The 144179-nt window shown below is 39.3% G+C and overlaps 3 protein-coding genes across 16 annotated transcripts; 2 read left to right on the forward strand and 1 right to left on the reverse strand.

Annotated features, from left to right (window-relative positions):
* The first annotated feature begins 2105 nt into the window (after window positions 1–2105).
* Window positions 2106–19575, forward strand: LOC112572784 (ubiquitin-like modifier-activating enzyme 1). 2 transcript variants are annotated; one of them, XM_025252668.1, is made up of 26 exons: window positions 2106–2263; window positions 3324–3422; window positions 4459–4517; window positions 4629–4797; window positions 5117–5251; window positions 6671–6777; window positions 7108–7198; window positions 8210–8342; window positions 8476–8573; window positions 9092–9238; window positions 9363–9533; window positions 9699–9803; window positions 10903–11139; window positions 11262–11427; window positions 11729–11811; window positions 12138–12251; window positions 12621–12734; window positions 13520–13666; window positions 14025–14099; window positions 14220–14412; window positions 14734–14915; window positions 15143–15229; window positions 15965–16069; window positions 16514–16597; window positions 16889–16989; window positions 17309–17447. In XM_025252668.1, exons 2-26 carry the CDS (start codon window positions 3324–3326, stop codon window positions 17445–17447), a joined length of 3141 nt encoding a protein of 1046 aa, XP_025108453.1. In that variant the 5' UTR covers window positions 2106–2263. The 2 variants fall into 2 exon arrangements, with proteins under 2 accessions (XP_025108453.1, XP_025108454.1); XM_025252669.1 differs by lacking the exon at window positions 2106–2263 and adding an exon at window positions 2539–2657 and having other exon boundaries at window positions 17309–19575.
* Window positions 19576–21262: 1687 nt separating this feature from the next.
* Window positions 21263–25931, forward strand: LOC112572791 (toll-like receptor 13). The gene has a single exon (XM_025252680.1). The coding sequence runs from the start codon at window positions 21988–21990 to the stop codon at window positions 24145–24147; it is 2160 nt and encodes a 719-aa protein (XP_025108465.1). The 5' UTR covers window positions 21263–21987; the 3' UTR covers window positions 24148–25931.
* Window positions 25932–29832: 3901 nt separating this feature from the next.
* Window positions 29833–117283, reverse strand: LOC112572782 (plasma membrane calcium-transporting ATPase 2-like). Of its 13 annotated transcripts, none has more exons than XM_025252659.1 (26): window positions 116977–117283; window positions 109020–109097; window positions 107060–107246; window positions 104128–104172; window positions 79726–79921; window positions 79131–79322; window positions 78148–78417; window positions 76253–76378; window positions 75272–75430; window positions 72918–72953; window positions 68765–68794; window positions 66696–66911; window positions 65340–65554; window positions 63196–63331; window positions 61417–61523; window positions 60562–60803; window positions 59884–60026; window positions 59009–59130; window positions 58273–58452; window positions 56006–56200; window positions 54632–54823; window positions 54138–54351; window positions 53162–53379; window positions 51964–52071; window positions 51299–51472; window positions 34043–34258 (listed from the first exon to the last, which is right to left on the reverse strand). In XM_025252659.1, exons 5-26 carry the CDS (start codon window positions 79892–79894, stop codon window positions 34043–34045), a joined length of 3660 nt encoding a protein of 1219 aa, XP_025108444.1. In that variant the 5' UTR covers window positions 79895–79921; window positions 104128–104172; window positions 107060–107246; window positions 109020–109097; window positions 116977–117283. The 13 variants fall into 13 exon arrangements, with proteins under 13 accessions (XP_025108440.1, XP_025108452.1, XP_025108444.1 ...); XM_025252658.1 differs by lacking the exon at window positions 116977–117283 and adding an exon at window positions 110004–110236; XM_025252656.1 differs by lacking the exon at window positions 116977–117283 and adding an exon at window positions 109989–110236.
* Between the last annotated feature and the right edge of the window lie 26896 nt (window positions 117284–144179).

A 144179-nucleotide genomic window follows, 5' to 3' on the forward strand; every position in this document is an offset into this window, starting at 1 on the left:
GACTCCAGACTTCTTGTACATGTCTTTTTTTATGCCCAATAATGAGGACTGGGTGTGTCGCCCCACTTGCCACCCCCAAAGTCCAGCTCCGAGAGAATGTATGAACATGAAGGAACAGTTTAAAATACCTAGCCTCGTTTACAAAAGGTATATCACCTTATTCAACAATAGGTCATCATCACTGTCACAGCAGGCCTTTGTCTTCGATCTAGACTACAAATTATTGATATCTCTTGATGGCCGTCAAGCCCTTATAATGACAAGATGGATTGAGTAGTATCACTATGTTTGCGTTTAAGATAAAATTTAGATCCTAAATCAGACAAATATGTGTTGTTATTTTATTTTATAGATCATAAACCACTTTGGGTGATCGATAAAAGAATTTTTTTTTTAAAGCCAGCTATACTGGGTAGAGCGATTTCTCTACACACCCTCAAATTCTCTATTTTTCTAAGTTATTTACAGGGGAGCCCTGCGTAGTGATTAAGACATTAACTTGAGAGGCCCTGGATTCAGATCTCGTCTTGGGACATTCTCTGCATGTAACACTTACTTGCAGGGTTGTACATGGGAGATTTTCTCAGGTATTCCGGCTTGCTCCCCCTTCCCTCTCCCCTCAACGTGCGAAATTATGTCGAGGTTAAAGCACTTTCCTGCCAAAGCAACCTACTAAATTTAGGTGCCCCGCGAGTTCAATGTTAACACGAACTAATAATACTAGTAATAATAGCAACAACAACTACTACTATCTTCTTAACACGAGTGGATGTTGATGTAATTTTTCCAATTCAGACTGTTAGAGGGGCAAATAGTCACTAAACAATATCGTGACAAACAAGACAAACAATATCGTGCCGAATATATGGTTAAGTGTGTAAAATGAATGCACTAGAAAAGTGGTCATGCCAAAGTCTACATCAAGTGAAAGAAAGAGAGAGAAGTGTAAGCACTATACAACACGGCTCATATTTGCTATTCCGGGTGAGGGAGGGGTCAGCTATAAGGGCGCATTTAGTCTACACCGCGGTAGCACCACAGCTTGCAAGAGTTCTTGGACCCCGTAAGGGCCCCTACGGACTGAGAAGTGGGTCTCTTAAGTTGTTTACCCACACCTCTACTTCATCCACCTGGGTTTAGACACCTTCAACCCTAACATAACCCTTTGAAACCCTCATCCAACACGTCAAAGCCCCACTTGCAACCTTTAGCGAGCTTCTACTCTTTTACCACCACTTGTACAAGTTGAAACTGTTGGGCTACGAGTGTGGTGATGCTTGTATTATGTAATATTTTTGTCCAATGGAGTGTTGTTTTTTTTTTATTATTATTGCGGTCAGCTTGAGATTTTTTTCCGGATAATACAAAGTCGTCGGAGGTAAAGTGCATAGAATCCGTTACAGTGGAGAAAATGAAATTCATTGCAAAGAGTATTTTTCTAGTTCCTTCGTGAATGCTTCTTCATTGAGACCAGATGAACATGTGATTCCAAATCAAATCAAATCAAAATCAAATCAGACTTTATTTGTATATTAACATCACACTGCAGAAAAGTTTAAATATAAAAATTGTAGATGCTTAAACAAAGGAATTGGATGCGGCCCTACTGAGCAGAAGGGAGTAAAGCTGAGCAGAGCAGACTAAACACAGAGGAGAGGGGAAAAAGAATCGTGTTCCGTTAATGAACTGAATTGTTATTAACCGAGGGACAGCTGGGGCTATTTTAAGGGTAGTCATCAGTTAAAATTAGGTCCGGATCTTTTAAATTCGCGTCGTGACTAAATTTGATGTTCCGCCCAGTTTTGGCGGAACACATTAGTTGAAAACGGATATTAGTTTGTGGTTGAACAAAGCGTCGACGGCTCCCTCGATCTTCATCCCCAGCACCCGAAATGAAATTTGTTCCCACAATAATTTACACACACGAGCGCGCACACACTTGCATTGGACATCACAGGCCTAAGTGGAGATCTCGTTAAATAATTTGTTATCGCAATCTTCAAGCCTTCCTGTGCAGATCCATGCTGTTGACATCCATGTAAAAGTTCTCATATCGTGGGCTCACAATATACAAGCACCTGTATAAACGTGACTTTATCGTTGTATCTATAGCGTGGAGTGACGGCAGAGCCCAAAATATGTTCCAGGAAAGACAAGCCCGTTAGTTTCGTAAAGTTAGCTTAGAAACACTAGAAAGCAAGAGGTCAGCTACTCATCCAGTTGACCTGTAAACATACTTACTGAACAGCTATCGGATCTTTGGGTGAGATATTTTAATAAGAATTCCTATCATTTATATTGTGTGTCAGGCAATATTTCTACATTAAGATTGTATTGATGATCGGAAAATGTCTCCTGTGATTGACTTGATCATTCTTGATGACTGTCATACGAGTGCTCCAGAGCAAAAATAAATTTCAATACTGTTACGGTGGTATTGAAAGTAAAACTTTCTTGAAAATAAATTCATTCTCAACATGAAAAAGCCTTAGGGGGAATATTATTTTTCCAAAATATAATTCTTCATTTTCTCGACCAATAGTATCCCGTCATTCGCATGCGTCGGAGCATTTCGTCCGCCATTTGCATGTATTAGATGCCGGCTTAGTGACAGTTTGGTATTGAAGAGAGTTTGCTTGGTTTACAAGAACTTGCAGGTATATTAGAGTATGAAATGGCGACACTTATATTGTGGAGATTATTCTTCTGACTTCATACAATATGTTATACTGTTTGAAGATTGTCGAAAATCTAATGGATGTGCCTTTGTTTGCAGCCATAAAACTTGATGTTCTCTCCTTAGAATTACGATGGATGAAGATTGTTTTTTATATAAATATTAAAAAGAAAACTAGAAACTAGCTGTGTGGACAGTACGTGGTTTTGAATGTTTAAAACACATATTTGACGTGTCAATACACACCTGATTTGTTAACCTATGCGTCGTAAAATTTAATCTGTGAAAAGACGGCCTTAAACACTAAACTGAGTGATGCTGCAGAAGGCATCTTATGCGATACAGATTTGAACAGTCATAAATTTCAGATCCTAAAGGAAAACAAAAAAAACCCTGCTGTCGTCAAACTCTGGTCTTTTCGTAAAATTTTGGATCTTCCAAGTAAGATAATGCAAGATAACTAGCTACAACTGTGCTTGATTAAAAGAAGTATTCTTGAGGATACGTTTATAAGCCAGTGTTCCAGTCCATTATAGAAAAAAAACTACTTGTAACAATATTTAACAAGTTAAATAGGTCAGAAGCTGTCTCATTGTCAGGTGAAGATGCTTAGTACTGTTCAATGACTTACTGCAATATTTTACAGATGTCCAGTGATAATATTTCCCCACCAGCTAAACGAGCTCGTATTGAACCTAACGACGCTGCCAACTGTGTCAATTCCGGTAGTGCATCTTGCAGTGGCGTAAGCATGAATTCCTAAATTTCTGTTCCTGAAGTGATGTGTCATGTCTATTTTTTTATTCATTTGTAGATTTAATGCATTTTTTTAAGTTTGTACATTATATTGATATGCATTAAAAAACAGAATATTGGAGCAATTGTATAACTCAAGGGCATGTATACATACATGGATATTAACTGTCTTGCGTAGTATTGAGCTGAGTACCGTCTTCTTCACCGAGTGGGAAAAAGGCATTTAAAGATGGAACTTCTTGTGGGTGGTTTTTAAAATGGTTTCACCCAGGCAAGGGAAGGTAGGATTACCCATGTGGTAGTGATTGCAGACGACTGACCGCAAGTTGTCAGCACCATGTGTGCTCCTACCTTCCCTCGCATGGGTGAAATCATTCTCTTCCTACTGTCCGAAGAAGTTTTGCCTTTAAGGAAGGCCCAAGCCACTGTCAATTTCTATTCCTCTCCTCCCCACCCTTTTCAGTCCAGCTTCTAGTGTCAGCTTGGCAGTGCATGTCTTTGAGTTATACACTTAAACCTAATTAACTTAAAATTCTATCTACAGCCATGTTACAATGAAAGGTAATATTTGGGGATGAGGGAAGGTTGAGGGTGTAAACCAGAACTGTCTAAAGGTACTGTGATCAGGTGTGTGCCTGCTCCCATCTCTTAATTTTTTGTTTGTATATGTTTATGTATTTTTTGCTGCATGTTGGTATTTTCATGGATCTTAATACTGCAGTGTCCAGATTTCTGTGAAGTGTAAAGTGAGGCAAAGCCAATAGTTTTTTTATTTTTATGTTAAGAGTTATTGTATATTCTAATGTTTTCATATACTATCTGCTGCAAAAGGAAGCTTTCTCATTTGTTCTTACGAACAGTGAAGTACAATCGTTATTATTTCTCTTAAGTATTTTTAAAAAACTACACAAATCTTCTCATTTAGAAAAATAGATAAAGTCTCATGTGGTCAAAGCTTTAAAACATTTGCAACATTCTGCAAAGATTTTGGTATAGAGTTAAAATCATAGTTAATCTGACTGCAGGGAGACATGGATAGGAATGGAGCTGTTGAAATTGATGAAAGTCTCTACTCACGCCAACTGTAAGTGCACACAATATATTTCACTGTATTTTTTTGTAATTGCACTATAAATTTTATTTCACACAACTTGACGAAATTTTTTAGTATTCACAACAACAAATTTTTCTGCAGGTATGTCCTCGGGCACGAGGCCATGCGGAAGATGGCTCATTCAAATGTGCTTGTTTCTGGTATGCGTGGTTTGGGCATTGAGATTGCAAAAAATGTGGTGCTGGGTGGAGTAAAGTCTGTGACAATCCATGACTCAGGCAAAGTGGAGTGGATTGATCTTTCCTCTCAGGTAATGTGGATGTAGTTCATGGGGAAGAGAAACATTTAAAAAAAAAATAGGTGACAGAATTGACTCTTTAAGCTTTTCTGTAATTTGTTAGACATACATGTTCCACACCAGTATGTATGTTCTTCATCAGAAAATGTTTACTGGAAATTTATGTTAACATTTTTCAATATTTGTGTCATTCAAATTCAAGTTTAAATTACTTTCTATAAATTGTCTTAAAAGATTCATTAGGTTGAGTTAAGATGTTCACTATGCATTCTTGTAGATTAGTTTGTTGTCATAGCTTTATGAGATAACTTTATGAGTTACTTTTGTGCAGTTTTTTTTGCGGGAGGAAGATCGGGGTAAGAACAGGGCAGAAGTATCACAGCCTCGCCTTGCTGAGCTCAACAGTTATGTCCCTGTCAGCAGTAACTCTGGCAACTTGGATGAAGCATTTTTGTCCCAGTTCCAAGTGAGTCATGATGTTGCATTTATGCAGAGTTCTGACTTACATCATTAGAATGTGTCTTTGCTTTCCACCTTCATCGAAGTTTTCTTGAATTATGCAGCTGAAGATCATCTTTAAAGCAAACCCTGTCAATATAAGAAGTATTTATCACTAAATAAGTTACAAATAAGATTAACATAGTTTAACTTGTAGAAGTCACCTTTTTTTCAGGCAAGATGTTTCCTCAGACAGTTGCAAAATAAGATGTCACCAAAATGTAACTTTATATATATATATTTTGCAAATGTTTTTTTTTTCCCTGGGTTATTCAGTCGACAATAAAACTGCTAAATATGATCAAATACCTTCAGAGTTTTGACTGAATAAGCATAGGCCATCCCTCTTTAATTTAAACTATGTGGCTGCAGAATTGTGATGCTATATGATAATATTTAATAGTTTTATCTTAAATTGAAAAACAGGAAATTGCCATTTTGCAAGGTTTATACTTACCTTAAGATGAGAGGGCCACTGGAAAGTGAAAATCTATGCATTACGTATTTTTAACCCTTTTAGCAACTAATGAGTTTGTGCTGCCTTACCGTTTCCATCGTTTTCAAGACTTTTTACTACAAAACTATGTCAACAAAAAGGGATGGAGTCCAGCCATTTAGTTTGTATGAATCCATTTGAAAAGAGTTACATCCCTTAACATAGGAACAGGAAGACATTAATTTAAAGATTTTTTTTTTTTTTGGTTTTCTTCTGAAATTTACTGTCAGTGAAACAGCATATCACCTATGAGTTTTAGTTGTGCTACCTTGAGCTTCAAAGGATTAGTTCCATTAGACTGCTTCTCACTAAGGAACACAAAAAAATTCCGTACTCGCCTATAAGTTATCTTGGTTAGACTACTGAAACACACTATGTCCTGTTCCCACTCTTTCTTCTCTTCAGAATGTTCATTATTCTGCTACCTTATTTTTAGAAGTACTGTTGCACTCCTTTTAGGATGAGGCTGCATTGGCTGCTATTTGAGTGCATCAGATACTGTTTCTTGTATCTGCTACACTGTTAGCTGTTGTAGCTCCTAGCTACCTTTCTACTCCAGTCTCTCCTCTCCGCCTCATTCTTTCCAGTCTTCTACTGACATTCATCTTCTCTGTCTAGGCTGCTTTAAGTGTCATGTTTATGAATTCCTCAGCCTTAATTTCTCACTTGAAAAAATGTTTGCTCAAAAGTACTTTTTGCAGTGTGTCTTAATTCAGTTTCGCTTGAGACTCAGCATACTTTAGTATAACTTTTCATGTCTGAATGGGATGTTATCGTTGTAATATTTTATTTCCAATGTAGAATTTCTGTCTTGTGTTTTTATGTGTGCCTGAAGCACATGATAAGCTTGTGTTGATGTTACGTTAAAACATGCACTTTAATGGTCTGCAGGTGGTTGTGCTAGCAAACTCCTGTTTGGATGAACAGATACGAGTTGGAGAGTTTTGCCATTCTCGAAACATCAAATTCATCGTAGCAGATACACGAGGTCTTTTTGGGTAAATGCAGTTCTTGCCTCTTGTAGATTTTGCTGTGCTGTAATAATAGCATGTTTGCGTTTATTGAGCCTATAGAATCTGCCATATGGGTTGATGATTTCTCCATTTCTTGGTATAAGTAACATTTTTTATCCTGAAGTTGATTTAATCGTTGACTATACATGGCTACCTGTTATGAAATAAAAAGCATATGTAAAAGTGACGTTGAGAAATATTACATTGTGTGCAGCTTTGCTTATAAGGGAAAATTTTTGTGTAGTATTTATATTGAAAGGGGGCAAGCATCATTTATATTTGCTGAATACAAATGTCAATCTGGTTTTTTTACAGGAAAATATTTTGTGACTTTGGCAGCAACTTTGTAGTAATAGACCCTGATGGCGAACAGCCAGTTTCCTGCATGGTGGCAGACATTGAAAAGGTTAGGAGGCCATGGGAAAGGGAATGCTTTTAATAAGGATTTTTGAAAGCTCAGTTATTCTTTATCATCTATGCCTATAATCTATAGGTGTTTAATATAACATATTTTCCTGCATGTAACATTAACATAACTAATAAAATTATTTATTTCACTATCAGAAAACTAAACATGGATGATGTGTGTTTAAATGCTGCTTAAGCTGCAAAAAGATACACATTAATAAAAAATGTTTTTTGCAAACATTGAACAACTCGGTTGTAGGTTCAGTTAGCTATCTAGATGTTCAGTGTCCACCGCAACATGGTTATTGTTATCTCTGGTCTCTTCATGTCTAATATTTAGCAGACTTCAGAGTCAAACATTTTTACATACATAAATATTATAAACACGTAAAGAGTGAATCTACAGGTGAAAATTTCCATCACCCTGAGCATGCTTTAATTGAAAGATTTTTTTTTTTTTTTCTTTTCTTCTGGTGTGTGATGTGACCCAGTTTTCCAGAAGACTTGCTTTGTCTTAAAGCATTCTCTATTTTCACTAATTCTGTACTCAACAAGAACAAATATGAAACCAGTCACTGTCTTTATGACACAGTATATATATATTTCTATGTGGTTTATATAGAGGTCATATTGAACATTTGTAATATGCCATAATCTCAAAATGACTAAAAAGATTTTAGGGCTATGTATTGTGTTAACCTTTAGAGGTACTTTGTATAAACTCCATTCTCCATCTTGTTGTGATTTTAAGCATTCAGTATAGCCTTGAATAAACTACTGCAAAGTGCTAACCATGTAAGTAGTTGATTATTGCAACCAAAAAAAAAAAATCTTACCTATACTGGCCTGCAAGCCACATGTCATTTCCCATGTCCTAGACCTTTAGTTTTTTTTAAGGTAATTTTTCCTGTTGTGAGGAAATTTTCTTAGTTCTTGACTCAAAGCAGGCCTTGTTTTCTTCCTTTCTCTGGAACTGGCCAAACTCACAAGTGCGGTATATAATTTGCAGAGTCTTGAAGGTGTTGTGGCAACTGTTGATGAGACAAAACATGGCTTGGAAGATGGCGATTATGTCACTTTCTCAGAAGTGCAAGGAATGGTTGAGCTGAATGGCTGCAAGCCTATCAAGATCAAAGTCTTAGGTATGTGTTCGATACACTTTGCTTGATACTGTCTTTGCAGATGCCTGATGCTTAAGTATTGGGGAATTCAAGTTTGCTTTTCCATAATTATACAGAAAATTGCTTGTCACATTTTTCTTTCCTTCATGCACAGGACCATACACTTTCAGCATTGGTGATACAAGAGGCTATTCAAACTACATTCGAGGGGGAAATGTGGTCCAAGTGAAAATGCCGAGAACTTTGAACTTTGTAAGTGTCTCCATAATTTTCTCTAATGTGACAGGGTTAGGGTTATTTGAACCTAAATCTGAATGTACACTAAATGGTTAAGTACCCATTTGATGTAGCAAGCTTATTCCATTTGACCCATTGGAGTTGGGGCATGACTCCAGAAGGCTGGGGAAGGTGAGGCAGTCAGTGAGAAAAGATGAGTACCACCCCGAGCCTGTGTGTCAAACAGCTCCCTCTCTTATGGAAAAGGTTATCTCTACCTTTGTTACCAGTTGATAGATTTTAATGCTGATCCTTGCTATGTGTACACCAGCAAGTGACATCTGTTTAGGTCTTTTCTAGCATTGGGCAGTATAACTAGAGATTGTGCAGCTGATATTGCCTACGCATGATCTTTAGCAGTGTCGGTCATGGGAGTCAGAATAATCTTATCAGATTTAAATTTAAAAGTGGCAGTCTCATTGAAACATAATAGTGTTAGGGGCAGCCCTGTTTTTCTCTTCCTTGATAATAAACTGTCATGCTATACTGCGTAGAAATCTATCCAAGAAGCTGAAAAGGCCCCTGACTTCCTGCCATCAGACTTTGCCAAGTTTGAGAGACCAGCACAGCTGCATGTGGCATTCCAAGCACTCAATGAATATGTTAAAAGGAATGGGGAGCTGCCTAAACCACGCTGTGAGGTACAGTTCCATCACATTGTTTTAACTTTAAACCATTTTCTATATCCATTTGTTCTGTTGTGTATAAGATGAGCTATAGGATAGAGTGTGCATGTTGACCATTTTCTGGTTTATGTGTTGTCAGGCAGATGCAGAGGAATTCCTCAAGGTGGTGGCTGACGTAAATGCTAAAGCTGAAGCCAAGGTGGAAGAGGTGGATGCTGACTTGATGAGGGAGTTTGCATACAGTTCCAGTGGGGACATCTGCCCAATGCAAGCATTCATTGGAGGTATCACAGCACAGGAGGTCATGAAGGTATGTATGCACAACTGCACCATCTTATCACAAATCACACTTATTGAAAGAAGAATGTTCCTAAATCTTTTTTTTTTTTTTTTTTTTTGTAAGACATTTAATATTGTGTAATCTTGTCTTAAGAGGTAAGAGATGTACATCACAAACTTGGGATTTTGTGGCTAGGCATGTAGCGGCAAGTTCACACCACTGCAGCAGTACCTGTACTTCGATGCGCTTGAATGTCTGCCTGAGGATAAGTCTGTCCTTACAGAGGAAGCTTGCAAACCGGTAAGTTTCACACAGACCAATTGTGTGCTTATGAAGAGGATGGTAGTTACAAATGATGGTATGGTGAGGAAACTTTGAACTAGTGAAGAAATATGGCTTTGATTATTGTGAAACCTTGGTGTAATTTACAAGAGATGAATACAGGGTTCCCAGGTCCTTGCAAGGTCCTTTTAAGTCCTTTTATATTGAATTTTCGCCGAAAGGCCTTTTAAGTCCTTTTATTTGCCATGCGGTCCTTTCAAATTCTCACACAGGTCCTTACATTTTCTCTGTGACCCTTTTAAGTCCTTTTATCGATAAAATATTACCACAAATTTATTTCCGGAGTCGACTTTGGCGCAAAATACCGACGATTTTTCGCCGCATGTTTGGTCTACACATCTGTACAACACTAGTTCCCTTCCGTATTCGCAAAAAACACTCTTTTTTTAAAAGGTCTTTAGAAACTTACTCTTTCTTGAACTTTGATCTTCTAGTACTACTGTGCATAGCTCTATTTCTCTCTCTCTTCCCGTTAGAGTGTGTGCGCGAGAGAGAGACACGTGAACTGACTTTTGTATTACACCAAAGAATGGCTTTCAGGTTTTGCAGTTATTATTACTTAGATTTCTTGGAACATTAACGGTGTATGTTATCAGCGTGCTAAGGACACTTTTTAAGTTATCTAATCTAAATATGGCAGACAGGCATCAAAATTAACTCTTTGATTATTTATTACTAGAAATACATGTATTTGAGAACATAGAGAAGACCACAGATTCATAAATAATACATCTTTCCGACCACACAAGAGAAAAACTTAAGCATTGATGACTGTCACTTAGGTCCTTACGAATGCATGAAAGGTCCTTTTAAGGTCCTTTTTTGGCACCATCCCTGATCCCTGGGAACCCTGTGAATAGTGTAATGTGGTATTGTGAAGAAACTTTGAACTAGTGAAACAATGGGGCATTGATTATTGTGAAAGCTCGACATCATTTATGAATAGTGTAATGATGTAAAGCCTGGGTAGGATGAAATATAAAATGTAAAAAAATAAAAATTTAGGTATCCTTTGTGTTAACAGTAATAATATTTTTCCTTTTATTTATTGCAACAGCGTAACTCTCGATATGATGGACAAATAGCTGTCTTTGGAGAAGACTTTCAGCAGAAGCTGGGTGACTTGAATTATTTTCTGGTTGGAGCTGGTGCCATTGGGTGTGAGATGCTTAAAAACTGGGCTATGATGGGAGTGGCCTGTGGAGGAAATGGCCTTGTTCATGTCACAGACATGGACCGGATTGAGAAGTCCAACCTCAACCGTCAGTTCCTGTTCCGGTCCTGGGATGTGCAGGTGGGTAGGATTCCTAGAAGATGGTGTGGTCTGATGTCATTGCTGCAGATGTACCCAGTCTATAATATTCTTTGAATAAGGTGTATCAGCATAATTGATTTTTTCCCAACATCTCTTTGCAGAAGTCAAAGTCTGCCACAGCAGCAGCTGCAGTAAAGGCTATGAACCCTTCTATTAAGGTCAAGGCCAAGGAGGACAGAGTAGGCCCTGAAACAGAAAGCATCTTTACAGATGAGTTTTTCGAGAGTTTGGATGGTGTGGCCAATGCTTTGGACAACGTAGATGCTCGTGAGCTATCAGTTTTTGTTATCTACTGAATTTAACATGACTGCATGCTACTTAGTTTTGGAATAAGGGTTGTTTTGTTTGTTTGTTTGTTTTTGTTTTTTTGTTGTTTTTTTTTTGGGGGGGGGGGTGTTGAATGGGAAACAGTTCTTTGAATTTCATTCATTAAGTACTTTTTTCACACTCTGTCTAAATGTTGATTGTTAATCCAGATTTTTGTTGTTAACATGACTTCACGTGGAGTACACAATAGCATTGTGATTTGACCAAAGAGCAGATACGATTCTGTAATGTTTTTTTTTAGGCATGTACATGGACAGACGATGTGTGTACTACTGTAAGCCCTTGCTTGAATCAGGTACCCTAGGCACTAAAGGAAACGTGCAGGTAAATGTGAATAATTTTATAATTTGATGTTTATATTTTTAAATAATGTAAAATTTAGTGGTTGTAATTTAGTTTGCCATGCCCTTGAGTTTTTTTTATGGCAATTATTACTATTTACAAACGATTTCAACATTTGGTGTTTGTATTGACTGATGTAATTTTCACCTAAAATTGGGATCATGAATATTACAAATTATATGTGGTGAAAATAGAGCATGGTAAATGTCCATAGGACCTGGTTCAGGATTTAAATTTAGTTTTGTAACTGTAGTATAAAAGCCCTGGGTTAGATGTTTATCTGTAGAACAAAAGGTCTTATCTTTCAGGTCGTCATCCCATATGTAACAGAGTCATATTCATCTTCACAAGATCCACCTGAAAAGTCGATACCTATATGCACCCTGAAGAACTTTCCAAATGCAATTGAGCATACTTTACAGGTTAGTTTCTCAAATCTGCTGTTTTGCATATATAGCCTGATGGATGAAGAAAGAAGACTATAGATGGTTGAGAATTTTAGTGAATTTTTTATAATTAATTTCTCTCACCACTTCATAAGTGGGCATTCCTGTTGAGACATTAAATGTTGTTTGACAAAATAATTATACATGACAAGATGTATGTCGCAAGTGCTGTAATGAACAGTGTCTTTCCAACAGATTTTAAAAAAATTATTGTGCTATGGAGATGGTAGACAAGGATGATGTACATTGCATTTAATTTTGCTCTTGCTAGTGTTCCATATTTAGATATCACTATAATGCTTAACATCTGTGTGTGTATGTAAATATATACATATAATGTTACAGTGGGCAAGAGAGGAATTTGAAGAGAAATTTGTTCAGCCCTCAGCAAATGCTGTACAGTACCTAAATGACCCCAAGTTTATTGAAAGGACTTTAAAACAGCAAGGATCGCAACCTGTGGGTTTCTGGGCTTTATTTTTTTTCTGTTATTTACCTCCTCTTTTCACTACACTTTCACTTTTACTTTGAGTGTTACGTAATTTCTTTTTCAGATTTTAGTATGTCACTGTGTGCATGTAAGTCATTTGCATTTGAGTGCTTAGTTTAATTCCTACTGTATGGTGGGGCTTAGGGTGCTCGGCTACTTTTTGGGTTGTGTTACAATTGCTGATCAAAAGTAAACTTGTTTTATATCAAACTAAAGGAAAATGAATTAACATTTTTGATACTGTAAAGAAGATGCTGAAATTTAAAAAAAAACAAACTTTGAATTCATAATAAAAGTTTTCAACATGATCTGCTAAATGATAAAAATCATTAAAAATATTATGCCAATGCATTTTTAGCATGAAATGCATTAAATTGTCTTTAGAATACCAAATTTTCCTGAATTTCATTCATATTTACTATATATGCTGTTGTTTAAAGATACTCTGTTGATTATCTTCACCACTTATATTTGGGCTGTAACACAATAGATTTCTTTGCAAATGAAAAGTATGTAATAAAACTATATAAATATAATATGGAGGATTTGAGTTTAAAGTTTTAAACTAAGGGGCATTTTATGGTGGGCTAGGTTCGTAATTGTTTTCAAAATCAAGCTATATAATAAAACATTATTTTTATAGCGCACACTCACACTCATAAGAAGCATGCTCTTAGTGCTTGTAACAAGAGTAGGGAGTGTTAAGCAGAATAGATCATGTGGTAAGCTACATTAAAAACCTCTCTTGCGATAGGTGGAAGTTCTGGATTCTGTAAGGAAAGCCTTGGTGGATGAGTACTACACATCTTTTGAGCAGTGTGTGGAGTGGGCCAGGAACTTGTTTGAAGCAAACTATAGCAACCAGATCCGCCAGCTTCTCTTTAACTTCCCACCCGACCAGGTTGGCAGTTGCATTATGCTATCTTTTTTCAGGGGATAGTACATTTTGATGCTTACCTGCTGAATTTCTTCTTAGTTTCTTCAGCTACTGCAAGAATCTAGAAAATGATTAAGCCACACAGTATATTCCTTCATTTTTCAGAGATCACTGTTTCCTTTATTGTTAATAAAATTCTTAGTTTACTTAACTAATTTTATATTGCTTTGTTTTTGTTTGTAACTATATTTAAATGATGATAGAGTTACCCTTAGTTGTCAAGTCTTTATGCAAGATCAAGACAGTAAATCAGTGACGCTTTTGCATATACAAGGTGCTGTTTGCATGTCATCCTGACAAGTTACATTTGTTTTTGTTACAGATGACCAGCTCAGGAGCCCCTTTCTGGAGTGGTCCGAAGCGATGTCCACACCCACTTGTATTTGATGTCAACTCTGTGAGTCTATGTAGTTTTGTAGATCATCATGTACCTCAACCTGGAAAGATTTTAATGCAAAATTGGCATGTGAAATTTCCAGATATACAAGACTAACCCCTGTGATTGATATTGTTGCAGGAACTTCATATAGATTACATCGAAGCAGCTGCAAACCTCAAGGCATACATGTGTGGGCTACCTGCCTGCCGAGACCGTGATGCTATTGTCAAAATGGTGTCTAACATAGTTATACAACCATTCATACCAAGGTCAGGGGTCAAGATTGATGTCAGTGATGCTGAGGCACAGGCCCGGCAGTCAGACAATGTGGGTGAGTGTATTTCTGTTCAACAGTTTGTGGCAGCAGTGGCTTGAGCACTTTGAGAAACATCTCGTGTGGAAATGTGGTAGACATCATCACACTTATGTGTTCTCTTGATCACAAACAGTACATAGTAACACTTTAATGCACATGCTGTGTGCACCATGGATAGGTGCATGCTTACCAGTCTCTCTCTGGGTACTTTTTTTTTTAAACCATCCTTGGTAATTTCATGCTTGCAGACAGCAGAATGAATGTTCACAAGGCGTGCCATGTCAATGTTTTCCAACCTGTGATGGTATTTAAAATCCAGACATCAATGTCTTGCAGATCGAGATGCACTGGAGAGGGTCAGGGGCATGCTGCCACCTCTGGAGTCACTGAGGGACAGAAAGATTAATGCTATTGAGTTTGAGAAGGATGACGATACTAACTTCCACATGGACTTCATAACAGCAGCCTCCAACTTGCGGGCTGAAAATTACAGCATTCCTCCTGCTGACAGGCTCAAGGTAACCACAGCTGTATCAAGATTGTTTTTTCACGATTCATATTTGGTGACCTAGTGCTGTTTTTCTCTTTTGTCATTAAACATCAGAAACAGACAATGGCGGTGGTACTGCATCTTTACAGTTTTTGTTTCCAATTTATAGATTAATCTGTAGTCTTCATCAGTGTTGAAGCCATGACAAACAACTGTCAGAAACTAAGTTGTGTTTCTGTTATCTATGTGTTGCAGAGCAAACTGATTGCAGGACGCATCATCCCAGCTATTGCAACAACTACTGCGATGGTTGTTGGACTTGTGGGGCTTGAAATGATAAAGGTTGGATTATAGTAGTTTGGTTTCCTAGTAATGAAATGACCATGGTCAGTAAAATCATTACCACTTTGTCTTAAGTCCCAGGTTGTAGGCATCTTAAATCTTTAGATTTGAATTTCTATAGCTGCTGTTCTTGATTGCTGGTACTTAAACCTGAGAACAGCTACAGCATTAAAATTGTGCAGTTTAAATATGGATAAACTTAAGAATGAAATAAGGATACTTGGTATAAACATTAGTTTGAACTTGACATTTTGCCAAAAAAATACTCTCAATTTGCAGAGGGTGCAAGGAATGCCATGTTTGATTTGCGTGTATGTCTTAGACCTCATGAGATATGAAAATAGTTTTTGTCATACTTTAGATTATTATTTCTAGTTTATATAAACCCAGAGATTTAGTATATGACTAATATTGTGTAACTTTGTTTTTAAAATACTTGTGTTTAATTTCCATCAAAATTTTCATTTTAGGCACTCGCAGACTTTTTGTGAGCTATATAATCATAGGTATTTAACCACTAATTTAAAAAAAAATACTTGTAAAGATATTCTTAACATAGATTTTAATATTTGGAGTATCCTCCTGACATAAGTATACTGTCAAATGTTTCAGCTAGTTTGATCTTGTTTGAGAAGTTGACATTTTGTCCATGTAAGTTTGTTGGCCTTAGAAGTTGTTCATTATTGTTTTCTCCCTGACATTGCTACATTTTGGGTTTGTTTTTGTTTTTTCAAGCTGATTCAGGGACACACAAATGTAGAGCGGTTCAAGAATGGTTTTGCCAACTTGGCTTTACCCTTCTTTGCTTTTTCTGAGCCAATCAAGGCTCCAAAGTCAAAGGTGAGTTGATTTGCCAGATTCTTACTCTTCTTATTCTTCATATAGAAGTATTGTACCTTGGTCAAGATGTCTCTAATGCAAGGGGAGATGACCATGCACCAGATATTCTGTCTGAGAAGTTGTTTGGTCATAACTGTTGATATTTTCAAATGCATAATTTGATTTCCTGGATTCATTTAATATCTTTCATAATACTCCGATCTTTGCAACTAATTATGAATGTAAATTGGTATTTCTCTAACTAAAATTTTGCATAAAGGTAAATGCTGTCCTCTATGCTTAATATAGTCATGGTTGACAAGTACTTGACGAATGTGACAGTTACTTCAGTGAGAAACTATTAGTACTGCATGACAATGCACAAATTACAAACCATTTGAAGTCTTGCATATTGTCTTTTTAATGTGTGCAGTTTATTTTTTAATTTTTCTGGTAATGTTGCAGTACTATGACAAGGAATTTACACTTTGGGACAGATTTATTGTTCAAGGAGAAATGACTCTTCAGGAATTTCTTGATTACTTCCAGGTATTTTTATCGGAATAATTTGTCTTCTGTATTCTGTATTGGTCTTTGAAAAAGATGTCTTAGATATAGAATTGTGTATTTTATGTTACCCCCGTAGTAATGATCCATAGATATGTGTAGGTGTCATGACCTTGTGCTGATCTTGTAGGTCTCTTACTGTATCCTCTCCTTATTTTCAAGAATTAGTATTTACATGTAGTCAAAAAATGTAGCTTGTATATTCTCTGTTTTACAGAAGCGTTATGTATTAGGGTATTATCAAATTTAAAAACATAGATCATATGTTTGCAGAATGAATACAAGCTGGAGATCACGATGCTGTCTCAAGGAGTCTGTCTGCTGTACTCAAACTTTATGCAGACAGCAAAACAAGAGGAGCGCAAGAACCTTCCGTGAGTAGCATGGATAATATGTGCACACTTTGTGTCTGTGTTAACATAGGTGATATGTTCTTGTTATCCATCCATTCACACCTGCAAACATCTGTGTAAGGTATATTGTACATCTTATGACTCAGCTCAGCATTTGCAGCAATGTAAGCTCAAAAATCACATTAACATAAGTTGAGATGGGCAAGATAAGTTTATAAAGGCATTTTAATAAATGGAGAAAGGTGAGTTATTGTGCATCTTTGTGCTTATGTGATTTGACAGTAAACTGAAAACTGTATCTATTACATGTGTGACCGTAAGTTACTGTGTGTGTGCGCAGCTTATCGGAGCTGGTGAAGAAGGTGTCAAAGAAAAAGATCCCTTCGTATGTCAATGCTTTGGTACTGGAGATCTGCTGTGATGATGAGAATGGTGAAGATGTAGAGGTGCCTTTCGTCAAGTATGTGTTGCCAAAATAATGATCATACATCTTAGTGATTGTAAGTTGGACAGTACAGGAGTATGGCATGGGTGAGCATTCGCATGTAGAGACCTATCTTGCTAAGACCTTACCATTGCTGGAGTATGACTGCACCAGACAACTACTGACCAGGACCAGCTTTTTCCTGACCTTTGCAATGAAGACCTAACCCAAGAGGTTATTGCAGTGCAGTTATCATCAGCTCATTATGAGAGCTGACAAGGAAGCTTGATGTCTCCCTTTTGTATAGCAACCACATTAAAGATGTCTGAGCAGTTTGTTTTCTCTACTGGTGTGTGTATGAATGTGCAGGTATTGCTTAGGGTCAAGTGAAAGCATATTTATGCGAAGTGAACAGTATCTGATTGCATGAAAATAAGCTGTGCTTGAATCTAGAAAATAAGGTGCAAAAGAGAAGATCTTTGAACTGTCAAAACTTGGTTCATCATTCTTTTTATATAACATTCAGAGGCTTCAGAAGCTTCCTTTATGTCATAATGATGAGCAAGGAAAGCAAACTTTATATATTGTAACCTGATGACAATGAACTCTTAAAAGCTACATAAGGTCTATTTCAGTCTGTTTTTTGGATGTGACATTACCTTGAAACATTTCATGTGCTAACTGATTTGTCACTAGTTGTAGTCATGAACAAAATCCAAGTTTGAATATGGATCTTAATACTTAATGATGTTGCTTGATGTTTTGTTCTTGGTAAATCATTAACAATCCAGATTCATAAATTCTAAGTCAACAGATTGGCATTATCATTGTCACCCATACCTGTTTTTTTTTTTTGGTGGAGGGGATGGGGTTTGTTGATGTTCAAAATGTTCTGAAGTTGTAGGTCATTATTTTAAAGTAAATTTGAAGAAGCTGCATAGTGTGCAATTTTAAGGTTACATTTTTATTTTTGAAAATTTATTAAACAGGGTTTGAGAAAAGATGCTAATGGGTCATGTTTTTGATGTTGCAGACATATATTTCTGTTTTTGTGTGGGGGTTGGGTGAGCACTAAAAAGCCTATTTTGGATTAATCAACATAAATATTATCAGGGCTTCTGCTTACGCAAAAAATTGCATACAATACGCATTAAAAGTTCGGAGGACCCCTTCAATTTTCATCAATGGGGTCCCCTTCAAATTTGGGCGAAGAATAGGGACCCCTTAAAAATCTGAAGAAGGGGTCCCTGGGATCCCAAAGAATTTAGCCTTAGCATAATCCCTGATTATGTACCACTATGCAGCCTGGTTTTGATCATTTCCTAGCATTACTCTAGCAAAGTCTGTCATGAGTCTATGATTCAAATTCTGGGCAATGCCTATGTTCAAAACTTCCTGGTGATGAATTCATTGGTAGACGATTGCAACTGGCAGCATAGCATTTTGTGGAAAATAGATTCTGAGCAAAGCTATGAGTGTGGCTGTTATTGGCCTTAAGTGAGAAATGCCTCTTTGATTGTATGCATACAGAAATTGTTTTAGTTTTTTTTTTTTTCATTCCAAATTTTGAAAGGATGTTATCCAGGTACATTCTGCTAGTAAGAACTGATCAGCCTAACACTAATGTGTCAGCTGTTCTGCATATGCTGAAACTGCCATTGTACCTCTTTTTTTTAATTAAGCTCACACTACTTGTGCATTGTAACAATTGTTTTGAAAATGAGGCAGAGGCAATAACCAAACCAAAAAAAAAATTATTTAACTTTCAAGATTAGAAAGACATGTAAGGAGCTATTTGGATGTAAATCTTGCAGCTGTGAGGTGAAGGTGAGACAGTTCACTTTGTGTTCAGCGGACAGCACCTTCACTGAAAACCAAGACTAATGCATGTCTGAACATTCATGTTGGGTTTATTTTGTACCCGTTAAAGTGGCATTTATTTTGGAAAGAGCATTCCAAGTTATGTAGGCTTATCCCTTGAAAGCAGGGTTAAAAATAATGTTAATCTGATGTTTCATGTCATTTGCAGATAAATGTTGTGATTCATGAGAAAGTCAACTGCAAAATTATTTCAGCTTATGAAAAATATGTGTGGGATATGCATGCTAAAGAATTTGTGTGAGATGTGCTAATAGCCTGTTGTCACTAAATCTGTACAGAAGAAATAAACAGTGCTGTTGGTAGCTTCAGTTTTTTCTGTTTTGAAAGTATTGAAAAGAAAAAAATTCCAAGCCTTGCATATTCTATGCTCATTTTTTAATGATCAAATTAAATCTTGCAATTGCTCAGTTTTCACTATCAACCAACTCTCTTACATGTGCAAACATACTTTGTCAAGAGCTGTCTATGGCCTAGAACAAAGTCTAGATGCATGCCATCACCTGTGTCAACAAGAGCATGTGTTTTGTGACAGTTATTTAAACGTGCCAGATGATTATGAAAGCCAGAAAATGTCGGTAACTGTCACGGCACGGGTGGCTTAACTCAGCCTGACAAATGTGCGTTCTTTCGACACATAACATGACGAGTGCCTGAGGCAGCCCACATCATGTTCATTTCGTTGTCGAGTGGCTCAGTACTTTACAGACTAAAACACAACTACGCATTAATAACAACTCGCCTAAACACAGTGCTTTAAAGGCGACAAACGTCTAACGATAGATGCGATGTTTACATCCGGGGAATCCCCAATCAATCAAGACCACGAACTAATATCCCTGGACTGCTGGCAGACGATTTTTTTTTCCAGTTAACTGCTAATTCGAGGCATTAGACGACATAGCTTCCGGTTTAGTCGCATTCTTTTTTCTTTTTTTTTTTACGGCTCGCCGATACTAACAACGGATCACTTCGCAAGAGGCCAAGAGCGAGTCTCGGCATACAGACATCAGTCCATCAATACACGTCCATGATCATGACAGTCCAATCATACAATCCTATGAAGATTTTACGCTCCTCCCACTCTCTTTTGTTCATCAACAAAGTTACAGTTCTGTTATTTGTCATGACCGCACTAGCAATCGTTGAGTGCGTTACTCACAGTTCCTTGTCGCTCTCCACAATGAACAACTAGAATCCAATAACAAATACACGCGCGTACACACTGGCCGTGTCGGTCAGGCGGTTTCCGGGGTCACAGAAGTGGTATACAGCAGTGACGTCACGGGGCTCATAGACCAAGTGCTTCTGGGTGCTGAACTCGATCAAAAAATGGTCTTATGAGGCTATTCTTCCTTATCCATATAAGGGCTCCAGTTAAAATGGCCCATACGATTAAAACCTGTAACTCGAGGTTACACGTACCATAGCCATACTACAATTTCTAAACAGTGTTCTCCAATTCACACATCTTTCTCTCATATGTTCGTGTTAACAACTTTGAAACCTTCGTGAGTTCTAATAGAATTCCATAAGCAATAACAGAAAAAGATCTCATACCTCGTCTAGGCGAGGTTAATCCAAAAACGGGTGAGTACCGCTATGCAGTATGCAGAGTTAGAAGTGTCGTGTACTTATAAAGAGTTGAATGTAAATGAGTTGAGATATTGGTTATTTTACTTTATCGTATATTAAAAATTATAATTTAGAATTAGACAGGCACCGCAAGTGGCAGATATATTTGTCTTTATTCCGAACGAAAGAGCGAACTATAATGTCAGGACGACTGAGTGTCGTCAAACGAAAATGACACATATGCACAAATTAAAAACTAAAAATTCCTACAGGGGTGAATCGTTTGTTTCAACCTTAACAATTCCTGCAATCGAACAATCCAGTGATATACCATTTATATAACAGCAATGATGCAATGGATTAATGCATTTCTTGATCTACTGATATCTCACTTCAAATTTAATATGAAAATGCCCTTTTTTTATTTTAAGATTTACTACGAAAAAAACTAGAGTATGAAAACGTTCGGCAGTTTTATATGAGGGGAGCTATGAGAGGAGCGGCAGGTAGGAGGAAGCCGGAGTACCCGAAGAAACCCCCCGACACCCAACCCTGCGTGTGATGAGATGAGATCTGAACCAGGACCTCTCGCTGAACTGGTGACAATCGGGCGTTCCTACATCTGTGGTCTCTATCTACCCTGGTTTTATATACATTAAGCCAGCGTTTGCCATCCCCTTTTAACTTGAAAAACTTTTTTTTTTTTTTTTTTTCATAGCAAACTATTCATACAGCAGATCGAGTCCCAGAAACCTTTGAACTTGTGAGTTACTTCCTCCTTAATACGAACCTGAATCCGTCTTAAGAAACGCGCTTGTTTCGGTTTTTTAATATTTACCTTTGCATTACAACCTGTGTTTTGATGAGAAGGAAGACAAAAGCTTATTGTTACGAACTATACAGCGACTTCATTGTTTAGATCTGGTTGAGAAAAAAAAAATTGTTAAAAAATAGAATAAAAAGTTTCCGTATTTGTTCTACAATTACAACTTTTTGGACCCTATGTTTTCGCCATTTTTGAGGTATTGTTTGCATCTGAGCCAATGAGAATAGAATCATGGCGTATTTTCCCTTCTTCCTTTCCCTCCAACAGAAGAGCTAATAGTCACTGTACCACTCACTTGTCAGAGGCGGACAACACCATGGATGTCGTGGTGTGGGGTGCGCTGCTATTGCTGTTAGTGACGAAAGCTAGTGCTGTGAAAAAAGATCATGTCGCCGACTTGGGTCACATTTTGCAAGACCAGGGTACAAACTTCTCTACTCCAAACGTGACTAATGAAGCCTGTGACATAGAGAACAAATGCAAATGCACCGGTGACAAGGCCGACTGTTCACAGAATTACGGGAGCCTAACATTTGTCCCTAAACTCCCGAACTACATTCGATTCTTAAATTTTTCCTATAACAACCTCACAGCCATTGACAGGGCAGACTTCTTTCTCAACGTCACTTACATTGAATGTCTCGACCTCGGAGATAACGGACTGCGATACATTCACTCGGATGCGTTTCGTGTTCTAAAGAGATTATGGAAATTATTCCTCGACTACAATGACCACCTTGACTACCCTGCTCTACAACCTGTGTTGTCTGTCAAGACATTAGAGCGGCTTGACATTAGACACGGAACGCTGGGACCTCTACCCCCCGATCTCTTCTACAGATTCCCCTTACCACAACTTCAGACAATGTACTGGCACGAAAATCGTCTGGGATTCTTGAACTTCACAGACATGAAACCTTTGGCAAGTCTGCGAAATATCGGCCTTGCGACAAACCGCATTTCGGGCATCTACTCCGATTTCATGCCTAGACTTGAATACCTAGTTATTGCTAATAATAAAATAGACATATTTCCAATCACATGCGCCCCTAATGGAACATCCTACTTTCCAAGGTTAACGAATCTGTTTCTCAGAGACAACCTTCTACATGTTTTCACACCAAGTATCTGCTTACCGAAACTGAAAATGCTGCAGCTAAGTGGAAATCGCTTTACCATTTTGTATACGGATATGTTCAATAGCCAAAGGTTTCCCAGTTTAGTGGAAATCTATTTGAAATCCATGAACCAGCATTTCCAGGAAATACAGAGAAATGTTTTCAATAATACTTCACTAGAAAGAATATCTTTGATGTACAATGGTATAAAATTCAGAGACGAAAGTATTCATGCTGACAGTTTTATTGGTTGTCCAAGAATCAGAAATCTTGCACTGGATGATAATGACTTTAGCGATGTGGACGACAAACGATTCCTGCAGCTGTTTGGACACTTGACGAAGCTGGTTGGCTTGTTCATGGGTAATTCTTTTGTCGAGCAAGTGACGCTCAACACGTTTACTAAATTCACAAATTTACAGAGACTACACCTGTATGGAAACGAATTACACACACTTCCGGATGGCGTGTTTGACAAAAACAGTCTGGAGGAGTTAATTCTGCGCGACAACCGTTTGAGTATAATATCGCCGTTGACTTTCGGTGACGGAACTATTAGAAGACTAAAATCTCTCGATCTTAGTGGCAATCTGTTCTCCTGCTCCTGTGAACTAAGGTGGTTCCGTGACTGGATGGTAGCACAACCCTCGTTGTTTGCTAAATCACGAGACAAATACATGTGCGCTGATAGACAAAATGTTTCCATTATGTCATTTTACTTGCCTGAACAGGTTTGTCTGATGAATACTGATTCTTTTAAGTTCATCGTAGCAAGCGTGGGTTTACTTACCTTTACTATGATGATGTTATCCTCGCTGTATCGCTACCGCTGGCACATTCGTCTCGTTCTGTACGAGACATTTCGAGATAGGTCTGGCGAGAGAAGGAGACGTCTGCAGGACCACGTGTACAACTATGACGTCTTTGTGTCGTACGCCGAGGAAGACTTGCGGTGGGTGCAGATGAGACTGATGCCGGAAGTGGAGCAGCGACTGGGATTGCGGCTGTGTGTGCATCAGCGTGACTTTATTCCAGGCAAGAACATCGTCGACAACATCGTGGACAGCGTCAACGACAGCAAGAAGATTCTGATGGTGTTCTCCACTAACTTTGCTCGCAGTCACTGGTGTCAGTTCGAGCTGGCGTTCTGTCTCCGCCATGTTCTGGAGAAGGGCGACGACCTAATCATCGTGTACTTGGAAGAGATTTTGTCACGTGATCTGACAAGCGTGATGATGGCGGTACTGAAGACTAACACATACATTCAGTGGCAGGACCATCCAGACGCTGCAGCCTCGTTCTGGGGACGTCTTGAGATTGCCCTGCAAGAAATCCTTCCGCAAGTTGTTGAATTATAGGCTGTCTGAAACCTTCTTTGGCAGTCAGATTAGCTTTCAAACCCCATTCTTTGAATTGGTAAACTGAAGTCAGTTCTGCTGCTGCTGCTAGAAAAGTTGGTAAAGAGATTTACATATGATTATTTTTGTATATTGTCACTGGCTCACTGCTCTTCTATTTGCGGCCCTATGCTCCACTGGGGGTGAAAAGGAATAATAAGTCACTGCTCTTCTGTTCTCTTCTTGCCATGGTTCATTTTTAAAATGTATTTTTCATGAGAACAAATGTGTACGCTATTAATTTTGATGAACGTTCATCTCCTCTACCCTACTACTTTTGTTTCTCAAACACTTTTAATTAAAGGGCAGCAGGTATTTTACAGATCTGAGTGCGTGCTGTACCACACGGGTATTGAACCGTCTAGTAAGCGCCCGGACAAATCTGCCAGAAGGTTTGGTTAAACTTTGCGAAGTTTTTACATTATAGTAATATTAAAACTATGCAAAGCTTGGCTGAATTTTCTCAAATGTTTCTCCAGTAAAGAAGAGGAGCTTGTTTCCATATCATCACTTACTACTCTTTTGTAAATCTTCAATCCTTGAGTTCATTTCATTTATTTCATGTCCCCCTTTCATTGGTTTCACTATTGTTTAGTAAGATATTGACTTTACTTGACTTACACTGAATTTTTCTGTTATTAATTAATCTATTCAGCTCTAAATGTGTGATGCTGTGGTAACTTAAAATTTTTATTATTAAATACAGTACATACAGTAGCAAGATCAAGCAGACGCTGCAGCGTCGTTCTGGGGATGTCATGAAATCACACTGAGTGGGATCATGCTTAACGAGCACTGTTAATACATTTCTAATGAATTTTGTGTTTTTACTTGCACAATCAGAACTTTTCTGGCACTACAATTTAATCTGGCAATCAAAATTATTTTTTCTTCTTATAAACTAGAAAATTAAGTTTATATATTTTGTTCTCTTATTTTCTTTGGGTTTTTTTTTGTGTTATTATTCTGTTGATGAAAATGAGAATTTTTGATGCTGATGTTTAGGATCTTGTTGGACGCCATTTTTACTGGGAAAATCTCTCCCTACCTCTGTTAATCTCTCTTGCTCTCTCACCCTCTCATTAAATTTGTTTATTTTTGCCCCTTGAGTGTAGGGAGAAATTGATATTATCCACAAATAACAGTTCATTTATGCATTTGTTGTCATACAGAGCTTGTCGAATAAATGTACATATAGAGCCTGAACCAAGTAAATGACTGATGTTCCTTCACCTAACTGGCTATAAAGAGTGACTGTTCTCTCTTACCTTTCGTCTTTGTTGATCTGCGTCAAGTTTTGTGTTTAATATTGATCCATGTATCTGTTATACCATTTTCTCTGTTCCTGCCAATTTTTGTTTCTTCTTCTGGACTATTTTATTTCCCTGACACACCTGCGCCATTTTGTATCACTTACATTTTAGATCTCGGCATCAGCAATTTCTACTTACGATTGATTCCATTTTCTGCAACTGATCAGACAGTTTAGATGTTGAACTGTCACAACAAGTTTATGGTCTGATATATGACTGACACTGTGCGTCTCCAGGAAGGTAATTAAGCTTTGTCACAGGCGGGTGACATGTTATGCAAATGGCGGAATGAGTCAGCATGGCGCGGGCAGGTCGAACCGCACGTTACACGAGTAATCAAATAGTTTGGAAGATTCTCGAAAGGGATAGCGAGATAATATTATTAACCCTCACCGGCCAGCACTTCCCTTCCCAGGTAGACATGACACTGCCTGATCGCTGAGTGTGTGGAGAGTGAAGTAGGGTGGACATGGTTTCTTCTTTAAAGATGCGATAACCACATTTTGTTGTATTTAGAATTTTGTCCAATTTATTAAAATTTAAGATTATTAAATTCACGAACTATCCCATAAATAATAATAATTAAATACACGTTCATGATTAAATTAGTTATTTATTATTTATTAGTTCATTTTATAACAGTGGCGTAGGAACCTGGGTGGGGAACAGCCGAAAAAATTTTAAATGTTGCTTTGTCTACTTTTATAGTCAGAACTTAAGGCCTGCAAGAATGCAAGCTTCTGTGATAAACTTACAGAGACTGTTAGCGTGATGCTCTCAGAAGAATTGTGTTAATCAAACATCTATCTGCAACAGTTAGTTAACAAGTGTAGCTTGTATATTGTTTCCAGGTATGTATTTTGACATATTTTATCAAATGTGTTCTTGTTTCAAACCCTAAATGTTTACAGAATGAATGCAAGCTGGTGATCAAGTTGTCTGCTCCACTCAAATTTAATTTTATGCAGCAAGCAAATTAAAAGGAGTACAAGAACAGCATATAGAAGGTAGTAAAGAAAAAAATTATAAAAAAATTCCTTGTATGTCAGTCCTTTGATCATGAAAATGGCGAAGATGAGGAGGTGCCTTTATGTGTTGCCAAAATAATGATCATATTTTTCGGTGAATGTTTAGTTCAGTAATCGGACAGCACAGGAAGATGGCATGGATGTGCATTCGCGTGTAGAGACTTACTCAAACCTTACCATTGCTGAACTAGAATATGACTGCACCAGAGACTTCCAAGCAAGACCATGTACCAGTATTTTCCTCAGGCTGTTAGGTGGCCTAATGGTTACCACCTGTCACCAATACAGTGAGGGTTGGCCATCCTGGGTTCAGCTCTTGTCTAGGGTAGGCTGTTCTTTCTCTGCATGTTGCATCTGTTTGCTATTTACAGGGCTGGCTGCCTTAGTGTAAAACACCAATTTCACCCACCCCCAGCTTTTTCCTGACCTTTGGGAATGATAACCTACCCCAGGTCATTGCAGTGCAGTTGTGTATGAATGTGCAAGTAAAAGCATATTTATGTGAACAGTATTTGAATTTGATTGCATGAAAATAAGCTGATTATATATCTAGAAAATAAGGTGTAAAAAGAAGATCCTTTGAACTGTCAAAACTTGGGTCATCTTTCATTTTCTATAACATGTCCAGAGGCTTCAGAAGCTTTCAATTTTGTCACGATGAGCAAGGAATGCAGACTTTATATCACTTGTAACCTCTTGATAATGGACTCTCAAAAGCTATTTTTTTAAGTCTGTTTATTGGACATGACACTTTAATATTGAAAGCAAATGTTTTCAGTAGATGAGATAACTGATTTGTCACTATTGTCACAAAAAATATTTATAAATCTTGATGTTACTTGATGTTGTGTCCTCGGCAGCACATCAACAATCCAAATTCATCAATTCTTGGTTAAGATTGGCAATATCAGTGTCTACAGTCCTGGAGTTTTTTCCCCACTGAAGGAGTGGATGGGGGGAGTTTTTCAATGTTCAAAATGTTATGAAAAAATGCAGATTTATATTTTATTCATGGGTGGGTTAAAAAGCCTATTTTGAATTAACATAAAATATTTACCAGTATGCAGCCTATTTTTATGATTTTGATCATTTCCTAGCATTACTCTGTGAATCTGTCACGAGTCTTTATGATTAAAATTCTGGAAAATGTCTTTGCTGAAAACTTCCTGCTGACAAATTCATTAACAGACAATTCCAATCGGCAGCACAGCATCATGTGGAAAATAACTTTTAGTTTTCCTGTTATTGGCCTTTACTGAGGTGCTTCTTCAGTTGTCTGCCGACAGAAAGAACTAATTTAGCATTCGAGATTGGAAGGACATGTATGGAACTATTTGTTGGGTGCAACTCATGCACAGTTGTGAAGGTGAGGAAGTTCATTTGATGTGCTCACCAGACAGCAGCTGCACTGATAACCAAGACAAATACACACATGCATGTGGAACATTCATGTTGGGTTTATTTTGTACCTGTTAAAGTGCCATTTGGAAAGAGCATTCCAGTTATAGCTTATCCCTTTAAACTAGGGTTAAAAATACTCTGTCTAATGATTCATGTTGTTTACTGATTAATGTGATTTACAGGATAGATGCTGATGTAGTTAATTGCAGCTCAGAAAAAATAAGTTGTTCTCCATCATGTGTGGGACTTGCATACAATGTGTGGAGGTGCCAACAGCCTGTTGTTTCGCTCAATCTGTACAGAAGGAATATGTGGTGCTGTTGGCAACTTCTATTTGTTACTTTTTTTCCTGCGCAGTATTGAAAAACAAGGTGGCACCTTCCTTCTGACCCTTTTATCAGCTTTGTCTCTTTGGGATTACATTATTATTTTGAAAACTTTGTTCATCCTCCCAGTAGTTAAAAAAGTAGGAAAATTTGTGCTACAAACCACCTCAAGACCAAATATTTTCTGACAACCTGAAAAGGAGTTCCATTAGGCATTCTTTAGGGTGCTTTTTAGGAAGCTGCAAGTTTTTTAAATGCCTGCCACTCGTGCATTGTTCTTCCTTAGTTATCTACAATTGAGAGTGGTGTCCCTAGCCAAACAGGCTTGATGGGGCCAGTGATCTCCACATTTTTGTTTTCTGCTTGGATTTGTTGTGCTTGTAGTGCCTATTGTACTGAGCTACACTGTGTACTTGCCTGTGGCTCTTTATTTATTCCTCTGCTAATATAAACTCCCTCCTCACTGTTAATCATCTCTGGCTAACACCGGCACAGTTTCATTTTACAAGTTGTCCCTGGGATAGTATTTACATCAATGCCAAATAGCGTTTCAACATTGCTCTACACTTTCTGCTGTGATCACCTGGATATTCTCCTGACAATTGATCTACCTGTTTGACTAATGATCCTGGTCCAGTCCATTGACTGTTAATCTGTCTCACCAACATCTTGGTCTATGAATGTCTTCTGGAAGAAGAATGACCTGGTATTTCCATTAACTTTACAGAGCCACAGGAATTTTGTCCATCTTGTGTTTTGTGTTTGAAATGCGCGGAGAGTCTGGCTTTGGTTGGTATACCGCACCATAACAATTCCCACCTAATAATTGTATATTGTTAGTAAGAGGACTATCTGGAATTACCCTTGTGAATTAATAAAATTGTAGAAATGGTACAGGTTGAGATGCGAGATGAACCACACATTGTCCTTAAATAAAACATGCCCCAGACTCTTGTGCCCATGCGTACAGGTGTTATGTTTTGCTGTATGACAAATACCAAGTTTCCTTAAAACATGCCGCATTGACTGTGTGTGTGCACATACAAGTATTTATGTACTGCTGTGTGACAGATACTAAAAGTTACAGCTGATAGTGCAAGTGCATGTTAAATCTTCTAGGATGGCTTGTCTTAAAGGGCAAGCTGCATGTTTTGTAACAAAACTTACAGAAGGATTTAAAAAGAAAAATATGGACGGCAAGCAGCAAAACAGTTGAAGTCGGATTCAGACAAACACATTCATAAGTACGTGTGTAGGTGTGTGCACACAAGTGGCAGACATTAACATTAAAGGTGTTGGACTGGAGTGCTAAAAAATGGGGGAGACAAATTTTATTAACCTTGACCCTGGCCTTGCAATGCTTGAATCAAAAGTTGATTGCACATCAACCCTCAACCTTAGTGTAATCTCTCCTATGCAGATCCATTCATGTTGCTGATTACCTCGCTATTGAATCACTAGATTCTGGCTAATCACCTTGTGTATGTGCCATACGCCTGCAAGGGTATGGAACTGTGCTAAAGGTAAGCATCCACTTACACATCACCACCACCACCACCACCACAACAAAGCACTATGTACAAAAGAAAGGTATTTTATTATAACAATGATTCTACTACAACACACACACTCTGCATCAGTTGAACCAGAAAGGGTCAGGGACTCCCTAGGGTATAAATTAACAACCTGTATCATCATTCGCAGAAGAAATTAAAAAGAGTACATCTTATCAACAAGGGAGGGGAAGATTTGAACCAGGGAATGAAGGAAAGACAAAGGAAATGACCAACATCACATACACAAGCTGTCTTTATCCCATTACAAGATGTGAATGATCCAGGGATAAACTGGTGCACTGGCTGTGTCAAATGATGATGGGTATATAGTGCTGAGGTTCAAAACCCAGCTGAGGTAAAACTCTCCAATCCACATTAACTTGTGGCAGGCAGAGTGGGTACACCCACATTCAGATTGTGAAAAAAGGACAAACACAACTTTATCAAATCAATTACTTGTTTAAACATGACATGCATTCTAAATTAATCTAGCAGAAGATACAACACTCCTAACTACTACAGTATTGGAAGGAGGTGGTAGGAGAAATTCTTGGGAGAGGGGGGTTAGCATCTGAATCTAATGGTGTACACATGAAGTTTCTTATAATGTGTGTGGGAGGAAAGGGGCAAGGGGCAAGGGGTCAAGGAATTCAGTCCTTTATCTAATGACAGTGCAAAGACATGAAATTTCTTAAAAAGAAAAAAATATATATATCAAAGTCCTGTTATGCATTTTTCAGACCCATGCTGCCAGTGGCCTGACGTATACAGTGCACAACATCTAACACTGGGCAGACAATGGGGTTCGAATGAATATGTATAACTCAACACACAGCAAAACTGTAAAAGAAATGGATAGGGAGGGAGGGGGAGAGGTGCAAATACTAGCTGGCAACATGCAATATGTAAATCATAACACGCTTCACGTTGCTATTGCAGCGTAGGTAACTCCTGTTAAAGAGATCAATTAACGTGATCACCTGTTCTCGCCCACCTCCAAACATTAAACTCAGCCAGATAATCCAAGATATGCTAATTTGCTATACTCCCCTATTTCCTGCCCCTCTTTCTATTAATAAACCCTTTTTTTTCTTTTTTTCTTTTTTTTTTTGTTGGTGCCTGTTCAATTCAAAATGGTCATGCATCATGCTAATCTTTTGTAACGACCTCATGTACCCGGTACTCAAATGCCACCAACAAATCAAAGAACACTGTACCATTGTCTTATTTAACTACTTACAATACAATGACAGGATGTGCTCAGTTCTATTGCTGTTCTCTGCTTTTTTCTTATTTTCTTGCATTACCATTGGCTCTTTAAGTCCTATCTGAGTTCACTGCACCAAAACACAGGGGAGCACAAGCTCTAAGGTATCAGGTAAGAAGCAGATCCCATAATCCAGTCTCCTCAAATAATTATTCATTATTAACATGTAAAACAACATAAAAGTGTGTTGTTAATATGGAAATAGAACAGTTTTTTCCTATTACATCTTGCCAGCACAAATCTTGTTGTCAACCAAGCACTGATTAAAGTTTCAGTCTGTTTTTTTTTGGCAGCATTCTGTGGTCACACTTCTTGTCCTGCTGGTAGCTTGTTGCCTGGGGCTTGGGGAGCAGCAGTGATGGTGACCTTCACACCATGCCCTTCATGACAAGTCCCGCAACCTTGATCTCAGTCGCCATTCTATGCTTCACGCTGTCGTGCCAGGTTGGACTCCATCATGATGATGTCGGTTTCCGGCCAACCGCCCAGCCAAGCTGCAGCCCACTACATGGCAAGCCAGGTAAGTGGCCATATATGGTTGATTTGCCATACCAAGGGAAGGTTTGGGGGGAAAGGGAAATGGGGGTGAGGAAGGGTCATGTTTTGAGAATGGGGCATGACATGGACTCAGGCATTCCAAGCCTTGCATGTTCTATGCTCTTTATTATTATTATTAATATTATGCCAACAATAAAATTAAATCTTTACTTCCAATTGCTTGATTTTCACACTCGCTCAATTCTCTTAATGCACACCCACATACACACATCCACCCACGCACACATCCTTGAAGTCACCTTACAAATATTAACATGTCAAGAACAACTGTCTATGGCCTAGAACAAAGTCTAAATGCATAGCATCACCTGTGTCAACAAGAGTATGTGCTTTGTGACAGTTATTTAAAAGTGCCAGATGATTATGACAGCCAGAAAGGGTCAGTACACAGAAGTTTAGTTAAGAAAAATGCAAAAAATAAAAATAGGACATATATCTAATCCTAGCTAGACACAGTCAGTCAGCTCAGTGATTTCACGAGAAACTAAAATAGCAGCAGGAATATTACCAAAACAACATCTAAACATCAGAGGGAAATTGGAAAAAAATAGTTTAGGGAAATACGGCAGTACGATGATATATAACAGCAAGTTAACGTGGAAACAGTCATCACATCAAACTACAGAAACACTGACATTCAGTGGAATGGCATGTTAAAGGTGAAGATTTTTCTGAGGCATGCTTCAGAGGGATCAAGGTCACATGCAGAACATGTATTTTTTAAACCATCAAGGGAGAGAACAGATTGACACATGTGCTTAGGCAATAGCTTCTGATGGCTATCTGCATGTGTGCAAGGTACTTTAGCAGCAATAATAGTGTCATCAAAGCACAAGAACCAATCTTTACAGAAAGACAGCTAAGCTAGGAGAGACGAAGGCGTGTTAGTTGATGCTTGGCAAATGGAGAAATGCTTGACTTCATTATATTTTTTTTCAGTCGCTGCCTCCCTTTTGACTTTATTCTTAGCTAAGCTCTTATTTCCTACTGTTCCGCACTCTCCGTCATTTCTACAAAAATATCCAAATTGTCATAATTTTTGTACACAGTAAAACCTTAAACAAATGATCCTGAAAAAAGAAAGACCAACATCCAATTTCTTTCTTTTTTAAAAATGGAGTATAGCATACCACTGATTTTCATAGTCCCTCCACTGCCTGCCATGCACCTAGTTATGTTACAACGATGTTTATGAGTTAGCACAATACAGAGCTAGAACCTTTCCTTGTTATCTCTGTATGTTAGTACACCACACTATTTCCTCATGCTTAGATTGCTTAGTTCCATAATCACATACATAGATGCAAAATAATTCTCTTGTTCTTGTTTGATCAACACAAGGGGTGTGTATTTCCATAGTAGCTATGAGACTGATCTTTAAAAGTAAAATATGGAATTATTACTAGCTGAGTCATATTTTATCTAAACACGAAGCTTTTATAAGTCATTGCATGCAAGATGTCCATTGTGCTTTGCGTAAAAAGTCTGACAACATGGCATATTTCTCCCTCAAGCAAGAATTTAAAAAAAAAGCAGATATCTTTACTTTTCTTCCTTTATGCCCGTTGTCAATTCACTCACTGGTTAAAAATCTGCCTTGGTGATTAGTACAAGCAAATCATGTGCCATTTACTTGAAAAGTAACGTCAAAAAAAAAAAAACCAAAAAAAAAAACCCTCAGTTCTTTGTACAAACCTACAAACTGTAGGATAAACAATTTATAGTATCTCTTTGTAGCCAATTAAGTCTCCACTCCCTCTTCAAGCTTGAGCCTGGGGTGTGGTGAATCGGTATTGCCAAGAACCATATATACATATACACATATGTATTAAGAGTTGGCAGAGAAGCTCTCACAACAAAGACTGAAAGACTTGGAAAACACATGCACAAATATTAGTTTTGCGGAAGGACATGATGGTTCTCAAGAACTACTTGCACAAAGCCTAATTTGTCTCTAAAGACAAGAAGAACCAGGCTACTGAAAGGCAGAAAAGGTGGACGCATAGAAATAATAGTGAAAGGGTGTTCTAGGAGCCATTTAGCAGAAGCACTGCTGTCTTGGCGGTCACTTTCTGGGACACCCAGAAATCGCGGTTTGTATACTTCCTTTTACTTTATGAAAGTGCAAGACGAGGAAAAGGGGGAGGCAGTAGACATTCGATCAAGGGGTTGTTTAAAATTGCATCTGAGACCATTATGGTCAAAAATGTCAGTACCAAACCATTTATCCTCAACTTTCCTATCCCTCTTCCATTGTCACGTTTATTTCAAATAATGGCTTGTTTAAATTTAGCCAGTTTTGCGCAGCAAGGACATACTGACTTTAAAGGTGTCATATCTGAAGGCCTGTGGCAGCTTAATTTTTAAGGGTTTAAGTGGGAGGTGGAAGGGGAGTCTGAATTTTTTTTCATTCATCAGCATACGGTATGCTTTCACTTCGGCCAAACCAGGGTGAGGAAGTCGTTTCGTCGGCTTCTGGGGAGCTGGCCAAGATGGGTTTTCTACTGACCCCTCCCCTGGCCGCCTGCAGGGACTGCAAGCTAATGACGGAAGGCCGGCTACGTTTATCGTAGCTGTCCATGTGAGAATCTAAGTCCATTTGGAAAGCATTTACAACACGTATCTGAAAAACAGAAAGAAAAATCAAAAGTTAAGACCAGGGCACCTGGCTGACAAGTGGACATAACTCTGGACTAATGCAAGTGACCACAATATTGACATCCAACAATATATAATGTAAAAATACCACTTGGCAAAATAAAACAAGGCAATTTAAAAGGAAATGATGCAAAACCAAATAATTATAAAAACTTAAAACTTGGATGCACTTACTGGCATAAAAATATGATAAAGAAAAGTAAGATTAAAACTCTAGTATGACTCCAGTTTGCCATCTTGATATCTACACGGGCACATTACATTACTCTGAAACTTTTATGATTGTTGTTTTTGCTACAAATAAAAGTTGTCACTCTACCATAGCATTTTATTTGTCTTGGAATGATAAGTTACAGATATTGCAAACTGGAGCCTCTTTTAAACCAAGAGAATAGCAATAAAGCAAGCCATGCAGCATAGCCAATATCCAAATCCCAAAAGTTATAAAAAAAAAATAAATAAATAAAGGAAAAAAGTATGCTTAAAGCAAGCCCTCCAAAACCAGGAAGCGGAGGTCTGATAAAGCCATCCACCATGGGACACCTCATGCAATATTATTGTTGCTGGGTGTGAAGGGACCTAAGTTGAAGAAGTGTGTTGAGGTGACAAAATAAAAACAGGGTGGGACCTCTCTCTGGGACAGTCTGACTCATCAACATGCAACAGAGAGAGAGAGATACAGAGACCAGAGTGAGTGGTCATCTGCATGCGAACGTGTGCATTTGTGCATGCATGAACATGGACACATACTTGGGTGTTTGTCACGTGACTCCTTGAATATGTGCACCCATATGAAGGCACACAGCCATAGCTGGCCCACGGAAACACTGTTCTGGTATATGACCATACATAGGCCACAATTACCTTGTTAGACAGAGATTAAGAACCTGTCCTTCTAGGCCTGTGATTGTACTGTGTTTTTCCCCCTGGAATGTGGTGACTGCTACAATGTGATGTATGACTTAATGCTGCTGTAATGGTTTACAATAATATGATGAATGTCAAATTTTCTATGACTCACCAACTTGCATGTATCACTACATTTTAACATAACAGTTTAGCAATATATACACAGCTCCAGAACTATATAGGAAACAATGATAGCAAGCTTAGAAGAAAGATAATGATGTCCTTTTCTAAGCATAAGCATAACTGTGAAGTTCCATCAATAATACTAACCTAGCATCACTGTGAAATCAAGAAGTACCAGCCTAGCAGACAGACCCAACCTAAGATGTTAGAATGCTCAAGGGAGAATTGTTGGTGGGAGAGGGGTGACTAAAGGCCAGTTTTGAGGCTGTTCTCAGAAAACATTAACGCTTTGAATGGATCCTGCTTCTGCTTATTTTGCAAAATCATGAATCTGATGTCAAGAAACATGTTGACTTTGCAAAGAAATCTAAAATGCAAAGTTTAAAAAAAATGTGTTGTCCATGGCAAGGCCAAGAAAAGAACGTACCAGAGTATAGTCATACAAAAATGCAATTAAAGCATGCCAATATTTCTCAGAATAATAGATAGCAAACATATTTCTCATTCAAGTTCTGAAAAGGTGACTTGACAGGTGGTTTATAACATAATTTTTTTTTAATTACTCTTTATAATGTAGACAGATTCTCATTGTATGGTAAACTTGAAACTTTCTTCCACAGTGTCACAAAACTATGTAAACATTTATTATTATTATATACTGTGAAAAACTGGTCATCACTTACAACTCTTCCAAGATAAATTTATCAGAGATGTGTAAGGGGAAGACCTAAGTTAAATGTCTGAACTAAACAAGATCACACCTATGTGCAAGCACCTTCTGTAATGGAACAAGTAAGCCCATCATAAAAAATGTAGCAGTATGTTAAACTGTTAACCCCTAATCCATTTTAAACTGAGCACATCCCAAATTATTGCATACCATGACAACTACTATACAGCATGAATGCATGAAAGAAATACAATATTGTTAAAGCTTCCACCACCTCTTTGTTTTCTTACAAGTTATAAAAACTGCCTTAATCAGCAAGACAAAGATACCTTTCATAACCTGGAGGGGTGGGGGGCAAGCCTTAAATTCTGAATTAAATGCATTGGATGTAAGAAAAAGTACAACCATCTATGTGATCATAAAAATGAAAATTTATTTTCAGAACCTGTCCATGCTATTTTGTTGTTACTAATAAAATAGGATAGAAACTTGTTTAGTTGTTACATCAGACCCACTTCCTTCTATGAAAGAGACATGCAAGATGTTTTTTTCCAAACTAGCAAACTATTCTCCAAGGATGATCCTTATGTGTGTACATCATCAAGTGGTATGAAAAACATCAAGTATTAAGATGTTTTTAACAGATGTAACCTTGCAGAAACCTTTAATCTTAAATAATTTTGTTGCATAAGGAGGCACATCAACGTGATATAATCAATATCAAAGCCATGATTTTCAATAGGAAGCAAGGTTGTTTCGCAACAAGCTGCATGAGGAAAGCAGGGAATGAGGAAATTCTGGATTACAAGAAGGCAAAAGTAAGCATCAGCTGTAGAGACTGGTGCAGAGAACAGTATGAGAGCAAGGCTAAGAATAAGGAGGACATAATGATATCAAGCTCTTGGCTATTTATAGAAATACTGTATGCAATAAAACAATACCCACGATGCCATCATGCCCATGTATTTGTCACACAAGCATAATCTTGTGTGGATTACACACATGCACAAGGGTGTCTGCACACAGCCACATGCATTCATGCGCATGCACCCACACATTTATACATATTTTCCTCTCTTGCACACAGCTGAGCATTCTCTCTCTCTAGCACACAAATATCCATAGCAAACACATACCATGGTGCAAGCCTCACCATACTGAAATCTTGTTATCATTGCTATGCACAAATATTTCCCAAATGCTTGAGCAATGCACATCCAATGCCATGCACAGAATATAGGACACCAATATCAATGGTTCTTATGCACATATAGGACTAATTCACCCAATCTGTTGTCTACCCTACATGCTAATATTGCTTCAAAAAAATAACTGATCAACCATCAATCATTTTGCAGATTCACAAACATCTTTGAATGCCATTCTTAGGAACTTTGCATTACTGTTGTGTTAAACACATCTTGAATTATCTTGAGTGCTTGTAGACATTCTCTCTCTCCCCTACCCCTCCTCTGCATAAGCTCCCAAACACAGCACTTCATAACAGTCATTAACATTTTTTCATGTTTATTTCATAAAAACCACAAATTATAGCAATGAACAGTTGGAAGTTGAAGAATAATTATCTTTACAAAATCTACAAGGTTATTCTCACAAGCTCCCCAGCCAGATGGGTGTAAGGAATGAGTGTTGCAATAGCTGTTACCAAAATCTATAAAGTTTTATTCTTTAACAGTAATAGGTTATAGACAGAAGCAATGGAAACAACTTAAAAAAAACTAAAAATCATAATACACAACTGTCTGGCAGCAGAGTTTAAGAGGAATAAATTAGCCCTGTTTTAGGTTTTTCACAATGGACCTGTGCACCTCTCGGCATCAAAGCACCTAATCATCATGCAAATATAAAATTCAACATATACAAAAAGCATGAAGACGGGTTGCCATGTACAAATTTAAGAGCTAACATATACAATGATTGGCACTAGAGCTTCAGTGCTCTGCTCCACGCTAGCAAAGAGACTAGATGAAGGAATGCAAGCATGTAAGAAGGGAAAATAGAGGTAGCTGAATGAAGAGAAAAAGAATGATGCAGAGAACATAATAAATATACATAACTATAAATAAAAATGTTAACTGTGTAAAAAAAAAGATAAGCAGTGTAGCAGAAAAATGTACAGGTAGACTGAGTAATGCGTCCTAAAAAAAATCACTAACAGAAAAAGAATGATTGGGATGCTCTGAAAGGACTCACAAGAAAAAGAGTCCTTTAAAGAAAAATGACTTTCTGATGTTGCTAAGACAGAAATAGAATTTTTTTTTAAGCCAAATATCTGTGCACAGAAGAGTTAGATCAAAAGTATATAAATGTTATCACTAGGGTGGGATAAAAAAAATGCAAACGCACTCACAGCATATTATCTAGAAAGATTGATAGTGCTAGCTGTTCTGGTTTATATTTCAATTTTAAAAACCCTCATTTTTACCTCACAAGATTCTATACTTCCAATTTTAATCTAGAGAACAGTCCCTTTCTCACACATCAGAAGAATCATCAACTGTAAGTTTACTTCATGACTACTTTTTCAAACATTCTTTTCACTTACATATCTTTCTCACATTATGGTTAAATCACACCATTTGCCTGAGAACTATGTAACTGTGAAAACAATTCATAAACAGCCAATTCATGAAACTAATCAAATTTTTTCTCCCTTCTATTGAGTGACACCTAGTCAGCCACCTGACCTTCACCCACTGCCCATGATCACCCAAGAGCCAGCTTCTCATTGTCCTCAAGAAAGGAAAAACCATGTACATTTTTTTCAAGTTTAAAACTATGAAGAAATTTACATTAAAAACATTTTTGTTGACAATATGTACATACATTAAGGTGAAGCATGTACTGTGCTATTCTACAGCAACAATCTGAATGCACGTTAATCTCCTGGACTCTTCAGTGGTAGGGAAATGATGTCGGGAGTAATTTTTTAGATGCAAAGTAAGCAAGATGGGTTTTCCAAATTGTTCTTATCATAATAGTTTTTTCCCTTAGAAAGATATGAAAAAGATACCTGGGGAAAAAAATCAACCAGTCAATGGCCTTTATAAAAAAATGTACACAGGACTTGTAAAACATAAGCAACATCCCAAAATATAACAGAATAGGCAAATCATATTAGAAAAAAACATAACATACAAAAAATGAAATTTTTATTTGAAGAGAAGGGAGACAGCAAAATTCTCCCTTTACAAAACAAATCTAGAAAGAAAACTTCAGTTTGATTTATTAGATCAACATTTGTGGAATGTTGAGTTATAAGGGCTGATGTCTTCCACAGAAAGACCGTAGAATAATTCATTAATCAACCAAGAATGTCAGATTTTGCACAGGTGTGAAATACTTTATCCATGTGCAAAAACAAAAGACTTTTAAAAAAAAGTCAAACACACAAAATGTGTAAACTTGTCATTCATGAATTTTTGCATGGAGGCTTGCAATGACAATGTTCATTCACACCTTCCTGTTCGCACAGTACTCTCACCCTTAAACTCTTTCCCCCACTCACATTTTCTCAGATGTTATTTTTTTTATGTACATAGTCAATAACTATGAAAGTGCAATTTTCCTCTATGGACCTATCAAAGCAGATCAGCATTGTGGTCAACTGCCTTGAGAAGGTCAGATTTTTAAAGGGCAGAATTTAAAGGGTTTTTTTCCCTTAAACCAAGGACCTATGGTGTACACAGAAAAAGATCATTTTAACTACTTTCACACTGTAGGCCTGGCTTGTGATTAGTCATTAAACACCCTTTAATCACAGCACATCAATAATGGTAGGGAAGCATTGTGCTTCTTGGTCACAACTCCCACGAACTAGTCCTTTATCATCTCCACTGTTCTATCCCACGTTCTATCTAACACATATCCCGCGACAGGCATGGAGTACAAAGGATATGCAACCAAAATCAAAGTACCATTAAAATCAAACCCCCTTGCAGTTAAAATTTAAAAAAATACAAAAGGGTTCCTTAAAACAAAGGCAAATATTGTACCTGTCTATGCATACATGAAATAAAAATGATTTAAATTTTAGGATTTGTCTCATTACCTATTATTACTTTCATAGAGAGTGGGGAGATGGAGAAGAGAGGGAGAAAAAGTCAAAAAATAATCACGAGTTTCCTAAAATTTTATGATGATTAATGGTCGTTTTCCAGAATGGTGAATAAGAAAGGCTCAAACATACCATCTGCTTCAATATAACTGCATATTTAACTATAGAGAAATAATCTGTCCCATTGTAGGTGTGATAATTAAGAAATCATGACAGCATAGTGAAGGACAGGGGGGAAAAAGTCACACATACACATGTGCATACTATTAGTAAACACACATAAACAGATGTAGCCCCTATACAGGCAAGTAAAAGCTACAAGTTCAAAAAATTGCAGCTGCTGCATTAATTGCAACTTTCTCATAAGTTTATATCAAACGACGATTCTTATATTTATTCTGGATTCTGATACAGAATGAGTGGACACCTCAATGTCAAGCAAAACACATTCTTGCACACCTTCAGCATCAGGCTAACCAGTCTCTTGATTAATTAGATCAGTGCAATAAATTGTAGGAAAACATGTTACTATTCACCTTGCATGATTAAGGAACAGCCAAAACAAGCAAATGATATCAACATGAAAAAGATGGTAACAATGGGAAGGAACAAAAGTAAATTGTGAAATATCAAATGCCCAACATTTTTCAACATTTTAAAAAAATATGGCAAACCCTCCTTTCAAGATGAATTTTGCACCTGTTTTTCTCATTTCATCTCACTCTGTACATATTCTATCAATTTCAACAAAAGTGTAGTAAGGGTGAAAAGATTATGCTGAAAAAGCTCTCTATAAGCAACAAACAGCTGCATCATATGCTATGGAACATATTACAATGTTAGCTAGCAGCAATATGCTGCAACATTGTTCTTTGCATTAACCTCTCCCAGTTTCTAATGCATCTTCCTAGTGACTGGCCTTACTATTAGTGTGTGTGAAATATACCACCTCTGACAACTTGTATGATAGGACAATATGCCCAAATTTGATGCTTATGTTTCCATGATTAATATAGAGTGCCAGTATAGGACTGACAATATCTGACAAAAACAAAATTTTAGTTGCTTTTTTTAAAAATCAGGTCACAAGTCACCTATACACAGCATTGCTACTGCCAAGCACAAACACTAGCACAACCATGCTAACCTGTTACAAAAAGTGTATATTAAGAGAAAAGGAAGCCAAAACTGCTGTTTCAACTTCACTGCAAAAAAATAAGCCAGTGCTGTGCATAGCAGCTGTAACAGAGTGAACACTGGTGAACATCTAAATCACCAAACAGTCATCTCAAAGACCCTTTCTAATGTAAAATATTAGGATTAAGGCTCCAAGTCCACTTTAAAGTCTAGCCTTGAAGTACTAATCAGCCGAAACTTTAAAACAATGAAATGGTGACACGATTCTTTTTATTATTATTTTCCAAAGTTATTTTCATTATTTATAAATTTAATATATATTTATATAAGCTTACTTTCAAGCCAAAGCAATCAGGCAGAGAGCATTTTTTAACCTTTAAATGTGCTAATACACTGGAAAACTATTAAATGGTTCTCTTCAATCTAGCGTTTTCCACTGCATATCTTCATCATTAATCTATATGCATAACTTCTATAAAAAGAATATAGCAACAAAGATTCTCAATGCTCTAATATTTTCATTTTCCCCAATAAAAAGTTTCTATTCATCAATGTCTACCAAACAAAATCACTGCTATGCAAAATAATACAATGATTACAAGCAAAATGCTTTTTTGTCAAGAGTGTGGTTCCAGACATAAAAAAACTGTTTTCCTTCCCTTTTGATAAACTTTGAAGCCATGCCATAAATGTGGTGAAACTGTCAAATCATAAACGGATTACAATCTAAAAATCACAAAAACAAAGTTCTCCAAGTTTTCTGGTGACTATCTCCAGTGTGATGCAAATGGTCAAGCAAGGAACATGGTCACTGCATGCAATACATGTTGATAACACAACATACATGCTTGACCAACTTATTCTGTATAAACTCTCTCACAGCACAAAAAAAGACTGCTCTACAAACACAGGTATGGGTTCAAGGCCATCCATCATCTCCTTGGGTTCAGCTCATCTAGAGGTGAAGAGGACATGATTGGGTATATGGGAAATGGAATCCTAGGAGATGGTATAACTGAACAGTTCACCTAACTGTAAGGTCATGGGAAGAGAAGTACTTAACAGCACACATTTGCCAGTGTTTTAGAGTTTTTAAGATCTGCCCACTCTTTCTTAAAATCAATGCTAATGCCAAAATATTCGTTGCATATGCCACCCCCCTTTTCTTGCTGACTAAAAGCTTTAGAATTTTAGGACAAAGGATTCCACAATTACCAAAACAACTTTAAAGCATCACTTTACTCTTGTACACCCAAATCTGCACTTCTGAATCTCTTGATTTTTGAGATTATTTAAAAAATGATTAGAGAAAGGTCAGGGATGATCAAGCTGAACTAGTAGCTGCCCGATTTAAAAAAAAGAGGGTTCGGGGGTCTGAAGAACTTAAATTTATCTCAGCAATAATGCTCCTGAGTCACCCTGTACAACAAACCCTGTGATGGCCAGATTTCCCAGAATTGATAACCCAGGTGTCTTCAATGGCCCCCATTCTAACAAGGAATAACCCATCCTTTCAAAATTGATTGGAGTTAACAAGTTGCACAGAAGAGGAAACAATTTTGACCAGAACTAATAACCACATTTTCTGAGGGTTATGGGCAGTGTCTGGGGACAATGAAAGACTGGCATGTGGGGGGGGGGGGGGAACTAAAGATATGGGATGCCTCGTGGGCAAGCCTTGTTTTTATAAGGGCAGGGATAAAGTGGGTTTGAGGGGGGAGGTTAGAAAAGGTTATCAGCTGAACAATAAAAAGGCTAGGTACAGAGGCTGCAGCCTGACAGACTCTTCGTTGTACCTCAAAGTTTTTCAGCACAGTATTATACACTATGTACAGTACTATACACTATGCACAGTACTATACATCATGTACAGTACTACACACTATGTACAATACTATACACTATGTACAGTACGATCAATACAGCTACCTGCAGCTCATTTTAGCATGTTACACTTTACATCACTAACAAAAAACACACACAAAAAAAAAAAACCACTGGTGAGGGATGGAACCCATCAACAGGTGCTCAAGCATGTGCAGAGTGGTGATGTTGCAGTGATGGTGGTGGTGGCTGCAGAGGTGATGATGGTGGTGGTGGTGGTGGTGGTGACGATAATGGGATCAGCAGAAAGGCAGATGGAGTGACGGGTATATCAGGTGTCTCCTCGGCAGCTTGCAGTCTGCTTCCAGCCAGGTGGAGAGATCCGCATCATTTAATCACAGGTATCACTGTACTGGCAGTCTGAAGTGTTGCAACAGTGGCAGGTGCGCTAACACTGGTAGCAATCACAGCAGTGTGGTGGTGGTGGTGGTGAGAGGTGGTGGTCGTGTAAGCTTTAGCTATGAAAGAATACCTAACAAGGTCATGTGGAGCAAAGGGAGAGAAGATAATGGGGTAGGTGAGAATCATGAAAGCAAAGGGTCAGTAGACTGGAAAGCTCAGGGTGCTCAAGAACAATGTGCTCCTGTTTTCCTCCTACATGCCTGAGGCCTCTCCTATTTCTGAACACCACCACTCACACATGCCCTTAATCTTTCACCACAGCTGTCACACTAATGGTTAAATAGGTAGATTGGTTGCTTGGTAGTTAAAACCTACTTTGTACATTCTTTCTTACAATCCCTTTGCCTGATCATGCATCCAGCAGTCATAATCTCTTGTTTAGGTTTGCACAGTCCCAACACTGGCTCTATTTGTATTGGTTCCTTATGAGCACTGTTCTAGTCTCTGTATCTGCAACAAGTCACAGTCTTCCTCTCGTGCAAATGTGACATCCTCCAGGATGAGCCATTCTTGTGAGTGAGAGGGCTGTCTGGCCTAGGGGGATGTCCAAGGGCCTCAGAACTGGGTTTCTGTTTGATCACCAGGGGATGTGGCATCGGCCCCACCTTCAGCCTGTATGATTGGCGACTTTTTCGATACCAACCTAGCACTTTGCAAGGAGTGGTAGCTATGTACTGAGGACATGCTACGACTGTCGTAGCGTGCATCTAAGCTCATACGAAAAGCGTTAACTACACGGATCTGAAAACAGAAAAATGGGAAAAAGAAAAACAAAAGATGAAATATTTATCAATGAATGGCCCTAAATAAACTGTAGGTATAAAATAACTTACACGCTACTTAAATATGTTTGTGGTAGCACAGTTTTGGAAGAAAAATCTAAGCTGAAAATGGCTATAAAAATGGAAATAGGGAAGATATAATAAAACATAACTCATATTGGTTACACTTTTTTCTGAGAGTAGTTCACTCCTTTCAGCACGATTGTAGAAGGAAAGATGATGGCAACCTGATGACAGACTTGGGTACTTTGGGTGTGAGGGAAAAAAAGACCAAGTTATAGGGAGAATCTGGGCGAGGGACTTCAGTTGTAGGAAGACTTTGGTTTTGGGGCATAAGAGGTATAAGATGGCCAAGAAAGACTGAGGTCTGAAGCAAGCTTGTAGCCTAGTGAAGGAATGAACTCAGCACCAAAGAGACACAACTCTGCAATTGGCGGTGATGAAAAGCAATGACAATGTGAAGAAATAAGCAGAAGCAGGAGAAAGTGGGTGTGAAATAAATGGGTTAGGAAAGGGTGACAAGGAAGCTCTGTGCCTAGATCAAACAGGATCACCACAGCAGGAGGTCAGAGGTCGAACACAGGGTTGAAAGAAACGATGGATGGTACTAAAAACACACAAGACACCATGACAACACACTGTTTACAATGCTACTGAAAACAGAAAAGACAATCACTAGGAGCAGGAAGCCATAATAAGCTGGCACTCCAGGTAACTTGTGCACACATGTGCTTCCACATAATAACCCTTCTTTGGAGGGTAAGATACTGAGAGAAGTTTACAATGGTTTGTCCTTGGGTATTTAATGGCTGCATTAGTTGCCCAACAAGCGCGTCATGCCAGCCTGTTATCCAACTTCAAACCCTGGCCTCAGTTTTCTCTTGAGCCAAAGGGATGCCAGAACAAGTCAACTCATGATTCAATGGCCAGCAAGCAGGTGTGAAAAAAAATAAAAATCACAGGTCATGTTAACGATTCCCTAGTAGAATAATAACAGGTGACATCACTCTCTCTTTTGTCCACTTCCTTATTATGTCTGAATATCCAGACGTTCTCCCTCTCATCACTTCCCCATCACCCATGCAAGCACTCTCTGCCTCCCTCTGCACGCACACAGAGCAAGCAGTCTAAATGTCTGTCCACCATCTATGTACATGATCTGTAGTAATATCACAGCTGTATGATTCTATGCACAAGGTTGGTCATCAAAAACAAAATACAGGTGGTCATCACAACAAGCAGAAAGCCTCATATCATGATGCACATAATGACACTATCCATCACTATCTAGATAAAATACTTTCTCTTACTCAGGAAAATACACATGGCACAGACATCTCAGCCCCCATCAACAAAGAAAAGATGTGGCTGGAAATTACTCAAATCCAGGCACCTGCAAGCACTATGTAAGCAATATGCCTGAACAATTTTGCCCACCCCTTCCCTCAAAATACTGGGAAATGGTGTTATCCATGTGCTAGGCTAGGATAACCCACCCAGCCTTGACAACCCCTTCTCCCTTACTCTGGATATACAACTGCCCATAAGTCACTTAACATCAAGAGGAATGTGAAAAAAGAATAAAGCAGGTGATAACAATATGTGCTCTTCTGCAAACTGGCTGCACTGTCAACTGTCTTTCAAAGGATCCATACTGGTCCCTAGTTGTCTATAGAAGAATTCAACAAAACTAGCACCTGCATTTGCAGACCTCAACAAGTTCCAAGACTGTTAACAGTTAACATTTCTAAAAGCATGAATACTGGCACATTTGAGTAGTTATACAAATAATCAGAAGGGTGTCTCTAAGTTTCTAACAAACCCCTCCAAATGCATCATAGACATTTAGGAATGTGCAAAACAGGCAAGGATAGAACATATCACTATAATGATTTATTTGGGAATATGTAACAGTTCTTATTCATCAGTGCCAGGAGGTGGCAACAAAGGAAAAAGATTGCATTTTGACAATGTTTCCAATGAATTTTAGGCCTTCGTTATCTGCCCATCATGCTATAAAAAATATGCCACAGTCTGGGACTGGTCAAATACACGAGGAAGAAATGTGGCTAGGAGACCTGCAAGTCCTTCACCAGTGACAGCTAGGAACCTAGGGTTGCCCATCTCCTGCCCACAGCCCAGTCAATACTGTGAAAACATCAGATGGCTACAAGTGATCATTATTCTAATTTTCAACATGCCATAATGGTCACAAGTGGTGACAGTCTACAGCTCTCAGTGCAATACTCTATATGGAGGTTTCAGACCGATGGCTTGTAATGTCCGAGTGACTAAGTGTCTTGGGTGGTGACGCCTTGTGGGCAGGGTTGATGGAGGCCAAGACAGGAGAGGGTTGTTTGCTGACCAAGGGCACATTCTCAAAAGATTGGCTTTTCACCCGAAACGGGGCTGTTGAATAGCTTGAGGAAGTTGTGCGAGGGGGAGAGTTACGCAAAAATAGGTCCTGGTTGTAGATGTCCCGTGCAAAGGTGTTCATGGCAGCCTCTTCGGTGATGGTGCGTGGCCCATGGTGGGAGCGTGATGATCGCAGGCTGTGAAAGCTGTGAAAGCTGTGTATGCTGCGCTTTTCCTCCAGGTCCTCTAAGGTGCTCTTGAAAGCACGCACCACACGCAACTGCTCGCACACACAGCACAGTTACCACTAATCATATGCTTGTGCCTTACTTACACACCAACTACAGCCATCTAAGTCTGATATAAACACCTAGGCTCCCTACTATTCTAACACCAAATAAATTAAATGAAGGATCAGGATGTGTTGTACAAAGCCGAACTGCAACACATCTCTAAGCAATACTGCACGCACACATGCAAATGCATGCATGCACAGATAAAGGAAGGTGTATGCACAAATCTCCATAGAAACAGACGTCCATGTTTGCAAGTACATCAGTAACACTAATTTCTACAGGATTACTGTAACATGAACAAGACACCAGACAACCTCTATATTTGCCCAAAAGTATAGCACTATCTCTATATTTTCGGGTTTAATACTAGACTACTATTTTTCACTGTCTCGTACTAGAACAGCAGATATGTATGCCAGGTCTAGATTTGAAGTAAAATACATCACACACATGCCACACACATCCTTTTTCTCAGTTACTCACACACAAAAGGTGGGAAAATACATCTGTCAGACAACCACTGCTGCTATGCTTGTAAAACAATACACCTGGTGCCAAGTCTTGTTCACACACATCAGGGCCTTATCAGAACTATCAAAGCAATGATGGACAGCTAATCATCTGTTGCTGTGCCCAAATCTGAAGAACATGCTAACATTAAACAGAGCACAGCTACATAAACATGAGGAACATTTCAAGTGAAGTCTATGTCAATCAGTATGATCATGTGTCAGAATACCCTTAAATAACCTTGTATTCAGTTCTGAACTAATGTTAAGATTGATCCTGTGAACTCCTGAAAGAATTAACAATCATTTTTTGTTACCTGTTGGATTTTTGTTTGAAGAGCATTTAATGCCTCATGTGAGCCAATACACAAGCCCATATGCATTGACCATATTTGTACATAAAGTTGATTTTATCTTTAAAAAGAAATTAATTACACCTGCCTTTTTAACTGATTCATTAAGTGCCCCTTAATACCTTATAACAGTACAATAAAACTGGTTCTTCAGGCTCGCCCTTTTAAATATGTGGATGCATACATGCATGCACACACCCATACCTCAGATCTACCAAATTTAAATTATGTGCTGGTAATCTACACCAATCCCTTACACCTGACCACTCTGCAACAGTTTGGGTGTGTCCTCAGGCAGCAGAGAAACACGCCACATTACAGTAAAAAAAAAAAAAACTATAAAAGAACAACAGTGATCGCACAAGCAAGTTGTCAGCCAACAAATCAAGGAAACAACATAATGCAAGTGTTCACACTCTCCATGTGAATGCTACCCTTGTTACTGATGTTAGTTTCATTCTGACACAAAATGCTAATGAAATAAGAGATGTCCCTCAGAACATCTTTGGAACTAAAGACAAGGATGCACCTTTGATCAACATACTGTCACTTTCAAAATTTATACAGGCCCAGAAAGTCCAACAATATGATATAACAAACATGACACCTGCCAGGCATGACCATTTAACAACAAGAACATCAAACAGCCTACAACACTTACAGATGAGTGGATGCTTCACAATGTCTGCTGAATGACTCAAAGGGGGGGCAGGGATTGGGCGGGTCTGCACATGACTCTGGGCATGCTGTTTCCCTTTTAAAGCAATCATATTGCTTTATGTCTTAAGGCATGGGGAAAAAAAACAACACACAACACCACATCAGAAAAAGTACTTGCTGACTCCACAGGTGTGTCACACACACACATAACCAGCAAGAATGCACAGTTTAATGAAAGGTCCAGTCTAAAACGATCAGGTATGAATGACCAATAACCTCTCAACCAATGTATAACTTAAAGCAAGTGACACAAGAGATAACAAGTGAGTTTATCCATCACAACGCCACTGACATAAGCAGAACAGAGGTTGCCACCTGCTACAGGAAGCCAGTGTGGGTGTATGACAGAATGGTCTGGACTGACCACATTTCACAGAAGGTAACATCAGAAACCGTGGAGGGGGGGGGGGAGTTTAAGACCAGGTAGAAGGAAGTTGGGCACATGGAGAGATGAACTGAGACCACTGGGTTTCAATCATGGCCTGCACCAGCATGCAAGCATAGCAATATGCAGAGGCAGACAAACCATGTCAGAAAGACAACAATGACACAGGCCAGAAGAGGAAGAAGAAAGAGGCATAACTTTGCTGGAATCCTGGGCTTCACAGAACCAAGGAATAGTCCTGTTTACAACAGTAACACTGAGCCGAGAATAGACTGATGTGTAAGTTTGTGCTGAGAGGGTGTTACGGATGATGAAACAAAATGATCCATTTTGATGACTGCTGAATTTTTATTCTACGACTAGCAAGAAGGGCGAAGAAACAAATATGAGAATGTAGGTTGTGCTGATTTCTCTGTTTCACTTGCACATGCATGCATGTGTGTGTGACTGCTTGCAACCACATGCATGCATGCAAGTATCTACTCTTCATCCTACTGGGTGAAAAGTCTTCAGGACACAAACTCCATCTTACCCCCAACCCAGCAACTGACAAATGAATGTTAGCATTGTTTCCAAAATTAGTCTACACTAGCAACATAAAAGGTCTATGCTAGTATAAATTATACTTCTGCAAATCAATGTTAAACATCAAACAAATTGCAAGTCAGTTTGAACTTAAGTATTAATATCATGCTTACTGAGCATACTAGGCACTCCGTACACAAATGCAAACCACATACCATATAAATAAATTATCATTAAAACAGTTGGAAATAAAGAGGGGGTCATTTACAAGAGACAAAACACAGATAAACCATTAATTTATAGACAATGTTTTACTTACCTGCAGGATGCAAACAATCAATGCATAAAACAATAGATAAATGACAATGTTGTCTTGCTATGTTATACAATTACATTACTCCACAGTGACACCTATAAGAAACTTCTGCAAACTTTACCAAGCCCACAAGAGTTCTACCTATATTTGTCCTCAACAGTTCTGCAGCTACACAATGAATAAACTAGTTGAATCAGCAATATCTTTAAAGAAGAGTGTTGGTTACTTTGATGGGAATCTCCTGCTATACAGCAGGCAGAACCTCCAAGTCTTTAAATAAAATAAATTTTCTCTCCTTTCCCGACTATCTGCTTTAATTTAATTTTCTACTGTTTTACTTTAAGGTAAGGTAGTGAAAGATTGGCAAAGTTTTAACAGTCATATTTATGAGATTCATCAAGTACAATTTTGTACATACTATACACAAGTATACAGCAGCGGGGGAAAAAACTTTATTCAGCAAATTCTACATAAAACTAAAACATGCAAACTTAATTAAAAATTTGTCCCCACAATGACGAGGACCTGCTTTCTGTTGTTCTTACATAATGTAATTTTCTCACGAACACCATTTTCAAATGCTAAATACTGATGCAGCAAAACTTCTGGCTCCTCTGTTTTTTTAATTTGTTGTTCGTCATATGGAAATGATTGCAGTAACCAGACTCCCCCTGCTTTTTTGCTACCGACTCATCAATATCTCTGATACCTGTATAGTATGGTCTTCACTGGAATGTTAAAAGGACTGGTTTGTTTTTTTTAAAGTCACAGCAAGGGACTGGCCATGTTAATAATGTGTAAACACACACATCTCTGCTTGCTTGTGGCAATCTGTCAGACCAACATCACTGTCTTGAGGGTCAATGGCACAAAGAGTTGAAACAAGACCACACAAAACAGTTTTTTTCCCCCTAATTACTGTGCTAGAAGATGCAGGGGGAATTACTAGGCAGCTTCCCCTTTTAATTTAATGCTCCAATAAGTTGACACAACAGTTATTTTCAGCTCAGTCTTCAGGTTGGTTACTACGGATACCTCTAATTCCCTTATACCTTCCAAGCTTTCGGACATTTACAAGAACAAGATGAATTTTATAAGCATGCAGATCATTGGAAACATGCTGAGTACAATGGTTGTTGCAAACTGTGTGTGGTCACAGCAAGAGGGTACAGACGTACCTACACACGTATATGCACCCACACACTATATTAACACATGCTGCTTAACAAACACTTGAACTTAACACCAACAAAAGGTATTCCTGAAAACTTTGTCTGATTCACTGCACACTCATGCAATGTTGTTTAGAATTCACATGACTATCTGCTACTTCTGAAAGAAATTGATCTTTTGAAGCTGGACTTAAACACACATCAATGTAGTATTTGGTATGTATACCACTTGTCACACATTGTACACTTTTGACTCTCTTGATGCACACGTACACACGAAAAGGAGCACAACACTGAAAACACTGTACAACCTTCACAAGAGTTAGGCACAACAGTACAACACACACTTTGAGAGTCTGGTGGGAAGAATGGTGATCACAACAACCTACCTGCTGCTGCAGACGCGTAAGACCACGAACCCACAAGATCTGGCCACGGCCACCGCTGACAGGATCATCCTCCAGGGGCTCCTCCTCCCCCATCTCACCCTCCTCCTCACCACGTGCCTTGCCACATGGCATGCGAAACACTGGAATCTTACTGGTGGGTACTGTTGTTATCAGCTGCAGGCACAAAAGACAAAAAGTCAGTGCAATCTGTGGTAATATTTGCTTCAGCTTTTAGTAGTGCTGATCAATAGATAACAATAAGCAGTTCCAAATGATCTTGTTCAAAAATTTTTTATGCAAATTATTTTCGATACTTACCAGACAACCTGACTATAGGAGTTTAAGGGTTACAACTGCTCTTTAACCAAATAAATTATTGCCCCTGGGCCAGAAAGGAAGCAGATCCAATAGCCAAAGTGCTCTCCGCACTGAAGCCCGGTGCTGCCCTCAGACTATTATAAAAATCTCCTCCTCCATGGGTTCTTTATTCAATCCCAACACAGAAGTGGCAAAGGCTGGAGGGGCATTAGCACTAGATCATCCAGTAAAGACTGAAGAAAGACAATTTATATTTAGATTTCTTCTGTAACTCCTTTTACTTTGCACTGTTTAGCATGCTATAGGCATTTTTTTTATTGGGATTGAGTGATTGAGGAGTACTTTACCTGTCCCCACAGCATGGTGCCCACACCTAGAAAGACACACCACAGCCACTGTTCAGCATTCAACTTGTGTGTGTGGAAAGCCAGACCTCCAAAAGTAACAATTATTACCTGTGAAAAGGAATGTCCAGGATATCAGTTTAGCACAAACAGGTCAAAGTGTGCCTATATAGGTGTGTGTGTGCCCGCCCCCAATTACAGAGTATCATTATTAACATTTGCCCATCATTAACCTGAACATATTTTCAGCTTAGTCACATTCTATATTTTTTTTTACTTTCCTGGTGTTTTATATATTTGTTCACTTTATTTTTTCTTCTTTTGTTTTTTTCTGCGCAATGAGCATTCTTCGGAATGGATACCTGCGCATTACAAATCGCCATCATCATCATCATCATCATCATCATTATTCTTGGTATATCATCCTCAGCAAGGAAACTATGTCTTCTCCCTTCACACAGACCACTCTTATCATGATAATAAATGATGTTACAGAAATCAAACTGTTGTATGATGATTTTAGAATTGTTTTCCCCCTTTATTTTCTCCCTTTGATGACATTACGCTCTGTAAAGGCAACCCCCCTTTTAAATCTGGAAAGCCTAATTCCTGCTCACAGAACTTCCCTAGAATGTTGGTGCAACTAACTGAAAATGAGATAGTTACTATAAATATATCACAATGGATTTAAGCCTTATGAAAGGAAACAATTCCACTACTCTTCTTATGATGCAGTGTCATTATCATATGCAGCTGTCCATTGTTATTATCTTTTAGCTTATGGGCAGAGAGAATGGTTCAACCCAAGACAGTGAGGTGAGGAGTACACACAAACCTGACTACCTTAGTGGTCATTCTTTACTGCTTCTATCTAGCTCCGCGGTTCTCAAACGGTGGGGCACGCCCCTCTTGGGGAGCGCGACGTGCTTACTAGGGGGGAGCGAAGGTGGTCATTTTTTAAAAGTTTCTTATACCAGTATTAGTGAAATTAGCTTACATTGCTGGCCAAGGGGGGCGCGCGGATGTACCTTTGTTCGTCAGGGGGGCGTCACAAGTAAAAGGTTGAGGACCGCTGATCTAGCCCAATAAGTACCCCTCCCTTCCCTCTGCCAGATCGAATTCATTCTTCCCTGCTGGACACTAAAAGTTTAGCCTTTGAAGTATGACAAACTCTTAAATAAAGGAAATTTAATTTTATTACCTGAGACACAATGGTGCCGATCCAGATACCAATAAAAACTGGGTTGCGCTGCAATCCTTCAATGACATTGCGCTGCCCGTGAATCTTCCGTGCATTGACTTCATTGAAGAGGGTCATCATGACAAAAGTATTGAAGATCATGGTAAAGTGCTGGGTGGGTGGTGCATGCACCTTAGTGGCCAAGGCAGTGCCATCATCAATGCCAAACAAATCAGGACCTGAAAACATAAGTTGAGATTACAATTTACTGATATTTTGAAAATCTGAAAATTCTTGCTCAACTTTCACCTCCTTCCTAGCTTTTCACAGCCCTAAAGAATTATCTTTACTGAAAGTTATTCGAAAAAATAAACAGAAACAAAATAGAAATGCAGATACCTTTAGGGTTTTTTTTTAAAATCTAACACAAAACCTAAAGATAATGATGACAATTATGACATTATATCATGCTGCATACAGGGAACTTGCATACAGCAGTGGCTTAAAGAAATCTTGTGATACTCAGCTGCCATTCGTAGTTTCAGTGATACAGCTTCTGAACACAGGCATGTGTGAATTGTGATTATATGTGGGTCTGAACTGTGATTGTATGGGGATATGGTTAGTGATGATCTTTGGGGTGGGTATGAATGTGTAATGTTGCTGTTGGTTGTTGCTATGCTATGCTATGCAGGTTTTTATAATTGGCTTTAATTGTTAGTTATAATTGTGTGAGCTGCTTTCTGACTGCTCTCTAGGACATATTAAATTGTATTGCAGCTGTAAAATGATCTTTGATTTTTGCAGAAGCAGATTTCTTTTCTTCAGATTCAACTGCATAAAAGAAAACTTATAAAGTATGCCCTTCTGCATATTAGAATGTAGCAGATTCCAGATGTCTCACAAAACGACATTTTCTGGAAATAATGTAAAAATTAAAGAGCATACAGAAAAAAATATGATGGCTGTGGTAATGAAAGCATAAGCTAGTGTATACCTTTGAAAAGAAGGACAAAAATGACTATAAGCTGGTAGAGAGCATGGCCACATATGTTCTTGAACATGGTACGTGATATGAGAGGTTTTGTGCGACCATATGGTTTCCGTCGCAGCAGCTCATCACTTGGCAGTTCAGTGGCAAGAGCAAGAGAGGCCAGTGTGTCCATGATGAGATTCACCCACAACATCTGAATAGCCTTTAGAGGACTGTCCTGTAAGACAAAAAACTTTTGCAGTGGATTCCAAAGACTTTTTGCAGAAAAGATTTTGACAATTCAAAAATTTATCCCTCTTGACCATAATTTGTTGTGAATAACTAAAAAAAATGTTTTAACAAGTATGTATATTCTGGATACAACATAACTTTCAGGTTTTTATCTTAAAAATAATTCCAGTAAAATCCTGCCATTGTTTATTAAAGAGTCTGGAAAATGAGATTTATGTTCTGTTAATCCACTAGTACTTCTACTAATATACAAAAGAAACACTAACATTTATAATGCAAGCACCAACAAATGCAACAACAACAGCCACAACGTTGACAGTCAGTTGAAATTGCAAGAACTTGGCGATGCTATCATAAACGTTTCGTCCCCACATGACGGCTTTCACTATGCTGGTAAAGTTGTCGTCGGTCAGGATGATATCGGATGCCTCCTTTGCAACATCAGTTCCAGATATCCCCTAAAATAACACAAGCACAGAGGGACCTAATTTAGATTGAATTAAGTATTTTCTGGTTCACAAGAGGACTCAATGCAGTTTATACAAAGCACTTTTAAACAGAGAAAGTAGGTTAATGTTACCCTTGATACAAACAAATGCAGAAGTGTGCCTTATTTTAAATCTAGGGTGTAATGCTTCACTGATTTTAAAAATCAAATATGATTGATGCTTATAATCACACTGCCCTATTCATAGGCTAACAGAAGTCCAAGAAGTGAAAAGTGGTAACAGAAAGAAATGTTGACAGGAGTTTGGAGTTATTTTTATCACACCACATTTTACTTGAAGTCAGTAATTAAGAAGCAATTAATAAAAAATCTGAGTACACTGTGTGAAGGACTGTGTGTGTGCACAAATGCAAGTGTGTCTTTGACATTAACTGCTGAGGGGGGATCAGGGTGGTGGTGGTGGTGGGGAAAATTGGTGTTTTACACACTAAGGCTACAACATATCAAGGCAGCCAGGCCTGTAAACTGATGCCACACAGAAAAAGAAAAGCATGCCCAAGGCAAGCTAAACCCAGGACTGTATTGGTGACCCTTCACTGTATTGGTGACAGGCGCTAACTGTCGCACCACAGGACCCCTCCCCCCATTGTTGAGGGAAAGGGATTAAGGATAAGTAACTCTATGGTTGTGTGATGCGACCATATATTGCTTAATTTATTACTCATGGGAAGTTCAAAGAAAGGAAAATTTCTGTTTTTGTTATGGACAAAAGTAGACAATAAAGATGAAATGCTTCTCAGATTACACATCTTATTTTTTAATCCATTAAAAAATGAAGAAAGAATTTGTGCAACAATACATATCTTTTAGAAATATATGATGCTGGTTACAATATTTAAAATCAGTGATGCATGATTTGGTTGTTATTTTGCCAAACCAAATGATGCTGCAAACAATGTTCATGCTTTCAAACATCTGCTAAAAGGAGAATGCAGGAATGTTTTTGTTTTGTAATTTCTCTGTTTAACAACCACAGGTCTAATGAATTTCACCATCATCATTACAAAAGCTGCTTCTTCTTGTTTTCCCTGGTTCTCTCATCACAGCTCAAGCACATGCATCCCATGCAAAGCCACCTACATAACTGTAAATATCATCTCTCTCTCACACACACAATTACACACAAGCTCACCATAGCAAACCCAACATCAGCTTTCTTGAGTGCAGGGCCATCATTGGTGCCATCACCTGTTACAGCTACCACCTCACGATTGGAGCTGATTTTGGAATCAATTATTCCTTTCACCAGAATGTACTTGTCTTGAGGGGAGGAGCGTGCCAATACGCGCAGCTGTGGCCAGACTTGATCCATCAGAGCTTGTTCAACCTATTAGCAGAAATAAAAAATCTTCTTCTACTTCAACAGGTCTGGAATGGTAAAAATAGCTACCCACCCTATGTAGTTGTTAAATGTAGTGAAACACAGTTCCGAAAGGTCTTAAGTCAATAACATGATAAACAGGTCATCAATCAAAAATGCATAAAAAAGGTGATGTGGCAAAATTTAAGTTTGACTGAACTCAAATCACAAAACTAAGTATATTTCAATCCTACATCAGAAACACGATAAAATAATAATATGCAATGTCAGATTTTCTATATCACTAAATATCACTTTATAAGTATTTATAAAAATAGTGAACTTAGATAACTCTGTAATGGGTAGCAACCGAAAACGTACATCGCTGACCTCCCCATGACTGATGGCGAAAGCATCGTCACTAGCCAAAACGCAAGGCATATTTTGGTAAGCATGTCTTTGATGACCACGTAACGATGGATAAAATTCATGCAGTTTTTGGTGAAGGTAACAATTCAAGAGGGTGGAGGGGGATTGGTGTTTCACCCCGCTCAAGCAACTAATAATAATAATGAGGATTTATATCGTGCCTTTTCAAAACCTTTTGCTCCAAGCCTTTTACATAAATCATATATAGACTAAATCGTCAATGCACCTATATTCACATATAACAGACACACTTACTCCTACTACAGATGCTATTCATTCACAAAGTAAATACAGACATGCATCATGCATGCACAGGGTCAGGACAGGGTCACAGTGAAGCCGTTTTGAAAAGATGTGTCTTAAGTTTGGCAAAGCAGCCAGTCCTATGAACAGATGCCACATACGAAGAAAGAATAGCATGTTCAAGACCAGATCTGAATCCAAGACAGCCAATCCTCACTGTATTGGTGACAGGCGCTAACCGTTGTGCCACAAGACTGCCCACCAATTCAAGTAAGAGGAAAGGATGAAGGACTGGTTTATATAAGTATAGGCACATTGCATTCAGTTTTAAACCATGAACTTATGTTGGTACAAGAAAAGCTGCGCCTTGCCAAAAAAAAAAACAAAAACACTTTTATACAGATAAAGAGATCCAACTTTCAGTTGCAGTATGTGAAATATGGTTATCTCTTGTAAGTTGATGGTAAATTCCACATTATGTTTTGAAGACAGGTCAATTTTCTGATGGCCAATTGAAGATAAGTATTACTGATTTTAATTATATTTATGGCTTTTACTAGATTTTTTTTATTTTATATGTCATAAATACTATGTTCTACAACTTTTCTGTTCACAGAGTATATGTTAGTCAATACAGGAACCTTTTTTAACCAGGATATGATCACCCTACCTAGATGAAGCTTTGGCAACAATTCTAGTTTTTATACTCCTGACCTATCAGTCTTAAAACATACATGAGAGGGAAAAATTATGTAATCCACAAATTTGTGATACAACTGACAATAAAATATAGCATTCCAAGTGTCTGTCACAATGGCAAACTGTGTATTTTAGATTTCAAATCATACTTAATTATTCATACCAAAGACTTAACCAGCTTGTGTTATGCTGACAATTAACTGTTAGCTGTCATGCAACATTGTTTTGAGAAACATTGTCTCGACTCTTTTAGGCATCACAGAAGGATGATATCAGTAAAGTGAGCTACTCATATTTGACTCATGACTGCTAGCCCTTTTGCTGATGCCCTCCTTTCGTCATCAGCACTTCTGCTGTTTGTAGCACATTTTTCAACAGTTACCACAATATCTAACTTTAGATCAATATTATGCTCAACCTCAAAGTAAAACAGTTCATGCCATTCAACTCTCCACATGTGATTCTTCATAGATATGCTGACTTTGAAAAATGGGTTTAGTCACACTTTAATATATATCAAGAATACCTACTGATTATTTATGTTTAAAAACCATACTCATTTGCAATTTTAAAATGTTAGAACAGAGGTTGTTATAGTTTCAAAATGGAAAGATAAGAATTTCTGTCACTGTTGTTGCCAAAAAGAGTTCAGGATAAAGACTGATAGTATAGCCAAGACTGACTGTGAGACTTAAAATGAATAAATAAAGAACCAAACATATACTTACTTCCCCATTTGCATTACGAATTCTTCGATTGAATTCCTTGCCCTCCAACACTAGGCTGTCCTCACCAGGGTTGATGATACCACATTTTAATGCAATGGACCGTGCTGTGTTGACATTGTCGCCTGTTACCATGCGCACACAGATACCTGCTGACTTGCACTTTCTGATGGCATCTGGAACCTGATGACATGTGCAAAAAAGCACTTCTGTATGCATCTCAAAAACAGCAACTTAAAATATACTGTCCTCCAAAAACAGAATACAAAACTATTCTTTTAAAAGCCCTGCACTATGTCTATCTGGTCTCCTTTTCATCAATTTAACAGAATCTTATGGTCAGTTCTGGACTGCAATTTTATCTCTGTTCACTGTGCTACAGTTCCTAACTGCCTAACAGTATACTAGCATCTTTAAAATAATGTTCCTGTCAGGTCAAGTCCAGGGAATGGCTTTTTCCACAAATACAGGAGACTATTTCATCTCATGGTTACAGTCACACTTCTTTTCTTTACTGCGCTTTCAATTTGATCAATTCTGAAAGCTTATTTGAACTTGCATATACTTTCACAGAGCTGTTCTATTTTTCAGCAAGAGTAAATAAGTGCATTGTTCAAAACCAATTTGACTATTTCTAAACTTGAAGGCAATTTAAGTACACAAAAGCACACATAACAAAACTACAGGAAAAAACTTCCCCCACTCAGAACCTCTGGTAAACTAGAAACTGGTCACTTACTTCGTCTCTGACTGGATCCTCAATGCCAACAATGTAGATGCATGTTAGGTTTTTAACAATGCTGTCTTCGTCATCCCAGTTTGGTTCCTCATCTATGTGAACTTCATTAACTTCATTGTTCCCTATGGGGACAGAAAGTCCATTAGATTACCACACATAAAATCCACATGCACAAGTTTTTTTAAAAAGCTTTTTTTCCAACTGTTACAGATGGTGATGTATATTAATAATCTTCACCATTTGCTTTATTTCTTTTATTCTGCTAACTGGTGCAAAGAAAAAAAATGGATGAAATCTGAAAATAGGGGTAAAATATAGGAAAATACAAAACACTAGTGGCACTACCAAGCATAACTATCATATGCAATAAGGTAATGGTAACCATAAGTAGATCCTAAAAATAATGTGTACTTGTATCACGCATAACGACCATGATAGATCACACTCACTGCGCTGACTAGTAACGACAAATGAACATTAGTAACAGACAATGGATGGTGAGATACACATAGGCACAATGAACAACATAAAAAAGTACAAAAGTAAAACATAGCGTAATGAATAAAGGTAAGAAGGGATAATAAACAGCAATAATTTTATTAAACTTTAACATACAAAACCAATACTTATTACTATGTCATGAAATAAAAATTTCTCTATATAACAGGGGAAATAAAAGCTACAATTATACATAATTACCAAAAATAGTTTTAAAAAACCTCTGCTTGAATTATGCAGCATGAATGATGATGCTTTCTATCAAGACGATGAAATTTTATTTATTTAGTGATGGGAAACAAAACAAAACCACCTTGCCATTTCTTTCTGTCAGAGGTACTGACAGACATGGCACGCTTGTTTCAAAGTACACGTACCTCTGACGAAGTCCTTGTAGGCGATGCAAATGGTACGAAGACCCTCGCTGGCCATTGGTTCAATGACATTCCTTACCAACTCTTCTTGTTGTGTAGCCGTAAAGGGCTGGGGTACGCAATCCTTATTCAGAATATAGTTGCATCTGCAGCAGTGCATGATGCGTAACTTAAGTTATGCCCTCAATACTCAGGCAGGAGAGTGCTTTTATAGACTCACTGTATAAAGCTCACTAAAAGCAATCTAAATTTATGAGAACACTGAAATTCCCCTTAAATAAAAATGCGATGGTTTAAAATATTTGTATATTTAAACAAGAACGTAATGATGGAAAATATTTGTAAATTTATATTTTCTTCCCATTTATTTCAGACTATTTTCTGCATTTCACATCAGGTTTCAGCCCAATACATAGCTTCTACAGCTCACAATATGACAGTTTTGGACCACAATACTATAACGTTAAAGTTTTTTTATTTCCCTGTGTCTCAATGTATGCTGATACATCCAATAGAAATTCAACCTCCATACAGTAAAAACAGGCAATAAAGCAGCGTTATTTATAATTGTTTCTTGTTTTTTAACAAAATTTCTTTATAGCAAATATTATAAACATGAAAATCTATACTACTTTTATTACGTTTTCCTTCTGCACTATTCAAGCATGAATGTTCACTCACTTTTTCAGCACAATTTCAGAAGCACCCTTTGTGTATAAGCGGAAGTTGCCATTGCCAAGGTGAATGACAGTGCTCATAGACTTGCGAACAGAGTTGAAAGTGTAGACTTTGATCAAAACTTCTTCAGGATACTTCTCCCGCACTGCTTCATAGCTCTGCTTTAAATCCACGACAAAGCCAAGAAGGCCACATTCTGTTTTGTTACCCACTTGCTTGGGAAGTTCACCTTCATGCTCAGGTTTCTGTTGCAAAAAAAGGCAACCCCATACTGAGAAAACATCAAGTTTAAATGTCAACTCAAAAATGCTCTGTAAAACCCTATTGTAGTCTTTATCAGCCATTCATGACAGCAAAAACTAGGTTGAATCAATACTTGAAAGAATTTTATCAGCAAATCCTATTTTAACTCAATTCTGGTGGACTGGTATAACAATTTCAGTAAAGCCTTTTTTTGTTAATGTCCAACAGCTGGGTGCAGTTATTTTTAAAAGTTTAGTTTACTGTTCTACTGCTACATTCAAAAGCAGAATAAATTCTCTGAAAAGTTACACATATTGAATTTGTTAGTAATGTCACAAGTGAGTTATGTTCTATAAAATGGTCTGCATAATGTCAATATAAAACAAAAAAGAAAAAGCCTGTAAAGATGACTGGAACATTAATATGGATTTAAAAAAAAAAAACCACCTATATAAAATCTTGTACATGAACTATCTCTTTTTGCACTGCTCTTCAAAATTATATTAAAAACCCAACCTGCCTACAAAAATTTCACATCTGGAATATTCAAAATGTGTAAGAAAAGAGGTTGACCATGAGCTGAAGATGTTATCGGTACTTAGCAAGATGACTTACCAATACTTTGGAAGTGTAGCCACTATTGACTGATACAGACTCTACAACCAGCTGGCCCAGCTTGCTGTTTAAAGAGTTAAAATCAGGTGTCGTCCTGTAGCGAATACCTTCAAAGCAAACAGACACTGAGCATTTTGAAGGATGCTTATTCCCTGTTTCTTTTTCCAAGCACTTGCATTGTACATCATTCTGATCAAAGAAATTACTCAAACTACATGTTTTGTTAATCAAAGATTTAATTTTACAACAGATAAACTATTAACACAGTTATGGCTTCTGAAATGCTACTTTCAGAAGGATGAATGTTTTGCTGGCTTTCTGATGCTTTTCTTACAGGAAATAGGAACTGTTCTTTTAACTCGAGAAACATCATTATTTATGGAAGGAAGCACTGCATTTTAAAAGTGGAATCAATTTCTAAAGTCTTCCAGGTATGGGAAAAAAGCAAGATTTGCATGCTTAGAAGAAAAGCAGTATGTCGGTACACATTTCCTCCTGACAGCCTTTTGGGTAATAGCAGCCATTCTGTGCAGAAAGTATTGATAGGTATGTTTTTTGTGATAAAAACAAAATTTTATTTATTTTTTTTTAAGTCACAAAATAAGCTGTTTTTAGATAGCTTCTAAATTTTGATATTATTGTATTATATCTTATTTTGACTACCACCAAAAGGATCTACAACCAAACATGCACACTCCTATGTGCATTCACCATACAGTGAATCGCGTAACTAGAAGTCATATTTGATTAGTTGTTAATAGATGCTTTCCAATTACTATTAAAAATAATAATTAGAATTTGTATGGCACTTTTCCAAAAATATACTCAGAGCGCTTTACATAAATCACAAACTAAATGGTCAACAACCATGCACCCATATTCGTGTATAACAGACTCATGCACTTCTACAACATACACTCACTCATACATAAGTAAATTACAAACACACGTTATGCATGCTTATGGTCAGGACAGGGTCATAATAAAGTCATTGTTCTGAAAAGATGCATCTTAAGTTTGGACTTTAAGGTAGGAAAAAAATCAGTGTCGATGGGTAATCCGTTTCAAGTTAATGGGGCTTGGTAGGAGAAAGTCCTCTGTCCACACGTTTTTGTCTTAGTGGGATTAGCAGAAGCTTGGTGTAAGAAGATGAGCAAAGACGTCCTGTGGGTGTATAGATGGAAGTGAGTTTGGAGAGGTACCGAGGACCAGTGCCCCAAATGACAGAGTAAGTCAAAGTGGAAAGTTAGTAAACTTTATGATACACGACTGGCAGCCAGTGAAAAGAACGTTTGATAGATAATATATGTTCATATCTAGATGGTCTGCAGATGAGGTGAGCAGTATTATTCTAGATCTTTTGAAGTTTTTTGAGAAGATACTTGGGAATCCCAGCTAAAAGAGAATTACAATAGTCCATCCTTTATAGCAGGAAGGCACAGATAAGAGTTTTACTTGCATCGGTGGTGAGATAATTATGAATGGTATCGATGCTACAAAACTCAAGGTAAGCGATTCTGCAGACATGAGAAATATACTGATGAAAAGTCGAACTCTGATCAAGAATGACACCCAAGCTGAGAAAGGAAAAGTTGAGTTGTTTACAGAGATTGAGAGAGAGAGAGAAGGATGACAGAAATTTTTTTAAAGTAGCAGTTCAGTCTTATCGTCATTTGGTTGCAGTTGTTAATCATTCTGTCCCTTCTTAAATTCTGCTATGTTCTTTGTGTGTGTGTGTGTGTGAGGGAGAGAGAGAGATTCAAACCGATGTAGACTAACCTCCTATAAAGCTCTGGACAACAGTCATACGGTTGGTTGTGAGCGTGCCTGTCTTGTCCGAACAGATGGCTGTTGCATTGCCCATAGTCTCACAAGCATCCAGATGCCGAACCAAATTATTGTCATGCATCATTTTCTGCAAAATCAAGTAACAAATTTAGCTGGCAGCTGGTTTTATGAATATAATCATGTAAGAATTTGTTCACTGGCCTAGTGACATTGCACTCAGAAACTCAACAAAAGAAAGAATAATCAGGCCTATCAGATATGCACGTACATACATATTACCCCTCTTCCTCGCTTGCTCTACCACACTCCCTTCCTATCACAGACCCTACCCATATTCAAGAGACATGACCCACACATTGCAGAGTCAACCAAAACACATATGCGAGGTCACCCACAGGCACTCAACATGAACCTTACCGACTACAAAATGACACATTCAATGAGTACTGGTCCTGACACGAGCTACAGCGGAGTTCAGGAAGGCTATTGTTTCAGTAAAGAAACTATATCTCAGTTGGGAAGTTCTTACCCATGGGGGTATAAAACATGCACTTCTATATGTCAACTGCCACCTCAAAAGAACTCTTAACTCAAACATAGCAGTCTGGTAGCAGAGACCCAGAAAAGTGAAATGGGTCAGCTTTGTGCGGTTTCACCTCTTTGTGAAAATGGATTCCTTGGTTATTAAACTAACAAGAAAATACACTTAAGTTTTAAAATAGAAGTGGAAAATGATTTTAAAATGCAGTTCTGATTTCCATATTGTACTGTATCCCTGTCAGAATCCCATCACATCATAAACCTTATCAGAGAGCCTGGAGTCTCTATTTGCAATCTCTGTACTTACAGATTCAAAAATTAACCAACCAGATGATAAGTCTAGGAGTAAATAAATCTAGTCATTGATCCTAACACCATGGAAAAACCAGATATTGAGTTATCCTTGGTAACAAAAATATTCTGCGCTACTGACAGACAGGGAGCAACTTGCAACTCCACTCACATTTCCAAGTGATGTTAAAAGTGAAAGAATGACACCCAATCATCCCCCCCCCCCACCCAAGAAAAAAATAAACTGATGAAGAATTAGTGCCTTTACTTAACTCTAATCAATCTTTGACTCTTCCATATTCAGAAAAGTCAGAAATCAGAAGATTAATGACATAATATTTAATAGGCCATTGTAGATGACTTAGCGAGGGACCACTGAACCTCAAAAGAGGAACACTTTTCAGAGAACGGTAATCACACTCATGAAGACAATGCACCACTTGTTTAATTCATCTTTTGACTGGAGAAGAAGTACACAAACTTTTTTTAGCATTCTTTTCCTCTGAGTGCATATGCTGACTGAATTAAGCAGCATTTTTGTGCCACTGATGTTTGTTTTCCTAACATGATAAGGTCCTAAAAACTTACAGATACAAATGCTTTGCACTTTTTAATGGTTTGAAGTGATGTAGCTTGATGTGCTTAATCATGCAAAATTGATTACAATGTGAACAATTTTAGAAATAACCAATGATACAAAAAAAGACCTTGAGGGGTTGCCGAAAAACTCTGAACCTGTTTTTCTCAAAATAGCCACCATTATTTGCACACTTCAAAGCTGTATAACTCATTTGCTGTGACAGGTAGGAAATTTAACCTTATATATTAGTCATTTTTTTTAACATATGCAAAATACAAAAATCCTAAAACAATGCTTCTGATGATTTTAATATATCCTTATAAGATGAAGGAGCACCCACACAGTAATTCTGGACTTTAATGCCCCCCCCCACCCTCCAATGTCTAAGCAGGCAGCAATGGCAAACTTGACCGTTTTACAGCTTACCTCCCTTCAACTAACAATTATTTAGAAGTCATATGGATATTTACTTCTCAAATGATAACACACTTCACTGCCTGAATCGGGCAGTTAAAATTGTTATGCCAAAATTTTTTGCATCTTTTACATCAAAACACAAACTTCTCAGCTATGATGCAGGCTTAATGTTTACTATTGCTAATACATCCACAAATACCAACATTCACCCTGCATCCTGGAATGGTATTTATATCTCCTTGTACTTAAAAAAAAAGAGATAACAAATGGTGTGAAGAAGAGAAAAAAAAAAGGGTGGGTAGCTGACCTTGACTGAGTATGCAAGTGCTAATGTTACAGCAAGAGGAAGGCCTTCTGGTACTGCAACCACAAGCACTGTGACACCAATAATGAAGTACTTGACAAACAATTCCACATAGCCAGCAGTTCGGTTTGATGTCCACTCTATCTTCTTGATAGCAAACTCCTCAACACAGAACTTGACAATGAGGATTACCACAGTCAGCACTGCAACTGCTGTACCTGTTGCACAGAATCTCACAGAGTCAAAGGCATGCAGCAATGTAGGCCTTATATTTTCCTATTGCTAAATTTATTAACCAAGAACTGTTAGCCTATAGTTGGAGTTTAGAAGTTCAATTCTGAATTTCTACATTGTCAAAGTAGACCTTCCTTTGTTTTCACTCCATCATTTAGACTTAGCCGACTAATGCAAACATGTACTGAAAATATACATCTCATGAATGTTAAGAGCGGTGACATGGTATACTGTTGGAATACATTAGTACGGCATGGACAGGCTAAGGCACAAGGGCTGAGTGAATAACCGCGAAAGCATGCGTGATCATCCTTTTTGCAAATAGTTTAGATTCTAGAAGGGGCTAGAATGACAGTGTGTGTGTGTGTCCGACACTGGCGAGTTCTTCACTTCCCATCCAGACATGGCAGGGGTCAAAACACTCTACATTCAGGAAGTGAAGGCACTTGCCACTTTTATCTTGGATTCCTTTAGTTCACGCAAAAGATGATTTTTTTTTAAAGGCAAACTGCCGTATTAATTCATTTTATAAAATATTAACAGGCACAGTAAAGGTATCAAATCCATGAAGGTTTTGCCAGAAGATCAAGCTTTGACAGCTATGATACTGCTGGCATAAGAGTCAGGATTGATAAAGTATAAGAATAAAGGTGCCCATTTCCAAAGGCAGCACCTGTTCTACTTTATCCTCCTCTAAAGGCATCTTTTTTTAAATTATTATTTGTTGGGATGTATATGTACGAGAATTCAGTTCAGCGTAAATGTCAATATTTGTGACATAATACACAAAATAAAAACCTTATACTTGTTACATTCGTGCGGTCATGAAATAAGATAGTTATCATACTTTCTACAGCCATTTTCAACAGCGTATGACCTTTCGAACATCTGCCAATAACATCCTTTTAAATATCTACTCCACAATTGTATTTGCATCCACATTTTACAATCTACTGGATTTTGTATATTTTTTGATTGCTTGATTAAACGTTTCTTTGATGTCTTGAGCACAGCATGCACTTTGACGTAAATATGATTTTAAAATATATGTCTATGCATAATTATTCCAAGTACTTGAACACATTCATCTATATAAAAGCAATAGCTGCCTATACCTGACCATACCTGCATAGCCAATTTGAATAGCCAAGCGGGTCAGTTTTGTTTGCAACACAGACTTTTCTTTTCGACCAAATCCGCTCTTTTTTTCTTTCTCTACAGCATCTCCTGCAGCATTGGCCACCACTTGGTTGTTGCTGGCGTCTTTGTTGGCTGTAGGTGCTCCTGATGAGTTGTTGTGGGAGTTGTTTGGAGTGATGGTGATGTTGATGTTGTCCATATCTGTTAAGGGATGCAGCCAGATGGTTAAGATCTGATCCTTTTATCCACTTCATGAGATATTTGAAAAGAGGGAAGAGGGAGTGAGAAAAACTAAGGAGTCAAAGATAAATATCATTTGGTTTATTATTACTTTCCTCCTTGCATCTTTGCCAGAACCTCTTTGGAAAAGCAAGTTTGCACAACCATTTATGTTTTTGTGTACCTTTGTACTTGATTTTTTTAACTTTGATTGACCTACCTTTCTGTAGCAGTGGTCATTTGCTAAACGTACCATAAAGAGAACTTTAATATTAGGAGATTCCTTGTAAAACTGTCCTAATCTAGACAACGCCCCCCCCCCTTTTTTTTAATAAGCTCACACTCTACCTTATCTTGAATAACACATTTTCTTGAATTTGACAATGTACACTAAATCTGATTTTTGTGTTTTGTAACTGGATATATGATGTCTAGACACATCCTCTTTTAAAATAAAAACTTAAAACTTCCACCGTGGACATAACTGTCTTAAACCTATTTCATACGTCGCGACAAAATATTTATGGGCACCTGTCATCTGCACAGTTTACAAGTCTTCTTGTTTTTTCCAAAATAAAGATTTTTTTAATACACATTCTACTGGTGGAACAATGTTAAAAGTACCAGTTTGCTTTTCTCTTTCCCTATTTATCAAGAAACCACAATTCTAAAATCTGAGCTCTAAGAACTGCAATGCAATGAGGCTAAACTTGTTATTCATCAAATAAAAGGGATAAAAGAAAAAAAAATTCCTAGTTTGAATAATACATGCAAACAATCTTTCAGGTAAAGTTAATGAAGACTTTTCAAAAGATTACTCCTCCTAGTAAATAAACACTTAAAATCAAATCTGATAAAAAACATCTTTATATACACAACATCTGTCTGACAAAATGGAACACTGGGAAATTCTGCAGAAACAGATCACCTGTCTTCACTTCATTCCTATTTGTTGCCAAGATCTAACTTACTTTCTGCAATGATGATTCGACAATTATTATAAATGGAGAAATAATTTTTAAGTACTATTGTTAATGGATAGTTTTGAAATAAAAAAATATTTTGAAAGGTTTATAATCATTTTAATATTATCCCAAAAACAAATTCTTGATTTATCTCTGCTTAATTTTAAAAACCAAACACCCATCATTATTTTACAACTATAAGTATTTCTACGATTATGACTATGAAGGGACAGTCTCATAAAAGCGTTTGGATTCAACTTAGTAACCTTTTTTATTTTATACCCCTTTGACAATATTTGGAAAATTGAGAAACATTTCTTTTGTAAAAGAATGATGCTTAAGATAACATATACACAAGCTGGAATTAAAGGGGAACATCAAAGGAAACTATTCTAATTTGATGTAAAAACCCACTATAAGAAAATGGTTCTCGAAGATTTCATGAAATAATCATCTTATCGCTGTCTAGCCAGATTTTGTAGTTCCTCTACAAATAACCCTACTACTCCCAACTTTTAAATTTCACTGGAAGTGTCTTCACTTAAAATGCCATCACACACAAAAAAAAAAAAATGCATCTCAGCACAATGACACAGCTCAACTGAAAATTCTACTACTACAAACTTCATAATACTTACAACTTTTACACTGTTTTCTAATGTTTGTTTAATCAAAAAATGTTTGACAGGTATCTGAAATTATGATCTCAGAAAAAGATAACCTCTGATAGCACAAAAATGTATGAAAACATTCTGATACACAATAAACACAGATACAACACTGTGTTTGCACAATCAAGAGCATGCACAGTAACTATTATTCATCACGTTCTCACCGCAGCCCATCAACATGTTCAAACAGCTCACGTACCCATTTTGGTGCCAGCCTCATTTTGAAGCACTAGAAAACAAAGAAATGAAATTCAAACAATGTAAGAACTCAAACAATTTCATCATTCTCTTGAAGGAGAATGGCATTCAAAATAAAGTGCAAATGAGAGAGCACATTACCTTTGACCAAATTCCATGCTCAAATCTGCAATGTTGTAGGTTTTCCTTAGATACTTGCAATATCAGAGCATCTATTTTCAAGATTTCACTAACACCTAAATTCTCCTCAGCCCTCCTACCACTTGAGTACTGGTGAATGGGAGAGAGATAAAACATGCAGTTTGGCATGGAAATGGCTTTATGTTCCCAAAAGTGAAATTATATGAACTGTCCAAAACTAGCATGCAGAGGGCTGATTGCTCTGAGAAAATAATACAAGATGTGTGGACTGGTTATAAATAAGGAATACAAGACAAAATAAAACATTTTTTTAAAATAAGATGGGGAGGGGGTTAACTCATGAGGGAAAGCAAACTGCAGAACAAAGAACTCAGATGCAAAGGCATTAACTGATTAAGACCAGGATGCAAACAGGAAATGGGTTAAAGAATTTAAAAGAGAGAGGGGGGAGGGGAAGAAGAACACTGCGCACAAAATAATTCTCCTGCAAACCTGCCCCAAGCTTCATCCTTATGTCTACCCATCCCAATACAGATCATGCACTCTGCATCCTAAAATCTCATTAAACAGTAAAAAGATTTTTGTTTATTTAGGCCATATGAGTGTTGTGGCAAATTTATAGAGATTTACTAGCACTACAGAAATGAAAAACTCTGCCACCACCTTCTGACACAAACTCTTACTCCATGGCTTTTTTCTTTTTTATTTGTAAGCTTGAATAAGCTTTTTAAGCTTTTTCCTTTGTGCTGAATTGTATACTCTTCCGACACTTCCCCCAGTATTAAATCATTCTCTATCCCAATTAAGCAAACAACAGCTACACATCTTTTCAGAACTTTCCAAGAAATATAAGATTTAAGAGGTCCTACTATAAATATAAACTATGTTAAAATTTTCATGCAAAATCTTCAAAAGTGTGAGGTCTGCTACGCACACTCAAGAATGTTTAAACTGATATGCAAAGTTCTTGTAAATATTTGTCACATATAATTAACGACAGGAGATTATCAGCAAAGGGTATTCACAAATAAAAGTACTTTAAAGAGCCTAAGTTCCATCAACATTTAATGCTTTAGAATGAGAGGGCTGCGACCAGACAGGAACTAGGAGATAAAGGGAGATGTGGGGTAAAGGGGGCCTTAAAAGTCATGTCCACATGTGGGTAAATGATAAAATAAATAAATAAATCCCAGTGCAAATGAAAGACTGTTTCAAAAGGCATCTAGGGGGCTTCTGACGTAAATATTCCTTCTGTTTAAACAAAAGAACGTAAGAGGAATATTTTGCAAAAATTGCCAAAATGAAGAAGAGTTAATTGGGGGGAGGAAGGGAGAATCAACCCTCTATGCTCTCTAAATAAAGAAGGTATCTGCAGTAATCTTGTGTTGAAGACAACCTAAAACTACGGACTTGAAAATACTTATCATAACCAAAGGATTTATTAGCTGATATGTATTTGCTAAAGACAGAGTTTAAATAATGAAATAGTGTAGAACAGCAGATTTCTTTAGAAGGATCTGTGTGTATGCTCTGTGATGGTGAGAGTAATATGACTTGGAACCGGGGAAATGGAGGAATGAGAGTGAAGGAAAGACAAAACAATGAGCATCTCATGGATGACACATTTCTGAGACAATTTAATAACAGTAACTGAAGCCTCACTGAAAGGAATACCACACATTCTCTTATACTTCCATGAATCTCAAGCAGGAAATGCTATGCAACTGGTAAGAGTTTGCCATTAACTGTGAGTATTTAATACATCACTGAAATCAACCATAGGAGAATACAGAAATCAGTGGACAATGAATTGAAGAGTTATATGTGTGTGTAGAAGATGGTTAACAAGAAAAGGATTGCAGAATATTGGCATGGGGAAGGTTAACTATTAAATCATCATAACAGGTTTCATAAATGGGTTGAATATACCTTTTTTTTAAATACAAATGTGGGCAAACTGCATTAAATACCCATTTCAAAACTACGCTCAATATTTTATGACTTAATATCAAATCTTATTCAAAGAGCTATAAAAACTAAATCACTAACCAAGCAATGAAAACATGCATTTGAAGAATGTGGGTATTACTATGCTAGTAATGATTAAAATGAACTTCTTCTTTTTTTTTTTTTTTTGCATATTAGTTCACAATTCATCTATGACAACATTGATAGATACACCCTCCCCAAAACACGTAATCAAAGATCAGTGAAATAAAGAAACACTTTCACAGAAATTCTTGTGCACATACACAAATATCACACAAGTAATAATGAAATACGACAAAAGCATGACTAAACAACACCTGGGTGGGGTTTCTACTAGCACTAAATGACCATCATTAACAAAAAGTTGCATCAACACAAAAGCTCAATATCAAACTGCAAAGCAGTGAGACATGTGTTTTGGGTATTCAGAACAAATTTTCCAAAATCACAAAAATAGTGGGTGGGCTGTGAATTATGAGCAGAATATGTAAACAACCAAACTATTTTGGACAGGTTTTTTTTTTAAGTTCTCCCCACTTTCTTTTTCCAAGGAGTTTATCAGATGTGTCCATTAATGAATTCTGTGCTTTAACCCTGACTTTGACAAGTGCATATTTTATTTTTAGAAAAATGGTTTGTAAGGTTACAGTTTGAGGGAGCAAAGAATCTAGAACAATCAAACTGCCTGAATGTAATGTCAAGTCTTCCCTGAAACAAATAATGTGCAAAATACTTCGACAGCACTATTGCAGCAAGAGCCTTTTCAGTTGATATTACTGGTTGAGTACTAATCGAACTGTAAGGAACCTACAAATAGTTGATCTCTTTTGTTTCCCGCAAAATATAAGACACCAAAAAAAAAAAAAAAAAGAAAAAAAAGAAAACACACTATTGAAAACAGCACAAAGAAGCTGGAAATGCCTACAGGACTTTAATTATGCACTGAAAATAAGAATTTGTGTTATCTGTACCTAGAACTGTAGTGAGGATCCAGGTTTGACCATGAATGCAATAAACAGCGACATGAAAAGTTATAATGTACTCCTTTGGTCTTGCTTTTCTGTTATTGTTATACTGCATGAACTTTGAATTAACAAAGTATGATGCGAATCTAGTGAGTCTACCATATAGCAAAATGCAGCTCTCTAGTGGTTAGCCCAATCACATTTAGTAGAACGCATATATTGTTTAAATTCAGTCTCAAGTGTTTCAGTTATTCTTTTATCATTAAACAGCAAAAGTGAGAGAGAAAAAAGTGTATGCATGAATATGCACACATGCATGCTGATGTACATGTCCCTATGACACGCCCCACTGCTTAAAAAAAAAGCTTTCGTTAAAACTTTATTGACTGGAAGTCAATTACAGTATCAAATGTGAAGTGTTTTTTACTGGGAAAAAACCTAAAAATCAAAGTAGTTTTTCCTGCCTTTTAAAATTTACCTGTGGGATTTAGAGGTCACCTGAAGTGATTAAAATTTACAAATCTTAATTAATGGACAGTTTTTCATCGATTTGTTGCCCTTAGGGTCTTCCAATCCCAAGAAAACTGATACCTGAAAATGATTTGTGCATGTTTTGTCTGTTGCCTCCTTGGAAAGTGATATGGCCAGATGCACAAACAAAAAGTTTACTCCAGTCCTATTAGCTGGACTTTATATATATTTCTGAAGTGCAACAAATGTATGTTCATTTTGGTTTCTTTTAAAGCCCACTATCAGAAGACCTGTAGAGATTTAACTCATTTTGGGACATCTTGTTCCTATGGAGTGTCTTTGGGAGTCTTCTATCTTGAGATCCATATCTTATGATGTTAATGTCTCATGATTTTGTCGTATATCATCCTGCTGCAAGACATGAATGGTTCTTTCATGCATAACCTTAAAGGCATATTTGAAGAATGCCTTTAAATTTCCATTATTTAATACTATACAAAACTTACGTTATCAGTAAGACTGTAATACATGAGCAGTAGGTATATGATATATGCACTTGGGCTGCATAAAGATGGTAATCTCACTTACATGGCTCTGTCTGTCCAAGATTGTTTTTGCGGAGTCCTGAAAGTTAAGAGTTAAAATTGCACAAGATGAGGTCATTAGTATAAGCGGTGTTGCAAAAAGGAAGGAACATGGACAAAGGACTGTGTTGAAGATAATCATGTCGCTACTTCGTGTAAAGCCAAAGATAAGATTCCCTGCCTGGTATATTTTGGCATGATCACTTATCACATCAGTTCCTTGTCTCATTGGCAGACTTATTGACAGATTTTTTAACACTAAAGGACCCAAGGAATAAAAGACACCATTAGTGACTGAAATTGGTCTTATCTAACCTTCTAAATTCTATTAGTTTTCTAAAAATGATTTCACATGTCCAAAGGTGGCAAATTTTATCTTGATTAGGACTGATTTTGCCTAGCCTTTAACTATACAATGCCGAATATCACCAGGCAGGGGCTAAAGCCAAAACAGGTATGACAAGATGGTGAAGAGGATAGGGGCTCCAAAAAAATTTCAACCTGCGCAAAAAGAATTATGATACTGAGCCCGAAAATGCTCCACAAAATTGTCTGAAGGAATGCCACACTGGCTACAAACAATGCAAAAAACACAATCAGTGTTGTGATAGTTCAGTTCACTACAGAGCTACTTTACCTTTGACCGCAACTAGTCGCACATGGTGTGCTTCCAGACAAACGGCAGCCGTGGAAAGAGCAGATTTTCATGACAATACACACCATTTACATCAGTTTCTAGATTTTTAACAAAAAATATAATAACCTTTCTTGCAATTTATGCTATTATCTACACCCTACTGTTTCTTTATACTCTATATCCGATTAATGTTTTATATGACCATATGTTGATATTGTTATCGTCACTGTTGTCAAAAATGTTCTTAGAATAGAATTTTTCAGTGTGTCCTTAAGTTTTACATTTTTTAATTCATCACTATTTACTACTCAATGATTTTATTCATGATGCAATGGAATATTCCTGAGGTAATTTTACTTTATTTAATGGCAATTTTAAACAGATGTAAACATTTGAACATCTGGTACCTGAAATCTGCTCTCTTTTTTTAATGGTTTATTTGATACTAAAAAAAAAAAAAAAAAAAAAAGATACTAAGAATTTTTAAGTAGTAAATAGATCACATATGTGAACGAATAAACACTCCACTACAGAAAATGCATAGTGTCAGTTCTGCACAAGTAAAAAAATGTGCTACAACAATAAAAGTGACACAGCAAGTTACATTTTACTAAGTAAAAAAACTCAGCACTACTAAAACTTCTGATCTTCAAATTGACACTTTACTCTACAAGCAGCACATTGTTCAGTGCAAAGAAACTACACCACACTTCGCATTTACAGACAATGTTATTTTAGTTTTGTTGGTTTTTCTTTTTCTTTAAGTAGTGAATACACATCCATGTGGACCAGCTTACAGTTCACATATTTTTCTACTGTTCTTCCTATCACCACCTCATCATCCCCATTATTGAACTCTATCCAAAGGTGGAGGGATGACCAAAAAGGGGGAAAAAAAGAACGAAAACAAAAGAGGACAAGGAGGATAGCCTGACTTAGTAATAAATTAACTGTTCTCTTCCTTTTCACAAAACTGCAATCATGACAAATTATTCACAATAATCCGATACCATATCATCCCCTTTCCCGTTAGTACCCTCTTACTAAATTAAGCTCCAGCACATGTACCTGTTGTAATGCAAATAAACAACCACCTCTCGTCACCATGAAGTGCTTTTATTCTGGAGTACAAGTTTCTATCAAGTTACGAAATAAATGAAGACAATGATTAGCAGTGACCATTACGATGACTGAGCAGTTTTAAGCTGCTCTTTAAGGCTGATTACAATATTCATTATACTACAAGACAGAAAATGTGAAATGCTGGTTGTCAAACAACTGTTTTAAGATATAAATCATGACTGTATACTAACTTCAACAATCATGCAGCAAATTACTAATGTCATGAAGCACTGGTCTCTCATGCAGTCTCTATTATTTTCAAAGCAAATGCACTCTTTATAAAATAAAGATGTCTACAATAGAAAGTGCATGTAAACAAATTTATTGTAACTTGTCTAAGGTGGGGGAAGCCTATAGCAACCTATAAAGCCTTATTTTCTCCTTAAGTGTAACATTGCATTCACATTTAGTCAAATATTTCAACAAAAGGGGAGAAAAATCATTTTTATATGGTACACATGCCCTAAAGAAAATAAAAAACTATCCTGATTTTGTTCCTTTACATGTAAAAAAATTTGCACCTATGAGAGTTGGAAAAATATTTGTTTTGCATGTTCATGTGTCCTGCAGCCATTTAAAAATAATGGAAGAGTTCATACCTGCTTCGGGGTCTTCTTCTCCTTTCTTCTTCTGCTTTTTCTTCTTCTCTCCCTCATCCTCCTGTGAGGCACCCAGCAACGCAAATATAATGCCAGTTTGTGAGTTGACCCCCACAGCAGTCACAAGCATTTTGCCGCTTCCCTCCATCACATGTGTACCTGATGAGAAAATTAGATTGCCAAATATTACAAAATTGTTTTTGTAGACCGCCATAAATTACTTTAAAATATATGTTTAAGTTATTTATAGCAACTTTAAAATCTGTTTGTTAAAGGTATTATACAAACAAGATAACAAGACACAACGTTCCTGTAGCTCAAGAGACTATACGGTGGAGTAATGGTAACATGACAGTGACAGAAATAGCAAAAGTTTTAAAAGTATACAGCCTAAAGACGATGTAACACTGAATTATTCCATCATTTATAAAACAGAAGCACTGATGCACGAAAACTGAAATTATGTAAGCTTAGTCTTTTTAGAAAGGGGAAGGAGAATCTTAACCTAAGACACAAACTTTAAGTTAATAAGCCTCCTATAGGATTATTATATAAGACACTAGACTTGAGAGTAAAACATCAGTAATGCTTTGAATTATAATAGCCACCGTGAACTATTTTCAACATGGGGGATGGGTAATTAGAATTATCCATATGCATGCACACTCACCTCTGCATCAACAAAATAAATCTAAGAGCACAAAGCCTTTCTATTTAAAACATTCTAAATAGTGACAGTTTTGTTGCTTTATGGGTAAATTGGTTTTCCCCATACACATGGAACTATAAATGTTTAGTTTTTATGATCATGCTAAGGGCAACAATTTTGAAGGAACACTTTTATTTTGGGGTTAATCCCTAACATAAATAACGACTATTCCTGACCTCCAGCAAGATGGAGGACAAACTTCCTGCATAAAAAAAGACCTTTAATACTGATTCACACCATATTCTATAATATCCAGATGGAATTTGTCTTACCTGACAACAGCATGGGGTCTGTGATCTCTCCTTTTTTTACATGATCACTCTCTCCTGTCAAAGAGCTTTCATCTATTTTTAAATCATTACTCTGGATAAGAATACCATCAGCGGGTAGCAGGTCACCTATAAGAAGAGAAGTACAGAAAACATAAACGTACATATTTACATGCATGTAAACATACAAATATGCATTCACTCATGTCCATAACCCTGATTTAAAGTATGTATATCATCTGCTATTAAGACATCTACCAATGCTTTAACAGTCATATGAATTCTGATATTTAGTTTTAAAGTTTTTGTCCAAACCACCACCACTCCAATTTAGACTGCAGGGAAGACCTTTTCCCTTCCATGGTGACTTTTAAGTCCATCCACTTTCAATGAACAGCTGCAATTCTCATCAACCTGTGCCTTAGTTTAACCTTCCACCTGCCATTTTCTATATAAGGGAACAAATGCAGTGTGAATGGGTCTATTAAAGGTTAGAGTGAGTACTGCGTTCATCCAGAAGAGCTCAAATATTGCAGTTTTGTTGGGCATTCAGAGCTTTGATCATGAAATAAGAAGTATTGTTAGCATCTTCTGCCTACTGGTACTCTAAAACTAGGATGTGTTGTGTTAGTGACCATGTGTAAACCAGTGTGCCATATAACTTTATAGTAACCAGAAGATGTTAGGGATTCTGAAATACTCTGAATATTTTATCTCATCATTTGCCGGACACTCAGGCCAGGACCTTACCAGTGAGAGATTTTGATGTTAACTGATTGAAGACTCAAAGTGAATGTTATAATTAGTGTTGAGAAGTGAGAGCATGTCAGTCAATGAGAGCATTTCAGTTAATGAGATGTATTTTGATGCATTTGATAATTACTGGTGGTTTAACTCTGATTGGATTCAGCTTGTTTGATGGTTTGATGATTTTGGGCTGTTTACAGATGGTCCCCCTCCTGGCTATGATCATTCTGCCCCTTGGTATTTATTTATCCACACTACAGTTAGATGTATGTGCCAATCATAGGTTGTCCTTTGACTGAATATGCTCATAGCTAGTGGGGTTATTTGTTGTCTCATGATGTCCTTTGACCAGGTAGCCAATCTACATTACCTGGCCAGCAAAAGACAATTCTTCTGTTCTTTGTTAAGCAATTGTCTGAGTGATTTGTGTCTGCATGTGTGTAGTAGAAGTGTGCACATGTGGGAATGAGAAAAACATGAAACGTTATAAAAAGAAAAAGAGCATCAGGTAGTAAAATGGGTGAAGATGGAGAGAGCAAAAGGACAGCAAAGCTCCTCATGGGAAAATCTATTAACATCTGCTATGTTTGGACTTACCAGTATTATCATGCTTCCATAAGTCTAAGCTTCAAGGGACTGATGAAAAAAATTAAGTTATTGAAGGTTGGAGTTAAGGAAGTTCGTCCAAAAAAAAAAAATTCCCGTGGACCTTTAATTTTAACCAAATGTTCATTTCGTGTCATTTTTTGAAAGACACTCCAGAACCCTGTGGAGACTGAGTTGCACTTTTCACACACGTGTTTCCTATACAGTATACAGAATGGAGAACATGAGAGCACCGGGTCAATGGCAGAGGAAAACACCATTTCACACTTTCTGACGTATTCTGAAATGGTTTCAACATGATGACCAGCTTAAGTTTTTTCAAGCTGTGGAAGGTTTTGGCTAGGCTGATTCAAGCTAAGGAAGCTGAATATGCATTGTTTAATGGGAAACCAACAGATGTTTAAAATTCAAGTTAGGGAGAAATTCGACTTACAGAAGGTCAACTTGCAGAAGTTTAACTGTATTTTTATTGATGAAAAAGGGAAACAAAAATCCTCTTTTGGTAATATTTTTTAACAAGCAAGCATGTTGATGCTAAAACTCACCATATTTTACTTGGCAAATGTCACCAACTAACAAGTCTCCAACAGGTATCTGTTCAACTTCCCCATTCCGAATGGTTGAGAACTTGTGTTCATGCTCTATCTTGCTCTGAAGTCCACGGAACTGCTTTTCTTTGCTCCAGTCATTGAAGGCAGTCACTAACACCACCACCAGTACAGCCACTAGAATGGCCAAGCCATCTATCCAACCTGCCGACTCCTCAAGGCTGTTGCTATACTTGCTCCTGTAGTAATCATCTTCCGTTTCCTCTTCTGCAAGTTATTTAACATGGCATCAGTCTATTTTTCAATATATACTTTCATATAATAATTTCTGGTAATGTCCCTAAATCAAACATACTATTATTGTGTAATTTCCAGTTAACAATTGGCTTTTGCAAAGGACTTACCTTTAAAAGCTAACTCACAGCAAACACATAACAATGTTTAAATGTTATTAATAAAAATAAAATGCCTGATTATCAATTAGTCGTGTAAATGAGTTTTATTTTAATCCCAAAAACATACAACACTTGAAGCAGATCCAAAACCATACCACACATAAAATATGACATATGCTCCCTCAGGGTTACTATCAAAGTGACAGCATTCAAGTACACTTGTAGGCGGCATTGCCATGACAGCTGACCTACACTAGCAGCAATCCTGGGAACTGATGAGAATATCTCTGTTGTAAGGCTTGTATCTTAGAAAAGGGAAAGCTGTATTTGTAATGAGCCAAACATTCTTACATGATGGCCAGCCCTTAAAGATGGAGATTTGGGTGTTGTACGATGAAGTTGGTCATAAGAGCTTAAGATTTTATTCAGCATAGTAATGAAATGATAAACAACTGTTTCAATTAATCACTGCAAACACTTTGCTGCTCTTTAGAGTCTGAGATACAATAGTGCTCTTGGTATTATTATGGATTTAAAATAATCTGATGTAGGTATTCTACAAAGAATTGTAAAATATGCATCTACCCCTGCTTTCCTGTGGTGGCTTGTAGAATGACAGGCCAAGAGAGATGAGTGCAGCAACCAGCAAAATAAGTAATGTAACATCCTGAAGTGCCTCCCACACCAAGCGCATAAAAGACTTGGGTGGTTTAGGAGGGATAATATTGGAGCCAAATGCTTCCAATCTGGCTTCTCTATCTAGGTCACCCGTCAATCCTGCACAAAAAAGTATTTGCATATTTCTTATTTCCTGCGTTATTTTTGAGGTCAGTTTAGTTCTATCAATAGAAAGCACTTTTATACATCTATGCATATAAGAGAAATATAAGCCTTATTACTGTATTAACTAAGGATAAATAATGTAAAGTACACTTTGGTCATAGCAAGTAATGTCTGATCCTTACCTACCAGGAAATTTAAGCATCCAAACTGAATGCTTTTTTCTAAGATCTGTAAGTTATGTTATACTTGAATCTGCAACTTTGAAACTGTGCAAATAATAAGGACCAGTCAGGCCCAACACTCAAAATTCTATTATTTCAATTTATCATCTTCCCATCCATCGCCTTGAAGAAAATGATTTTGCTACTAAGAGTTACCATAGTTTCAAATCACTGACCTTCAGTGGGTGAGGTTCTCAATTTTCTACACATCTCCAACACACCGCCATATTTGGTCTGGATCAACTCGTAACCCTCGGTACCTCTATGTTCCATGAGCTCTCTAAGCTCCATTAAACTCAGCCCAAAGCGGGCTGATGCTGGTTGTCCTTCCATACTTGCCGACATTGTGTGGCCAAACTATCCTTCACCTATCTGGGAGAAAAGATGCAAAATTAGTGCAAAGCCATAGACTATGCTAATAAGATATTGTAGAATCAAACTATCTTGAATCATAAAGATTATTCACTTAAATTTATCGAATTTATGACAATACCCCACTCGAGTGCAATTAGGACTACTAGATTTTCTCATGTAAACAAATAGTTTGAAAACTTTAGTTTTGCCCCATCACACTAATCAGTAGTTTAGGTATTACAGATGACCGACTTATCACCAGCTGACAAAATTCAAGCTATGCTCCTCCTTGTCTGAGCACTTCAAGTGTTCTATAGATCAAGCTTCTTAAATGTTCAGGTACAAGCTATTCAAGAATTATTTCAAAGTGCAAGCGCAGTGAGCCATGGAATAATCATTACTTCAAGAGGCTTTCCACAGCTGACATGCTTTAACACTGCTGTTTAAACCTTCGGAAAACATGCTGCTGTGCTAATGCAGGGACTGAAATCATTTCTGGCTAATGTAAATGTAAGGGTAGATTTGTTCCTGAAATAGGGAAACTTCCAATCAAATGACAAAACTCATCACCTTCTTTTTACAAGAGAAGAAGGTTGTTGTAAGCCATCAGCTGAATGACCAGCTGCATAAGGTATCATTCCAATCATACTTTGCTGTAATATGTGTCACTTCAATACAAATGCTGTTTTTACCAGTCAGCAATAAGGGCAGAGTATCCCCCTCCTACTATGACCAATTTAAAGACTCAACATGCTTTGCTTGCTAGCAGAAGTACACAAGAAATTACACCAAGTCCCACACCATACTGTCTTCCATATGCATGAAACTTGTGTGAAGCAATTTAACTGTGTTCTGCAGGAGAGATGTGCAAAATAGATCATATGTATTGCTGAAAAGAATCTCCTGTCTATAAGCCCTCAGCTACATACAATGAAAATGTAGGTACCAAGTTCTACTGTTAATATTCTGTATGCCCACCTGTAATCCAAACACCTGCAAACAATGCAATTTCAGGTCTACTTCCCTCTCACAAGAGGATCTGTTACTGCCCAAACCTCTATGCAATGTGGATCTGGAGTCAGATTTGAACGGCAATCTTAAAGAATAAAATATTCATATTCTCAAAGACCACAGTATACTGCTCCATGTTAATCTGTTTTTTTCTTTTGCTCTGCACAGCCCAAAATGGTCAAAATCTTGCTATGGTGAATAAGAATGCTGTTTGTGAAGGGCAATAACCAACCTACATCTTAATTTTGCTCCTAAGGTCAGTGCTAACAACCATGTCTGCCACTACACTACTCTTATTTCAAAAATCAATTGCCCTCCTTCCTTCTTCTTCAAGGGAACAGCAGAAACTCAGCAGGAAGACCAGCAAACATGGCGACATGGTCAGGCTAGTCAACTGTTCCACTGCATATTTTTTTTTCTAGACAAACAGGTACCAAGACTTTCCTTCTATCACTTGTCAGAACTCCTGTTAGCAAAAAGCTCTACTCTGACAGGTTGTATATGGCAACGACTTTAATGTTATTTGTGATTGCTGGCTTCCAGATCAGCTGTGCATTTGTTTTATCAACCTAAGTAGTGAAATTATTTTTTAATGTTGTAAACAAGCTAGTGAATACAAAACATTTTTTCTTGAAGTGAACTATATAAACTATCAAGCCTTCTTTCTCTCTCTGCTGAATTGGAATCTGTGTGCATATGCAACAACATGCAAAGCTATCAATGTCACTAAATATCAAATCCAAAATTGAAGTTCACCTATTTTTCGTAACAGGTCTCTGGAGATATATTTAAATGCAAATGTTGCCCGTAGCTACAAACTGCATCTAGCTGTTTCATCACAAACCAGAGAAACAAGTTTCTTGAAAAGTCCTGGACACTACTTGATATCAGTAGCAGAAGGATGAAATGGCTAACATCATTTTTAACTAGCACAACATGACAGATCCTACTGATCTAAACTGCTGAAGCGAATGTGTGAATGTACGCAAATATCCTTAGTTTCTAGTTCTCAAAACACAGCCCCATGCTGATATTTAAGGCCCAGCTTCATCCAAATGATGTGAAAGGAGTGGACAGGGGAAAAGAGTAATGCTATCTTCAAAAATACATTGGTTACGAGCCAATATGATGCTTAAAGAACATGGTTAAGTTTAGATGTAAAAGTAATTTTCTGCTCTTTCCACTTAATTACAAAAAGACTGTGTTGTTAACATTCAGTTCTGCACTAGTGATTCATGTATACAAGCACAGCCATAAAGTAAAGGAACAGAAAAGGTAAAAAGAGAGCAGGCAATTTTTCCTAATAACATGAAACAGGATAGAGATTTTCTTAGTAAACAGGAAACTGATTTTACAAATCACTGCAATCATAATATTCCACAGGCTGAAATACAAAACTATACCTAGTTCAACATCAAACATGACATCAAAACTTCTCACGTGACTACTTACACTCAGCCTTTACATTTTTTTCAATGACAAGTGTGCTTCTAAGGATGAAAGGGCAGAAAAATGTAAAGATGAGTTAAGGGAAATAAGGGCAGCTCTGAGTGTCATCAGCAGGTGTGGGAAGGACAGCAATGAAGTACACTTGGCGCGGTAATACCCACTCTACCTACTGAAACATTTTTCAATGTATTAATGCCTACACAGGCAATCACGCTGTGTGACTAGAGTCTATTTCAAACTTCTTCACAAGCTGATGAGACCTCTTACATGTTCGGAGCAAGCCCGGAATACTCAACTCCGCCAGAAGCGTTTGTTAAATGACCTTGTGGCGGAATGCTACACGCCAGAACGCATTCTTTGGCTAATGGCTGCTGCACGTTGCCTGCTGCCTCTTTCTTCACCGCCTGTCAAGCATTCATATACACCTTTCTTCTTCTCCTTCCTTACTCCCCTCTCTGCCTCCGTGTACAAAACTACTACAACGCTCCATGGCTCTGTGTCTGCAGGCTGCGCCTCGGCAAGCCAGAGCTAAAGCTGTATCTTAGCTGGGCAATTTTTCTCGGTCTGAACCTAGTTCTGGAGGATCAGCGCCTAACGTTGCTCCCAAGTTTCGTTTTAGGCAGAATGGAAGCTTCAAATCCCTGAATGAGCTGGTGAAAAGCCCCAAGATCGTGCCTGCAGAGGGCAGTCATGCTTTTTAGCTGCAGCTTCTTTCCCCTTTATACTAATAAAGTAAGAAGAAAGGCTAATGCAAAGTTGTGTGCAACATCTTTCACCCAGATCATCAGGGTGCTTCTGCTATCGAGACACCGCTTGGTTACCTCGGAAGTAACTACTGACCGGAAGCATTACTCAGATCTCTATATGCAAAGAGGCGCAAATCGCGGCGATCAGCAGCAGATACCCTAACTAGAGGGTCACTACTTCTGAGATAGACTGAGAAGGGGGGCTAGTCCCGAGGTTAACAGCCTCCGCGCCATTAGGCGGCACCTGCTTTGCACTTGTGTATGCTGCTACCCCATAACTTCTCACCCCTGTTCATTTTAATGTTCTCCTTAAAGCCCAACAGCTGGACTTGGTTTGGACGTTTTCTAAGAGACTGCTCTGTTTTGGGCATCATCAGCATTTGACAATTCAGTGTCAAATGTTCCTACACTGATAAAATGCTGGGCGGTACGACACTACATAAGAAATGCCTTTTTATCTTTTTTTTGTAGTACACGAAGGTTGCAAGTTCAAGACTCTTTACCGCCTTCCTCTATAGCTCACTCCCATGTCCCCCCCCCCCCCAATTTTCTCCCCCCTCCTCACAACACGGCCCTAAAAGTAATTTTGTTAATGTCACCAGTGCATGACCGCCACCAGCTACCCTGTAAAACTGGATACGTGGCTGGCCAGAACATGATACATTCATTAAGTATTTGGTAAAGACATCAAAACGATTTTACAGACAGGAACATTTAAATTTCGCTGAACTTTGCCGACGGGGTCACCGCTTTCTCTACACTGAGTCACAATGTCTGCCAAAACGATTCCCGCCCCATCGTCCGACTTCAACTTGCATTCCACTGGATACAAGCCCATCTCACAAAGCGTTCAATACACCTATCTGACAGAGAAGGGCTTGATGGCTGTATAGGCTGCATTATTTATGATTTTGATGAGCGCTATACAAGGCTTGTTTGATAATGTGATGCTGCTTCACTATCATTACTGGACGACTTAACTGCATGATCAGATAAATAATTTAACAGCTTCTTTAGAATAATCTGAAGAGTATACAGCACTTAGTCTAATATGAAAGTAACACCACCATCTAAAAAAAATTAAAACATTAGAATCCTAGAAATACGTTTCCTGGAAAAAATGTATAGCTTTATGTCAAAATCATGGGGGAGGGGTGTTGTTGCAAGAACCCAGTGCTCTATTTGGTGTTTCTTGTTTAAGTGTTTGCGGGTTTACTGGCGTATCAGAAATCACCACCATATTCCAGCAACACTGGCAGGAAGTCATCAATACTCTGTAAATATAACGCATATCATCATCGGTACTTCAGAAATACCGAAAACCTACCACCAACATTCTAGCAATACTTACAAGATCTCATCAACACTAGCAGATTCAAAGCATCACTCCTGCAACGATGATTGGATATCAGTGCTCCAGAAACACTGCCAAGTCTTCATTGCCCCTTCAGAAATGATGAGGAGAACAGATCAATAGTCCAGCAATCCTTTCGGGGTGTCATCAACACTGAAAATCCGTGCAGGATTAGATCGATATTCCTGCAGTACTGTACTCGGACAGCGCAGGGAAGTGTTGCCGCAAATATTATTGCAGGCTCACCCCCTTATGGAGCACCATAAGCTTCTGCGAGGTGCACTCAAGCATCGCCTGCACACATACAGATGTGCAAACAATCGTCCTGCAAGACTGGGGCGTTCACGTGCAGCTACGATCTCCACGCACGCGTCTTGACTAGGTGCCACGGCCAAGGCCACGCCGCCGCAAGCTGATCAGCGCCCACCTCGTGTGTTCAACTCACTCTGGCCCATGTGGCCCCCAGTTCACTTCTGACAATGCTCTATGTGCACTGACAAGGTCTAAAGCCACGTTCAATATTTCCTCTATCCCAAAGAAAAACAAATCACCATGACCATGCGACAGTACACGTTACCAAAGTCTCTTCTCTATTTCCCGTTTCCACCTCAGTGCACGTACGCATAGCACGCGCACGTGAAAACATGTACGGATAATCAATTGCTGCAAATCACACGTTTCTTTATCAACCATTTGATCAGATACACAGCCCTGCTCGATCATTATATTAGACGCTGTTTACCGACATGTAAACACCAGCTTCAGTAGTTTCCAGCTTGTGACTTCGTCGAGCATGTTGACTCATTTCCTACAGCACTAAATAGTTGAAGGAGTTCAAAAGCCGCACGGGACCCCTTTTCTTCCTCTAAGGCGGAAATACATATTGTCCATGTAGCAACTTTTTTTTTCAAACTGTATTATCAACATAGCCGATCGCTCGTACTACAATCGCGCTGCATAGGAAACGTCAGTGCTCAATGTAGATGATAAACCGCGGGACAGGAATAGTGACATGACCTTTAAATGGCACCCACTTCAACAAAATGATAATTTAAAAGCTAAACATTTGGAGGACCCACAAGAAAGCTAAGGCAAGCTCTGAGTGTAATCTTTAACAGCAACGGAAAATGAAACAGGTTTTCATTCTTTAAAAGTCTGTAAAAGAGTCCTATTAAAAATTATCTCCCATCTTTCCCCAACCTCCTGAACCATTCAAACTACCATTTACCCGGATCCAAATGCACGTTAAGCACGAGTTACTGTGATCAGATGCCAACACATATGGACGTCACACCCTCCCCCACTACCACCCTAACAAGTGCAAAAAAGCTTTGACCTATCGCTGTGGCGACAAGCAGCTACCGCCTCCAAACACCGACGATGCTCGATCTTCCCGCAGGCTACCATCTTCCTCACTACTAAACTGTCGCTGTTCTCAGAAAGTTCAGCCCCAATGTGCAAGCGAATTCAAAACAAAAGCACTGCAAAGTAAAAGTGTTTATTCTGCTGAGGACACCCTTTTCAGACACACTTTTTCTTCATCCTGCTGTAATCAATCCGAAATAAAACAGTAAAACTGTAACTGTTAGCATAATGAGACCGTAGCAGAACCTGCGTGTGGCACCTGACTGCACTGTGAGAAAAAAATAAAAGCATGGCGCACGGGTAGCAAGCTGCACTCCCACTTCCCATCACTTTCACTCTGTAACCAGGGTAGCCATCTGGAAATCCGACCAGGCACTTCAAATGATCGATCGATTTGGTACAGGGTGAAAATGGTACGCAGCGGCACCACAGGCAGTGCAGCCCGCTCCGCGCGAGGGCACTGCTCCCTCCGCCATCTCCAACATGTTGGCCAACTCCTCCCGACAGGTCTCGTGGTTCAAGGCATCCACGCCGCCTGAACACTTCTCTCTCCCCGGCGTTGTCTGCGGGCAACGCGACGTCTCCATCACATTCCATCCTTCCCGCCTCTCCCCGCTTTTTTTTTATTAAGTGATCTATTCGGGGGATTGTGGTGGCGCCTCCATCACTATTCTGCAGCTGACAGATTTCGCCACAAGTACTGGTTTCTGAGGCAAATTCTGTAGCACATCGATGTTTATGCTAGGGTCTTTTCCCGAACAGTTCCACGTTTAATCTAGCCTGCTCCTACCACATTTCGGTTTGGCATCAACGAACCTCGTCTTCCTCTACTACAGGTCTGTTGGATCGGCGTTATTGCTGAGGTCAGCAATTGCAGGTTCTACTGATGACATAACCTTGCTGGAGTAGTCCCCAATCATTCCAATAGACGGGGTGACGGACTAATCTACCCCACATCGCCGACACGACGAGCTCGCAGTCGGACATACACAGTCGCCATCAAAGCGGGTGGCTGACAGGTTACGAGGCTACCCACGCACGACGTTCTGAAACAAGGAGCGGAAGGCGTGACGCGGCGGACACCCTGGAGTCCGCAAAATGTCAAAGGCGCAAACAAGAGGACAAAAAACCTGGTTCTTCAAAATGCCAAAAGAATAAGTTAAACAGGTATAACGGGCAAAGCACGAAACAAGTGGTCCGAAAAAAGATACCCTCCAAAAGCGCAAGGCGCCAGGTTAATGAATGCCATACGCGTCATTCTGAGTAAGGCTGAGCTGAAATCGGTTTTGACTGTTAAATGTTAGATGAAGGGTTCGTACAGGTCTGACCACACTGAAAAAAAGGACCTAAGAAACTGAAAACTTGTTAATAAGGTCTAATGGAGGACGTTTTCAAAACCAGCAAATAAAACTACAAGTCAATCTGCCCTTCACAGGTAATACTTTCAATATCTCATTTATAACAGATTTTATTATAGATTAAAGGAGATATACCAAGGGGCACAGTTTTATTAGCTATTTTTTATCAGGGCTGAAGAAGCCCGACATCCCACACCTTGTTTGAGCTCTATGGCGCTTCTCATTCATTCCGTGTTTTCTGATTTAGATGTGCTTTTTCAACTAGCTTCACCTATAGGAGGAATCGTCAATGATACAAATCCACACTGATCTTGTCTTTTTTATTCTACAATATCCACTCTTTGTAATTTTCTTTTAATCATCGGTGTTGGAAACTGCACCTTCAAGGCATGCATCTAGAACTAAGATCATCAGATCATCATCAGAGAAATGTACCCCTTATCTTGAGGTTTCTTTCAAGATAAGAAGGCTAACTACTTAACTACTTGGTTTTTTTTTTCTTCTTATTTTAGTCAGAAATGTGGGATCTGCGTATGTCATTCCAAAACATTTTTTTAAAATATTAGCTTATGCTGATCTTATTCAAGATGGCTATTTTCCTGTAAAGCTTACTTTCTTTACTTTTCCAACACATTACGATATCTTTTTTTTTTATAAATGACAATATACACAAGTTCTAAAGAAAAACATTAGCAATTAAAAAAATTACTTGTAAAAACATACCATAAAGACGTTTTAAGTACTGTTCTAATAAAAAAAAAAAAAGTTCTGAAAGAAACAGCTTTTATCCCAATCTGTAAACCACATTTTATAATCGGAAGGCGGGAACAGAAACGCAGTTTCAACACAATGATCTGCAAAAATAAGAAAAGGCCAATGTTGAGCCTAAAGGCAAACAATATGAAACCATCACCCCATCGTTTTCTGTTTTGCTGTCTCAACCATATTTTCTTTTTTATCATTTCTCTAAGCCCCTGTCACCCTCCACCACCACCTGTCAACCACCTGGGCCACGGTGTGAGCTTTTGATCTTGCCTTCCTGTTAAGAGCGCCCCTTCCCAAATATCGGGGCTTGCTAAAAAATTCTTCAAAGAGTTTTACAGTTAGCAATGACCACTCCTCGAATTAACCTCATCAACTATGGTACCAACCACTGCTCAAAGCCTCAACCTCGTAACAGTCCTGCCTTCGATGATGACAGTCGCAAATCAGTTCAAAATTTGAACTACTATTGTTTGAGGTGTCTTCCTGTAGCTCCTCCTCATTCTCACCCAGCCAGCCATGTAAACTAATGATACATGCTTTGAACTGTAGAACGCGAAAAGAACGTCAACAAAATTTACACAAAACGAACAAACACCTCTTTTTCATAAGGTCCTGTGCACTCTGTAAGGACCTATTCGCTTAACAGAAAGCACTTTTAAGAAATGCGATGATTCTTTCAATTTAATGTGACGTATTTCGTATGGAACGACTACTATCGGTTTGTAGACAGGCAGCGGTCTACCTGTGACCTATCACGAGAATCACCTCCACACCATTTAATTAAGGTATCAGAACCACTGCCACATTCTATCAGGCATCTCATTCACCAGCACCACCACAAGTAACAATACAAAATTCGACCGGACCGCGAATATGTCTACCCACCGTGATACCCCAACAATCAAGATCAAAGAGGCACATCTTCACAACTAGGCAAACAATCCCAGACATAATGCTCTCCCATAACCCTCGCAGAACATAAACAAGAAGTAATGTCATATTTTCACAAAGCGATCTTCTGCTACATGCTACATAAAACGAGATAAATGAAACTGCATTCACAAAGTGTTCAGGTAACCATTTTAAACAGATTTCTTTAACATAACAGGTGTAAGTTTTTTGAAAGTTTGTTTTTTGCTCTACAGCTTACATTCATCAGCTTGAGAAACAAATGGTGAGACCTAAGCATATTTAAAAGAAGCGCTGCTAAAGAAAGTACAGTGCGCATTTATTCTTCAAACGTGCGTGCAATTACTCGGCGGCTCATGCGCTTCTCAGGATTACCTCAGGCATTTACAAACATACCGAGCTTCACGCGAGAATGAACTGCTCAGGCGTGGCGTTGCACCGTATCCTCGTCACTGGTATACCTGACGTCACAGATCTACTCAGGATTAGCATTAGTGAAAGATACACGAAACTGCAAGCGTGACGCTTGATGGGTACGTTGCACTGTGTGGGTTACCTTCAACAGGACAGCAGCAAATGCACTTTAGCCTTAGCAAGGTACGCACGTGTATGTTGATTTTACTCGTTTAAGGCGCAGTAATCGTCACGTGTATCACACAGTTCAACAGTCTGGTGTGTTCTCGGCTCTCCAACTCCAAGACACAAAAGCGTCAACAAACTCATCTCTGGTGTGGGGGGGGGGGGGAATAAAGCGAAAATGAGTAACCAAACTGACATAGCGATTATACTTCTGTTCTATAATTATCCAACTACGCCGGTATCCCATTAATCTCGCGACGCACCTAGTGTGTATTTAAGGATAATGAAGTTAAGTCATGATCTATGTGTGTATACCAGAAAATTTCATAGTTTCACACAGATATTTGTAAAGTACAGTTTGGGGATAACCTTCTACATGAGGTGTTGAGGAGGTACGATGGCAATCTTATTTGGAAGATGTAAATGCCGGAGTACTATTGTTCTCATCAGATTTTTTTTTTTTTTTTTTTTTTGGAGGAAAGGGGGGAGGGTCATATACTTATGCTCCACAACATTTACCAAGTACACATTTAACACAGGGATTACGCGAAGGTAATGATCACAAACTCAAGCAGTGCTATCGCGTCAGTGTAGCCAGCTGGAGGTCTGATTAGTGCGGAGCTCCGGGCAAAAGGGGAAAAAAAACACACTATCATCTCACACACACAAACAAAAATCCCTGAGTCATGTGGGACAAAGATGTAGCTTTGCCAAGGCATCATTCTCTCGCCTTTCTTGCCCAGCATACCCTACCCTCTCAAGCATTACCTCATACCCTCGTAACGCAACTACAAGCAGATCAATGCTAAAAACGCCGGCCTTCGAGGAGAGCGCAACCATTTACGTCAGTGCCAACCTCCCTTCACCCACACCCCCGTTAAAGGTCACAGGTTGTACGCACCTGCACTGTGATGAGAGCGTCTAAATGACAACCCCATCCAAAAATTAAATCCAACATGTTCCGAAAATATACGCGAACTTTCAGGACAGCTACAAGAATCCAAAAGAAGTACTTTAAACATCACATTGCCGATAAGAAATTTTAAAGACTTTTAAACTAAAAATTAAGGCATTTAAAATGAGGAATACATCAACATAAAGGTACGAAATACTTGTCTCTAGCACTCAGTTTTCCTTTCACTGCTCTACGGCCATCGTTTCCGCAATAAACTGGACTGCAATATCCTCTCCATACCTCGAATGCTCAAGCTAAATATCACATGATACGCCTGTGGGAGGGGACAGGGGCGCAGGCAAACTCTTGTTTGGAAGAAGAGACAATTCTCCAACTGCTCTTAGAAAGTAGTGTTTTTTTTTTTTTGTTTAATGTTTCGCACACACACACACACACACGCACGGAAAGCGGTCACCTGTATAAAAGAAGTCTTCACGAGCGCCTAATCACCTATGTAGTTCTAGTGTCTCGGTAGCCGAAGGCCAACACGTCTCAGACAACCGTCGGCACGCGGCAGGCAAGGGTGTCGTCCACTGCCGTGCAACTGGCGGAGAAAATGGTGGCGCGGCCGCTGGCGTCCAGGCGGTAAAGCGTATCCATTTCACAGCCAAAGACTAGCAGCAAGGCAGAAGAGGATAGCAGCACATTATTCCACACCGCTAAGTAAGCCGTCCTGTAGGGTTCAACACACCATACTCCTCTCGGCGATCACCATTATCGAGAGCAGACAGGAGCTAGACAGATGGCGATGGCGGCGGCGGCGGCAACGACGACACCAACAACGGCACACAGCTACCGTACCCGCGGCACCGTCTTCTCGTCGGCTGGCACCGGTCGCTGTTGTGGGCAGGAGCGGCAAGCGCCGGAGTGCCTTGCCAGCCCTCCCCGCCCGGCCTTGTGTTCGTCGCCGCTACCGTTGCTGGGGCTCCCGATTCCACCACAACTACTTCTCTATGCAGCGAGTTTGATCGTGCCCAGAGTACTAGTTATTAACTGTGTCGGCCCGGCGTGCGAATATGTCAGCGCTGTGGCACTCGAATGTGTTTGCGTACGTGCGTGCGTGCGTTCGGCAGAGAGGGCACGCGCGCCTGTTTAAGCGTGTGCCTATGCGCACCATGCGTGAGCGTGTGCGGTCGTGCGCCTGCGCGCGCCCCTTCGAGCTGCTATGAGCGCAAACTCGCAATCAATTCAAAAGGGAGGAGAGTAGGCAAATATGGTTGTTGACTCGAACAGCGCACTAGCGCGAAGCGAGGTGGCGATCTTGCACTAGGCGGTAACCATTGTCGGCAGCCCCGGGGCTGGTGAAGAACATGCTGTGATCACAGCGGTCTGCTGAAGCGCCACAAAGCAGTACTGCTTCTGTCTTCTCGGTGAAGCGAAACAAGTTTTGATAAACATTTCCGATTGTCAAACTTCATACTTTTTAAAAACATGATTAATACCACGATTACTACACCCTTCCAAAATTCCCAATCACACAGTTCGTTCACGCCTGGGCTGGGCGCCGTTCTTATCTCTGTTCTGTACACTCCAGTGCCCATTCATCTTCTGATATTCACGGGCTGTTTGATGGATGAAAAAATAACGCTTATGTAACCCAGCCCAACACAAATGTATCAGTAACTCAAGAGTGAATTCCCTTAAAGTATGCTTACACATTTGTTACAACATTATATTCTTCCCTCTTCTATTTGTATGCCAATTAACTCTTTACTGGACTCATTGCAATGACCTTTCTAGTGGACTGGCTGCAATGACCTCTCAGAAACACTTTCAAGATTTCTTGTGTGTGCTCATGACCAACAGTTTTAAATTCTTAATATTTGTTAAAATATACAGAAGAACACAAGAACGGGACTTTAACTTCATATCGTCAACACACCAAAATATTCATAATAGTGATACCTTTGAGAATGCACAAATTACTTTTTTCCATTCGCATGTATTAAATAAATGGCGTAAATGATGTAAAGATGTGTTTGTGTGTGTGTGTGCGCGCGCTTGTGTGGGTTGGCATGAATATACATACGTATGTACGCAGAAAAGAGCGTTTCACGTGAATCTAGAAATAACGGTTTGTCAAAGGAATCAATGACGCCAAAGCCATTCATGAAGAGATGCAGTGGCAGACTGGCCTCAATGTAAAAATGACAAGCGTTTCATCTTCTCTTAATATCCCCTCGCCCGCCTGCCTCGCCACTCAATCGCGGGGCAGATGGGGACAGGAAGCAAACCACATCAAACTGAGCGAGATCCCACTCACCGACACACATCAACGCCTCGTGTACACACACACACGCGTTGTAAGAAAGTCTTGGAGACGAATCATGTACAACTTATGACCGACGCTAGCTGTCCACGCGACAAGAGAAGAGCAGTGCAATCACCTGCAGCGCCACGCAGCGACTCCCACAGCGTGGGGCCGGCGTAAATCCCCTCGAGCACATGCTCGCACCGGCATGAAGAAACGGCATCCCGCACGCACAGGCATCTGTGCTCTGTCAGGAAACAATGCAGCCAGCTTCAATCATTCCCACCCCTCTCCTCACTCTCTCCGCCACCCTCACCCTTCTGCCCTACTTCTCTCCCTCCGTCTGCTCTCTTACCTGACTCCCGCTTTCAACATGTCGATGGGAGAGAAGGACAGCACAACCTCCATACCAGAGAAGTATTTTTTCTTCCCAAGCGTGTTCTACTCGTGCGTTGATTCTCACCTACCCATCGCTGTCTCTAACCCCATTTCGCGTCCCGTGGCGCTTCTCCCAGCCTATTCCCATGGTTCTGCCACTGGAATCGACAGGACCAGGCTTTAGTACTACATGTACCACGGAGTTTGATATACTATCTACAGCCTGCAAACACACTCAAATACCGCACTATGGAGCGACGAAGCTGCCGAAGGTTATAGGGACTTTGGACTGACGGAATAGTACTGCGTGTTCACGAGCTTTTAGCATGGAACACACATATTTACTAAGCCTTCCAGACACCTCGGCTGGACAGCTTTCGCTTTCTAATCCTTCTACCCGAATCTGTAAGTCAATAAAGTGCAACCGAGTCAGCAGTCATGCACTTTTCTATTTTGTGCTCGTGCGGTAAAGCTCCTCCGTGCAAAGTTTGTGCAGTGGTGTATGCGTTTGTGTGGGAGGGAGTAGGGAGGAGAGGAAGTGTAAGATGAATGATGAATCACCCAGATGTAAAGCTCTATATTATGGACCGAATCAGAATCAACACGCACGAGCCGGTAGCACACACAAAAAAAGGTGGGAAGGGACAGTGAGAAAGCATCTAGATCTGTGACCGATTCATCATTACTAGCACACTCAGTCGTGGCTGTAAGCCTACCTACAAAGGATTCGCTTCGTCGGGGGGGGGGGGGGTCGTCAAGTGGGAGTATCGCTCAGTAATGGCGCATGCAGTTTGCACGAAACGTCTCATAATCGGGCCGGGCGTGAAACGGTTGTCCGATCAGCACGTCGGCCGTGCCTCTTACCTGAAGCTGGCTAGTCAATCAGTTGCTGCTAGAGAGGAAGATATGTACGAGCGTGACTTACGCTCCACCGCCGGTCTCTGCACGTTCCCGGTCTCCCGTCACGTGGCCAATGCTCGTGCGCCCAACGCGCTGTAACAGGTGCATCCAACAACAACCACCACCGCCATATCTGAAACAGCGCAATCTTATTTTTCTGCCACTGCAACCAGTTCTAAGTAATCCTCCCCGAGCAAAACAAATCCGGCAAATTAGATGGCGCGTTAAGTCGATATGGCCGAATCGATTCAGCCACACGTACACCGCACTTCCCCTAGCGCCGGTCCGTCCCGCACTTCACATCACAAACCCTCCGCGGAAGACTCGTCATCGCTAGCTCGCACGACTGTTGAGCAACTGCACAAACGACCCACCGTTTCGATCCTAAAAAACGACGAGAGAAGCACACAGATCCACCGCTTACAGGGGGTTGGGGTGGATCTGCTCGCCAGACTAGCTTCACAGACCCTCTATCTGCACAAAATACCATTGATCCAATCCCTACAGCCTCGTAGAGGTCTAGGCTTCAGTATAATCTATCTTATGCCCGTCTGCTTCCCATGCGACAACTTGTGGGCATATTTCTACTGACGAGACCGTTGCAGACGTGCAATACTCCATTAAGTACACTACTGACAAGAAGTGCACACACACACACACGAACGCGCGCTCTCAATATACATGCCTTGCAAAGCACTAGACCTAAAACAGATGGCATAATTATCCATAATCATAATGATAACAAGACTCTTTGAAATCTGTCACCTGAGGCAGCGATACACCAAGTTAATGCATTGACCACGAGTACAAAACGAGCCTCAAAAGCTCCACCCGCTGGACACACGAAGATCTAAGTACACAAGCTGTTCAGAAAAGCAAAGAAACAGAAAGGGGGGAGGGTTGGGGGAAGAAAGATTGGTATTTTACACCAAGCCAGCAACTAAGGCTATGTCACGGCAAGGCAGCCAGCCCTGTAAGCAGAAAAAAAAAATTAGCGTGCCCGAGACGAGACCTGAACTCACGACAGGCAACCCTCACTGTATTGGTGACAGGTGCTAACTGTTGCGCCACTGGACCGCCCGAGTGGGAGGTGGGGGGTTGGGTTGATGTCAGGTGGGTGTGGGGTGATGCGGGACGCTGAAGGCAAGCGTCTATTCGTTACAAAAGATGTATAAAAGGCTCCAGGACATTTGAAACATTTCCCTCCACCGCCACTTCTCCACCCTTCCTCCTATAAATAAAAAAATCAATCAGTAGAACACTGCCGTCTGAAGCTTTTGCATTGATTCGCTCGGAGCGTCGTTCAATCCTGGCAGGACATGAGGACCGTGTGTGGGCGGGGTTTGCTGAAGAGGCCATGGACGGATTGCAGGACCTTCATACACAGCCGCACGCATCGAATAAGTCCGTGCATGCATAAGAGCGTGAACGCACATCCCAACACACACACACACAAACACCGACATCTGCCAACGCACTACTACATGAGGACTGACGGCACCTGCTAAATACGCATGGAGTTGCCAGAGGCACTATGCAAGCAGCTTCACAGACAGGCACATGCTAAATACGCACGAAGGTGCCAGCTGCAGTACACAGGATTTCACAGAGAGGTCCAATGATTGCTGAGCCCGTCACGTCTGTGACTAAAATAACATCTGCAAGTGAGCATACACCCACCTTTCAATAAAACGATGAAAAGGTTTTGTTTGATTACAACCACATATAAAATACTATGGACAAAGTCTTCATTGTCTCTTTTGTCCCTTCTCTGCCCTAGGTGTACTCACTATATCGACAGTGTAGTTTGTTCCAGAAGAGCAATATCCATTAACTGCTTCGCAAAATACATACTGTACGGACTGGTGGACGATCAATACATTCTGCTGAAGTGGTGGGACACAGACCACGATACTAAAGCCACCATTGCTATTTTCAACACGTCGTTTTCCCCTACTAGGTCAACACAGTTGGTTATAATAAAACCATTTATGCTTAAATACAACAGGTTTTGAGCTCTATATCACTTGCCTAACCGAAAGTTGCCTGCACGTTTATTTTTGGTATTCATGGTTCCCTTTTTTTCTCTTTCTCTCAGTAGGAGTGCAAAGAGGGGGGTAGTTTGCTGCCGTTACCTGGTTATTAGCGCACATGTTTCTTCTCAACCGCCCACTTTTGAGAACGAAGTTTTGTTGGCAACTCCTTTTAATACCATGTAAACAACAATCGTGCAAACTCAATAACCTCTGCAAGTTACGGCCTCGAGAGTACTATCTCACTTATTAAGAGTCTTTGTCAAAGCTGCTGAACACAGAGAACATTTTTTTTTAATGGCTTCAACGTACAGCTCATTCACTAGCTAACAGCATTCAAGCTCATGTTCACGCCACAGCTAATATAAACAAAAGCCCCAGTTTGCGTACAGCTGGTGTTTCTTTCTTAACCATGATAAAAGCCAGATAACATTTGTTTCATTGCCTCCTCTTCGGCACTTCCTCTCAACATTGTGTCAGCGAGTCCACTAACGGTTTACAACGTGGGCTGTGGTGCTAGATAAGGATCTAAGACGGCTTCCGCGATGCAGACATACCTTCCGCAAAGTACCTGGTGACTATCCTTAGCTTAGGCGTACATATATAATACTGCCACTGCCCAGTTAATCTTCAGGCAATCAAGCCAATTGGTTCAGTTACTCTTCAGGGACCATAATTATAAAGCGAGAATAATTCTTCCCCAAGGCAAAATAGGGAACTCAAGGGAAAGCGTCATATTTTCCTAGTAACAATGAAATGTTTAGACTCCCGTGGACACCAATTGATGTTTCTTTACCCAAGGCATATTTACCACAGTTTTGTTAACTACGGCTCCAGAGGTAAAATAACACGTCCGTGGTACAGACACCGCCTTACGACCGGAAACAAGACGCTTGTCCTCGAGTTCCCCAGGGGCCTACTCATCTACTCACTCCATTTGTCCAGTTAGGTTCTTCCTGAAAGTACAAAACTCGACTAGTGTCTGGACCGAAGAGGACACCGACAGCACAAAACGCAAAACAAGGAAAACACATAATGGTCATTTCATGCAACAAATATACTGTTTACGTGTCATGCCTCAGACACACCGACGGAGTCCGTTTCTCTCACAGCGAACTCCTCTAAACCGTATCACTTTCCCAGGTTTCAACGGCCAGGTGCTGGCTACAGACAACGATATCTGTACAACTCCCAACATGCAGCAGATACATCTGCCCTTGAGGGTTCGGTTTAGTCCTTCCCTGTGCGTTTAAACTTAAGGGAGGTAGACTTAAAAAAGCGAAATAGATGGAAGGCGAGGTAAGCAGCATCCATTTTCGTACGAACGCCTCCCGGGGCCACCTAACTGAATTCGATCAGAAAGGGGCAGCCACAGACGAGGTCGTAAGATATAACTCAACCAAGTAAGCGTCCGGTCGGAAAGCGTCCCCATAGAAGCGAGTGCTTGAGGGAGAGCGTATGGGGAGAGTAGAGGGAAGGAGGTGGCATTCTCTTGAGCAAATCCCTCCCTCTGAACTGTGGAGCAGGCCTCGCCACATTCTCGTTCGGTTACGCCATCAGCGATCTGCTTCACTGTGCGATGAGCCTCCTCTTGAATGCAGGTTTCATAAAGTGCATTGGAGGTGAGAAGACAAAAACCGACCAAATAGAATATTATGAAATGGACTAAGCAAGCTTAAAACATCTGCTTTCGTCGTCCGTGACGGGAATATGAGAAGTGATGCCTGATGATAAGCCAACGAGATGTGCTTTCGTAATACAACTGAGAGGATGATTCACGGGGTCCAAAGGCTATAACTTTTAATGACTATCAAAAATCCACTCAATGACTCAGTGCTATTTAGCGGGCCATCAAGCAAAAATACTTAAGAGTGTAAATTTTACTTCACACTTTAGCAAAACATGTCTAGAGTAAATGTGGTACAATAAGAATAAGAAATGCTGATAAGCCTCAAATTACGCCACGAGAAAAGTTGTATGTCGAAAATATGAACAAGCGTTTTTAATGATACGGACTCCACGTCAAAACCCTAAACCCGTGAATACGAAAGATTTGGTGATCCTTTCTTCCCTCACCTTGCTACCGCAACCGGACCATCCTCCATCTGCGGAGGAAATGGGAGGGATGAAAAAATAGCAGACTCCATCTGATGGGACATCTCTGATCATTTGTTTAAGTTTTCTCACCAGCTATCTTCCCTATCATTAAAATCACTAAATCAGGCAAACCCACTATAGCTGGAGTGGGCTAAGTGTTCTATTTGCGGGGCGGTCTCAAAATTCTAAGCTATGCGGCGGGCCGGTAAAGTACCAAAATTTCACGCCAGTTGACTACACAACAAAACTAATGATAATGGAACGGACATCAAATGAGTACACAATGGCGTTCACTTACTGAATTTATTGTGTAAATGAACCTGTTTGAATTCGCTCGCAATAAAACTTTAAAACCACCCTTTCCTTTGAAGGTAGCCGCCCCCGATGCTCCCTAGCGACTACATCAGACATGTCAGCCGTGTTGTTATCTTTGTACTTTGTTAGAATGTTATGGACTGCCATTTCTACCGCTGTTGTACTTGAGAAAATTATATTTCAGTACAATTAATGTAGGCTGAATGAAATAAAAAGATGTGCACTTCAGATTTTGGCAAATGGGCCGGTCCAAAGACGGTCCGCACTTTGTCCACCCCTGAACTATTGATATAATTATACTTAACAGTTCCTTTCCTCCCAAAGTGAATGCCATTCTACCGCCTGGCACGTTCACGGGCGGTCACGCTGACTACTCTCACAGCAGGAGGAAGGAAGAGGGGGGGGGGAGAAGGTTGACAAGCAAACAAATGTCAGAACGACTGACAAGCTTGAACCAACTTCAGCTAAAAATTTCAATGAAGAAGTGTCGTGCGTGGTCACAGTCAAAATCATCGCCAGTCATTTCCATTTTCACTTCTTCGACGCGTTCCTGCTCCACCTCTCACATGCTTTTGACTTAGACAAACTTCACACGCCATTTCTACAAAGTGAATGAAGCTACGTGACAAAATGTCAGGGGTGCTGAAAGAAAATTTGCTGACAAGATTACTATGTTACCACGAACGTATTATGATTTTTTCCCCAGCTAACTACTAAAACGAGGCAGGTGTGTACAAATGGCAAGGTGTTATATAACAGTATAGGCACGAGGACACGTCTTATATTTTACAATCATTATAACTGCCACCCCTTAACTATCAAGCGAGCTCTTAGCTAGGTGTCCTGATGATCACGTAGCATTGTGCTCAGACACAATGAGCTTACCTTGTCCCATGCAAGCCATTGCTTTGTATGAACGTATTTATGTACATGTACTTATATTTTATGTAAGCCAGCCAGCATCACATTCAACTGTGATGCAGCTTTGTAGCTATCATAGCTCTTCGGTCAGTATGCTGAATCTGAAAAACTCTTGGGCTTTATGTAACATTTATCCTTCAGTGTCAAGTGTTTCTCTCTCTTTCCTGGCGACAGGATGGGAAGTAAGCAGCAGGTGACAGCCGTAACACTATCAGACATGCCCGTAACACTATCAACAACTGAGTAAAAATCTGCTCCTCGAGCCACAAAAAGATGGCAAAGCAAACAATCATGCCTGGACTTCTAATGTGACCAAGTCTGCTTCTCCACTAACAAACACTTGAAATAACAAGCAAGCGAACGCAGTTCTGTGTACAAGTTTCTAAAGCGGCAAATATTTCATCTAACAACTGATCAATCTGGTTTTCAACAGTCCGTTCCTCCTTTTCCATGAAGACTGCTTGCGGTAATCAAGGCATCGCCAAGAGTACGCCCATTTTGTCCCTACTTTTCAACAGCGGAGAAATGATGGTGTAGAAACTAAGTTCTAACAATTAAGAGAACACGTCTGTTCTTTTAAATAAAAAAAGAGAACAGTAATTTAAGTGGGATGGAATAATGCAAAAAGATTGTTCTCCTGCTGCCGTGCGAACATCATCTACCACTCGGTCTCCCCTTTTATCCACCTAAAAGAAAACTTGTCAGTATGCCACAGAAATACACATACTACACAACAATCGATGTTCAAACTGGCGTCAATGGTTTCCTAACTGGCACGAAACAACCGGTATTTACTTACGTGGCTTGCTATTTTTAGAGATCAGGTTTTCTTCCCTCTCTAACCCCTATAAAGAATGCAAGTACACCGATTCACATTGTGCACTAGCAAGCTATCGGATTACCAGCACAGGGAGTCATATGCCTGTTTTTTGACATTCTGAGACTGTAGTCACCGACCTGGCAGTGGCTGTAGTCGACCTGGCAACAAGTCTCACGCGCAGCGCAACTCATCAACTCCTTCAGTCTCCTGCGTCATTTTGGCTCCTACCGCTGGGTGTAATTCTCCCTGTACATCCGCGCCCCACGCCTTTCTCTCTCTCACCATCCCAGACACAGAATTCGCGGGACTGGTTGATTGCCAACACGTGCCATCAGCACATGAATTACTAAACACATCGCTGCTTTCCTCATGACGAATGTTACACGGCAGACTCTCGTCTCTAACGTTACGTTCTAAAAGGTGTGCTAGCTTCTCTATACATAGGATCAAACGGAGTTCTAATTACGAGTGACCTACGAGACCGACCACGGCGCCTCCAACCGATACAGTCAAAATAAGCTGCGCTGGAAAAATTGGCTGTTATCGACGTCCAAAGAAAAGGAAAGAAAAAAAAAAAGGCGAGACGCTGGGTGAAAGCTGTGCAGGTGCTGCCAAAACCGAAACTACGTCTGGCAGCCGCTGATGAGGTACTCGGGCAGACGTCATGCGCTGGTATCGCAGCTTCCACTGTGCCGTGCGACGTACTAAGGGAGAGTACTACTACGCAAAAAGGAGAAATAAGAGACGGCGGATATACTTTCCCAATGGCGCTCAATCTTTCCTGCTTTTATTTTCGATTTTGCTCACGGCCACCCCGTTGCTGGAGCATGTGTTGACATGGCTGTAGTGGCATAGGTTGGTGGATGACTGGTGATTGAGCTAAAGAAATGGTTCAATGCACATAAAGCAATACTTGCGTACCCTATCCGTTATGTTCCAGAGTTTATACAACGTAGCTATGCTGTGCGAGACTACTTTCAGAACAGGAAAATATCCTAGGCCGGAGAAAATGGGCGATGACTGCGAGGCGATGCTGTCTACAGTGCTTCACACTGACTGACGGCCCGCCTGTAGTGATCCAGCTGGTCAGGTATGGTCGCTAGCTACTGATATCTGACCAGTTGGTGCTGGGCCCTCATAACAAGGTCACGCTATGGACGTTCCCTTCACCATTCTTTCTGCATTCCACTCATGCCAAGATGCTTGGCCTTTAAGCCGATTATCTTTCTGCACTAGGCTCCTGCTCTATTTCTCAAAGCTTGATCAGCTTCAAGAACCCCACCTGCAGAGAGCTTTGTTTATTTTATTTATTTTATTTTTTTTTTTAGCATTCTGCTGGGCACATTTACACTTGGTGATAATCCTGGTTTGAACTCCTGATGGTGAACTTTGCAATCTTGAAAAATAATTAAATTGCAGCTATCGTTTAACTAACCCAAAGCCTTTAAATTTTATGATATAGGACAGACATCATAAATCCCAATACTGCAAAATAAATCTAAATCATAGGTAACAGCAAGTCTACTAAAAACTTTATGAATCTGCATTTATTTCATTGGTCAATCAAACTTCAATTACTGTATATACTTCCATATGCATTTCAAATGCAATTCTTTCATTCAAATATCTTGTTCCGCATTTCAAGCTCTGTTAGTAACAGGTCTCCCAAGCAGGTTCAGCCACCCCCACACCCTCACAATTTCCATGCACAGGTCAATCAGTTTACTGCACGAGAAATAGGTTTTTACACCTGACTTAAACGGTTGCAATTTTAAAACAACAGAAAGAAAAATAAAAAGCTAAGAAATCAAAACATTTTCTGAAATTACATAGTGTTTTAACTTATATTTGCATTCTGTTTAAATCATATTTAAGGTGTCTTATCAAACGTCACCATTAAAAAGATGCTACAGTTTTAAATGAATAAAAACTTATCCAGTGAGAAGTAACAAATTTGTTTTTTTTTCTAGAACCCTAGAGACATCAGACTCTATCTGCATAATGCTACATAATACACGCTCTCTCCATCCCTTTTCTTGTTCAGAGATAAGATCAATACAAGACATTCTCATATAATCTGCATTCATGTCCTTCCTTCATGACTAAAAGTAATGATAAAGTAAAGAGTATTCTATAGTATTTTTTTAAATATTATGAACTGCTAAAAAATATCAGAATAATCGGACATCAACAGCATAATGTTAAAAAAGGTTCCTTTTAATGAATATGCAAAAACATGCGGAAAACATCTAGTGCAGTTTACGTTATCTAAACTTCTCTTTTTAAGCCATTTTGTCTAAATTAAACCTGTTACAATCACCATGTCCATTCTCTTTTCTCCATAAGAGTCAGAAAGACAGGAAATGCAACAGGAACTGCTCAAGAACTGTATAAGAATGAAAAAAGCATTCTTAAATATCAAAGCTTGTCTCTTTCCTTTTATAACTATTATACTTTTCTAATGAGGTTGATCATTGCATGTGCAATTGGCGAAATGGTGTGTCATTTATAAATCTCTAGCTGGCTTAAAAAGAAAAAAATATACTGAAACAAGACAGATGGGACAAACCTCAACGGATTAGCTGTGCACCACACACACAAGTAAAACTGTGCTTGAAGAGCTTTTCCTTCCTGTCCAAGTATCTCAAATACTGCCCAATGGCCAACAAATTCCCTCTCTAAAATCATGCAATCTACATGAAATCAAGTCCATATGCCCCTTAGCTAGTCGTCAGGAGCAGAGTACACCACAGTCTAAGCAACGTCCAGTGTGCAGTCACTTTCATAACCACCGCCCACACACACATTCTGAAGCCACATTAGCCATAATCAGGCCATTGTCGAAGCAGGCCTGCCAGTTTCACATACAACAATGAAATTCATGTTACATGTGGAATGCACTACAACTCGAGTTTAAATGGGAACAACCTGAGAAAATAAATTAAGACTTCAACAAGACAGCTTTCCTAAAAGAAAGGCATCTTGATTTTTTTCTGCGTCTTCAGTCAGTCAAAATTTGCACCGATTTTAAGTGTTGGCATGCCAAGTTCATTCAGTTTCTTACAACGATAGGGCAGGTCTGGAAAAACAAGAATGTTAGAAAACTAGAAGCCCCTGCACTGTAGCATTGTCCTCTCATTAGGCAGAGCTAAGCAAACCTGTTACTCGAATACTGTAGTTACAAATGAAGGCAACGAAAAAAAAAAAAAAACACACACAATAGCAAAAAAAAAAAAAAAAAAATTAAAAAAAAAAAAGAAAGAAATACAGAAACAAGGAAAGATAAGTTTATATGTTTTAAAGCAAGGAAAAATCTTAGCACATAAGGCCTAACCCAAGGAAAGTTAATACTACCACCTCTTTGTATTTTATGTTAACTCACCCATACAAAAAAAAGGGAACAACAAGACTAGCTGCACAGTAGCAAACCTGTTGTGCTATATACTAGGAAACTGCAGTTTCAAAATGCTCATGAAGATCATATACCTGCTATGCATTCAGTCTATTTAGCAGACTGTGTTCCATAAATGAGTTATCACTTTTCTTCTTGACATATTCCTTTTTTTGTTCAACAAAAATCCTATACTCAGTCAAATACAATGCAACGCCTCTTTCTCTCTTTTGTTGAGGGTGGGTTATCTGCACAACATGCCCACCATCAGTGCTATTTACCTAATGCTGCCTGGCCAAAACATTCAGCCATCACCATTTACTCAGGTTAGCGTCATTCTCTTGTGACTTCATATGCTAGCAAATTGTGAACTAATTAGTGTCAATGTCACTGAGCTGCTGGCACTCTGCCAGCTTCAAACAACTTTGTAGTCTGCTCAAAATGTTTGTGCAATAGGCACAATTCAGTTCAATGGTCAATGCCTGCAAATGATGATCAAAGTCTCCAGGGAATGGCAGCACTAGCTAAAAATATCAAACCATAGCAGTTCAGGTGTCACTGATTTTTCTTCAGCATTATTAGTGATTACCAGAATGTACAAAAATGCACAAATTAAAAAAAACTTACCTCTTAGCACATGTCGACAGTAGAAAAGTAGAAATCTTAAAAAATCTGAAATTTAAAGAAAGGCTCAGTTCACTCTTCAGTGTAATAAAAAAGCTGCAATTAAAAAAAAAAAACACCTGAAAACCATGCTTAAATCTTTTCGCATTTAATACTATCAACTAAAATGTTAAAATCACGTTAAAATGAACAGTTTAAACCAGTGGTGCCTAACCTTTTCTCGCCCAAGAGCCGCACTGGACATAATATAAAATCTTGCAATTTTATGGCGGTTTTACCAGAATCATACTGTTAAAAATGTTGTGTCTGGTTAAAATTAGCGGGCCAGGTGAGGCACCTGTGTGGGCCGGATGTGGCCCGCAGGCCATAGGTTGGGCACCCCTTGTTTTGCAATACCTTCTTGCTTAGGATTTGGAAGTCCCAGTATTATGGGAACTATATCATATTGTAAAAACAGCTGACAAGAACCAAAGCTATAAAAGTTTTCCTAAATGGATAAATGCTCCTTCAGTTGTGCTGCCTCATTTTCAAGGAGCCACCCAAATAATATTAACAATTAATAAAAGTAAGCTATAGTGCTTAATTATTTCAGAAACAAACAGCTACAATCTGGTTGTTGTAAATATTTCTGGTCTTTCATGATAAAAACAACCAGTGCTAATGGAAAAGCAAACAGATTCTAATAGCCATTCTTTTCTCTTTTTGCATAAAGCTTCAGATGGATTCTGGCTGAGAAAATAGCACCTGATCAAACTATGTCTTGGAAACCTATTTAAACGTTCTCCATTCTCCAAGCAACCGCAACTCATTGATGTACTATACTTAGATTGCTTAATACTCCAGCAACAAAGTCTTGCCAAGCTACAAGCAGATCTAAGAATGCATACTGCATCACTACCAATTACCTGTCTGATAATGGAGAGGTCTGTCCCTATATCAAAAACTGTTCTCCTCTCCACCATGTACTGATATAGATCCCCTATTCTGTGATTAAGAGCAGAAGTAATGAAAGGGGCCTCTCCTTACAGAATGGAGAATGTTTCAATAGGAAGATGAGAAAAATATCAAATAGGAAATTGTGCACTTAAAGAAATGTCCACAACCAGACAATTATTATCAAGAGGTCACACCTACTAAGCTTCCGTCCCAATACTATATGACCTATCCTGAACACTAAAAGTTATTTTTCATATTTTTCAACTGATGTAGGTATTTTAACAAAAAAAAAAGCACAGATATGTCTCCAGTGCCAAATGAATCAATAAGTAATATAGGAATATTATCTGTAATATAGGAAAAAGACGGAAAATTGAAAAAGAGAGAAAAACCGATAAAAAATAAAGGTCGATTAAGGCTGGAGTTTTATCTGTGTAGCTAAGAATATGAGCTCTTTTACAAAGCAAGCTGACATGTTTGTCTACAAAGTACACTGGGATTCTGTCATATAGTCTGGAAACATTTGCTTGTTTGCTTTGGTTTATTGCACCAGCTAATGACAGCAGCAAGTTGAAGTAAGTGATGGTATGAACCATGACAGACATCCATAAAAGAACCTTAAAATTTTTTCCATCATATTTCCACATTAAGTCTAATTTTTTTCATAGAAAATAAAAAAACTCATATAGGTAAATAGCTCTGGTGAAACCAAACAATGATGAACTGGAAAGTTCATGAGCATGAAAGGCCTGCGGACATGCAAATTTTGCAGTTCATTACTGATGCTGAAAAATGGATGTGCATTTAGTAACCTTAATAGTTTGGAGGTCTTCTATATTTAATACTGTTTATTTTAGTTTCTTTATTTCATTGTTAGTTCTTTTATATCTTTGGCAAAAAAAAAAATTAGCAGTTTTAACTTACAGAAAAACACTTCTTAAAAGGAAAAACAAGTCCAACCGTGTTAGGCTTAGATAGATGCTGACATTCTGAATCATGCCTGATCAAAATTTCTAGCTGCAAAAACAATCATTGACTTCTAATCACATCTATAACAGCTTTTGGCCAATTTAAGAAGGCTGCCATATTTGTGTACTTTATTGCAAAAACAAAGCAAATTGACTCTAATCTAATGCATGAAGAGGTAGGGGGATTCACCCGACCTTTCTCAACGCAGTCACTAGCAGGAACTTCATTAATGGTTGCAGTATCAAAGAAAGCAGCTGCTACATTGAGAATCTATGTTACTTTTTGTAATATTATCCTCTTTGATGCCATTATTATCCGATTCATTCAACTTTTCATCACTGTGCTTTTTTTTCATTATAGCATGACATCTAAATCCAGGATGCCAGTGTTTTGATGACCCCAAACAGGAGACTGATAGTCAGATCTTGCACAACACATTTCAGAGATACCACTCAACAACATAACATGCAACTGTAAGTAAATGATCATTCTGAAGCCTGAAATTTTGATCAGAGATGATTCAGAACATAAGAATCTATCATTTAAGCCCAACTTACCATTTGGCATGTTTTTCCTGTTAAGATTCAATAATTCATCAAAGACTTGCCAACATGCAAAACATTAACCTTGTTTCAGCTTGCTTTAAACATTTCTGTCCATTTCATTCTGTGATGATACGCAACAAGTTAATGAGCACGACCTTTTCACCTTGTCTCACTAAACATCAGTTAATGTAATTTGAACAAATGCAGTCACATATATTTGTTTCTTAAGCATACTCTAAACAACAGGATATGCCAGTCCACATATAAGCAAACTAGTTCCTATTAGTAAAATGTCAAAATCCATCACAGTTGAATAATTTTCAGATCAGAAAACCATGTTTTAATACACGAAGAACACAAATAAATGATCCTGGGTAATATGTAGCACATTAATAGACATTATCAGACATATTTACTTCAGCAGCAGTTTCACATATCCCTGTAAGCAACTTGTACTAATCAACAGCATGATCTATAATGCATACCTAAGGAAAGTCGCACTGATCAGCAGTAGCACTGATGATGTTTGATGTTTTAGTGGTTGATAATGATAAAAAGATCCTCCGAATCTTTCAGAAACTGGAACCAAGATGAGGGAGCACTCCGCACCAAAACCTCTACTGCAAGAGTATTTCACCGACCTTCCACTTCAAACATAGTCCGAGAATAAACCTGAAGACATAAAGAAAGAAATTTCAAAACTTACATTCTTTTATGCTATCCTAAGCACACATGATTCAATAAGCACACATGTGATTCAATAAGCACGAACGAGTAACATAAACAAAAAAATCCTGTTGTGATTTTCCATCTCTTATATAGGACTAGCTAACAGGTGACAGCATTTTGATGATTTTAATGAGCCAAGTAATTACACTTCCTCATAAAGTTTTAGCCTCATCTAATTTTTTAAAATTAAAACCTGATCGGAAAGTGTAGGCTGCTTATTTAATAATAATAATAAATGCATGATTTATATAGCACATACACTCATAAGGAGCATGCTCTTTGTGCTTGAGACATGGATAACATGTGAAGGATGGAAGGATAAACAACAGTACTGATGACATGGATAACATATGAGGATGGAAGGATAAACAACAGTACTGATGATTAATATTGCATATTATCACCAACAATCTTCCTGATGGTCATAGACTGGATTATGCGCAAGACAACCAACACAAAAACACTGCTACCCAGTGGACCTTCACCAAACTGCTAGAGGACCTGGACTTTTGCAGATGAAATTAGTCTCCTATCTCATCAGCAACAACATGCACAAACCAAACTGAGTAACCTAGCAGAGGAAGCAGAGAAGACTGCCTTAAAAATCAACAGAAAGAAGAATGAAGTGATGAGAATCAACAAGCAGGAACTCCATATCCAACTTCAAGGAGAGAACATCCTGGAAACAGACCACTTCATGTGTCTGGGGAGCATTGTCAACAAGGATGGTGGAGCGGAGGATGACATCAAAAGCCGCATCAACAAGGTCAGGCACGCTTTCACCAGCACACTGGAACTCTCAAGCATTATCCTTCGGCAGTAAGACCCGCATCTTCAACGCCAATGTGAAGGCAGTCCTACTGTATGGAGACAAACACCATCAACAACAAGCTCCAGACTTTTACCAACCAATGCCTATGCCATATATTCTGGGAATAAGATGGCCTGAAAAGATCTCCAACAGCAGCCTGTGGAAAAGAACCAACCTGAATGCCACTAGTCAAGACATCAAAAAGTGCAAATGGGGCTGGATAGGACACACCCTGCATGAACCAGCTGACACCATTGCCAAGCAGGCACTTGACTGGAACCCTCAAGGGAAGAGAAGAGTTGGGAGACCAAAGTAGACTTGGAAAAGAACAGCAGACAGCGAGGCAAAGGATGTGGGAACCACATGGGCCCAGTTGAGGGGGGCTGCCCAAAACTGGGCCCATTGGCGAGGTGTTATTGTGGCCCTATGCTCCCCGAAGAGCAACAAGGACTAAACTAAACCTACAATTAATAAAAGATAAATACAGAAAACGTGAAAAGGAGGAGGGGTAGGGGGAATTGGTGTTTTACCCCGAGCCAGCAACTAAGACTATTTCACAACAAGGAAACCAGCCCTGTAAACAGATACCACATACAGAGAAAGAAAGTGCGCCCCAGACGAGAGCTGAACCCAGGGCAGCCAACCTTCATTGTGTATGCAAAAAGAAGTCAGGTAACAAGAAGGCATCCTGACAATGAGTAGGGAAGTGGCCGATAGAAAACAAAAAGCATAGGAGGAGGGATGGGGATTAGAAGATGGACTAGCATTGTGCAGACAGTTGTTAAAATAGGTGTTTTATACCAGGCCAGCAAGTATATCACAAGGAAGCCAGGCTTTTAAACAGATGCCACATGCGGAGAAAGAACAGAGTGCCTGAGATGAGAATTGAACCCAGGACAGCGTACCCTTGCTGCACTGGTGACAGGCGCTAACCAGTGTGCCACCCGACCACAACTGCAAGGGGAGAGAGTTCCATTGTTTTGCTGCACAGAAATTAAAAAAACCTGTGACCTTATGTTGTCTCCATGACCAACTTTATGAAAATAATAAGGAAAAACTCAAAATGTATACATGAATTCTGTAATTTGTATTTTTCTGCCATTTCTTAAGCTAGCATACTATATCAGAACCTCACAGATCAGGACACAGTTGCAGCTCACAACTGTACCATGCAAGAGGTCATGTGTATTCATTTGTTTAACAGTTCTTATTGCTAATCAGTTTTAAATATAAGCAAAGTTACACATGATATACTTGCTATAAATATAAAAGTGCAGCACTGCATCAGCCTAGCCTGTAATGCACAATTCACCACAAGTAAGCAAAGTGAGTTAAAAAATGCATTTTTGGTAGCAGTGTATACTTTGTCAACAAAAAGTGTAGTACAGCTAAAAAAAAAGCAGCTTCCTGGGACACAATTATTTATCAGAATTAGGCAAATATCTCACTGTTACTAATCAAGATTTCAGCATGTGACACTATCAGTAGTCATATACTAAACACCTACATGTTAATGTCATTCTATAATGAGTTGAGTATACTATAGCTATATCTTCGTTTTTGATGTAATGTTGTGATTTGTATGCTAAATGCAAGTAGGCACATTGGAGAAATGTGGACAGGGAGATAAAACAAAAACGTTATCTTAAAAATAATTTTAAAAACTCCAAAACGTGTAAAACCACAAGATCTGGACAAATGATGTGATGTTATGTACAGGTGCGCTAGATAAAGTTTACCACAAACAAGCTGTGAAGGGCCTATTCAACTCACAAAAAAATTATCAATAAAATAATGTTGAACATGGTTCCTGTTGCTAAATCTGTGCAGCTGCATGCAAAAATAAACATTTATAAAAACTATGGTCATCTTACTTCTAGCACACCCACTTTTGTAGGAGATATAGTTCAGGAAGTAAATTTCCACAGAACACACATCACACTTTACACCTGCCCTATACTCTGCTGAAGCTGAGCAACAATTGAAATGAAACCCAATCTGTCTGAAGGAGGGCCCAACTGTCCGTGAACGCCTCTGTCCACACAAACATCAGCGCTGTTACTGTGGCTTCGCGCGGCAGTAAAGTCTTATATTTGACCTGCACACTGTACTGGCGAGCTTTTCAATGATAGCCAGCAGACGTCAGTGAAAACCTTAAGAGGGCCATCCTTTGACGTCATATCTGCCCCCTTGGGCAACCATAAAGCATGACAGGTCAGCTCCAATGGGAGCGATTAGCCCTGTAAACTTACGACCTCCAGTACAATGTGACAAAACAACCCCAATGACCCTCCTTTCTTCCCACCCACCCTCAATAGTAGGCCGTATCTACTACCACTGCATTCTTCATACGCCTATAACACTACAAATGGGGTCAACACGAAAATCTCAAATGCAACTCGCTGTACTTGTCACTTCAATGATACACCCGGTGACGTCTTTGCTGCTTAAAATAACCAGTCAAGCCACTGCCGATGATGTGGTGTATTTCACATACTACTTAGTTTTGACATATATTTACTTTCCAGCCTCCTCCTTCCTTGACCTTTTGCACACTGTGACCAAAATAATCCCCTTATTTCACTCCTGTCAGCCATAAAATGATATGTAAGTGATAAATGTTCACAGTCAACCTACTCTGTAAATGTTTGCAAAAGATTGGGACTGCTTGTACTTACAATTGTACGCTCTTACTCCTTCTTATCTCTTCTTCTCTCTTTCAGTCTCTTGCTCACATACACAATACTTGTAACAACCAACCATATATTTTTTACAGAACTGCACAAGTCTAAATCATAATCTTATTATCATAAGCCCCATGCGGAACAGATCTTAGCAGCATAATGGGTTTCAATATAGTGCACTTTTCATGTCAACAAACGAAGCTGCTTTGATCTAACATGACTCTATCCTACAGGTGTAGAACCTACACATCCCAACAGTAATCTGATCAAACACGGCAATGAAAAAAATCAAATACAAGTATTTATAATGAAAATCTGGTTATTTGTATATGTCCATCTGTTTCAAGACATTACTCAAACAAGTGCCCGAAAAGCTAAACGCACAATGAACATAAAAAGAAAGGACAGGATAGATTTAGTAGAATGGGTAGAGCGAACCAATGTTTAGCAAACGCCAGACATAGCTGCATGCACAATAGATGCAGTCAATAACCCAAGCGGACAGAGGCAGAGAGAAAGATACAAAGAATGCTGATTTTCTTAAAAATTGACTGAAGGCTATAAATGCAGTAGGAAAACTTGAGCCTATTAGACCCATCACATGATCACCTTCACACACTACTTTCTTGCACGAATAACATCACATGCTGACTAAATGTTCAAAGCTCTCAATGTTTAATTACCTTAAAAATGAAAGAGATTTTAAGAACATAAAAAGTGAAAAGGGTCAAGCTCCCACCTCAAGATGCCATGGCCTAGACACAATGTGGCACAAAATTCACTGCCCATATGGCAATTAGGCTATGGGAATCTGTCCATTTATCTTGTAACATAAACAGATTTTTGCCAGCTTGTCTTCAAAATATTTTTGTCACATCTGAAACAGCATTCATTTTGAAAATGTGCTCTCTCACTGGACACCACAGGCAACTCCAGAAATTCCAGCAAGGAAGTAATAAAAAGCCATCACAGACTAATAAGCATACAGCACTTCATGGCCACCAGCTCCCCAGTGACGAAGCTGATGGACACAGCATGATCATCAGTGGCAACAAGCGTCATACAGGCGCGCAGACCAAGCACTGAATCCTCTGGTTTTATAAACCCTCCTACCAGCGCCTTGTCAAAGGGGAACCCATCTCCCCTACTTCCGGTAGCCATGGCAACCATTGATTTCTAGCCAATGCTGGATGGAAATTCTCATGCAAACTGCAGTGAGGATCTGAAAAAGTCCTGAGTTTTACTCTCCCCTCTGCTATTGATCACCTTTCAAGGAGAACTCAAGCTATATATGTGTGTGTGTATATATATATTTTTCAGCAGATAAAATTAGCATGTGTATGTATGTGTACATAGTTTAACTAGGATAAAATAATTATTTTAATTCTATCTCTATTTATTGCTAAGAGATAGCAACTTCAAGATATACTTTGTGGACTGCTAGTTTCTTTGTACCTGTAGCTAGAATCTTTACTCTGTACATAAATGCATGGGAATATAATCACAGTTATAATTCAAGTAGGCAGATTCTGTAGATTTCAAGCAGCTTAAGTTAGCAATTATAACAATAAAATGTGCATTCACAGCACATGAACTATATGAATGGGTCAATGCTTTGGAAAAAAACATTTGAATGCATGCAATCACACATATGCTAAAGCCACCAGGCCAATATTTGGAATACAATTTGCACAAAATACACAGTTGGCAGCGCAAATCAATACAGGACAAACGCCTCCAGTGACAGCAGCGCCTGGGCTTGCAGTGCCAGGCTTCAATGTTTAGCACAAGTATGGATGTACATGCAAGATTCTCAACAGGGGGAAGGTTACCATCTGTGGCGATGACTTGTGAAAGAAAAAAAAAAAAAATCAATTCAAATAAGAACAGCTAACAGAAAATAATAGGAGGCTATCCAGAATTTAAAATAAGACATGCTATTCACAGGCTTTAAAGTGTACTTCTTACTGCTATGAATAAGATTCCCTTATTTTCCACATTTTACAGTTTTCTTTATGATTAGCTTGTATAGCACTGTTAGCAAAAATAATGAGTTAGAAATAACAAAAACTAAACTCTCAAAGTCTCTTTTCATTTGTTAAGACTAGCGACAAACATTTAGCTTTCTGAGACCCACCCATTTTCAATCATGGTCATGGGCAGTCTGGTGATGCAACAGTTAAATGCTTGTCACAGCTGGTTTAGGTTTTGAGTGTTTAAATCCCATTGTAGGCCACCTTTTCTTTCTTTCTCTGCATATGAATGCTGTTTACAGGTCTGTTATGCTCTGATACAGTTTAAGTTATTGGGTCAGCATAAAAATCATCTATCCTCTCTCCTGCTCCCTTCATAATTCTAACCACTGATCTTTCAAAATCCACACCATTATGAACTTATCAATAATACAAAAGATGTTAATATTGCAGCATGACCTAGGAAAATGTGTAAAGATAAGTTTTCAGAAAATAGCTTTCATTTTAAATATGCAACAATAAACAATGATAAAATTTTAGTTTCAGAATGCAAATTGTGCACATCTGGATTTTGTTGGATGCAGTGGAAATGATATTCCCAATTTGTTTCAAAATTCAAACTAGCAAATCTCCCAAGCTATTCCTATTGCAGCTATTTCATCTGTGATTTATTTATAAAGGATTACCAGTTAAGTTTTCAGCAATCAAATGGATTGAAACACAGAAAAAGTTGCAATTCTTCAATGCAAAATGCTTAGCCAGAAAAGACTGTGATCTGTCAAAGTTTAACACCAGAAGTAAATGAAAGTTGAACATCTGTAGTTCACTGTTTGCATATACAGCAATTCAGTAAAATGCTCTTCCTATCCAATAACCACACATACCACCTGATGCATACACACTACTTACAGACACCAAGAGCTCTCCTCCTGCAGTATGGATACAACAAAAGGTATGATATTAATCCATACAGTGTTTATCATTCTAAGTGTTTCTGATACCCCAGCAGTTTAAGCCATGGCCAACTGGGAATTTTTTTACGGTTTATTTTCTTCCTGGTGTTTATCATTCATAAAATACTAGAGGTTTCCAAACCCACTAGTTAAAACTGTTGGTGGGGAAGGGAAAATTTAGACCCTCCTCCCCAAATCCTCCTGTCAGCATACTGAGTTTTATTCAGCTACAGAAAAAGTACACACTAGAGTACATATTAATATTCTCTTGATTCTTAACATCAAGAAACTGCATTGTTAGCGTCATGTGTTTATGCATGCAATTCTGTCTGGTATCACTAACATTTAATAAACAGTAATGATAAAGACCTTAAGTCTTAAGTGTCTGCTTTATTACAAAATGCCTTAAATCAGGGATGCCCAACCTACGGCCTGCGGGCCATATTGGGCCATCGACGCGGTGCCATCCGGCCCGCGAAACTTCTGCCCACAGTGCAGGAAATCGGCATGTTAGTAATAATAATGGGAAAAAAAAAAAAAAAAAATAGAAAAAAAGGGAAGAAGAAGTATTTATCCCTAGGTAGGGGCGTCTCTCAGTCTTTTTTTCGATGGACGAACATTTCGATTCAGTGCTCCAACTTGGTGTCTCTACGATGCAGCCGGACATTCAGAAGCTGGCTTTGGGTAAACAACTTCAAATATCCCACTAATTACTACATAATTAATGGTAAGTACAACTTGTTTCTAATAAAAATGGTATCTGCTCTATTTTTTTCTTTTTTTGTATTTTTGCGGTGAAGCGACCCGTGACATGCATGTCGGAAATGTGTATGGCCCGCAGGCCGAAAAAGGTTGGGCATCACTGCCTTAAATGATCTCCAGCTCAACTTTTAAAAAAAACTTTCAGACCCCCGACACAATCATTAATGCTTTCTAATCCCCTTAGCAAATTTTATTCATTGTGTGATTTAGGTTCATTTATATCGAAGAAAAAACATTGCACATACAATTCTGCATAATTTGATTCTGCAAGACAATGTCCATATACCAGAAAATGATAAAGAACCAATGACTTGTTTTTACGTTTCTGCTGAAGTTCATCACTTGAAATCTTAGCCAGTACTAGATTACCATGCCTTTTGTATGTATTTGTAATTGCTCTGATACATACAAATGTGTGCCAAAAATTTGGTGGAAGTTTTTTTTCTAGAATTTCACAAACATAAAAAAGTGTGACCACATTATTCAATACTTTAAATATGGTCTGGGTTAGATGTTCCTAATGGTCTAGAGAGTCTTATGTTATTAACATTTTGTTCACTTTAATCACATTTTATCACTGATAAACTATGCCTGTCCAAATTATCAGGAATTAAGGCAATTAGCCATGCAGATCCATCAGTTGCTTTTAAAAAATTTACTTGAAAATCATGTAAATCACAGCTTGTTTTACAACATGGCATTTATAATACACCAAAATAATACATCAAAACATTCAACAGGGAAATGCTAGCTACTAAAATCTTGTTTTCTAAAATATATTTGCTAGTTCCACATTCAAACTTCACTGATTTAGCAGAGTACCAAAAAAAAAGCTCTTATTAGCAAGCTATCATTTCCATCTGCAAGTCAACAAGTCTTCCAGATTGTGTTATTTTGTTGTTGTTGTTGTTGTTGTTTTTACAGACTTTGCTTCCTTTTACTTCTCTGACCTACTTATCAAAACAGGCCACTCCATTATTCTGTAGACAGGTTCACCCATTTTGATCAATATGTAAAATTCCTTTATATAATATGCCACTAGCAGACAACAGTCATTCAAATCTGACCTAAGACACAACTGTTTAAAAATCATCTAGAGAATAAGACCAAAATTCAGTCTGTGATGCTGTTGAACAGTATTCGTAGCTTTAATTGTTTTAAATTTTCTCTTTTTAGCACTTGAAATGATTTAACTTGATATGAAACTTTTAATGTTCATGTTGTTTCTTGGGTCAGAAATCAGATCATAACCCCAATGTTGTGATAGAACACTTTACAAATGTACAAATAGTTACTGTTTTGATCATGGGTGAAAGGACAGATTTTGAAACTCGCCAACAATGTAAAAAATGCAGAGACACCTTGACAATACCAGAACAATTTCAACATTGATCATAGCACTTTACAATACCATGCTCAACAGAAGAATGAAATAAAAATACACATCAGAAAGAAAGAGTGGAATGCTAATCAACATGGAATGTAAGGTCTACTCTTATCTCATGCACTGGATTAGCATATTACTAAGAGTAAGAAAACTCTCTCTGAAATCTGATTTTTCTATTAGCAAATTCTTTCAAACAAATTATCTATTAATTTTAGAAGATGTCTAAACAATAATAGCATTACTAAAATGTAAATGAAATATCACATTTTTCTCCTATCTACAGCATGCTCTCAGCAAAAGTTCCACCCTAGGTTGCTTCCGGGCATGACTGCTAAGTATATAAATATGACTATAAACAATACTTTCCGTCCTGAAAAATTAAACAAGTATAATATTTTTCTCTAAACACTGCAAATGATAACAAAGGTCTACAATGGTGAACTTTAGTCAGAATAAATGGAATGCACCGGCTTCATTCTTGAATCTTCCATGCCTGAACTATCTCATTTGCGCTAAAGATTCAACTCCCTCACATACAACTATTCGAATAACTTCGAATTAAACGTTATTTCACAAACGCCCCTTACATTATTTAAACCCTAATAACATGCATGTAATAGGCATCTTTAACGCTACTCATTATTTCTCGATAAATGCATATCCTTACTCCACCATGCGTATCATTAGCATGCTTACGATTGCAGACGACACGGTCATGGTGCCTACGCCATTCTGAAGACTGCGATGTAATTAGAATGCAGAATCTTCCAATCCGCGATTCCGATTTCAATAAAAAAGAAAACACTTAAATCTTACTATAACCTAATGGTTTATTCTTCTACATATAAATGATACAGAATGCCAACTTACAACGAGAAGCCTGATGCCTATTTTGTGTTTCTTCTGCGTATATATCATAATGTCGCAGCCATGATGGAATATGGACGCCGACAGCAGGAACCCGTGCCCGGCATTCGTTTACTAAGCTATGACGCCTTTTGAAACGATACTTATGAATGCAAGTGGAAGTATGATGTGGATTATATGTTATCTAATGTAAAAAATGCTTCTAATACGCCCAAGATTTGCAAAATATTACCTACCTTGAAGGTCACTCGAGTAAAAAGTACTCTCCCAGGAAGTGTCATGTGACCAAAAGGGTCTCTCCTCTGATTGGCTTACTACACATTATTCATCCAATTGGCATATCGCTAGTAGTAACTCTGACGTCACGCAGAGTCCTGAAAGGGAAATCCCTTCAAAGCACGGCTGCTAGGATTCTCCTCAAAGCGTATGAATAATAATATATTCCTCGAAATAAGCAATATTTGTATAACATATAATTTAACAGTTTTAAGCCACATGCGTTTTGTATGAGCTCCGTTGCTATAGATTTAGTCTTCCTACACGCATCTGCGTCCTCCCACTTGGAGAAGTGTGGCAGGAATGAATCGCGAGGCTCGATCGATGTACATGTATATATATAGTTAGTGCCTGCTGTACATCGTCAGGTTTCCTTTTGTACATAATCGGCACACCATAGGTAGACCTGCAAAGGTTGTGCTTATTGCCCTAGAGCTCGAAACTGTAGCCTATTCCAGGCTATGATATCAAGTCAGTCGTGCACTCGATCTTCCCTTGACCGGCACTTGTCGTTGGAAGAGGTGGAGGTGGTACTTAAATATAGACGCGGCAGCTGACTTGCAAATATGTTATCTAATTTACTGCTGAAAGAGGTCTTGCAAGAGCAACAAAACAATAACCAAATGATCAACAAAGTGGCTGTCAGAAACTGATCCAGTTTGTCTGTGGGTGTGTGTACGCGCAGGTGTGTCTAAAATGTATTTTTTTGTGTAAGCGTATGTTGTATATAGTTGTTTCTCTAGTTTTAACAAAATCCTTGAACAAACGGGAAATAAATTGTCTTATTTTCATTTCTCATTGAGAAAAGGGAAGGATTAAGTTGTAGTTATCAACCAATTAGAGTTCTACATTTATTGCAAGAACACGAAAACCGAAAACAAGATCACTTCTTAATGAAATATTAAAGCTCTCTCTCTCTCTCATGTGAAAGAAAGCTGACAATTTTGAAGAACCACATCAATATACGCTGGAGTTTTTGCTTACAGAAATTACGAGCTTCTTTCTAAGAGGGTGAAAATGGCGATTGATAGGGCCACGTTAGGTGGGGTGCCACTTGAACTTGACTGCACGAGACAATGGTCACTTAGTAAAATAAAACAAAACTGTTCATCATAACGGCTAGCTGGAATCGGCTCTTTTTTCACAAAAGTTGTGGACGCTGTATAAATGGGTATTAAAATTGTACCAAACTAGTTGATGGGAGTTTCAATTGGTTTGAGGGATCTGACACTCCGTAGATAGCTATACAGAGCCAGCGCCAGGTGGAGTAGGGGCAGCGAGCAGGGCCGATAGCCCCAGGGCCCGCACCTGAGGGGGCCCATAAAAGGAGATTGTGTGGTAGGGTATCTAGCCTACACTAACGGCTAAAGGTCTCGCATGTGACCCCTTCGCCCAGCGTATTCCAAAACCGCCGGCTCTGATTGGTAGCTATAACGTTCTTGACTATGGAACGGCAGAGGTTCGAAACTAGCTTCAGCTTACGCTCTTGCCCAGTCAACATTTCTCTAGAAGAAATAGGTATTCGATTTACCAAGGAATATAAATGTGGCGTAAAAGAAGGGCTTGAACATATAATAAGCCAGACACTGCAGCTAATAAGAATATGGGGTTCTTTGCTTTTACCTTTTACGAGACTTTATGGATGTATAGTAGTAAAGTAAGACTACAAAGAAATATAAGACGTGTTAACGTTGACCTGGAAACCTCAATTGTGTATCAGACGTGAGAGACAAGTTTCTGTCTACGACTGCTACTATCCCCAAATACTTATCATCAGCTCAAAGTGTTTTCCGACAGTTATTTGACCAAAATAGCTGTTGTATTTACTGGCAACTCCGAGCAGATGTCACAAAACGATAAAGAGCACTTATCACCAGTACAATAAAAATAGATAAGTTTGCGAGTGCAGGTAGGCCAAGCACCTCAGTTTATGACATCTTTAAATCTGGTCTTCCTGCAGTTGCCGGTGGTCTTTGACAAGTACTTCAAACCACCTCGCAGTCCCCTGAGTGCTCTTTGCCCACTCTTTGTACTGCCCATGATGTGATCAGTTCTGTACACAAGAACATCAAAGTGCTTTTAGAGACACCTGCCTCACAATGGGAAAACGCCTTCACGTCTTTTTAAAAGTTCAAAACACAATATGTCAGTGTCACCGACAATTATATAATGTATCACTTTGTTGATAATGTGTACCATTATTGTTTAGGGTTTCTTAAGATTTATGAATTAAAAGACAAGTCACCGAGTCCTCTCGTCGTGTTTAGAACGCACGATTTAGCGGATAATGTATTGACAGTAATGTCTATACACCAAAGGATATATCTTTGTGTTTGAAAAATAGACGGACAACAAAATGTAAACAATTTTTCGGACCCTAACTCAGCTTAGCAAAGCCGAAAATAGACGAAGTGTCAATGAGCGCGGATTCTTCAGTTCGAGGGTTCTCGTTGCACGTCAGAGAAATGTCAGGAGATGGCTGAGAACAGAAAATATAGGTTTTAGGGGAGATTCTGTTTCACTGCATCGTCTTAACAGTGACATTTGCATCCCAACGGATTTGCAAGCTCGTGCTTAGACAAAAAGTAATCTAAGTGGTTCTTCTGTCGATCAGACAAGCACTGATCCAAATGTCATCCTTCAGCTACATGGATGGGGGATTGGGGGTATAGATATGGGGGTATAGAAGACAACGCGAGCTTCCCTGACAGCCAGCTTCGTAAACCAGTGTCAAATCCAAAGATAAATTGGAGAAAAACACACACTCTCTGTCAGCTTTGTCAACTATTTACACACATTCCCCTACCACAAACAAAACTTTTAAAAGCGTTCCAGAAATTGCCCGTTGTGGATGGACATCTTGAGGTGACCGATCGTGGAGAAGATACGTTGGAAGAGTACCACTCTTCTTGCATGCCTAGACTTTAAAAAAATATCACTAAAAAGTTTCTTTCATAATTTACGTCTGTGTCTTTATGAGGCAGATGAAAAAGGTTCTTGTTTTTGTTTACTTGGTTTTTGTTTTTGTTTTTTTTTTCATATGCTGCTGTTGGATGCTAACACTTCTGCTCATGGTATGCAGAGTGTGTAAGAGTGTGGATTTATTTATAAAAATATATTAATACCTGTGTTTTATGGACGTATAGACTGTATGTGCTAGTGTGTCTATAGTATATGTGTATATGTTACCAATCTTACTCTGTATATTCAGAAAGTGATCTACTATGCTCCTTGAAGCCAGTGAAACGAGACTAAAAAAGGAACTCTCTACCTCCGGAGAACATAAAGTGGGGAAAAGGGATTGTGATTAACAACTGCTCAGCCTCCTGGGTAAAACCTGTGTTTCATCGACTTGCATCAAAAGTGATCCACACTCTACACTTCATGTCAGTTGACTAAAGACAACAGTCATGCCTGCTATTCGCGATGTTGATAGAAATATCGTCAGTGTTAGTGTTACAGTCTCTCTCTCTCACGTGACCCTTCAACGCCCATCATCTGTTGGAATGGATGAGTCTGACGGTTAGCTAGACACGTCAGAGCCACATTCAGCTCCTAGTCTGACATGGTGTGACGCAGTCCACGGAGTAAGCTCAGGTGTGTGTGAGCTCAGATCACTTTCTCTGTCTCCGCTCCACACCTCTCAGCCCTCCACCAACCCATCCAGCTCGTCTTGCTCAATATTTCACCTAATCTTTCTATTCTTACCACTGACCTTTCCTTTAGGTTCGAGCGTCTGTCACAAAGCAAGGAAAGGGTCTCCGAAGTATTAGCGAATCTTCTAGCCGTAAAACCTGTAATTTTCGTGTGAGTCAACCGTCTTATTGCTCAACAAAATTGCTTTAAAATCATGCTGAGGATAACGGGGTAGGGGAAGCTGGGGTAAACCTTATTTCAATGGCCATGTTGTGTATACACTTCTTCCTCGGAGGTTGATTGTACTAATTGTTAACCCTTAGTTAATCCCCAAACACAAAGTGTAACGCTAGGTTACAATGCCGTTACGGTGGATGACGTCATGAGAACCAACGCCTACTGTGGACAGGCACAGATCGAAGTCAAAAACCCAGGAGAGAGAAACGATCGAGTAACTACCAAACAGGTCCTAGTTTGCTGGCACACAAGATGATGTCAGATCTGTGATTCAATATTTCGCCTGCCAGGGGAAGAAAAAAAAAGAAAAAGAAAAAAGAAAACCACAGCGCACTTGTGCACGCTTCGAAGAGAAGCGAGAAAAATAAGCACAACAAAAGAACCTTGCCTTGCAGTGGTCAGCCATTCGAAGCGAAATTATTGATCACATGTCATAAACCTTCAGGGTGCTGCCGTCATTTTTCCAGCAAGTTGTGTGTCCCCTTCCCTTTACTCCCTACCACCCCGCGTTTCCACAGCAACACGCGCTCCCTCCCCTCTTCTGGAGGTGTTGCGCAATTTGAAGGTGGCGGGCCGTGGACTCTGCAACCTCCTTCTCATCTGTTAAGATGCATCGTAGTTTGATATTGACTGTTAGAGATGAAGAAAGTTACGGATGGGGCGATGGGAGGTGATAACCCCCGATGAATGAATTTTACAAGGGTGATGTTGGAAGTTAAGAAAATCGTTGTCGGTGAGTACACCTGCACTGTGAACAAGACAGTCAAAATAATGGGTTGTTTCTTCATATTATGTTTTACTTCTTATTGTAGTCATGATAATCTTAGTTCCTCACAGTAGTGTTTTTTTTTAACAGAACACAGCTATATAACAGGAGAAAGATGAAATCATGTGAAGAATTATAGGTCCCTTACTCGAACCTGCAAATCTGTTCGATTTCTTGAGCTTATACTTGTCAAAGATCCGGCGGACTGTGTTTAGCATTAAAATGTACAGAAAAAAACTCTTATTTCATTCCATCTCGATACCCACCCCCCACTCCATCGGGTCACTTTACTTCTTGGGCGCGCGGTCGTTGAAGCAGGAGTGGGTGGGTGTGAGGGTGTGTGTGGGGCGAGACAGCTGCTGCCAGCGCCTCGTCGTCTGCACTCTGCTGTGCCTGCTGCAGCTGACGTTGCACGCTGCCGCAGCTCCTGACGAGGCCGCCTGCACTCGACGTGTGCCGATGGTCTGCGAGGCAGTCCTGACGGTTGGTATTGTGTGCAGACCCTCAGTGATGTCACTTCCTTACAGCACGTGCACAAAAATTGTCTTCCGTGCTCCCAGACGGATGAAAGAGTGGTCTCGACCCTCCATCCCACTCCCACCTCACCTTCACCAACCCAATCTCCATTTTTGTCTTCCACTTTCCCTCTCACTCTTCTTTTTGTGAAAGAAGAGGGTAGGCAGACAAGCAGATAAAATGGTATTTACTAAAAGAATTACAAAAATTGCATGTTTTCTTAACATTTCATGACAAATGGTATGAAAATGGTATTTCTTAAATATTAAGCTTCCATTAGAAAACCTACAAGTTCACACACGAATGTTTTAAACTTCTCAACTCTCAACGTCTTCCCTGATGGGAGGGTAGATCAAACAGTTATGTAAGAGAGAGGGAAGGGATAAAAAGATTGCGCAGAAAGCTCTCCTCTTCACCTGAACATGAAAGATTGATATGTCAATCAAAGTCCGCTCATGCTCCATCATATTCGTTACAGACACCTTACGCTGCGTTCTTGCTGCCATAGCAACTGCCTCTTGTGTTTACACCGCCGCCACATGACTGATCCAGCTCGCCCCTGTCGGTGACCCCAGGTCACTTCATTAGACGCCGCAAAATGGCGCTTTCTTTTCATTCCCTTCCTCGATGACTGCAGATGACGTGTCACTGGCCACGGATTCTCGTTAGAATATCGCGAGAGTCACACTGACTTCACGACTCATTATTATTTCGACTGCCATGCCTGCAGACCCTTCACACCCATGTCTTGTAGGGAGCTACGACATTCATGATTGATTGATTGATCGGTTGGCTGACTTTTATCAGAATGTATTTAATTAAGATTGTGTTTGTGTTGGCTGCTGTCGTATAATCGCTGTTAGTGATTGTTGAGGGATATGACTCTCATCCAGTACACACGTGTTTAAATAATATATATTAGGAAAATGAACACTGCACCAGCTGTTTGTATCTCGGTTTGCTTCGACAACCTAGAAAGTTCTGTTTTGTAACCTGTACCTCACCTTTCTTCACAATGGTTTAATTGTACATGCTGTCAACTGTATCTGCTTGAAACTGCCCATCGAAGACAACCCTAAAGGTTCTTTCATGTTGAGAGAAATGCAATACCTCACACAAAAGAGGAGGGTGGTCATAGTTCTCACAGCTTCACGTGTTTCCCAGGTTTCAATGCTTTGGATGAAATCACATTCTTTATCAGTTTCTAATATCATTTTGATAACTCATTGATGAAGATCAGCATGTGTATATGCTTCTAAAAAAAGTAACTGAAACTCCTTGAATTATCTTCCTGCATTGCATTCAAACTATTGTGCGCTTCGCAAATAACTGAGAAATTAAATTAAGATTGCATCCTGGTCACATGGTTATAATATCCCTTAAAGTTCAATCCTTTATTTTCGGCACATACGCACATTTTAGCTTTCTAAAATTAGCATAGAAGACATTTATTAGTTTCAACCTGCCTTAAATTAGAATGTTACCATACCCGCTATTATATCATCCATCTCGTTTCTTTTCTTCGCACGTTAGTAACCTTTTGGTTACCTCGCTATATTTAGTCGACCTTTGGCATTTCTGGTTGATTTTTTTTTAAAGTTACTAAGGTATACCATAGTGATTCATTGACGTCACGTTGGTGTTATCTGAGCTCCTTCCGAGGTGATTAAGAAATCGTCCAAATCTTAAATCTCACCAGCCCCGAGGCAAAGCCGATCAAAGTGTGACTCGTCGCTCCAGCAACCATCGATAGATGAACAATGATCTCGGTGGTTACAGTTCGCTGAGTTCTCGGTCGCAAGGTGGCAGTGTAGCACAGGTAAATTTATGCCACCTGCCATGGCAGTCTTTTTTTTTTTTCAAACATCACTTCATCTCTCTCTCTCACTGGGTATAGGTAGGAAAATCATGAGGTCACGGGGGCTTAACTGTGTTGTTGTTGTTGTTGTTGTTGTTTTGTTTTTTTTAGAATGTTTAAACAAAGATTAATGATACCAAGAATGGCATAGAAATATAACTAAAGCTTCAGCGGAAGATCTTTCTGTTATGAAGCATTTTTTTTTTCTTTTTGTTTATACCTGAAGGTAAGGGGTTCGAACTATTATAATTCATTTTCAGCTCGGCGTTTCATGTTACAACCCACATCCTTTGCCTTTTGTTATTAATTTTAGTGTTATTGTGTCCCTTCCGTCCAGGTGTTACATAATCAAAATTTATGTCTTCTTGTCCAAGGTACAGTGGCTTGAGAAAGAAGACTATTCGTAAAGCAAAAATAAGGCTTATATCCATCAGCTTCCAGTTTCTCTATAAGCTAGATAGTGTTTGTAAGGCTATTTTTGTCAATGTAGAAAATTATATCTATGAGTAGTTAAAAGTTCGATATTAAAATTAATAGTTTATTACTCAGTGCAGCAGTTAGTATGTCTGCCCATGCGTAACTTATGATACATACTTTATTTTGTTGTATTTCTTTTACTTCCTTGAAATGGGAGTACATTTCAATGAAATGTTCAATAAATTTCATATTAAAGTCTCTCCTCCTCTCTTTTTTTAGTAAGGATAGGAAATACTCAACTGTATTTCAACTGACTATCTTTCCACATTATTTTTCAGTTGAGAAACAGCTTGCCCATAATAGGAAACTTCATGGAGCATTTATCGACTTCCAGAAGGCGATCAGTAGTGTTCAAACACCCGTGTTATGGCAGATGCTGCCACAAATAGGTCTGCAAGGTAAACTTTGGAGCATCATTTAGAGTATGTACACTAGTATTAAGTCATGTAATAAATGCAGCAATCATACCTGGTCCCAGTTCTTTGACTGCCTGCGGGAGCTGACACAGGGCTGTGTTCTAAACCCGACACTTCCCTAATTATTTACAAACTCAGTAGCTCAACACATGCTGTTCAGTAGCAAACATGGGGTCTTCTTAACACCACATGAGACAGAATTTTTCCTCCTGCTGTTTGCAGATGACTTGACACTGTCTGCACCAACTGTCACTGGTTTACAAATTCGGACAACCCATCGAATCTGTCTGAGGGTCAACCTAGATAAAACTAAAATATTTGTTTTTTGTCATCTAGAAAATAGAGAACAGTGGTTATATGGGAAGGACAAACTGAAAGTAGTTAACGAATACACATACCTGGGATCAGGATTTTTTTTTTTTACTATGATTAGTGTTAATAATGCTGGAAGGGACTTTGTGATAAGAGCCGCACGAGGGACCATTGAAACACTAAACACAATTAAGAGGTTGAAACGCAATTTTGAAAAATATTTAAACAGTTAGATTTGCAGATCATAGTTATATTACTGTAGGCCTGTGATAGATGGGAATAAATGGAGTAGCTACATTTGAGAATGTATATTTTGCTTGCAAAAAGTTCCTATGTGTTCCAATCAAAATATGAGACAGACATGAGTATGATGAGACAGGCATGAGCATGGTGAGACAGATGCGAGTGTGGTGAGACAGACATGAGTATGGTGAGACAGACATGAGTATGATGAGACAGATGCGAGTGTGGTGAGACAGACATGAGTATGGTGAGACAGATGCGAGTATGGTGAGACAGACATGAGTATGGTGAGACAGATGCGAGTATGGTGAGACAGACATGAGTATGGTGACACAAGCAGGTTTTTGTTGGCGGAGGAGGTAAGTAAAAAGCACTTGAACGGATGCAGGAGTATGACCTTCTAACCTTTATTTATGTATCTGTAAAAATTGTATACAGATGACTGCTTTTATGCATAGGCTTTAACGTGTTTGCAATCTGATGTACATAGACATTTTGAGAAGTTTTGCCTTTTGTTCCAGATTTATTTGCAATTATTTCAAGCCACAATCTAATATATATACAAGAAAGACATACTACGTGCATACTCGCACCTTTGTTGAAGGCATTGCACTTGAAGCAATTAAAGACATGCCATGTCATCTTCCTCTTTCTCTCTTATTCACTCTGACACCAAGCGAGAAGCCTGCTGTCTGCAAGGAGACCGACAGATTTGTTATCCCACTAGTGAGACACAATGGCACGAGGAAGCAACTGTAATGTTTTAACTGTCGTTACATGTCGCCGTCCGTCCTCTGCCTTGAGAAGACACTGGGTGTCCCTTTGTGTCGCAAAGACTTTCCCTTCATCAGCATGTCTGTGAAACAAGGACTCGTATACTGACCTACATCCACATGTTCTTCGAGCACACCCTAGGTTTGTTACCCGTGTGATACAGGGTACTAACGGTAATCTCCACCCTCTTCACTCACTCATCCACCCACATGACCTCAGATTGACCCAGTTCTTGGTTATTGTCGTCAGCGGGTATTGGAAAACAAAAGGTAGTGAAGGGGAGGAGATTTTCACCGCCCCCATAAAACGCTGGTCCTCGAGATTGGTCAACCTCTCAAATTCCTGAGGACCGAAAGGTTAAGCAACCATCTTTTATGTACTCTATCGTATAATTTCATCTAAAACGTGTATTCCCTTAATTTTAGTTCACAAACTACATTTCCTATTTTTGTCTCTTACTCACGCTCACTCACACACGTTCGCACTGAGAGAAATACTCTTTACAGCCTGACATCAGACTCAGACAACATCACTTCCTAAGCCATGCGGAGAAAGGTGTTTCCGCCAAAATGAATTATCTACAGCTTATGTCGCGAAGTACTAAAAATAACCCTGAGAACTTCCTATTCGAGAGTCACCCTCCTGCCACGTGATGTGAGGTCGGATTACGTGACACAGATACAACGTGCTGTCCACGTAAAGATAGCTCACGCCTCTCTTCCTGCACGTGAGCGTCATCACGTGCCATTGGACGTTATGTCACCTGTCACTATCGGTGAACAAGTCTGAACTGTGTGCCACGTGAAAATCGTCTTTGTATTCTGAAAGTTGTAATTTCAACCTCTCCACCACCACGCCCCCTTAACACACACTTTTGTTGGACAATCATTTTTATAATTTCTATTCAATATTCAATAATTCAATGTTAGTTTCTATTATTGTAATAATATTTCAAAAGTAATTATGACAAAAACAGACTTTACAAAATCAGTCTTGATTTATTTAGGTTGTAGAAAAATTACACTTCACGATCTAGTCTCAACCTCTTTTTTATTTTCTTGACTGCCAAGCCCAGTGATTTTAATTTTAAGAAATGGCGTCTCGAGGCAGTTCTAAGATAAAAGTATTTAAGGTGCTTGAGATTATTTTACAATTAAAATAAAAATTGTGAGCTATTTCCATCTCTTTATAGCTTTTTATAGAAATTATCCTTACAGGTATGGTTAGCATAAACTGTTGTGTTTATTAGACACTACTGTATTCTAGTCTATATGTTTCATCCCATTCTCCCACCTATCCCACGGTCCCACCCTTCAATAGTGTGAAATCATGTATAAATTGAAGTACGTTTCCTCAAAAAAACCCACCAAACAACAACAACAACAACAACAACAACAAGACAGACGTCGCTTAGCTCTCGCCGGGTTCGGAATCCATGCGAGAGCAGGTTAACTAATCTGTTTTGTCAGCTTTGCAATGAGCACCTGGGGTCGTGAACACGGAAGACATTAAATGAATCTCAAATGGCGGCTCAGGTAGCCAACGAGTGGTAAGGTCACGTCTAGTGTCTTGGGGTCGTCTAGTAAAACACTTATCACAGTTTACCACATCAGACAGGTAACAGATATTTTCGTCACTCCTAGCTAGGAGATATTTTCATTCATGGGAAATGATGCTAATGACTATAAATTCAAGATGCAAGATGATTTGAAGACGTGTCATCGTTTTAAGCTCTCCAATTTGTCGGTCAGCTCTTTCAGAATTTATTATTACACTTTTGGCCATTGAAAGGGCAGTGAGCTCTTCAGATGGTGGGAGAGGAGAATAACTTCCGATGTTGATCGGTTTTGGTGAAAAGGGTGACAATGCTTCAGAGATAGAACATGGTTAAAAGGAGTGCTACAGGAAGTACTAATTCTTAAGAAAATTATACAAAGAGCGAACGCACGCACGCACTCAGAAGTCACGAGTCCCGAACAAACATCCCGGAGGAGGTGAAAGCAAGTAAGAGTCAAGCGACAGATCCTCATGATCTGTACCAACAGCCGGACCCTTCAACCATCCCTCCCTTCCCCTCCCTTCCCCTCCCCTCCCAACAATGCCCCACTTGAATTACAGGCTAATTTTGTGTGACAAGTACAATATAAGAGCTAGCGGCTGACATCGTCGTTGCATCTCGACTCTACCAGGGTCAGAGGTCGCGAATCACCCCTGGTGACGGTGACGTCAAGGATAACACTTAGTATCTATTTCGGGACTCGTCCAGACGGGTAGGGGGATGGGGTGGATGTATGTTCAGGGGCTGATACACAGTTATGGGTAACGATAAGAAGTAACCACTTCATCACAATCTATTCTTGTCAGCGATATTTTCAAACTGTCCCAGTCAGCAGTTTTTCTAGTTTACTAACGAAGTAAAAAACTTTATTCACCATCATCATCATCATCACCAGTTGCTATGTATTTCACAACATTCGACAGCAAAGAAAGGATGAGTTGCACAGTAAAGCATCCACTTAAATGTATTTCACAACACTCAACAACAATAAACGGATGTGTTTAACTGCTTCCGCTCCTCGATCCCAAGCTCCATCCCTAAAATTTAAAATTAACATCTGCGGCGTCATGCAATGGCTGTTGACACATTAAACCGAGATCAACATCCCCTGAAAGAATGGGAGGACATTATTGAGTAACATCGTGCGTGAACAATGACTGCCTGCTTGTCTGTTTGTCCACCGTTTGTTTGCCCACAGCCGGACACAAATAATGCCATTGTTTGTTTAAAAATAGTCGAAGAGACGATAAATTATGTGGATTTCAAATTATTTGTGTAAACAGCCATGTAGTGTAATTTCTTTGGTATGTAGGTATGAGTATACGATGGCAAGACATCTCGACCTGATAACAGATAAGCTGGAGTGTTTTATTGTATGTTGCCGGCTTCTATAACTGTGAAAGAAGTTGTAGTCTTGTAGTTGGAGCCCTCGACTACTGAACAGATCGGTTCACACGCTAATCATGGTCTGTGACCGAATAACTTCCCCCCCCCCACACACACACACTCACCCAGCTGATGCTGACTAACACCTGATTTATTACAGAAGGTACAGGGAAGGGCAGGGTAGGACTCAACCTATGTCTTAGACACGGTGAACCACTTACATTTACGACCACTAGGACTTTTCTATCGAGTGTTGCCATTTTGTGCGTCTGTGCTGCTCGTTACCGATTTTTTTCAACATTCAGGCAACATACCTTTGTGTATAATAAACCCCGATATTAACTAATTGTGACTTTTATCTGTTATCAGTCATCATCTTCATCTACGTGAACAGGTTTGTCTGTCAAACTATCCAGTCCTACATCACTGGCTTCTGTTATGTGCAACATTCGATGGTCTGTCCAAATCTGTCTGCTTATTTTAACTCAGTGTTTCTCTATATCTTTCACAACATTTCACTGCTTGGCAACTGACAGGTCTCGTGCCACTCCCTCCTTCCTGTTACCAATAACCTTTCATAATGTGTTGCTTCGTAGCACTAATATTCACTAATTAATTTTAATGCGTTACAATGGACCGTGCTTTCATTTGTTAATGATGTCATTATAATCCTATTGGGAAATATTTCAAACCACTTGAACAGTATGAAACGAAGTACGTGTTTGAGAGAGAGAGAGAGAGAACAGAAACAAAAATTTACAAAAGCTAAGTTTTGAGTTAAGTATTGTCGCACAAAGCAATGTTTTTATGTTTGTTGGTTATGATTTTTCTTTATCACGGGTTAGTTTATTTAGGCCGTAGTCATGGAGCTAATGTAACACAAATTCCTTGGGATTAGCTTCAGAGTCGAACGGTTGCACACTCGTGTAATTAGAATAATAATAATAATAAATGCAAAGTTTGTAAATCGTATATTCACACTCCTAAAGAACGAAACACGGACAGCATACGAGGAACAGGAAAACAAACAAATAACATATAAACTATAAAAGAATCAACAATCGCACTAAACGAAGAATAAAATCAAATACAGAAAAACACAAAGAGGAACCAAATAACAAGAACACGAGCTGAGAGTGACACGATTTTGCAAAAGGAAGGATGTGACAAACGACTGGCATTATGGGAAAGGTTGTTAAAGCTTTATTAGAAACAGACAGACGGATGCAGGTTGGATGATAATCTTGAGGTCCACAGCTATGGCTACAGAGGGTTTGCTGTGGCTGTAGGTATTGACTGGAGGTAAAGTAAGTGCGGAGGGTTCGGGGTATCTCTCCATCCTAACTACATCCCTGAATTTGGAGATTCTTCTGAAACCACATTAGAGTGCCTCACACATCGGTCGTCATCAATAAAACTTGTATCTGGAGGAGTGTCATTCGTAGGACGTGGTAGAACCGTTTGAGTAAGTAAATGAAAACGAACGATGAGAATTAATAAATAATTATATGATTATCTTATGTCTATATTTCCTGCCTTCCCTCTTGAAACTTAAGTAATTCCTCCCTCCGTTTATAAACCACCGTTTATTGGATGACAAATCATCAACGGTCCAAGACGAGACAAGCCATGTAGCATGGCACCCTTCCAGGTTCTTTGCCTTGTCTAGTCATTTGTCATCGACTGAGAAAGTGTTAGACGAGAGCCAAAGGACATCGAAACCGAGGTTTCACCGATGTCTCGCCGAGCTCTTCACGCCCTTTCAATAATTCTTCGCTTGAGTGGCCACCGTAGAGAGAGAAATTTCAATAAAAAGAGCAGCTAGCGGCTGCTAGTAAGCAGGATCGACAACTCCCTGGCAAGAATGAAAGCAGGGGAGGCGACACCTCGCCGCCAGACACATTGAGAGACCACAGAACAGACGTGGTCACGTGGTGCGAAGGGAGGTTTTTTATGGAGGGCGGGGCTCGAAGTGGGACAAACAATATGTGAATGTTGGTATGTGGGCGGTAAACAAGAAAAACTCGCATTCTCCGCAACGGAAAAAGCCCGAATCGCAATTAAAGTCAAAGACTTCGTACAAAGTCATAAAGTGAGTCAGTCTCTATTTATTACTGTCACACAAAAGTGAGTTTGCAGGCAGTTGACGATAGCCAGTAGACTTACACCCTTTACAGAGCAGCTTGTCTATTTATTCCTCTCTTCTTACTATAACTTTAGACAATTTTGAAATATTCTGACCAAAGATTTGAAGAAATGGTATCTTGCACCGAACTTTACCCAATCTTTAGAAACATTTTTACATCCCAGGAGGCCTTTAACTACTACGCCGAGCCTTGACGTGGACACGCAGCACGTCCAAAGTACACGAACATTACATCATGATAAACGAGCTGTCACCGAGGTAGCTGTGTGTAACCACCGGTTATCAAGCGACACGTGGTTTGAGCATCAGGGGTTTCCCATGCTTGACAGCAGTGTGAGTTGACAGACAGGATGACATCACTTGACACTTGACCCGCCCTCGTTTGACGACGACGACACCGTCGGCACTACTTTGCAGCGTCGTGACATCCTCAGCCGCCTCCTTCCGTTACATTCACCCACAGCGATGTCTTTGCACTGTCATCGGTTACCCCGGTAACCTCGTCACCCTCATCTCATCATTTCTTGACGTGGTGCTGCTGGACAACTCCCTGCGTGTCACGCTTGTTGTGACCAACGGTCACAAGTTTCCGTCCTGCTGATGATGTGTCACGCCATCGAGCTCAGTCACTCATTTTTGTCCTCATTTTCTCTCAACTCGATGCCCTAACTTCCCCAAAGCTAGGTACCACAGCTGGGTCAAATAGAGGTATACTGCGTTACACGGGTATCGAACAGACAAGTGAATGCACCTTTGGGTTCGCACGCAACTGCTGTAATAATTAAGCAATCTACTAACTTATTTTCTGAGGATTTGAGCTATTTTTTAGCTGCAAGCGGCGAACTATTCACCTAGCCCCAGTACTTCTCAAGCAAGGAATTCACTATGAAGTAGTGTGTGTGTGTGTGAATTAGAAGAATGGGTATGTGTGCATGCATTCATTCACTTATTCTTGTGCATGTGTGTGTGATTACACAAGGGGTTGCGTGCTTGTATTGATGACAGTGCACATATATATATATACGAACGAATGTGGTGGCAGCCGACGCGGGGGAGTGTGAGAGAGGAGTATGCAACATTTTTTCCCCAGATTGATCAGACTGTTGTTTTCCTTCCAGACTCTTCGTTTTGTAGCTGTCTGCAGCAACCACTCCTGTCTTTAATTTTTTCCAAAAATACAACGAAGAAATATTTACTTTGAAAAATATTTGACACTTCATAAGGCGCAACAAACTATTACAGATATGAATAAGGAAATGAACTGTCTGACTCGTAAGGTTCAGACATCCGCTAGCAGTTTTGAAAAATCTAACGGTCTACTTAAAAAATTTTACAACTTTAACCAAACTTTCAAGACAAAATCCATACTAATACCGCTATGATCCACTCACTTTGCTGAACCGGAAGTGGCCAGTCACACATCGTGCGTCATTAAGGTCGTTGGATGGTTGGTCCATCTGATATGAAAGTGCTTTCTTCTCAATATGATTTACGAATGATGGAAAACAGAGATGATGGAGGGTGGGAAGACGGGGTAAAGAAGGAAGCGGGAATCCAGTTTTACAAATGTCTCAGAAAGTGTCCTAACACAGGTCTTGAACCCAGGATTTCTAGGTTCTAATTGCAAAGCTGGTGAGAGTATAACTACTACAACACTGGGAGTCCCACGTGCACCGGTCGCCTGGATAGACTACAGATAAAGACTAATCCGATTACACGTTGTTTTTCAAATGAGAAACCTCGTTGTTTCCTACTCACAAAATGTTACAGATTTTTTCCATTCGCAGCAGGCAAGCCTCTTCAAATAAGGAAGTAGTAAAGGTACAACTGTCACATCATTGTGTTACATAGATACAATCTTGAAAGCCACAGCCAGTTGACGAGCCGGAAGCAGTCAGGACCTCACAATGACCTCTCCGTTTGATCCTATTCCTGTGTACAGAATGTCGATGGACGAATGCTTCAGTCCTGAGGCGATTCGACATTTGAGATTAATCGCCGCAACCACTACCACCATCATCATTTTCATTATCATCCTCATTGTCATCTTCTCCTGCCAGCCTACATACATTACTAACGATTGCCCAGTTGCTGCGCCCCATTTCCGCCCATGCTAAGTAGAGATTAGCGAGACTTAACTGGAAGCACGTAGACAAAAGGTTAAGGGCGAAGACTAATTATCTCCACGGGTGCACCAGACCACAACAGAGAAGTGTCATAACCGCTTCCGTGTCCTCTTGCGAAAAGCATCGCTGATGCTGACCACCCACTGACGAACCCCCAAGGCTTAGTCACTCTAGTTTCCCGTACAACCGGAAGTGCTTTCCCAGCTGGAGGTCAACAGACCGGCGTGACCCCAGACTCGGCAACTGTAAGGACGAAGACTGTGAACGTCATCGCACGACCGACGAGGGTTGAAATTTGCTGCGCATGCGAACTGTTGTCAAGGAGATACATGTCCGTTCCTGCTTTCTCAGACAGAATTCTTATTTCGATTAGAAGCTGACAGACAAATGGAGAAATGGAGTCGCGATTCCTGGGCGTGAAGGATGTATTTGTTAGCGAGGGCGAGTAGGGAGATGTGGGTGTGACCATGGCCTTGTGATGAGTGCATGCATCCCTGTGTTGACTGCTGTGAACACGTGAATTTATTCTGTGTAATGGAAAAGCACTTTCTCACTTTGGATCACCATCTTCTCTTTACTGCAGCAAGTAATTTTGCTGACAGAAGATTCCTTTAAAGTAGTATTTTAAAAAAGTTTCTAACAACTCTGTAACGTTGTTGTTGTTTTTTTTTTTTTTTTCATTCTTCTTATTGTTTAGTCCTGCTTTATCAAACGTTAGCAGTTCTGACGATCAACTCTTATCGCGATGATAAGAAATCGCTGACATCAATTTATGGAAGTAGGAAGTTGTCGAGATATTAATTTTCCCAGAATGCTTAGTAAACAGGTTATGCGTGGTTACATTATTATATTGAATGCGTATAGACGCTTATTGATTCCGTTCTTATATATATATGTCTGTAATTTATGAAAGAGACATGATATGTTAAATTTAGCAAAAATGTTGCAAAGCTACTTAATTTATAATACGGTGCTGTTGGATTATTTTCTGGCTGGTCAATGTCCGTCGATACATTTATAAAGAATGGCGAGGCATTGTCTGAAGGTAATCACTTGTTTCTGGAAATCGCAGAGCTGTTACAGTTCTGCTCATTGTTGTGACTACTCGGCTAAACTGTACCAGGTGATCACATGACACGGGGTGGGTAGGGGATTGTGTCCAGGTTCTCGTTAATAACAATTAACGTTAACGTCTTACTCGCAAAAAAACAAAAAACAAAAAAAAAAAACAAAAAAAAAAACCATGGAGCTCATGAAATATGCGGGCACACACATTGTTCGTCGTGGGCTTAATGTTGTTAAAGGTTTACTAGAGTCGGCTCATGTGTGCAGTTAGTTACAGCGCCTCCCCCAGGCTCCAAGCGGTTTACGTAAATACAGACGGACGAGCACACACCGTCTAGGGCAGGTATCGAATGCATATTTCACACACACACACACAAGGTAAAGAAAAGTGATGGCCAGACCCGTCAACAACATCGAGAGAGAGAAAGAGATATGTCGGAGCGAAGATTCGAACCCATGGCGCCCGATTCTCACTGTCGAGGTGGCAGGCACTTTAACCTCTGTGCGTTCGAATTTGAGTAATCACTCCTGTAATCAGAAAGAGATCAAAGGGATGTCTGTGGTGTTGAAAAGGTCAGCCTCTCACAGGAGAACCGGAAGTGCGATGTATCCTCGAATATTGTTGGGTGAGTACACAGCACTCTCTCCACACACGTGCTGTGCGCTTGAGACCGGATGCACTTTCGGATGTAGGATGCGCATGCGTAATAGCTAATCTGCTGGCGTAAACATAGTGTTTTCAAGAAATTTGTCAACAAACTATTACGTCATAAGACACTCTGTGAACTTTATCAATGTTGGTCACATTCACCAGGGCACGTGTGGAAATGAGAGCAGGCGTGGCTTATCTTTCGCACCAGAGCTCGATCACGTGATCTAAGTTCGTAGCTCACTCGGAAAAATACATTTTGGGCTGGATATGCGAAATTGGTCGTGTGTGTGTGTGTGTGTTTGTGTGTGTGTGTGTGTGTTAGTAATATCTCTGCATAGTCAAGAGGACATACCTTACGATCGGATCAAAGCTTTCATTCACACTTTCTTTGTATCTTAAACGTAGTGAACCCATAACTCAGTCATGTGAAAAAAATACCTTTTTGCACTCTGGCACAAACTGATGACCGCTGTAATTTCCAGAATGGAATTATATTGTCACAATCCATCGATATCTGCAAAATGCACCAAGTAATAAGCTTTGGTGTTAAAGGCCGATCGGAGTGAAACATAAAATTAAACTCAGAGTTATTAATAAGTTAATAACAGCAAAAATAAAAAAAGACTTGCCATTACCTTCCTATAAAAATGCGCATGAATTTTCAATATTTTTAAACGAAAAGTACACTTGTTTTGAGTAGCAACTGATTCAATTCAAAGCCAGAGCTTACTCTAACCAGGCGTGTCCTACCAGCCAGTCTGAGGATTTTGTTGTTGTAGTGAAGTTCCACCCTTCTGCCCCTCGAGCTCTAGTGATACAACATCGAGAAAGTACAACAAAATACATTGGAGATCGTGGGAAATGGACATTACACATCGACAAACGTACATCAAAACTCAGCATCAGACATCTGAACAAAAGTCAGGGCCAGCCAAGTAGACAAAACAACATTTAAAAACAAAAAAGCAGGTTATAGTAATTTTCCAACCCCAGATGCGATCTGTGATATTCAGACGCTTGCATCCTACAAAGGCCAGAGAGACATTCACTCAGTTTTGATAAATTAAAAAAAAAAATATTTGTGACCTAAGCCGACTTTTCTGAAGACAATGTTGGCCTGGGGTTGGTCTTTAAACACGTGTCTACTTCCTGTAGGCTGCGGGAGAAAATAGTCGCTCATGCATAAGCGTTGACGCCGGCGTGAATATTGGATTCTCCTCATCAGGCCCTGACACCTTGCAGGTGTAAATGATCAGGCCGCCCACCGCTTAGCCCTCTCAGCACATCTTTATTTGGAAACATCCTCTTAGATCTTCAGGACTAAAAGGCTGTTTCAGAAATACGAGAAGATACCCCTGATAAGGTTCGTGTGCATTAATATGTGAACCAAGCGGTGGTATTCTGTCAGCACTTTATGGTTGTGTTGTGTATGGCTGCACTGAATACCTTGCCTTCCTTTGAAACTGAACCCCCCCCCAAAAAAAAAACAAAAAACAAAAAAAAACCACACTTACAAACAGTCGGGATCAAACAGAACGACGAGGCAAACGAAAAGGAAGAAGAAATTTAACCACATGCTCTACATTCAGAGTTGTATCACATCAACAAACTCTACTCTGTTGTAGGAAGGTGAAGAGGAGACAAGCAAAGAAACAGGACAAAAGATAAGGACGAGGAAACACATTTAAGCTCATTTAGAGGTGTAATTAGATGTATATCGTATTAGAGGGGAAAATGTCGAGGGTTTAATAATAATAATGGGTGTGATTTGTCTAAGAAGGATGTTCGGAGATACAGTCATTGCAGTATCTGATGTCCACAGAAGGTTTGCGGGAATTAAACATTTTAAGCAATAATACACCCAAATCGGTATCAGTAATAAACAACGAACAATGTTTAGAAAAAATGCACAGACACGCAGTTTGTTTGGAAGAACTCGACCGATGTGTGTAGTTTTCTGTTGGATAAGTCGACCGCTGGCAATGCATTGGTGCAGAATGTGTGTGTATATATATATTGATAGATGAAACAAAAAGTAACTAAGCAAGCAGCCATGCATAGACATAAGACAGAATTTGACATGTAATCAATCGATAACACCAATACAGTGTCAATAGATGGTATTATATAGAACGCTTGTGGAAATCTTGAGACAAAGCTGTTTATTGAAAGAAAGAGGGTTGTTGAGTAGCCAGCAGTCAGTATGGAGTGAGAGAGGGATCAACAATGGTGTGTACTGCGGTATACTGCTGCGTACTGCTGTGCAGCAAGTCTAGCGACGGAACATTGTACTGTTTACATTACCATCATCACAAGAGCATCTCTTGTAAAACATTCTGCAACATACGTTTGATATTATTATTATTCACTAAGTACTTAAAGACTTTTGAAGTTTGATATACAATAAATGTTATAGTATTCGTGAATCCGATCACTATCGACCATCACAGAGAGAGAGAGACTCGGTCTAATTGCATAAGAATGAATAACTCGGCCACACTCTCCGACAGAGTTCGATGGGGCCAGACGAATCTGAGAGCCGACAACTCTTGAATTCTATTTCCTTCTATCACCGGACCGTTGCTCGGTGGAGAGAGAGAGAAGAATATGACTGTGAGAGCGCCCTCTACTGTCAGACGCTCCAGCACCAGACTCGCACACGTCTCACACAAGCCTCTTCTGGGATTTCGATTCGATCGAGAAATATCGAGAGTCAGCGGCGAGGGCGACCAGACAAAATGGCCGACCAGCTGCCTGTCAAGGGGAGCGCACTCCCAGAGCCAGGCTCGTGGCCGGTGTACAGCCTCATGATTCATCGTGTCAGGGTGTTTATGATCCAGCAGGATAGTGTGAACGGGGTGCGTGTGAACAGCTGCGTGCATCGATATCGCGCGTGTGTACGTGCGTATATCTGAATTTTTTTTTTTATAGGATAGGGTATTTATAGTTATGCGCGTGTGCGCGCGTGTGGGTGTGTACAAGTGTTGAAACAATGTCCGCACCATTCGTTAACTTTGTCACATATAGTTTGTAAGAAGCTGATAGGGACACTCCTACGCAATGGAAAGTTCTTAAATACCTATTAATGATCGGCACGCATGAAAGAGGAAGAAGAAGGAGAGAGAAAGAAAGAGAGAAGGGGCGGAGCTTTGAGGTCTCACCGATCAGTCTTTTTTTATTTGCTAAGCGGCGTCAGTTTGTTTGCGGATGCGAACCATGGTAACACTGATGACAACAAAAGGTAAACTGGAGCTCGGGAGACGAAAGTGACAGGAAGTAATGGATTGCAGAAGTAATGGAATAATGACAGTGTTTTTTAGAGCTCATTTTCCCCCATATTGAATGTTTGTGTGTGTGTACGAACATATTGATGCATGCAAGCAGGCACGTAACAGTAGCGTTTGTTTGTCAGCCTGCATGTCTGTGCGGGCGTGTGTTTGCCTGAGTAGTGTTAAGTAATAGACAGTGAAAGAAAGGAGGTGGAGCGAAGGAAAAGCAGTTCTCTGTCACTCCCATGTTTGTCGAGTATTCAGAAAACACTCACACACACACACTCACTCACACACATACACTGCGATATGACCCCGATAATAAATGCTCTTCTCAGACATTAACAAATGACACTTGCAATGATAAAGGACCGTCTTCAAAGGACACATATGTGACTATGTGTGACAAATGTTTGACATATGACTGTGCTTGACAAGTTTTATAACTGTCATGTACAAATATGTATGTCCTGCTAGTCACCCAGGTTGGTATCTGGCGATAACTCTTCCTCCTCGATCTGTCGCAACATTTACATCAAGCTTCTTCATTCTCGGAGTCAGTGTAGCGAAACAATCCCACACTTGTACTCTTGATGTCCCTTCCCTGTCTTGACAGTTTGACAGCTCATGCTCAGCAAGGAGTGAAGCCACCACACCACTCTCTCTCTCTTCCCTCCCTGTGTCTTTCCCTTTCGTTCTTGTGCAGGAGCACTCCGAAAAACATTATTGATAACCTCCTTGTCTAGTAGAAACACAGTCTTCTGAGTAGTAATATTTCATCTGGAGCCACCGATACCATCTTACAACGGAGAATATCAACATACATCAGGACAACATACACCAACCAAACATAGTCAGCATTATTTATTCGAGTTTTAAGAGTTTGGAGTTTGGTTGTTTGGTTTTTTTTGTTGTGCGACTGTTTAGCGGTGGAGAGGATTGCTGACAGACTACCTGTCGGCCCTTTGATAACTTCGATTGGTTGGAAAGTCAACATGTCTCTGCCGTGGTTCACTTTGATGTTTGATCAATGGGCTCAGAGACTACATGCATATTTAATTAAATCAGCTGCATCTTTACTTCGGGTTTGAAATCTCCTATTCCATCTCTCTCTTTTCATGTGATTCTTCTCTCTCCATACGATTGTCATATTCCAATACATCTTGGTGAAGATTGTATTTTGCTTTGTGATATTTTTATTGTCAAACAAGGAGTTTGACAAGAAACAATCTTTAATCATCATCTGCTATGTCTGAAGTACTTTTTAAAGTCAAGACACAGGAACTTAGGACAAAAAATCCACTCCAGGGTAAATTATCTTCTTCAGACTTAATTATCTCGTACTTTAAACACAACCTGCACACTTAGGAAAATGCTGAGTCAGCACCAACTTCATTTCACGGACCGTTAAAAGTTGGAAAATGCTCCCCCACAGCCCACGCCACTCCACAAATATTAATAATTTCAAGTATCCATCCATCACAGTTATTATAATGTGGCCAGCCAGCATGCTCTGTTGTGAAATCCATTATCAAAGTTGAGATCGGTCTCAGTCCACAGCAAAGCATGTTACCTGCTGACAACTCTTCATATTTCTCAGAGGTGGGAGGGGTGTTGTGTTGTGTTGGGGGGAGGGGTGATGATGGAAAACTAATTTTCTCTGGCACCGAGAGTTGTTGTGTTGTGGGGAGGTGGTGCGAGGGCAGAAATGTGATGATCGAAGAAACCCGTTTGGATGTTACGTAACCGCAGTGATCGATAGCACGAGCTTTCAACGATGTGCAGCCAGGCGTGTCAGACTCTCGCCCCCCGTGGGAGGTAGTTGGATCATGATGGATGACCGGAAATTTATGAGCTGATTCTGTGTGTGTGTGTGTGTGTGTGTGTGTGTGTGTGTGTGTGTGTGTGTGTGCATTAATTTGTGCGTTCGTGAGTGTGTTGGTGGGAGAGTGAGTAAATAAATAACTGGATTTGATCTTGCAGATAGATAGTTCTCATGTTCATGCGTTGGTAGGCTTGCGTGTCCTGGTGGAGGTAGGAGTTTCGTACAGCTTGATAGATGGTGGGTGGAAGGTACAAACAGGTCCAGGGTCCTCTGCCACGCTTGCCTCTAACCACTAAGCTACAATATCACAGCTTCTCATCCCGAGTCAGCTCTACAGGACAAGTGCCAACACATCACCACAGCTAGTCATGGCTACAAACACGACTCAAGAGTCTTTCATGCACATACTTGTTCTACTCTGTACCTCTTGACCGCTAATACCAACCATCACCACCCCTCACTGTGACAGGAATGATAGGGTATGTAGGGCACTGATGACGCAGGTCCTAGTCCCTCCAACAAAGCCACAAGTGCTCATAAAAGTGTAATGTCAATGCACGATATCAAGAGATCGAGAGTGACTTACGGTCCTACAACTACAGACTACCACACCTCGTCCTTCTGTACACCAAGGATACTTTTCTGGCCACAAAATTTCATAGGTAAGGTATATTCAAACAATTCATGCTTACAGGCAAATACAGATTCACTCATACACACACATGAACCCACACACACCCACAAACAGATCCACACACACACATACAGACTTTCAAGCTAATCTTGTAAGCATTCATACATCCATGGATAAATGTCATATGAGCAAATGTTGACACGCTTTCAACAAAGCAATCAGACCAACTTTTGTTGTTTTCATTACTTTTAAATCCGTGTGAAATCATGTATAAAAAAGAGATTTTCTGTTGAGTATAAAATAAAAGGAACTCACCTACTGTAGTGAAGTTGTGAGCTTTTGTCGCCGGAAGTGGCCAACTTTTAGCCGGCGACTGTCCTGCCGGGAACAAAGACACGAACCCCGTAAAGACAGTGACAAGTCGACACAGAAAAGGCTTTTGTGTCGTAGTGTCATGACGGAAGTGAGAAAATAAATGATAGAAATTGTGAAATTTTAAATTAAGATGCACATCCACACAGAGCTCATGGTCTTTTGACACTGATAGCAACTTTTCTGTCGCTCAGCAGAAAGGAAGTGAGAAAAGGACAGAAGAACAGCAATTCTTTTTCAAAGAAACTACAACTTTCGACAGCTTCAAACGCAGGTTTATGGTGCTTCGCTGGAGATAAAGTATGAAATATAAAAAAGACACATTCCGGTGGCATTTTATGACAAAGAGGCACGAGAAACAGTATGCTAATGTTTTTCTTTTAATCACACCTGGATTTTTCAGGAAAACAGGAAGTGACGATATCATCGACTGGAGATGCTGAGTATAAAAAGGAAAGATGCAGTCCTCGGTAAAAGAAAACAGATCGAATCACCACGAGCTGTTAAAAACCAACTACGACTCCTGGCAAAAAGATTAAACAAAGATGAATCACCAGATATTCAATATCTACACTTTCTACACCATCTGGTCGACACGTAACATCGTGACACAATCACAAACACAACACATTGCTGAAAACAACTGACAGTGAGAGGGTTCAGAATAGCTAAAAAGAAAAAAAAAAAAGAATTGAGGTTGAAACACGTGCGAGTAAGCAGTTTTTACATCAATAAATATGTATCATTTTTATGTTATATTTTAACGGTCAAAAAGTCATTCTCAACAGTCAGTTGTAACCATAAAATATAAATGCAATGCTGGAAATTAACCATTTATCAAATACAAAAATGCAGGATTTTATGGTAGATAAACGCACATTCAAATGTGTTTATATTTTATAAACAATAATACGCAGAATGAAAGGGAGAGAGGGGGAAAGATAAGGAAAAAGATCAAAGAACTATACTAATGGGTTTACAAGACCTTCTTTGACAAATCGATTTATTAAGTAGAGGCGGAGGACGATGAAAGAAGAGCAGGCGAAAGTTTTCATGTGTAGCTATGGAGACGGAATAAATGTTTTGTTTATTACAGGAGTTTCAGGGGCAAAGGTCGCGTTAAAGGTGAGGATAAGTACACAGTACCTTTCTCTCTCTCCCTCTCCCTTTCTTTCTCTCTCTCTCCCTCTCTCTCTCTCCTCCTCCTCTCTCTCTCCCCCTCAATGCCTTCATTTTAGGCAGAGACAAAAGAATCGTCAAAAGTTATCGATGGACCGTAAGTACCTCACCCTGTCTGTCTTAGACACAACCAAAATACGGGTTCAATCACTTCACATTCTCAAAAATAGTTTCATTGGTATAATTTACACAAAATGGCTAAACTCTTAACATGAACCCTACAAGGACATTGACCTTTAGTGTCGGCATTCTCACACGTTTCCTTCATCGAACCCTCGACTGCCCGTTCCTGCTTTTTCCACCTCCTGCCATCTCTCTTAAAGACGTTTAATCCAGGTGGACAAAGTGTTCGATCCCCGCAGACCCCATCGATGGCTGGAGGGTCGTCGACAAGCCCGTAAACACGATCTTTTTCCTCCTTCTTCTTGACCTCTCCTGCCTTGCCCTTGGGGTGCAGTGCACCGTGAAATGATGACGAGAGGAGTGTGGAGAGGTGAGTGGAGCAGCCTCGCTCTGACCCCCGCCTGGTGTGTTGGTTGCCCGTGACGACCGTGTTTGACCCGACTGTACACACGACCAAAGCAAGGTATGGATTGGTGAGGTGGGGGATGGTGATGGATGGAAGAGGATGAGGATGGTGGTAGGGGGTGGATAGGAGGGGAGTTCTACGAAAATGTTTGCATGAGGCTGGCTCTGATATTAGAGATGCATGAATACACGGCGGGTGGCGGGTCAACCACCTCCACATCCCACTCAATTTCTTTTTTCTTCTCCTCTCTCTCTCTCATGTTATTCTTTGGCAACCTTCAAAACAACAACAACAACAACAACAACAACAACAACAACAACACCTTTAACAAAGAAAGCTACTTTGTCTCTGCAACCTTTCTTTATAGCTGACATGTTTTCCCCTCACCACGAGGTGGCCATGGTCACCAACACGTTTACAACCCCTGCATACGTCAGCTTTTTTATTTATTGTTTACTCCTCATGGGTCCTGACTGTAGCCTGGAAGGTAACGGTACCTACTTTCTTCCACTCAGTGGGTCTGTAAAAGCCGTGACAGATAGAGTAGTCAGTAAAATGGTGGACACAAAAAGCCGAGACTCCCAAAAACAATTTTTCTAACATTTCATCGACCACACTCTTGAACTGTTCTGTCGCTTTTCTTTTCCCGACAATGGTTAGTGGTTATTATATATTTTACTTCGTTCTGTCTTCCTCCGATAATACTTCATGAATGCACCATGCCTTCGAGGTTGCTTTTCATTCCGCCTGAGGTGGACTGGTTTGTATAAATCTCAAAGACAAAATTGCCTACTTTGTTATTCTGGTTATTGTGACATTCACCGACTGGAAACCGTGGCACATTGGGACACTGTCACGACCTCATCGGGTGCAAAGAAAGAGAAACCCAGAATAGCTTCAGTAAATGCCTTTCACACATTGTGGAGGTTGTTGAGTGCGGATATTTTTACCTGGAAAAAAGTGGTCCTGCTGGTGTCTTTTCTGCAGACTGTGTTGCATGGAGGAAAGAAACGGACTATCGACATATTGTTGCCAGGAATCACAGAACGGGATCCAGGCACGTGGAGGTTTGTTTGTTCCGCGCCTATAAATGATTTCAATTTACCTGTTTACTGTGCATTAATGCAGAAATGATTTTATAATGTTATAGCTCTCAGTCAGGTAGGCGTTGGCTGAGTCACTTAAGA

Source organism: Pomacea canaliculata, linkage group LG9 (assembly GCF_003073045.1).
Source record: "Pomacea canaliculata isolate SZHN2017 linkage group LG9, ASM307304v1, whole genome shotgun sequence".
NCBI lineage: Eukaryota > Metazoa > Mollusca > Gastropoda > Architaenioglossa > Ampullariidae > Pomacea > Pomacea canaliculata.

Excerpts from the sequence above, each read along its gene's own strand:
- LOC112572784 (XM_025252668.1), top strand. The coding sequence starts at position 3,324 with ATGTCCAGTGATAATATTTCCCCACCAGCTAAACGAGCTCGTATTGAA. Across the intron at positions 5,252-6,670 it reads CATTTTTGTCCCAGTTCCAA|GTGGTTGTGCTAGCAAACTC; the intron begins GTGAGTCATGAT and ends AATGGTCTGCAG. Across the intron at positions 9,804-10,902 it reads CAGAGGAAGCTTGCAAACCG|CGTAACTCTCGATATGATGG; the intron begins GTAAGTTTCACA and ends TTATTGCAACAG.
- LOC112572791 (XM_025252680.1), top strand. The coding sequence starts at position 21,988 with ATGGATGTCGTGGTGTGGGGTGCGCTGCTATTGCTGTTAGTGACGAAA.
- LOC112572782 (XM_025252655.1), bottom strand. The coding sequence starts at position 79,894 with ATGTCGGCAAGTATGGAAGGACAACCAGCATCAGCCCGCTTTGGGCTG. Across the intron at positions 59,131-59,883 it reads CTACAAGGACTTCGTCAGAG|GGAACAATGAAGTTAATGAA; the intron begins GTACGTGTACTT and ends CTGTCCCCATAG. Across the intron at positions 52,072-53,161 it reads TCGGCACCATTGTGTCTCAG|GTAATAATTGTTACTTTTGG; the intron begins GTAATAAAATTA and ends TCCTTTTCACAG.